Below are 121896 nucleotides of genomic sequence, written 5' to 3' on the forward strand. Positions count from 1 at the left end.
ACTCCCCTCCATACTGCCATCACTGCAGCCACAGCATCTCTCACTCAGGTGACTGTGCCAGCGGCCTGGTGATTCCACGTCTACTCTCACCCCTCTCTATCCCTTGTCACAGCAGTCAGGGTGATTTTTTCAGAAACAAATTAGATGGGGTTGCAGTTTTTTGAATACCTTTATTGAGGTATAGTGGACATACAATTAATTGCACACTTGAAGTGTACAATTTGCTGAGTTTTGACATTACCCATGAAATCATTAGTATAACAAAGATAACAACCATATCTATGTTCAGTGCAGTGGCTCACACCTGCAATTCCAGCAACTCAGGAGGCAGAGGCAGGAGAATCACTTGAGGCCATGAGTTTGAGACAAGCCTAGGCAACACAGTGAGACCCTATTTCTACAAAAAAATAAAAACCCTTTGGGAGGCCGAGGCGGGTGGATCACGAGGTCAAGAGATCAAGAACATCCTGGTCAACATGGTGAAACCCCGTCTCTACTAAAAATACAAAAAATTAGCTGGGCATGGTGGCACGTGCCTGTAATCCCAGCTACTCAGGAGGGTGAGGCAGGAGAATTGCCTGAACCCAGGAGGCGGAGGTTGCGGTGAGCTGAGATCGCGCCATTGCACTCCAGCCTGGGTAACAAGAGCGAAACTCCGTCTCAAAAAATAAATACATAAATAAATAAATAAAAATAAAAACCAATGCCGGGTGCGGTGGCTCACGCCTGTAATCCCAGCACTTTGGGAGGCCGAGGCGGGTGGATCACGAGGTCAAGAGATCGAGACCATCCTGGTCAACGTGGTGAAACCCCCGTCTCTACTAAAAATACAAAAAATTAGCTGGGCATGGTGGCGCGTGCCTGTAATCCCAGCTACTCAGGAGGCTGAGGCAGGAGAATTGCCTGAACCCAGGAGGCGGAGGTTGTGGTGAACCGAGATCGCGCCATTGCACTCTAGCCCGGGTGACAAGAGCGAAACTCCTTCTCAAAAAAAAAAAACAACAACAACAACAACAAAAATCAATTAGCCAGGTATGGTGGCATGTGCCTGTAGTCCCAGCTACTTGGGAGGCTGAGGCAGGAGGATTCCCTGAGCCTGGGAGTTTGAGGCTGCAGTGAACTGTGATTGCACTACTGTACACGAGCCTGGGTGACAGAGTGAGATCCTGACTCAAATAAAAAATGAAGGCCAGGCACGGTGGCTCACGCCTGTAATCCCAGCACTTTGGAAGGCTGAGGCAGATAGATCACGAGGTCAAGAGATTAAGACCATCCTTGCCAATATGGTGAAACCCCGTCTCTACTAAAAATACAAAAATTAGCTGGGCATGGTGGCGCGTGCCTGTAGTCCCAGCTACGCAGGAGGGTGAGGCAGGAGAATCACTTGAACCCAGGAGGCAGAGGTTGCAGTGAGCCAAGATCACAGCGCTGCATTCCAGCCTGGCGACAGAGTGAGACTGTCTCAAAAAAAAAAAAAGAAAAAAGAAAGAAAAGAAAAAGTAAAAAGGAACTATATCTGTTACCTCTAAAAGTTTTTTTTTTTTTTTTTTTTTTTTTTTTTGAGACGGAGTTTCGCTCTTGTTACCCAGGCTAGAGTGCAATGGCGCGATCTCGGCTCACCGCAACCTCCGCCTCCTGGGTTCAGGCAATTCTCCTGCTTCAGCCTCCTGAGTAGCTGGGATTACAGGCACGCGCCACCATGCCCAGCTAATTTTTTGTATTTTTAGTAGAGACGGGGTTTCACCATGTTGACCAGGATGGTCTCGATCTCTTGACCTCGTGATTCACCCGCCTGGGCCTCCCAAAGTGCTGGGATTACAGGCGTGAGCCACCACGCCCGGCTCACACCTCTAAAAGTTTTCTCATGCTCCTTTGAAATACAACTTCCCTTCTCCACCTCCCATCCTCAGGCAATCACTGATTTGCTTTCTCTCATTACAGACTAGTTTGCATCTTCTAAATTTTATGTAATAGAAAATGTACTGGTTTTGTTTGTTTGTTTGTTCTGAGACAGAGTCTTGCTCTGTCGCCAGGCACCAGGCTGGAATGCAGTGGCACGATCTCAGCTCACTGCAACCTCTGCCTCGAGGGTTCAAGCAATTCTCCTGCCTCAGCCTCCCTAGTAGCTGGGACTACAGGCGTGGGCCACCACACCCAGCTAATATTTGTATTTTTTAGTAGAGACGGGGTTTCACCATGTTGGCCAGAATGGTCTCAATCTCTTGACCTTGTGATCCGGCTGGTCTTGGCCTCCCAAAGTGTTGGGATTACAGGCGTGAGCCACCACACCCAGCCTGTTTTTTGTTTGTTTGTTTGTTTAAAGACAGAGTCTCACTCTGTCACCCAGGCTGGTGTGTAATGGCATGATCACAGCTCACTGCAGCCTCCACCTCCTGGGCTCAAGCAATCCTCCCACCTCTGCCTCCCAAGTAGCTGGGACTACAGGCATACACCACCATGTACCTGGCTAATTTTTTTGTATTTTTTGTGGGATGGGGTTTCACCATGTTGCCCAGGCTGGTCTGTAACTCCTGAACTCAAGCAGTCGCCCACCACAGCCTCCGAAAGTGCTGAGAGTACAGGTGTGAGCCACTGCACCTGGCCTGTGTACTCTTTTTTATATCACTTAATGGTTTTGAGATTCATCCATGTTATTGTATCAGTATTTTTTTAATTGATGAGTAATAAGTATTCCATTGTATGAATATACCACATTTTTTACCCATTCACTTGATCATGGACATTTGGGTTGTCCAATTTTTAGCTATTATATGCAAGGCTGCTATAATCATTCATGTATAGGTCTTTGTATGAGCTTCTGCTATCATTTTTCTGGGTAGATACCTGGGAGAGGAGTGACTGGATCACGTGGTAAATATATTTTTAACTTTTTGAGAAACTGTCAAACTGTTTCTATTTTTATTTATTTATTTTTCTATTTTTTTACTTTTTTTTTTTTTAAAGACGGGGTTTCATCATGTTGGTCAGGCTGGTCTTGAACTCCCAACCTCAGGTGATCCACCTGCCTTGGCCTCCAAAGTGCTTGGATTACAGGCGTGAGCCACCATGCCCGGCCTTCTATTATTTTTTTTTTTTAATTTTTAAAATTTATTTTATTTTTTTAAAAAGACGAGGTTTCACCATGTTGGTCAGGCTGGTCTTGAACTCCCAACCTCAGGTGATCCACCCGCCTTGGCCTCCAAAGTGCTTGGATTACAGGCGTGAGCCACCGCGCCTGGCCTCTATTTTTATTTTCATTTTTTTTGAGACAGAGTCTCACTCTGTCGCCCAGGCTGGAGTGCAGTGGTGCATTCTTGGCTCACTGCACCTTCTGTTCAAGCAATTCTCGTGCCTCAGCCTCCCAAGTAGCTGGGACTGCAGGTGCACACCACCACGCCTGGATAATTGTTTGTATTTTTTTTTAGTAGAGATGGGGTTTCGCCATCTTGGCCAGGCTGGTCTCTAACTCCTGACCTCAAGTGATCAACCCCCTCAGTCTCCCAAAGTGTTGGGATTACAGGTGAGAGCCATCATGGCTGTCCAAATTGTTTTTTGGTTGTTGTTGTTTTTGAGACGGAGTCTCACTCTGTCACCCAGGCTGGTGTGCAGTGACATGATCTCAGCTCACTGCAACCTCCATTGGTAATAAAAAATACCAAGGAGAAATGTTGTGAAGATTACCTACAATAATGTGCAGAAAGAGTTTAGCACAGGGCACAAAGGCAGCGTTCCTTAACTATTATTAAGGTACTACTAATATACATATATATGTTTTTTGAGACTGAGTCTCACTCTCTCACCCAGGCTAGAGTGCAGTGGTGCAATCTCGGCTCCCTGCAACCTCCACCTCCTGGGTTCAAGCGATTCTTCTGCCTCAGCCTCCCGAGTAGCTGGGATTACAGGCGTAGGCCACTACGCCCTGCTCATTTTTGTGTTTTTAGCAGAGACAGGGTTTTAACATGTTGGCCAGGCTGGTCTCAAACTCCTGACCTCAGGTGATCTGCCCGCCTCAGCCTCCCGAAGTGCTGGGATTACAGGCATGAACCACGGTGCCTGGCCAGTTTTCTAAAGTGCTTATACTATTTTACATTCCCACCACTAGTGTGGAACTGTTGTTTCACATTCTTGCCAACAGTTCATATGGTCAGTCTTTTAATTTTAGCTTTTTTAGTGGGTGTGCAGTGGTGTCTATTGTGTTTTAGTTTACATTTCTCATAACCAAGGAGGATCCTTTTGTGTGCTTATTTGCAATTGTGTATCTTCCTTAGCAAAGTGTCTGTTGAAAATTTTTGTACATTTTTTTACATTTGTTTTTTGTATTGAATGTATATATTTTTATGTATTCTAGATACAAATCATTTATTCTTCATATAGTCTAAGTATATAAGGAAGTTTTTTAAAAAACATATTCTAGATACAAATTCTTTGTTGGATCTATGTTTTACAAACATTTTTCCCACTGATAGCTGTCTTTTCGTTTTTCTAGTGGTATCATTAGAGAGCAAAAGTTTTAAATTTTAATGAAGTTTATAAACCTTTTCACTGATTATTGTTTTGCCCAACCCAAGATTATAAAGATTTTCTCCTATATCTTCTTCTAGAAATTGCATAGTTTTTGCTCTTATATTTAGATTTATGATCCATTTGGATTAGTTTTTGTGTGTGGTATGAAGTAAGGATAGAGGTTCACTTTTTTTTGCCACGAGATATCCAGTTGTTCTAGCACCATTTGTTGAAAAGACTCTCCTTTCCCCAAAGGTACCTTGTCACCTTCACTAAAAAATCAATTGACAATGTGTGTATAGCTCTATTTCTGGATAGTCTTTTCTTTTTCAGTGATCTACATGCTTATCTTTACATCAGTACCACGCCATCTTGATTATTGTAGCTTTATCTGTAGTCTTGAAATCAATTAGGGTCAGTACTCTCATTTTATAATTATTTAAAAAATTGTTTTGGCTATTCGAGCTCCTTTGCATTTCCACATACATTTAGAATCAGCATGTTTACTACAAAAAAAGATTGCTGCAATTTTGATAGGAATTATTTTGAATATATGCCAATTGTGGAAAACTGTAATCTTGAAAATATCAGGTCTTCTGATCCATGAACACAGTATCTCTCACCACTTATTTAAATCTTCTTTAATTGCTCTCAGTAATGTTTTCTAGTTTTTAGTATAAGTCTTGTACATCTTTTGTCAGTTTTATCCTTAAATATTTTGGACTTCTGATGGTATTATTGATTGTTTTTATAATGTCAGTTTCCAAATGTTTGTTACTCATATAGAGAAATACAATTACTTTTCATATATTAATCTTGTATCCTGCAACTTTGCTAACCTCACTTATTCATTTTATGTTTTTATTTTTATTTTTTTGAGACAGAGTCTTGCTTTGTCGGCCAGGCTGGAGTGCAATGGCATGAATTTGGCTCACTGCAACCTCCACCTCCTGGGTTCAAGTGATTCTTGTGCCTCAGCCTCCCAAGTAGCTGGGATTACACACAACCACCACCATGCCTGACTAATTTTTTGTATTTTTAGTAGAGATGGGGTTTTGCCATATTAACCAGCCTGGTCTCGAACACCTGACCTCAGGTGATCTGCCCACCTCGGCCTCCCAAAGTGCTGGGATTACAGTGGTGAGCCACTGCACCCGGCCCCTCACTTACTTATTTTAGGTTTCCTAGATTACTTCAGATTTTCCATATACATGCCATTTATAAATACAGTTTTACTTTTTTCTTTCCAAACTATATGCTTTATATTTTTCTTCCTATATTGCATTGGCTAGGACCCCCAGTATAACCTTGAATAGAAATGGTAAGAACAGGTATTTCTTGCCCCATTCCCAATTTTAGAGTGAAAGCATTCAACCTTTAACCATTAAGTATGATTTTGTTGTTGCTTTTTGAGAGTAGGTCTGGCTCTATTGCCCAGGCTGGAGTGCAGTGGCGAGATTTTGGCTCTGCAACCTCCACCTCCCCAGGCTCAAGTGATCCTCCCGCCTCAGCCTCCTGAGTAGCTGGGACTACAGGTATGTGCCACCATGCCTGTCTAATTTTTGTCTTTTTTGTAGAGACAAGATTTCACCATGTTGCCAAAGCTGGCCTTGAAATCCTGAGCTCAAGTGACCCACCTCTTCAACCTCCCAAAGTGCTGGGATTACAGGTATTAGCCGCCATGCCTTCTTGGAATATCTTTCTGGTTTTGGTATCAAGGTAAGGATGGCCTCATAGAATGAGTTGGGAAGTATTCCCTTCCTTTCAATATTCTGGAAGATTTTATATCAAGTTGGTATTATTTCTTCCTTAAATGTTTGGTAGAGTTCACTAATGAAGGCATCTGGGCCTGGAGGGTTCTGTTGTGGGGGATTTAACTATTATGTAAATTCTATTGTATATTTCTTCTTGAATGTGTGTCACACTTTTGCATAAGCCCTCAGGTTCTTCCCCTCATTCCCTAAGTCCTTACTGCAGCTTCCAAGGCCCTGTCTCATCTGTCTGGTAGGCTCCTGCCCTCCTCTGCAGCCCTTCCACATGCTGCCTTCCCCTTAGGCAAGAACCCCCAAGAAGCTTCTTGCTCACCTCTCTACTTAGAGTCTTCCTGCCTGCCCCTCACCTTGTTCCAGTAACATCGGTCTTCTGGCTATCCCAAGACTACGCCAAGCTCTTCCCCACCTCAAGCCCTTGGCATTGCCCTTCTCCATCTGGAAAGCTCTTCCACAGGCTCTTTGCATGGTTGTTTCTCATTCTTGATCCCCAGGTCTCAGATAATGTGTCAGGAAGGCCCTCTCTGACTTTTGTTATATCCAGGGGATGGCCTGTGGATACTGTCTCCAAAAGAATCTCATTCACTTCCTTCATAGTATATAATATACAGATCACACTCCATCATTGTTTACTTACTATATTAGTCTGTTCTCACACTGCTAATAAAGACATATCTGAGACTGGGTAATTTATAAAGGAGAGAGGTTTAATGGACTCACAGTTCCGCATGGCTCAGAGGCCTCACAATCATGGCGGAAGACAAAGGAAGAGCAAAGGGACATCTTACATGGCAGCAGGCAAGAGAACACGTGCAGGGGAACTCCCCTTTATAAAACCACCAGATCTCATGAGACTTATTCACTATCATGAGAACAGCACGGGAAAGACCCACCCCCATGATTCAATTACTTCCCACCCGTCCCTCCCATGACATGAGGGAATTATGGGAACTACAGTTCAAAATGAGATTTGGGTGGGGACACAGCCAAGCCATATCACTTACTTTCAGTGCTTTAAGAGCGGGGATCTTGTCTGTCTTGTTTATGGCTGTATCCCCTGCACCCAGCACAAGATCTGGCACAAACTAGGTGTTCAATGATTATTTGTTGAATAAGTAGACTAACAGATGGCCTATTGGTCAATCAGGCTGTACATCACAGAAGCAGTGAGTCTCCTGTGAGCCTGTTGGTCGGTCTGAGGATTTGGTCAGCCTGGAGTAGGTCAGGCAGCCATTGAGTGTGAGCCAGTTACTCTGTGGGGTTGGTGTGTGTGACCGATGAGCCAACTGTGAAGCGAGGCCAGGATGCTGGGGGGATACAAGAAGGAAAAGGCCCAGGCCTACCCCCAAGTAGCTTCTTGCCCACTTTACTCTGCTTAAGAGTCTTACTCTCCCCATTCCCTGGCCAGGAGGTGACATGGGGATGGCCTGGGGGAGTGAGGAGGCTGTAGAGCCTGTCCCAAACTGGCAGCTGCTCCTCAGTAATTCTGCTTCATGGTTTTCAAACCCCATGAACCTCGTCTCATGGCTGCAGGGCTCGGGAAGAGCCTGTGGAGGAGGCACAGAGAGGGCTTTGTGACTTCCTCCCCACCCTACCTCCTAAACTCCCCTGACCTGGGCTCTCTGCTCATGGAAAGTCCCCCTCTGGACCTGACTGCTTGGCCCCAGGAGACAGGCTGTGGGGCACGTTGCCACTATCTGCTCTCCATAGGGGCAGAACATGAGCCTGTACCTCCAGGGGCCACTCCTTACAACTGAACCCACCCTACATGCCCATCATAGACCAGGGAAGCCCAGCTCTCTGGCTGAGGGAGAGGCTTTGGGTGGAAGCTGGATATGGGACAGTTAATCCCAGGTCTCCCCAGGAACACCCCTGCTGTGGGGTCATGGATGTGGCTACAGTCCCACAGAGTATGTGTAGGAGGGTGTCAGAGCTGCTTGTATGGAAGCAGCTGTTTGCAGTAAGTGGGCCGCAGCACCCAGGCTGCCAGCAATGACCGAGCTTCCATCCTGCTCCCTGACAAAGTCCACAACCAGGAGGCCCACTCATGGTGACATCATCCCCTCACACACTGCTGAGGGAAATGAGCTCAGGGCGGCCATCAGAGGCTGCCTGTTTACTTACAGGGACCCTGGCCGTCAACAGCTATTTGACCAGACATTCCCTGCCCTGGCCAGCATGAAGCAGAAATTTCCTTAAACACATTACTTCGGCCACAACCCACTGCTTGCTCCCTTGCTTTCAATTTTTTTCAAAAGGAAAATTCCGGCCGGGCGCGGTGGCTCAAGCCTGTAATCCCAGCACTTTGGGAGGCCGAGGCGGGTGGATCCCGAGGTCAAGAGATCGAGACCATCCTGGTCAACATGGTGAAACCCCGTCTCTACTAATACAAAAAATTAGCTGGGCACGGTGGCGCATGCCTGTAATCCCAGCTACTCAGGAGGCTGAGGCAGGAGAATTGCCTGAACCCAGGAGGCGGAGGTTGCGGTGAGCCGAGATCGCGCCATTGCACTCCAGCCTGGGTAACAAGAGCGAAACTCCGTCTCAAAAAAAAAAAAAAAAAAAGGAAAATTCCTAGTTCTGGCTCCAAACAGAGCAGCCAGATATGGTGGGGGGCTGTCACAATGATCCCCAGAGGGCCTACTGCAGTTTAAGTTACTCCCACCTTCAGGGTAATTCCTAGAGCTGAGAGACCATCAAACCAATTCTCATGTTGGGGATGGTCATTGGGGTGGCCAGCATGACCTTCAGGCAGACCCTCTCCCTGCTTCCCTCAGGGCCTTGGCCACCCTGCGCTCACTTCCAGAGAATTTCCCAACTCAACAACACTGGCTGCACCCTAAACCCCTCCCTGAGTCCCTCCAGGTGAGGGATATTTTGGGAGAGCACAAGAGCTGCCAGTTTTAACAGGCTCTAGGGGATTCCCGAGATGGTCACCCCCAGCAACCCTGGCTGAGAGGCACTATCTCCGGACTGCCCTCAACTCTCCCTGTACCTCCTGGAACTCAGCCATTCCAGAGGCCTTGAGGGCACAGGGGTCATGGAGGCCTCCTTGGTCTCTCAGATGCTCTAGGATTCTCAGCCACCTGAGCCAGGAGCAGAGCGACGCCCTCCCAGGAATATCAATCGTGGGAGGCAGAGGCCCTCCACCTGTCTGGATGTGCCCATACTGGGGCTGGTCAGGCAGGTACAGACATGTCAGGGAGCTTGAAGACTTACCTGACCCAGCTCTGCCCTGTGGCCTGATCCTATTTAGCTCAGCATCCTGCCTCACTGGGTAGGGGCTCAGGGGCAGAATCGGGTTGGAAGAGGGTATCAAACCTGCGTCTCATAGTACTTATGTGTACGTAAGACTGAGAAGACGTCAAGGACCCACATCAGAGGATGGGGTGAGGCAGCAGTTCACACAGATCTCAGCTGGCAACTTCTTAGAAGGCACCGAAGAAAAGGCCAGATTTTCCCCCTCACTGTTCCCACCCCCAACACCATCGGGCCAGAATTCCCTAAACATGTAGTTTACATGAATTCAGTTTGTCAACGTGTCTACTGAACCCATTTGTAAGAGATCAAAGTTGGAAAACCTGTAGATAAGAACAAAAGCTAATATTTATTGAACATCTACTATGTGCCTAGCATCATGCTCAACAATTTTTTTTTCCCCAAGATAGGGTCTTGCTCTGTTGCCCAGGCTGGAGTGCAGTGGTGTGATCATAGCTCACTGCAGCCTCAACCTCCTGGGCTCCAGCAATGCTCCAGCTTTAGCCTCCTGAGTAGCCAGGACTACCAGAACAGGCCACCATGCCAGGTTAATTTTTTAAAATTCTGCTGCATAGACAGGGGTCTGGCTATGTTGCCCAGGCTGGTCTTGAACTCCTCACCTAAAGTGACCCTCCTGACTTGGCCTCCCGAAATGCTGGGATTATAGGCATGAATCATCATGCCTGGCCCATGCTCAATACTTTACACATATTTATTGATTTGTTTATTTATTTATTTATTTATTTTAGCCCCACTCTGCTGGTAACACACATTTATTTTATTTAATCCTCACAAAATCCTGATGAGATTAAGTAACGCCGAAGGACACAAAACCCAGGACACAAAACCCATATGGCAGAGCTGGGATTGAAACCGAGTTCTGTCTGAACCCAGAGCTTCTACAATTAGGCATCTCGCGATTTGACCTCTAAAAAGTAATTAATTAACTCAGGAATCAATCACACTTCTGTAAACCAAACAAGGCCGATACAGTTCAGGATGAGGTAATCTAATCCTTTCATTCTACAGATGAGGAAACTGAGGCCAGATCACAAAGTGAGTCTAAGCTGGGCACAGGACCAGTATCTTGGACTCTTAGGTCAGTGCCCTCTCACCACCCAGCCTGTCTACCCAGGCAAGGGAATAGATGGCAGGAAAGCTGTGAGTTCCACCTTCAAGGAAACACACACATGAACGTTACCACAGGCAGACACACAGAGAAATGTGTATACAGGCAATAACACACACAGGCACTGAGACCATTGCTAAGTGTTGCTCTTATCTCTCTACTTGCCACAGTTCCTTTCCATGAGGACCTTGTCCTGGGCCCACCCTTTAGATGTCCACACTCTGGATCTACTCTGGCACAGACACCTCTTCAAATTCCCAGTCCCGGTGTGGGGACAGTCATAGAACAAGCACTTCAAAAATGTTTGTTGAGTAAATCAGCAAATCATAAATCAAGAATGAGTGTATGAATGCTTCTGCACAAATAGGCGTATATACTTTCAGAGGCTCACCAACATATTATTTATACCAAAATAACCTCATATGAGTACTCTCACAAACACACGTAGGCAGGCGGTAGACCAATTCAACTATGCAAGAAATAGAGGGTGGGTTAGCAGTGGCTCACACCTGTAATCCCAGCACTTTGGGAGGCCGAGGTGAGCGGATCACGAGGTCAGGAGATCGACACCATCCTGGCTAACATGGTGAAACTCTGTCTCTACTAAAAACAAAAAATTAGCCGGGCATGGTGGCACACGTCTGTAGTCCCAGCTACTTGGGAGGCTGAGGCAGGTGAATCACTTGAACCTGGGAGGTGGAGGTTGCAGTGAGCCGAGATCGCGCCACTGCACTCCAGCCTGGGCGAAAGAGTGAGACTCCATCTTAAAAAAAGAAAAAAGAAAAAAAGAAATAGAGGCTCACACTTTCCCTCAAAGATACTCACATACATGGGCTTCCAGAGATGTGAATACTTACACTTAGGGACACACACAAGTACATACTTTCTACCAAGGATCCAGCTCCAATTGGAAATGCAGCCACCTACTCACACAGACCCAGAAGTCACACAAACCCACACTGATCTGCTCAGCTAGGCAAAGGCAAAGCTGTAGAACTGAAACAGACAGGGAGTGAGACACTTGTCCACAGAGACCCCTGGGCTGCCCCTGGTTCCCACACTGTCTGCCTCCTTCCCCTTCCTGTCTGCGGCCAGAGGGGGCTCTTAGAGGAATTCCTTTTGCAGACTGGCTGAAAAAGCTAGCTCTTCCTCCTCCCCCACAGACCCAGGCCAGAGTCCTAGGGCAGGGAAGCAGACCTTGTATGTTGGGGGGAGCTCCGCCTTCCCAAGGACTCTGCCCTTGGTCCCTGGTTGCCTCCCAAAGCCTGGCTAAGGCCAGGCTGGACGCTGGACAGTGGACTCTGGGCAGTGGCAGAGCCCACTCAGGTTCCACTGCCCCAGCTCTACTCCCGAGTAGATGATTTAGGAGCACCTAGTGAACAGCACTTTTCCAGAAGCCTTGCTTCCTCAGGAAATGGCTCGGCCACCAGCCTGATCTTCAAAACAGGCCTAGGATGAAAACACTCCTGCTTCTCTGCAAAAACACAGGCAGCTCCTCTTGCTCAGAGCTCCTAACGTCATCCTAACCGCAGCATCTCAAGGCTGTAGGAATTAAAGGTCAGGGTTCTAGTCCTGCTTCCATCTCAGCTGTGTGGACTCTGTGTCCACTTTTGTAAAAGGAGCCATTTGAGTGTGATGACTTCAGATCTAGCTGGAATGGAGTAGGCATCTAATTCCCCAGGCAGCCCCTGGGCAAGGGTGAAGGGGCTCCCACCCCAGGGACAGTGGCCTAGTGGGGGCCTCCTCTTAAGTGACAGTCATAAACACAGGACTTGTGCCTGGAGTGGCTTGAGGCTGAGGTGCCTGGTGCTGGGGCAAAATGGGGACTCAGGAGAAATGTCCCATTCAACCTGGAGACAGACCAGCTACCTTCCTTTTCCCTTGCATCCACTCACCAGGTCCTCCAGGCCTCTGCTGGAGGTGGATGAAGGGCTGCAGCCCCACCCAGCCAGGCAGGCTGAGAGACAGGAATGCTGCTCAGTCCAGCTGGCCAGACAAGGGAGACTGTTTATTCTCTGATGTGGGGAACATCTCAGGCAATCAGGGGGATTTGGCTGCCAGCAGCCCCTGGATGCAAGGTCTCAAAAATTTCAACTTAATCAGAGCAGGCTGATGGCTTGAGCAGGCAGTGGGGGTGGAAGGGAGGGGCTATCCCCTTCGTGCCCCACATTCAGCGTCATGTGTGCCTCTGGGCTCACCTCCTGGGTCTGCAATGATGGGGCTGGGAAGGTTATGGGAGATGAGCTCAGAGCTCTGAGTGAGTGGGTGTCGGGAGACTTCCCACGGCATCCACTTCTGACATTGCAGGTGCCTCCTGCTCATAAAACACAGCAGAGCTCACAACCCCAGCCTGGAAAGGGAACTTGTTTTCTATCCACTGGGCCTGGTGTTGGCACTCTCGCCCTATGCCACCAGCCTCGGTCCTCTTTGCTCAGACAGCCCCTCTAGCTGCAGCCTTGCACCTGCCTGCCTTTTTTTTTTGAGATGGAGTCTCTTTCTGTTGCCCAGGATGGACTGCAGTGGCGTGATCTCAGCTCCCTGCAACCTCCGCCTCTCAGGTTCAAGCGATTTTCCTGCCTCAGCCTCCCAAGTAGCTGAGATTACAGACCCGCACCACCATGTCCAGCTGATTATTTTATTTTTAGTAGAGACCGGGTTTCGCCATGTTGGCCAGGCTGGTCTTGAACTCCTGACCTCAAGTGATCTGCCCACCTCGGCCTCCCAAAGTGCTGTGATTACAGGCATGAGCCACCGCGCCCAGCCATGCCTGCCTTTTATTCCAGCTCTAGTCAGCCCTGGTTCTGCCTCTTTCTGGCCTTTTCACCTTGCACAAGTCACCTCCAAACCTGTTTCTTCTGTAAAATAAACAGAATAGTATCTGCCTTACGGGGATATTATGAGGATTAAATGAGGCAATTCTCTCTTTTTTTTTTTTGAGACAGTTTTCGCTCTTGTTGCCGAGGCTGGAGTACAATGGCACAGTCTTGGTTCACCACAACCTTCACCTCCTGAGTTCAAGCAATTCTCCTGCCTCAGCCTCCCAAGTAGCTGGGATTACAGGCATGCACCACCACGTGCTGCCAATTTTGTATTTTTAGTGAAGACGGGGTTTCTCCATGTTGGTCAGGCTGGTCTCCAACTCCCAACCTCAGGTGATTCACCTGCCTCGGCCTCTCAAAGTACTGTGATTACAAGCGTGAGCCACCACGCCCAGCCAAATGAGATCATTCTTTTAATGTGCACATCACGCAGGAGGCACCTGATATACGGGGTAGTGTCGGTAGTGTTGTTTTCCCTCCTCCCTTCTCCTACTGCTGCAGACTCCATCTCTGGTTCCTGAGGGCCAGGCCCCTCCAGCGTAGTTTACAGCCATAGCCCCGGTCAGACCCACCATTGCTGCTTCCAGGCCTTGATGTGCCCTGGGTTTTCCGAAGCCAGAAGCCAGTTCAAGCTGACCAAAGGTAGCACCTTGATACTGAGGCTGCAGGTCTCAAAACACAGTGGCTTTTGTGTGTTTATTTATTTTATTTATTATTATTTTTTGAGACGGAGTTTCGCTCTTGTTATCCAGGCTGGAGTGCAATGGCACAATCTCGGCTCACCGCAACCTCCCCCTCCTGGGTTCATGCAATTCTCCTGCCTCAGCCTCCTGAGTAGCTGGGATTACAGGCACACGCCACCATGCCCAGCTAACTTTTTGTATTTTTAGTAGAGACGGGGTTTCACCATGTTGACCAGGATGGTCTCGATCTCTTGACCTCGTGATCCACCCGCCTCGGCCTCCCAAAGTGCTGGGATTACAGGCTTGAGCCACCGCGCCCGGCCATGTGTTTATTTATTTAGAGACGGGGTCTCACTTTGTCGCCCAGGCTGGAGTGCAGTGGCGCGATCTTGGCTCACTGCAACCTCCGCCTCCTAGATTCAAGCGATTTTCGTGCCTCAGCCTCCTGAGTAGCTGGGATTACAGGGGCCCACTACCATGCCTGGCTAATTTTTGTATTTTTAGTAGAGATGGGGTTTTGCCATGTTGGCCAGGCTGGTCTTGAACTCCTGACCTCAAGTGATCCGCAGGCTCCGGCCTCCCAAAGTGCTGTGATTACAGGTGTGAGCCACTGCGCCCTGCCTCCCAACTCTTATTTTGCACAGGTTTGAGTGTCTTGTGGGGATAGTCCAGGGGTCAGGACAGTCAAACTTCATCAATTCAGACTCACTAGTTTGGAATTCACACCTTTCTATAGTTAACAAAGGATTTACATTAAAAATAATGATGCTCCACCATGGCAAAGGCTATCAGTTAAGATCTAACCACGCTTATTCCCTGCAAGACCCAACTCTGTTAAATAAAAAGGAATGTATTGCTCACGTAAGTGAAAAGTCTGGCTTTAAGCACAACTGGATTCAGTACTCAAACAACATCAATAGGATAGCAGCTCTGCTTTCCACTCTGTTGGCGTCAGTCTGAGACTTTGCAAGGCAGCAAGACGGCAGCAGAAAGCCCAGCCTCTCACATTCAGGACCACTGGAAATGCAAGTCTCTTTCCCAGGAGCCCCAGCAAAACTTGTGGTACATTTTGATGAGCTACTATTATCTCATCAAAAGATATGAGCTATATCAAAATGAGACACTATTATCTCAAAACTCCTGGCTCATTCTGATGAAATACTGGTTGGGTCACATGCCCATGTCTGAAGCAATCACTTCCCAGAGAGGAAGCTGAAGTATGGTACCAGGAGGGTCAATGAACCCTTGGTGACAAGAACAACAGATGGCCTTATCCATGGCCAAAGAACTAAGAGGACAAATACTTTTCTAGCCCTTTGAAAATCTAATTGATGTGCTAGTTTTAAATCCCTACAGACCTCTGATAGGCAATATATTATGGGCTCATTTGGGATACCTGTACTTACTCAACAATAAAACTGCATCTTTAAATCGGCCTGCAATCTATGCTTCCAATAAATTGAGACTGGCCTTCCTGACCCACCCACTAAACTAACTAAGGTCACCAGCGATGGCTGGAAAGCCTGGCAGCACCACATGCTATTTTCACTGGGGTCCTCCTTTGGCCAAATGGGGTTACAGCAAAGTTTGATTACAGTGGTCCCACCCCTTGACATGGTCAAAGCTCCTCTTGCCCTTGAGTCCCTAGTGACCTCTCTTTCATCACCCTCCCCTAACTCATTACTAAAACCTGTTCTTAAGGAGGTTTGTTATCAGTCATTTCACAGGTGTATGAATAAGCTTCAAGTCAATAGTTTAGCCTCTCTCAGTACCATCTGCACTTTAAATAAAATGCAAGGCAATTATAGGTGGCCCACGCCTGTAATCCCTGCACTTTGGGAGGCTGAGGTGGGCAGATCACCTGAGGTCAGGAGTTCAAGACTAGCCTGGCCGACGTGGTGAAACCCAGTCTCTACTACTAATAGAAAAAAATTAGCTGGACGTGGTGGTGCACGTCTGTAATCCCAGCTACTCGGGAGGCTGAGGCAGGAGAATCACTTAAACCCGGGAGGCGGAGGTAGCAGTGAGCTGAGATTGTGCCACTGAACTTCAGCCTGGACGACAAGAGTGAAACTCAAAAAAAAAAACAAAAAAAAAAAAAACCAATGCAAGGCACTGTCCTCCCCACCCCACTAATCTCAAAAGGTACTTCTGGTGACAAAGCAAATGGGACTCCCTGAATTCAAGCAACAAATGTCCACAACCTTCTTTGAAACTCCCACTCATTCACAATGCCCTGTCAATGCATTTTTTTCCTCAAGTCTAATTTCATTCTTTTTGCTGACATTGAACCATTACCCTCTACTGTGATAGGGAAGTTACTCGTACCCTTGCACCCCTTTATTCCTTCAACAAACTCTTCTCGGGCACCGGCCATATCTTAGATACTTGAGTATACAAAGACTGCCTGCTCCCTGTCCTTAAGGAGCTTGCAGTTGAATTTTAATGCGGGTAACCAGATTTTTTTTTTTTTTTTTGGAGACAGAGTCTCTGTCGCCCAGGCTGGAATGCAGTAGCATGATCTTGGCTCACTGCAACCTCTGCTGCCTGGGTTCAAGCAATTCTCCTGCCTCAGCCTCCCAAGTAGGAGGGTTTACAGGTGCTGCCACTGCACCCGGCTAATTTCCAGATTTTTAACGCAAGCGAAGTCTAGCCCAGTGGCTGATATAAACTAAGTATTCAATAAATGCTACTTCCCCTTTTCAGGGCTGCAGTATATGGACACTGCAGCAGAGCACTGGAAATTTTCGAAAAACCCTTTCCAGGTGGACAAGGGCGCCAGTCAGAGTGGGTGGAGACGGTGTTTTCTATCTTTACTTGGGAATGTCATGATTTGTTTTGGATGCTCCAAATGTCAGGTTGGAGATGCATGCAAAGGAGAGGGGCTTATTCTAACCAGATCAGGGCTAGAGGCAGCCCAGGACACTGTCTCCATGGTGCACAGCCCCAGACAGTCTGGAAACAAACAGAAACCCATCCAGAGGCAGGAGACTGACAAAGGCAAAAACAAACAAAGGCCAAGAGATGGAAAAATCATGAGGTGGGGCACAGTGGAGAGGAGGGGAGTGGGGAGAGAGACGAGGGGGGCTGTGGAGGAGGCTAGAGAGGGGCGTGGTCCTATTTTTGTGCGAGCTAAATCCAGCCTGAGGGCCTAAGAATCACCATGGCAACGGGAAGAGTGCTGGCTGACTCCATGCCAACACAAACCTCCTGGGTTTAGCAGGAATGGGCTCAGATGTGATGAGGCCATGTTCTCAAGAAAAATATCTGAATCGGGCTGTTTAAATCACAAACTCTCCACTCCTCTACCAACCGGTTTTGTAGGCAATCAGTGTTTAATGAAATGAATTAAACAGAAATGACACTGAACCACTTCCCCTACTCTACTTCTCTCATACACACGTGTACTTATCCCCATAGAGTAAAACTCCTTTCCTTTCTGGTAGAAACTGACAGCTCATTGGATGCTGGGTATTTTCAGAGGCAAGGACCTCACCTGTGAGAAATCCCCCTTTACAATGGCATTAGTGACAGAGGGCAGATGGGGTTGCTTTTCACAAGACCTAAGGCAAAAAATTGTAGCTGAGATTAGCTACAGAGAGTAGCTGAGATTAAGGCAGCTGGGGGTCCCTATGAGGTGGCTCCACCTAAACCACTTTCACCTTTCTCAGAGCTGCTTGGTGCCGGGTCCGTCCCACAGACCCCAGCTGCACAATGGATGAGTAACGTACTCAGACAGGGATATTTAGTGAAAGAACAAACCAGGGGATCAGGCCGCTAACCGAAAGAGTTGTAGCAGCCGCGGGCGGGGGTCGGCCCTGACTAGCTGGCCTCACTAGCATTTAGTCAGCATACATAAAATGACAAAGGATTTGAGTCAACACCACTAGAGGGTAATTGACCTGGTCGCCCTCCCTCCCAGAGAGCCATCCTGCCCGCATATGATCAAAGGTTAGTTTTAGGACCACGTGTAAACATGTTATTTAGATAATAAACTCTCCCACATCCCCTTGTTATTTGCTTTTCTGCTATTAACTGAAGGCAAAGAGGCTTAGGCTGCCTTCAGCCAAACCTTTTACTGAGGCTATGCAAACCCCCGGCCCTCCAAAAAGGTAACTATTTCCTCTAATTTTATAATTTTTCCTCTAAAATCTTTCCCACCACCCCGACTGAACTTGGCCTGTGGGATCTGCCTGAGATTGAGGGTCGGTGCTAAACAAAATGTTCCGTCTCATGTAGGGCTGGTCTCCTTCCTGCCTCTCCATTCCCAGGTACCCCGAGGTCTTGCACTATCCCTAGTACACTAGTCCAGCACTAACTCCATTAAACATAGTAGGCACAGTGCCTAAGGCCCACATTGCAAAAATGTTTTCTTTTAAAATTAGAAGAAAAAATTAAGTGGAAGAACATAGCTTAGTACATATTAATATATTCATCTATCAATGCATTAATAAAATTTAATATTTTTTATGGAGAAAAAGGGGCCCAGAAAGGCAAAATTGGCCAAGGTCCATGGAAGTCATAATGTGGCCCTGCTCTAGTCTTCTCTCCTGCCCACTAGAACCCTCTAGACTCCAGAGTTTTCCTTCCCCCATATAAAAACATACCTGCTATCTCATGTCTCTCCACGAACACTGGAGCTCCTGGAGGGCAAGACCATTCTTTACGTATCTTCTGTGCCCACAGCCATATCAGGTATTGCGTTACCATTTCTTTTTTCTTTTTGAGATGAAGTTTCGCTCTTGTTGCCCAGGCTGGAGTGCAATGGCGTGATCTCGGCTCACTGCAACTTCCGTCTCCCAGGTGCAAGCAATTCTCCTGCCTCAGCCTCCCGAGAAGCTGAGATTACAGGCGTGCACCACCGCACCTGGCTAATTTTGTATTTTTAGTAGAAGACAGGGTTTCTCCATGTTGGTCAGGCTGGTCTCCAACTCCCAACCTCAGGTGATCTGCCCACCTCGGCCTCTCAAAGTGCTGCGATTATAGCCGTGAGCCACTGCGCCTGGACACATTTCTTTTTCTGTGTGTGTGGGGGTGGTTTGGAGGTGAGATGTATGGGGTGCAGCAGAAAAACTGACAAAAAAAAAGACAGGGCTAGGTTTAAAACAAATATTGCTGGAATGAGAGGCCCACTCCTCAGCCCTGCTTTCTAGCAGTGAGCTAATGTGACACAGCTGAGTAAAGCCAAAGCACGGGTTCTTAATTTGAGACATATGGCCAGGTCTCAGGGAACTGAGAATTTCTGGAAACTGCAAAAACTTCACATCTATGCAGTCTAACCGTTCACATCCCCTACACTGAACTCCACTGAAACTGTTCCTCCTGGGTTTGCCAATATCTCCAATCCAGTAAACCCAACAGACATTTCTCAGGTATAACCCTGGTTTCTCAGCAGCGTTCGACACTGCTCATCTAGCCCTCCTCTTTGGTTTCCATGTCACTTTGTTCTCTCAGTCTCCTCCTGTTTCTCTGGTCACTACTGCTGTCTCCTTTGCAGGCTCTCTGCTCTGTTGGGCCCTTAAAAACAAGTAATAGTAATAGCAGCACTGACACATATCAGTGATTTACTCCACACTGGGCACTACCATAAGCATCAATCCTTTTAATCCTCAAAGTAATTCTAGATCCATTCTCCAACCGCCAGCTAGACTGATTTTTCTGAAAACCATCTCATCATTTCCTTGATCAGAACCTTCTAATGGCCTTCCTCTGCCCACAGCTTTTAAAGTCTTTCAAGATCTGGTCTCTGCCTACCTCTCCAGCCTAATTTCTCATCACTGCCTCTTCCTTTACAACCTGCCTGCTTTTAGCTTCTACAAGAACTCCAGGTCTTTGCATGTGCTGTTCCTACTGCCTGAAATACTTTTCCTCCATCTCTTAGCCTAGAACCAATTCCTCTGGGGGAAGGAAGTTGGTTATATGACTTACACTGAAATCAGTCTACTAGGTTCAACTCCCAACTCTGCCACATCCTAGCAATAAAACCATGGGCAAGCTATTAAACTCTCTGGGACTGGCTGGACGTGGTGGCTCATGCCTGTAATCCCAGCACTTTGCAAGGCCAAGGAGGGTGGATCACTGGAGGTCAGAAGTTTGAGACCAGCCTATTGAACATGGCAAAACCCTGTCTCTACTAAAAATGCAAAAATGGCCAGGTGCAGTGGCTCACGCCTGTAATCTCGGCACTTTGCAAGGCCGAGGAGGGTGGATCACTGGAGGTCAGAAGTTCGAGACCAGCCTGTCGAACATGGCAAAACCCTGTCTCTACTAAAAATACAAAAATGGCCAGGTGTAGTGGCTCACACCTGTAATCCCAGTACTTTGGAAGGTCAAGATGGGCTAATCAACTTGAGGTCAGGAGTTGGTGACCAGCCTGGCCAACACAGTGAAACTACTAAAAACACAAAAATTAGCCAGGTGTGGTGGCATGCGCCTGTAATCCCAGCTACAGGGAGGCTGAGGCCGGAGAATCGCTTGAACCCGGGAGGCAGAGGTTGCAGTGAGCCGAGATTGTGCCATTGCACTCCAGCCTGGGCAACAGAGCGAGACTCTGTCTCAAAAATTAAAATAAATAAATAAATAAATAAATAAATAAATAATTTTAAAAAGTGGATAAGGCCTGCTGTGAAGAATAATCAGTACAGTTAGGTGCCTTGCAATGTTACATGTGTCACCCGAGTATTCTCTAACCCTAGACCATGTTAGGACTTCTTGCCAAGTATTTCCCTAAACTTTATAATACCATGAACTCCCAACCTCACTCTTGAAATGTTTGTCCATCTGTCCACCTTGCCAGGCTGTCAGCTCCGTGAAAGCAAGGGTCTTTCTGGCTTTGATCCTGCTCATATTCCTAGTGCCTGGCATGTAGTACTCACATTTATTAAGTCATTGACTAGAAATCCAACACTTCCTAGATATCCTGGTGATATATGCTCTCAGCAAACAGCTAGTTCAAACAAGGAAGGATGGAAGATAAGGTTTTCAACAAGACATACAGGGCAGACTCATGTTGAGGCTGAAAAGTACTCACAAAGGTGACTTAAGTCATTAAGAAAATATCTTTATTTATTTTGAAATGTTCCAATAGTCAATGTAAAAACTGTGGTCGTGGCTCTTTCACAACTTTACAAATTATAGAAAAATTATTTTTTCCCCTTCTTTACAGAAATCTCACTCCCAAATCATACAGGGCTCTGTTAGGGCTAAAACCCAGCAGAGAATACAGCAAGCAGGGCTCTGACTCTCTGGGTGCCCAGAAGGCTTTGCCTACACATTAAACCCCAGGCTGAGTCCTGAAGACCTGTGACCTCTCTGAAGGAGGCTCTATCCACATGGATCTGTGACACAACTGAGGCAGGCCTCTGTCTCGAAGGCCACAGAAGGCCTTCAAGCATGGTACTCGTGGCTGGCAGGCCACAGTCAAGGCAGCTTTGTGAGAATGAGAACAGGAGGCGAGCCTATAGCTCAAATCCCTTCCTCTGAAACAGCCAGGAAGGAGGCCGTGGACACTGGCCAAACAGTGCACTAGGTTTAGAAATTTCCCCTTTTAACTCAGCTCACAAAGACTAATTTGTCAAACAGCTTTTAAAAAAAAAAATCAGAAAACAAACATTTGGTTCCATTTCAGCTGTAATCAGCAGTTGGTAATTTTTAGAAAAAGATGACTTGAGTTGCTCATTATGTCTGTATTTTTTATCAGGCCCCTGACTCCTTTCTTTCTCATCCATGGTTTGTTGGGGTGGGGGAGGTACAGCTGTAGGAGAAGGATGTTTGTTGATTTGAGGAAACTGTTAAAATGTTTTGCATTCACATACAAAGGCTGATGGAATTCAAAAATGATCCCACTGATTTTTATGAGAAACATGACTGTTCCTCTTGGGTGTCTCAAGTCAAAACAAGGCAACCGCCTAGTGATTTATAGTTCCCACATTTTCCACCTTCCAGAAGGCATTAGAGAAAGGGCCAACCTCTGCCAGGAGCGATTGTAAACACACCACTGACAGCTTGGACACTTTGTTTTTAAATGCAGCAGGGCTTTTTCCTTTGGCCCTGGCTGAAAAGCCAACTCCCTAGGACTGTTTAAGAAGGAGCAGATGGAAGGGCTCTCCCAAATGCTAAGAATGAGGGACTAGTAGTCCCTGTTCACTGGAGTGTGGCTGGGAACATCATCAAAGGCAATTGATACATTTATGGCATATGAAAATTGTCCTGTGGTCCCCCAATTGGCCCCTAGGCTCAATCTGGCTGGACACGAGGCATAGGAGGTACAGAACAAGTTACCATAAGGCACATAGTCGAGGTAGCCCCCAAAAGATTATCTTTTCACACGATTCCAAAAGTGTTGGAAAGCAGAGGAGTTGATGACACTCACTATGAGCAGCAGCAGCAGATACAGGGATATCATGACCGTAAACCAATGGCTGGAAAACCAGGAGAGCTGGCTCGAAGCCCTGCTTAAAAGGGAAAAGAGAGTGGTGTTGGCAAAAAGAGAAAAACATTTTTTTTTTTTAAGTGTGTGTGACAAGTCTGGCTCAAAAAAGACAAATTGATGAATTTCATCCTCTGCCTGAGCCATGAAATGAAGCTTCGTGCTTCCTTGCTCAAGAAACCTGGGGCTGTTTGCCCGGGCACTGACACGCCTTTCAACAGGATATTTTATAAATGTGCACAGACAGCTATGCAATGAGCTCATCCTGATCTTCCCTTTTGTAGCTCCTCTTTTACCTTTTACCCCCCATCTTGGTATCTATAACAATGACCTAACTCAGGGTGTCTCCCCAGATGGTGGCAGGTGGCAGATTATTTAGCTAAAGTCTTTTCACTTTTAGACACAGGCAGATATAAATTCAAGCTGGGGAAATCCTCTTTGGCCCACTAGGAGATGATCTAAACCATCTAAGTGTGCACTAAAGAGACACTCCAGAGAGAAGTGGAAAAGGAATGGAATTTTCATGAAGAGAAAATCAGATGATTTTAAACCAAAGCATAATGTCAGCTGGACCCAGGAACCCTATATAGATTTCCCAAATTTGGGCAGGGGTTGGGAGGAGACTTCACTAGTTTATGAGGTCTGGAAGCATGGAAATCACTGGTGTGTACAAGCAGGACTGGGGACTATTTAAAGTGACCCCTTCTCCTGTCACACCTACTCGCCTGCTGCTGGCCCCTGCAAGAAGCACCGTCGTGGATTCCAACAATGCAACAAGATCTCAAGAGTGGCCCCCAACCCTGGTGAGCCTCACACATACTCCCACTCCCACACTGCGGAGATGGGACTAGGCACCCACCAAAGCTGGTAAGGTCTGAAGACCCACACCTGCTATTGAGTTCAACGCCCTCATTTTAGAGATAAACATGAAGTATCTCAGGTCCAGAGAGGAGCAGTCAGTGGTTCAGCAGTCACTGTGGGAAGCTATTGAGCCAGCCTGTGCACAATCCCACCCAGTGTCCAGTCACTGCCCTGCCTCTCAGCTTAACTTCATCGGTGGGTCTCAGACTAGAATCATGGGCCTAGTGGCTAAGGGGCCACACTGTTTGGAGCAGCCAATTTGGACTCAGTCAGTCCCTCATGCTATTTGTGTTTATCAATCTTTCTCTCTTCTCACTGGAGTACAGTCCTCTTAGGGTCAAGATCACACCTTCTCCAGCTCCTTTATCTTACCCCTCACCATGTCCAGCATGGTGCTTTACATACTTGATACCTAGCAGAGGTCTAAGGCTAGGGGAGGGGAGACTGATACCTATGACAACTAAGAAAGCCAGCACTCTGGATGTAGCCACTAGTTTTTCTCCTGGACCTCACACAGGGAGCGTCCTTACCTCTTGGGTGGCTTCTGTGAATACACCAGGAGGAACTTCACTCGCAGAAGCTGGTTATTGGTGACCACAAAGTACTTGGGAGGGATGTCTCCCCCTTCACTATGTTTGATTCTCGCTCGTCTGCGATCTAGCTCCTTGGAATCTGAATAAGGAGAGTAAAACACACCTTCGCTGGGAGGAAAATATAACCAAGGAAGCATATTATAAATGGAAACAAGTCAAGCCTCCTGGTGCTGAGGGGGAAGAAGGTCTGGCAGGCTGAGGAACAGGCCTGTGTGTGCATGAAGCAGCATTGAAAGAACTGGAGAATCTGGCAGGCAGGCAAACGGGAGGAGGGAAAAAGGAGTAGGAAAATATAAGGGATACAAGGAAGAAAAAACAAAACTCAACTGAGTGGGGAGAGCAGAAGGAAGATGCAAACTGATGGCCATAGCAAAGAAATATGCTGGGACTGGGAGCTAGGAACAGGACTTGATTTGAACCTGCCTCTTAACAAGCATTTTATATATATATACACACACACATATATATATAAATAACAAGCATTATATATTTTTATATATATAACAAACATTTTATACATATGTATATACATACATATATATACACACATATATATAAAATGCTTAAGAAGTGGGTTTATATATATAAATATATATATAATGCTTGTTATTTATGTGCGTGTGTGTGTATACATATTATATATATATATATATATATATTTTTTTTTTTTTTTTTTAACAGTCTTGCTTTTGTTGTCCAGGCTGGAATGCAGTGGTACAGTCTTGGCTCACTAAGGTTCAAGCAATTCTTCTGCTTCAGCCTCCCAAGTAGCTGGGATTACAGGTGCCTGCTACCACGTCCAGATAATTTTTGTATTTTTAGTAGAGATGGGGTTTTGCCATGTTGGCTAGGCTGGTCTTGAATTCCTGATACCTCAAGTGATCAGCCTGCCTCAGTCTCCCAAAGTGCTGGAATTACAGGCATAAGCCATTACGCCTGGCCTTAACAGGCATTTTAAATGAACCATGTTGGATCTGAGCTTCTTAGAACATTTATTTTCCACACTTCATACCAAGACTTGTTTTAAAACAAACAAACAAACAAAAAACCCTTTTCTTTTAATAACACAAAAAAGCTCTACCAAAAACGAAACAAAACAAAGACCAAAGCTGCGTGACAGCAGAGGTTGGAAGGTTTTGTTTTGATGTTTAATGTCACAATTTGCAAACTTCCTAAGAATTATAAATACAAATATCCCATGCCGTCTGGTTTGGGAGGATGGTGTCAGATCTGGGCCTGCATCTCAAGATTCCAGTTGTTTTACATTATGGCCAGAACAGTTCATTTCAATTCTCCTTTCTCAGTAGAACCAACAAGCCAGATCTTTTTTCTTTTTTTTTCTTTTGATGGAGTCTTGCTCTGTTGCCCAGACTGGAGTTCAGTGGCGCCATCTTGGCTCACTGCAACCTCTGCCTCCCAGGTTCAAGCAATTCTCATACCTCAGTCTCCCAAGTAGCTGGGATTACAGGCACATGCCACTACACCTGGCTAATTTTTGTATTTTAGTAGAGACAGGGTTTCACCACACTGGCCAGGTTGATCTCAAACTTTTGACCTCAAGTGATCCACCTGCCTTGGCATCCCAAAGTGCTGGGATTACAGGCATGAGCCACCACACCCAGCCCCAACAAGTCAGCTCTGGAGACTAGAATGACAGTTCTATGACTCTTCTGCCTTTAAGGAGAGCCACGCAGTGATGAGGGGAGACAGGGCAAACAGTCTCAGGAAAACATTAGGGGAGTGAGATGAGGTACTAGCTAGTCATCACTCTCGGGAGAACCCAGGACTCCCCAGCGCCTTGGCTGCCCTTCACATCCTGGAGGGCTCTGGCATACCCTGGTGTAGACTGGAGGGTCTGGACCCAGCATCTTTTGCTTCATTTAGCAAATGCTTATTGAATGTCAAGTACATACCAAGGCTTTCTGCTGATACCAGGTACCCAAGAATGAATGAGACCTCATTCCTACCTTTAAGAAGCCCATGTGCTGGCCTTATTACTCACTTAAAAAAACAAAATCAAATCTTTCCTCCTCCCTCAAAGCTTTCCCTGGCTGCTTGGACCCACCATGATTACTACTTCCTCTGAGCTGCCTCTGTGGACCTTGTCAGCCTCCTTACCTGGCACCCCTACCTACCCCCTTGTAGGAAATGATCTCCGTTGTGTGTTCAATCTCTAAGAAGACTGCTTGCTCCTTGGGCAGGCCCCTGTCCAGCACTGCCCTGGATCCAGCCCAACCCTTGGGCATGCAACGGGTGCTCTATCCAACAGCTGGGCCAGAAAGAGCCTGTACACCCAACAGAGGCCTGTAGTCCAGGCTGGAGCAAGTGCTCACTCACCCTTCTTCTTGGTTTGGCACTTGACATCTGGATGGTCAATGACCTCACACACGGCCACACAGCTAAGGATGGGGCCCAGGAGGCTGTGCTGCCACCCGTGGCCATGGGGGCTGTATATGAGGGCCAGGCTCAAGTCACTGGTGAGGTAAGTCCCCTCTCCAAACAAGGATGTCTGCAATGGCAGAGGCCAACGGAAAAGAAACACAGATGGGTGAATGTACAGTATGCACAGCAAGATGACACAGGTCTTTCTTCAACAGAGTTGTAAACACGAAATTTTCAACCCCCCTTTTCTTCCCCAGCAAGACACATGATGAAATAATCCTGTGATATCATCATAGGGTTATTACTAAACACATTCCTGTCTGACAGCAGTTTAACTGATTGTGGATTTGGCCATCTGGCTTGGCAAACTAACAGTTCCTTGTGGTCAAGTATGAGTAAGAAAAACATAGGTATAAGCATCCAAACAGACCTCAGTTTGAATCCTCCAGCAAGTGGCAAGTTATTTAAACTCTCTGTGTGTCAGTTTCTAGATCTACAAAATAATGTTACTAGTACCTCCTTTACAAGGTTGCTGGTGAGGATTAAATGAGGCAATCTACATAAAAGAGTGGGACACCTGGCACATGTAAATAAACGAGGGGCCAGTACTCCATTGCAGGCCCCTATGTTCTGGTATATAAAGTAATTCCAGTAATTCCTGTTACATGAATGCATTAAGCATGGTAACTCTGATGGGCTTGAAATGCAAGTCACACCCTTAGGTACAGGAGGGGGTCCCACCTGAGAACAGAGGTATCCGAGTCATTACTTGGAAAATAAATGAGTCTCTCACAAACAAAGAAAAAAATTAAAATTAAAAATTAAGAAATAATAAATAAATTAGAAATGACTCTGTCAGACCAGAAACTATAACCGAATGAGGGAGACCTACATGTAGGGCAAGGTACGTTTTACTCTTTGTATTGGTGTTGACCAAGAAAACGTCTAAAAATCCAGGAGGCATCTCCCTGGTGGTGCCCTCCATGAGGAAGCATGCCAGGTGAAGGACCTGCAAGTTAAGGCTACAGCAGGGGTAGTGAACACTCTTTGCCCATGGAGATGACCAATAATCAACCACAATTGCCGACATAGCAATAGCAATCGTGGCACTTATTCCTAATGACCCAGAATCCTCAACTTAACATTCCAGGTAGCTGCTACCAATGGATGAACATTGACACTCAAATTGAAACTCAATTGCTATCCCTGGGTCACACTATCAGTACCTCAAGACGATAAGTGGACTTGAAGAGGTCACTGAAGAATATCTTATGCTCTGGAATTGAGGAATGTCCTTTTTCAGTGGCACCAGGCTTCCAAAATCCTAAATCTGTTAAGTGAAGCTTAGGAGAAATGAAACAAACCTTTGTTTGGCCTTTGGGAAGCTCTTTGCCAAGTTAGGCAGGGTCTCCATGTCTCAAAAGCTGACACACACCTTCTCCAATGACCCTGGATGCCCTCTGATCTGACCCCACATCAATTCTCTGATTATGCCATCATGTGTTCACCCTTCCTTAGACTTGAGAACCCCACGCAAGGTTGCCAGGAGCAGTGGTGCACAAGAGTGGGAAGCTCGGTGTATCTCTGCCATGAAAACTGTATCAGTATCAACTGGCAGATGGACTCCCCCAAGCAAGCCCTTCATTGAAAACGCAGGCAGAGGAGACCTAAGAGGATTGATAGAATTTACTAAATGATATACATATACATATACTGTTTGAGATGGAGTATTGCTCTGTTGCCCAGGCTGGGGTACAGTGGTGTGATCTCAGCTCACTGCAACCTCCACCTCCCAGGTTCAAGCAATTCTGCCTCGGCCTCCCGAGTAGCTGGGACTACAGGTGCCTGCCACCATACCTGCTAACTTGTTGTCTTTTTAATTGAGATGGGGTTTCACCGTGTTAGCCAGGATGGTCTTGATCTCCTGACCTCGTGTTCCACCCACCTCGGCCTCCCAAAGTGCTGGGATTATAGGCGTGAGCCACAGCACTGGGCCTTACCAAAGGATTTTTAAAAGATACCTCTAAGCAGCAAACTCCCTGAGGCACTGAAATGAAGGTTTAGTGTACAGGAGTGTAATCCACGGACAACTTCTCCAAGTCAGCACCAATGTAAAGGGAAGCCCCCTGTATTCCAGTAGCCTGGATAAAATGGTAAGCTGAGAGCCAGTGATGCACTGAGAGCCAGTGTAAACAAGCCTGTCATCTTTAGCAAAACCCAATGACATTAATCAGATACAGCAGGGAAATGTCTCCAGCCTCAGGGCTGCAGCAGCTACAGCTGAGCCCATGGCTCACAGAGCTACCCCTCACAGACAGGCAGATACTGCCATGACTGGGGAAAAGGCCTGCAGCTCCTGCAAATACCCTAGACGCCCCTCCATCAGCATATAAAAGCAGCTACCTCTTCCTCGGTACTTAGTACAAAAAGAGCCCTTTGCATACATGAATGGTTTCCATCCTCCGACATATCAGGAGGGTAATGGTGTCCTTTTTTACAGATGAAGAACCTGCAGCTCAGAGTTTAATTTACCCAGGGTCACAGAGCTGCTAAATAAGTCTCTGAAGCTCCAGGGTCCGTCTGTAATGCTCCTATACCTCACTGAAGGGTAAAATAACTGCCTGCAGAGAAGTGGGTAGGTGACACTGTTTTGACTCATAAAAATGGGAGGAAAGAAACTCAAGAGGGGAGGGAAAGGGCCTCTCCTCGGTGCATCCTGGCATATCCCTCAGTTTCTCAAGGCTGATTTCCTGGAGTGTGGTCCCCAAGGAAAGTGCTTCTCAAACTTCAATGTGCATACAAATCACCTGGGGACTTAGTTAAAATGTGGATTCTGCTCAGGTGGTTTGGGCCTGAGATTTGCATTTCCAATGAGCTACCAGGTGATGCAGACGCTGCTGGTCCAGGGAACACACAGAGAAGCCAGGATTGGCTACACATTGGGATCACCTGGAGAGCTTTTAAAGCAACTGATGCCTGTGCTCCACTCCGAGATTCTGACTTAATTGGTCTGGGATGCAGCCAGACATCTGGGATTTTTAAAAGCTCCCCGAGTGATTCTAAATATGCAGCCAAGGTTGGGAACTATCTTTAAATCGATGCTTCTCAAACTATAACCAGTGTAGGAATCACCTACAGATCTTGTTAAGATGCAGGTTCTGATTCAGAAGGTCTAGACTGTGACCAAGATTTTGCATTTTCACGGGCTTCCAGGTGATGCTGCTACTGCTGGTCTCCAGACCACATTTTGAGCGACAAGGCATTAGTAAACCTACCCACCCCCACTCTACACCCCACCTGCAAACTCCTAGGGTTCTGAATCTCCCCCTCCCCACTCTCCCACCTCCATCCCTGTTTCCCCATGTCAGCAGGGTGTCCCGTAGGCCCCACCTTGTTCAGATGGCAGTGCAGGCCATTGTGGATAATGGAATGGAAGTTTTCTAGGCGGCTACCATGAAAGGCATAGATTAGGTCTCGTTCTCCTTTGGTCTCATAAAATTTGGCGTTGGCTGGGTCAAAGTACTCAATTTCAAACAGGAAGTCCGGTGCGGGAACAGGCGTGTGAGGAGCCCCAGTCAGCTTTTGGATCTTTTCAAACTTGAAAACATGAAGAGGGTCAAAATTTTATTTGGGGAGCTGGTAAAATGTGCTGCAAAAAATAGTCTGCTAAACCCTCAGGCTTAACTCCCATGGACTCTGCTCATGAGGACAACAGGTTTCATAAGGATAGAGACATCAGCAAACTCAGAGCTTATGGCACAAGACTGCTTTCCTTCAATAACATTTTTCCCAGCCTGGCACGGTGGCTCACGCTAGTAATCCCAACACTCTGGGAGGTCCAGGCGGGTGGATCATTTGAGGTCAGGAGTTTGAGACCAGCCTAACCAACATGGTGAAACCCCGTCTTTATTAAAAATACAAAATTACCCGAGTATGGTGGCGCACGCCTTTAGTCCCAGTTACTTGGGAGGCTGAGGCAGGAGAATCATTTGAACCTGGGAGATGGAGGTTACAGTGAGCCAAGATCACAGCACTGCACTCCAGCTTGGGCAATAAGAGCAAAACTCCATCTAAAAATAAATAAATAAATAATAACATTTTTCCCTACAGTAGGCTGAGAAGCAAAAATTGCTCCAAGTAGAGATCACTTCTAATTCTCCTAATACTTTTACATCTATTTCCTGCATTCCAACAACAATCTTGTGATTATTGTAAAAATTCCCTCCCATCTTTGTCCGTGTACATGTGATTTTGCAGGTGGAATTCTACCAAGATCCCATCAAGAGATGAAACCTACTTGTCCACCCTTGAAACTGTGCTTGGCCATGTGACTTGCTTTGGCCAATGGGAGATTAACATATGTATGGCAGAGACTTGAGAAGGGCTTGCCTTTCCTTGTTTGCTGCTGAGAACCCCTCATCATTGTCCTGGCTTATCTCCTATAGGGAGGGTGTGAGCCTCCAGCATGGTGACCATCCCAGCCAAAGCCCCAGAAATTTAAGTGAGGCTACCCTAGCTCATCCAGCCAAGCCCAGAACCGCTCAACCAACCCACAAAATCATGAGAGGCAATAAGCATTTGTTGCTGCTGTTGTTTTTGACACAGGATCTGGCTCTGTTACCCATGTTGGAGGGCAGTGGCATGATTTAGGCTTAATGCAACCTCTACCTCCTGGGCTCAAGTGATCCTCCTGCCTCAGCCTTCCTAGTGGCTGGGACTACAGGCACATGCCACCATGCCCAGCTAATTTTTGTATTTTTTTTGTAGATACGGGTTCTTGCCATGTTGCCCAGGCTGGTCTCGAGATCCTGGGCTCAAGTGATTCGCCCACCTGAGCCTCCCAGAGTGCTGGGATTACAGGCATGAGCTACTAAGCCCAGCCAGCATTTGTTGTTTTAAGCCACTACATTTTTGGTATGGTTTAGTATTCAACAAAAATTGATACAGCAGAGTAACCTTCTTACTTAAGGAAGAAATGATGTAGTCTCTCCCGTCTTCAGGGCAGAGACTACATCATTTCAGTGGGGTTTTTTTCTTTTTTTGAGACAGGGTCTCACTCTGTCACCCAGGTTGGAGTGCAGTGGTACAATCATAGCTCATTACAGCCTTGAACTCCTAGGTTCGAGCAACCATCCAGCCTCGGTTTCTTGACTAGCTGGGACTATAGGTGCAACTACTATGTGCGCCTAATTCTTAAATTTTTCGTAGAGAGGGTCTTGCTATGTTGCCCATGCTGGTCTTGAACTCCCAGCCTCAAGCAATCTTCCCATCTTGGTCTCCCAAAGTACTGGGATTACAGGCATGAGCCACTGCACCCAGTTCATTTCAGTGGTTTTCTTTTTTCTTTTTTGAGATGGAGACTTGCTCTATCTCCTAGCCTGGAGTGCAGTGGCGTGATCTCAGCTCACTGCAGCCTCCACCTCCCAGGTTCAAGCAATTCTTCTGCCTCAGCCTCCCGAGTAGCTAGGATTACAGGCATGCACCACGAAGCCTAACGAATTTTTCTATTTTTATTAAAGACAGGATTTTGTCATGTTGGCCAGGCTGGTCTTGAACTCCTGGCCTCAAGTGATCCACCCAACTCGGCCTCCCAAAGTGCTGGGATTATAAGTGTGAACCACTGTGCCCGGCCCATTTCAATGGTTTTAAAATAGTAGGTCACAGACCAAAGTCAGTCTATGCAAAGTTTTCTCTGGATTATGACTGAATGAGTAAAATAAGAGCAATATAACAGATACATCGATCTAAAGTTGCCATGTACCTTCTTTGGAAGAACTGTTCTTTATTCTGAAGTCAAGGCCATCCTCCTTTTAGTACTATGATACCCTTTTATAAAATGATGATACATGGTAGGCTAACGTACTTATTTGGGCAAAACAAAAAGTTGACAATCATGGGTCCCAATAACCCACGTTTCAATAGAAATTTAACTGGTCCACAATCAAAAGTCCAGGAGCCTTATTTACTTTAGCACCCAACATCTAGTAGGTGCCTGACGCCCATACGAGTGAGGTAAGAATAAATCACTGAATAAATTTGAATTCAACAGATGATCACAGTGAAGCCCAGAGATTGACTAGGAATTAGCCACCCAGCCTGGACCTGAATACAGACCTCCTGACTCCTACTCTAGGGCTCTCTGTGGTAGTTTAACATCTGACACAGAAGAATATCCCTTAAGACACCAGAATCTAAGGTTACCACATTCTATGCCACATAGGGAAGATTTGTGTCTTTGGCAGGAGCTTGTAAAATTGAATACTTGAGGTTTTCCACTCCTTTGAGCTCTGCCTCTCAATCTCCTGACAATTGAACTAGGGCAGTTTCTTAAGGTATGGTCAGGGTCACCCTTATCAGAACTACCAGCGGTGCTTGTTAAAGAAAGTAATACCCAACACACACTGAGCCTTTAGTATGTGCCCTTAGGCATTATTCAAAATGTGAAATTCATTGAATTCTGAGAGTCAGTTCCCTGATGGAAGTATACTATTATCATCCCCATTTTACAGATGAGGAAGGGGAGGTACTGAAATGTACCTGGTACCTACCTACTCAAGGTCACACAGCTGAGATGAGACAGAACTCAGCTTTGCACAGCCAGTGGGAAAGCTCCTGGGTGGGACTCCAGACACAGAACTAGAAAGTCTAAAGGTGAGGCCCAGGAATCTGTATTCTCAAGCTGCCCAGGTCACTGGCACACAGAGAAGTCTCAGAGCCACTGGATTCAGTGCTGTCCTACCTAGAGCCCTTGTGCCCCTAAAATCCGTGATCCTACGGACCAAAGTCTCACCTCTGCCTTCCCTGCACTGTGGATTGTCAGGACCTTTGAGGATAAAATCCAGCTCACCAGGTCCCAGGCCCATTTGTGGTTGTCTCCGGAGGACTGGAGAAGTTCTTTCAGGTTAGGTAACTTGCTGGCATCTGCGAGCTGAAGCGAGGGAAGAACCTCCATTAGCAAGGATCCCAGACACAGTGATAATCAGGGGCCCTCTAGTGGGAAGGCAAGCAACGTTCACTCCTTCCACATCTCCAGGCATCTCCTGAGGGGAAATTCACAGGTCTATAATCCCCTTTCCAAATAATAATATTTAACTCTACAAGCTCTAAACTCTGAAAGGTTTTTTTTGGTGGGTTTTTGTATTGTTTTGTTTTTGAGACAGGGTGTCACTTTGCCATCCAGGCCGGAGAAAAGTGGCATGATCTTGGCTCGCTGCAACTGCTGCCTCCTAGATTCAAGCAATTCTCCCACCTAAGCCTCCCGAGTAGCTGGGACTACAAGCGTGCGCCAACACGCCTGGCTAATTTTCATATTTTTTTGTAGAGACAGGGTTTCACCATATTGGCCAGCCTGGTCTCAAGCTCCTGACCTCAAGTGATCCACCTGCCTTGGCCTCACAAAGTGCTGGAATTACAGGCATGAACCACCCTGCCCAGCGTTGGTGGTTTTTAAAAAACTTTGGGTACCAGGCTGGGCGCGGTGGCTCAAGCCTGTAACCCCAGCACTTTGGGAGGCCGAGGCGGGTGGATCACGAGGTCAAGAGATCGAGACCATCCTGGTCAACATGGTGAAACCCCGTCTCTACTAACACAAAAAATTAGCTGGGCACGGTGGCGCGTGCCTGTAATCCCAGCTACTCAGGAGGCTGAGGCAGGAGAATTGCCTGAACCCAGGAGGCGGAGGTTGCGGTGAGCCGAGATCGCGCCATTGCACTCCAGCCTGGGTAACAAGTGAAAGTCCGTCTCAAAAAAAAAAAAACAAAAACAACGTTGGGTACCAAACCTGACCTGAGCTGATGTGAGATTTAGTCTTTAACTATCCCCTTCCTGTTACGATTGATGCATTTTGCTACAGGAATACTAACGTGTCATGAGTATGGCATGCCACCCACTGGAAGTGTTACTGAATACGTGATATACGCACATGTGGATAAAGCACTACGTTACAAAGCCTTTTCTCTTCTGTGTGAGAATTAGTTAACTTCTGTTAAGTTGTTCCCCTGGAGACTGGATAAAGGTAGTATGACAACTACATACGTAACCAGGCAACACTGCTTAGGGTAAAAAAGACCCAGCATGGGCCGGGCATGGTGGCTCATGCCTGTAATCCCAGCACTTTGGGAGGCCGAGGTGGGTGGATCATGAGGTCAAGAGATCGAGACCATCCTGGCCAACATGGTGAAATCCCATCTCTACTAAAAATAGAAAAAAATTAGCTGGATGTGGTGGTGCATGCCACCACACGTAATCCCAGCTACGTGGAAGGCTAAGGCAGGAGAATAGCTTGAACCAGGGAGTCGGAAAGCCAGAGGTTGCAGTGAGCCAAGATCGCATCACTGCACTCCAGCCTGGTGACAAAGCGAGACTCTGTCTCCAAAAAAAAAATCCAGCATGGTACACTGCATCTGGCCTGGGAGGAACTGCAAATGGGGACTGCATGACTTTGGGTTTCCCGGAGTGTGACAATGTTTTGTGGGAACGCTGGCAGCTTTGTTGACATTCTCACGAGCGAGACCAGGCTGTGAGGAAAATGGAGTTTCGCTTAGGCCAGAGCAGTTCCTGCACCCACCCCACGTGGATCTCATCTCTTTACTCCCAAGTTTTCACTTCTGGGGCAAAGACTAGCTCTTGGACCTCTATGAGGACCACTGCAAGGACTTCCACAGAAACAGAATGCCTGATGCCGTGCTGCAGAAAGCTGTCATCCGTCCTAGAGCCTTTGGATTTAGGCTGATGCCCTGTGGGACTTGTGACAGGACTCAGCTCAGTTGTCATTGCAGCACATTATTTACCATTCTAAACCCAGGAAGAATCTGAATCCTGAAACATATTCAGTGCCAGGATTTCTGATAAGGGACTGGGGACCTAGACTAACAGTTAGCAACAAAGTATCTGTAGCTTTTGCTCAGAAGTTATGAATTATTAGAGGACAAACCTCTCCAGCATGGCATTTAAGGCACCTCTAGCCTAATCTCAACCCTTTACCATCCCCTCCGTCACAGACTGGCGCTGTCCAGGAACATGTACTGTTCCAAGAATACCCTTTCCCTCACCTCTACTACCTGGGCACTTCTGGCCCAAGAGACCACTCTCTCCTCTAGCCCCTAAAAGCCTACTGCCCCAATACTGCCTTCCCAATATGGCCAGCTCCTGGAGGTCAAGAACTGTCTTGTGTTTTTCCAATTCTCCTCTTTCCTGGATGCAGACGAAAAAGCATGAGCTCTGAAATCACATCTCAGTTGAAATCTCTATTGAACTTCTATCTCCTCTCCAACATGGGAACCTCACTACCTCCCCATGGTGTTGTCAGGAAGACAGAAGAAGGTAACGGAATCTCAAGCCTTGGTCTACACATGTCCGTTTCTTTTCTTTTCATTTACATTACTCCCAGACGACACCGTCCTCCCAAACCCTGGCAACCTTTCCTTCTGCTCTGCGAGGGCAGTAGTTGGTACTTCAAGAATACCTGTGGTTCTTTTCCATTTTTTTCTAGAAAATTGACTGTTACTGACTTTGGGGGTTTTTCTTAGCTCTATAGCTGAAAATTTGAAACAGAGTCAGCTGTGGGGGTTCATGCCTATAATCCCAGCTACTCAGGAGGCTGGGGTGGATCTCAAGGCCAGGAGTCAGAGACTAGCCAGGGAAACACAGTGAGATGCCTCTAAAAATAAATAAATAAAAATTAAAAACATCTCAGGGCCACTTTATTTCTATTTCCAGAGATTCCATCAATAGCCTCATATACTTGTAATAAAACTATCTCTACAGGCCTCATGAAGTATCAGTGAAAATCTAATATTTATTAAAGAAAAAAATTTTTTGTCAACTGATCATAGGGAAAAAAAGAAAAAAAAAAGAAAAAAATTTTTTTGGAGATGGAGTCATACTGTTACCCAAGCTGGAGTGCAGTGGCACAAACATGGCTCACTGCAGGATCCATCCCACCACCACCGAAAGTGATTCTCCTGCACAGCCAGGACTATAGGCACATGCCACCATACCCAGCTAATTTTCTTTATTTTTAGTAGAGATGAGGTCTCACTATGCTGCCCAGACTGGTCTCAAACTCGTGAACTCAAGTGACCCTCCTGCCTCAGCCTCCCAAAGTGCTGGGATTACAGGCATGAGCCACCAAGCCCGGTCTAATTTTTTTTTTGAAAATGGATGAATCCGGGCACGATAGCTCACACCTGGTCACCCCAGCACTTTGGGAAGCTGAGGCGGGCAGAGCTCTTCAGCTCAGGAGCTCAAGATCAGCATGGGCAATAGGGCAAAAATCTCATCTCCACAAAAAATACAAAAAAAAAAAAAAAGCCAGGAATGGTGATATACACCTATAGTCCCAGCTACCTGGGCCGAGATGGGAGGATAGCTAGAGCCTGGGAGGTAGAGAATGCGGTGAGTCATAATTGTGCTACTGCACTCCAGCCTGGGTGACAGAGTGAAACCCTCACATAAAAATAAAAAAATTTTTTAAAAGGGATGTATGGAGTGTATAGAGTGTAAATCTTCCATGAGTACTGGTGCTATTTCTATGCCTTGCTTACTGTTCCACCCTGCCTGCTTCACCCACAAGCTGTGAAGCCTTGTATTATTCAGGGAGCATTTACTAAGCATCTACTCTGTGCCAGGCCCTGTGCTTGTAGGAGAGGGCATTAGATTTTAAAAGGGCCCCTAGTCAAGTGGGGAGACAGAAAGGTAAATAATTATAACTTAAAAGTATTCACTGTCGGCCGGGTGTGGTGGCTCACGCCTATAATGCCAGCACTTTGGGAGGCCGAGGCAGGCAGATCGCAAGGCCAGGAGATCGAGACCATCCTGGCCAACATGGTGAAACCCCATTTCTACTAAAAATACAAAAAAATTAGCTGGGCCTGGTGGTGCACACCTGTAGTCCTAGCTACTCAGGAGGCTGAGGCAGGAGAATTGCTTGAACCCAGGAGACGGAGATTGCAGTGAGCTGAGATCGAACCACTGCACTCCAGCCTGGACGACAGTGTGAGACTCTGTCTCAAAAATAAAAAAGTATTCATTGTCACCAGGCGTGGTGGCTCATGCCTATAATCCCAGCACTTTGGGAGGCTGAGGCGGGCAGATCACCTCAGCTCAGGAGTTCAAGACCAGCCTGGCCAACATAGTGAAACCCCATCTCTACAAAAAATACAAAAACTGGCCAGGCGTAGTGGCAGGCTCCTGTAATCCCAGCTACTCGGGAGGCTAAGGCAAGAGAATCCCTTGAACCTGGGCAGTGGAGGTTGCAGTGAACCGAGATCCCACCACTGCACTCCAGCCTGGGGAACAGAGTAAGAATCTGTCTCCAAAAAAAAGTATTCATTGTCATAACAAAGATGGATACAGACTACTAAAAGGACAAGGTGGGACTTTTGTTGGGTAGGGGCTAAAGGAAAAGGAGGTGGGGGTGGGGGTGGGACCAGCTTCACAGAGGAGGTGCTGTGTGATCTGGGTTTGCTATACAAAACCACAGAAGTATGAGAATGCAGTGTGTAGCTGGGGAAGTGGATGGTGGCATGGTTAATTGTGTGTAGCTGGAGAAGTAGACGGTGGCATGGTTAATGGTGCAGGTTCTCTTCCCAGGCATCTGGGGCTCTTATTCCTCTACTAGCTGTGTGACCTTGAGTGAGAAGTTTGACTTCCTGTGTCTCAGCTTTCTCAAATACATAATTGGGATAATATCAGTAGCCACTTCACAGGGTCCTGGTGGAAATTAGCCAAGTTAAACAAGTGCTCAAACCAACAGGAAAGTATTAAGTACTCTAATGTTAGTGTGACTGCCACTACTGTCGTCATTAACAACAGGTGATTCTGTGTGGCTGGAGCCTAGAGTGTGGGGAAGTGGTTGCCAGGAGGAAGAGGAGTGGGAAGGCGACCTCAAGTGAGGTCATCTCAAATGATCCTGCAAAGGACCTTGCACTCCACCTGGGAACCCCAAGCTTTGTTCTGTAGGTTATACGGAGTCACTGAAGACACATCCCAAACGGTGTCCCCTCAGGGAGCTACCCAAACAGGACAGCTGCCTGCACAGTCCAAAGGGCACTCATCCCTCTTCCTTCTTTTCTATTCCTTATTGTACCAGAACCAGAGCTGAGTCATCTTCTCTCCCAAGATTACTACTATTCCCATCACTCCTGTCCTCAAATCCCACCTGTGAGCCACAGTCCTTGTCAACAGTCCAGACCTGGGCCCAGAGAGCCCCACAGAACAACAGCCAGCTAATGAGGCCCCTTTCACGGATGCAGCCTGGGCAAAAGGGAGAGAGCTCTAAGCTGGACCCAGTCCTCTTCCAGTCCCTCCCACTGCACCTGCCCAGACAAGGCCTCTGCTGCGTCCTGCCCTCCTTGCTCCCCACACTCTTTAACCCCTCAACTGACCTTCTTTATGTCTCATTTCACTTTTCATGTTACTCTGAAATATAAATCTGCTTCAACAATTTAACAGGATTCTTCCTCTTGTGACTGAAACCTGTCTGCATTTTAGCAGGGCCTTTTGGGAACCAGGCACACAAGTAGAGTTGCTATTTAAAATACACTCTGCCCAGTTAAATTTGAATTTCAGATAAACAACAACAAAACTCCTTTTTTTTAAGACAGCGTCTCCCTCTGTTACCCAAACAGGAGTGCAGTGGCAAGATCACAGCTCATAGCAGCCTCGACCTTCCAGGCTCAAGCAATCCTCCCACCTCAGCCTCCAGAATAGCTGGGACTACAGGTATATGACAACATGCCCAGCTATTTTCTGTAGAGACAAGGTTCCACCATGTGGCCCAAGCTGGTCACAAATTCCCGGGCTTATGCAGTCCACCAGCCTCAGTCTTACAAAGTGCTGGGATTACAGAGGTGAGCCACTGTGTTTGACTAACAAACATTTTTTTAGTATAAATAACCCACACAATATTTGGGACATATTTGTATTAAAAGAAATTATGGCCTGGCGTGGTGGCTCACGCAGGTAATCCCAGCACTTTGGGAGGCCAAGGCGGGTGATCACCTAAGGTCAGGCATTCAAGACCAGCCTGGCCAACACAGTGAAACCCCCATCTCTACTAAATATACAAAAAATTAGCAGGGTGTGGTGGCGGGTGCCTGTAATCCCAGCTACTCGGGAGGCTGAGGCAGGAGAATCGCTTGAACCTGGGAGGCGACGTTGCAGTGAGCCGAGATTGGGCCAATGCACTCTAGCCTGGGCAACAAAGTGAAACTTCATCCCCCTCAAAGCAAAAAATTATTGGTTGCTCATCTGAAATTCAAATTTAACTAGGTGGCCTATATTTTTATTAAATTTAACTAAGGCCCTTAGGAATCCAGTCTGGCCTCTTTGCCTAACAGTACCACCTGCCACCAACTCTCTCCCCACCCCCCGTGCTATCCTCAAGTGACCTATGGCTTTCTTCCTCTGTGCTTCTGCAGCTGCCTAGCATGGCATTCCACGGAGTCTTCAAGGCCCGCAGTCACCTCCCATGTGAAGCCTTCCCTAACCACCCACAACCTCTGTACTCAACAGTTGTGTTCTATGTTCAACAAGTATAGTAGAGTCCCATGTTGGTACCTGACCCTCTGGGGCCAACTCAAATCCGGTTGAAACAAACACTCCCTGAGGCCAACCACATCTTACTTACCCCGGAGCCCCAGTAGCCAGCCTGAAACCTGGCATGAAGTTAAGAGTAAAAGAGTAATAGCTACTATATTTGAGCCCTTACAGGCGCCAGCCACCGGAATAAATGCTTTGCATGCACTGTCTCGTGTTATTCTCACAACCTATTTTGAAGATGAGGAAACTGAGGCTTGGAGATGCTAAGCACCTTGCCTAGGGGCACACAGCTAGACGGCAGCAGGGCAGGGATATGAAGCCAGGTGGCCCGACTCGAGTCTATTCTCCTGCCATGCCCTCCTACCAAATGAATGGAGAAATTTAGTGATGAACTGAATATTTTAGCCCAAAGGAACAATTCCGGCAGAACTTTAAGAGGCTGCTTTGGGAAGCTAGTCAGGTGTGATATTGGAATTCCCCTCAACCCCAAAATTATACAACTGAGACAGCTACTGGCTGTGCCTAAACCAAAGGTAAGGAGAAGGATGTATGTAATATATAGTACAGGGGTATGTACAGGAAATCACCATCTAGGCAAGCGTTCTGAACCACAGTACATGACAGTGGAAGGCATTCGCCAAGTGGATCCAGGAGAATAATTGTTCAAGAGGAAGGCAGGCATTTCTCTGCCCGCAGATACGCAGTGAGCAGAGTGTGTCCCAAAAAGTGCTCCTGGGCTCAAATGTCCCCCAAGGCCTGAGAGGTAAAGAAAATGAATAATAGGGGACTCCAGGAAAGAGTTGTGAAGACTGTTGAACTGGAGACTCCAGCCTCCATGGCTTGGCTGGAGCCAACCAACCCCCCCAGCCCTGAGGCTTCCTGCCCTAGGGCAACTTCCAAAAGAGGCGGCAAGGCCTCAGATGTGTTTGAAAAAGGAACCAACAAGCTGTCTTTTTAATTTCCCAATTTCTAAAAAGCTAGAGGACAAAAAAAAACCTGTCAGCTCATAGGTTTTGTCTGTCATCTGCAGCCTCTGCTATGGGGAACAAGGAAGGATATAGCTGGAGAGATAGTTGGGGGAGTCTGAAAGGTGAGCAGAGCTGAGAGCCTCAAGAGGTTGAGAAGAGAAGCCTCTTAGGAAAGAGGTGGTTTGGGTGAATAGGCCTCACAGAGAAAAGAGAGGACCAATGAGCTACAAGGAAGCAACTCATCCTCCTTGCTTTGAACAGGAGCAATCACCTAGATCACAAGCTCCTGGGGAGGAGGTGGCCCAGGTGTTTGCCGATGTGGGTGCAAGTGATTCTTATCATCAGGAAAAGCTAGAGATACTCAGGTTTAGATCTTAGATAATGTTGTCCTAGAAAGGAGTGGCAGCAGGAAAGAACAAACATCTGAAAAACATACTTGTCTAGGAAAGTGTCAGAGGTCACAGTTACTAGATGTGGGTGGAAGTGCTGAGAAGGAAATGAACCAAAGGTCTGCCAACGTCACCACTTTCAGGATCAGAGTGACACCCAGAACAGCAGGATAGGCGCGATGAGTGGAGCTAGGAGGCTGCTGAGATGAAGGCTGAGGAGGTGGACACCGCAGGTACGACTTGCTTTGCATGAACCTACAGTATGAAAGGCCACACTTACCAAAACAGATTAGGGATCAGAGTCTACAAAAGAACTCTTCACAAGAGGAGTCAGCATGGAGACTCTGTAAAGCCGTGGTTCTTACAATAACTTTTAAAAGTCCAGCGCCTGGGAGCAAGTGTGGTGTGCCATCACCACATCCAGTGATTAACTGACGGTGATGAAGATAATAATAAAACCTACAAGCCTGAGTTGTTAGAAGGATTAAATGAGCTACATGTAGAAACAGCTCAGGACAGTGCCAGGCAAACAGTAAGTGCTATTAGTGCAGTACAGCTGTACTAATCAAATGCCCCCTCTCTGCTGCTCACCAATCTGCTGAAGAAAGGTCTGTGTTTCTGGGATGGTTGGGAAGGAAGGAGATGGCTGGTCCTGGAGGGCTGGATCCCACCCCTTCATCCTCCGTATCACCATCCCATTGGCCAATATCTTTCTAGACACATACCTACCCACTGACAGTCACATCGTATTACATGTATCTATGTCTGTATCCGTATCTTTTCAGATCTGTGTACTTTTTTCCTCCACTCTTCAGATGCCATCCTTGAGATGAGGAAAGAAATAAAAAGGTAATCTGAGGGGTCAAGAATCTTATGTTGAGATACTAAGGATAGACCTAATAGGCACTTTTATTAACAAATCTAATTGTTATCATTTCCTCACTATCCAGCAGGTATGGGTGCTCATGAAAATGATCAAATCAGCTAATAGAAAAACAGAAAAGCTACATATTATCTGCAAGCAAACAAACCAAAAAATCTCAACGCCCAGGCTCCACCTCAAACCAACCAAATTGGAATCTCTGAGAATGGGGCTCAGATGTCAGGGTTATGGTTTCCTTAGTTTCCCAGGTGATTTCAATGACAGCCAAGATTGAGAGCCTTGTAAAGAATGATCCTTCCAAACTGTGCTCAGTGACACAACTCCTGCTTGAGCCCAAGAGTTTGTAGACTAGCCTAGGCAACATAGCGAGACTCCTGCCCTAGTGAGCAGAAATCACGCCACTGCACTCCAGCCTGGGCAAGAGCAAGACCCCACCTCAAAAAAAAAAAAAGCCATAATCCAGCAATTTCACCTCTCAGAATGTATCTCAAGAAGACAACAGATATAAACAATGATTAATGTAGAAGGATGTTTATCAAAATATTATTTATAAAAGCAAATTTAAAAAATTGTAAAGAAACCCAGAGGAAGGACTCCAAACTGCTAGGAGTGTAGGCAAAGAATAAGGTGGAAGTTTCAAAGTGCATCTTAAAGGATGAGAGGTGGTTTGCTTCAACAAAGATGGGAATGGCATCAGGAGGGGTCAGGACAGAGAGGAGCTTATACGTGTCTTAACCCAGACACTGGGGAGCCATGGTGTCTAGACAGTGCAAGCCAAAAAACAGAAAGACGGGGGAAAAAAAGAGAAAGACTCCTTATTCCTCCAGGACCAGGAGACCCAATTAGAGTGGCTTGGCACCCCAGATGAGAACAGGGTAAGCTTAATGCAGTGCTTTTCACACTTCACTATGCGTACAAATCGCCCAGATTTGTTAAAATGCAGATCCTGACTGGATGGGTCGGGGGCAGGGCCTGTTTTTCTAATGAGCACCCAGGTGAGGCTCATGCTGCTGGTCCTCAACCACACTAAGCGAGGGCCTGGAGCGAACACAAAGGAGCCATTCCCACCCACCTCCCACCCCCAGAAAGGGTCTGCAGGCTAATGGAGAACGAGAACATGTTATTTCAGGGGAAAAAACAAAAAACTTTACAGCTGTGACTGTGTCAAGTGACAAACCTGAAGTTTGGGGGCCAATGGGCAAGGGGTGCAGGGAATCCCAAGAATGCTACAGGTTCTCTCATCCAACCCGGTCCCAGGAAGCAAGGTGAGAAACCCCGAGCCTGGGCATTCGGCACACACCCAGTGTGACTCCTCAAATATGTGAAAAGGACTTCCCAGGCCAGGCACTGGAAACACCAAGAGCTCCCAGTGTAAAATCAAGTCTCAAAACAAGACACCTCAGAGATCATTTGGGACTTTGGAGACAGTGGCAAGATAAGGCTAGATCAGACCTAAAACGAAGAGCTTAGTGCAGCAGGGGGCAGTTCTCGGGAAATCACCAATCAATAAAGTAATTTAAGTCATAGCTCTAATTTTTGGAAACTGTGTCCTTGTGTTATAGATGTGTAATAACACCTCACAGTGTGGAGACAGATTTAAATGGCTGAAAATGGTAAACTTTCACATTACTTCCTAGTGCTTTTAGTTAAACAAATGAGAGACTTCTTTGAGACAGAGTCTCACTTGGTCACCCAGAATGGAGTGCAGTGGCACGATCACGGCCCACTACAGCCTTGACCTCCTGGCTCAGGTGATCCTCCCGCCTCAGCCTCCCAAGTAGCTGGGACTACAGGCATGCACCACCACACAGGCTAATTTTTTGTAATTTTTTTTTTGTAAAGACAGGGTTTCACCATGTTGCCCAGGCTGCTTTCGAACTCCTGGGCTCAAACAATCCACCTGCCTTGGCCTCCCTCAAGAGAAAGGGTGTCTGGGACTGATACAATAAGCCCCATGGGAGGGGCAGTCTGTCTCTACAGAGGAGGTGGCTTTCTGGGGGAACTTATGTTGCTGATGCTGTCTTAAGGGATTACAAGTGGAGTGGGGGTTGGGGGGAAGGATGTACCCCAAACAGAGCAACTGATACCTTTGCAAAGGAGTGAGGGATAGAGTGAGATCTATTAGGAGCACTTTTACTTCACTGGTATCATTCGAACTTCTTAATAATGAGAATATATTCAAATATTACTTGCATAATTAAAAATAGATTTTAAGGCGGGGCGTGGTGGCTCAAGCCTGTAATCCCAGCACTTCGAGAGGCTGAGGAAGGCAGATCACAAGGTTGAGTTCGAGACCAGCCTGACCAAAATGGTGAGAAACCCTGTCTCTACTAAAAATACAAAACTTAGCTGAGGGTGGTGGTGCACATCTGTAATCCCAGCTACTCAGGAGGCTGAGGCAAGAGAATCACTTGAACCCAGAAGGCCAAGGTTGCAGTAAGCCAAGATCACGCCACTGCACTCCATCCTGGGCAACAGAGCAAGACTCAAAAAAAAAAAAAAAAGATTTTAAAAACCATGATCAAAACAATTCCAAAGGTCCCTTTGCATGTATCCCATATTTACCAAACAAACCTGATTCGGTTTGACAAGACCTTCCAGCAGAAAGAAAATAAGTTGAGCATTCTAGTCCACTTGGAGGTATGTTTCTTGGTAAAAATTAGAGCTATACTGTGGCCAGATGCAGTGGCTCACACCTGTAATCCCAGCACTTTGGAAGGCTGAGGTGGGAGGATAGTTTTCGCCCAGGAGTTCAAGACCAGACTGGACAATAACCACTGGCCTTGGGGAGGGGCTATCTCCATTTTTTTTTAAAGCTGCATTATAAGTTTGATCCCTCTAACCCCAAACACTCCTCCCAAACAGGTCCCTCTCTCACCCTGCCACCACAGGTGTCTTTCTGGATCTCACCAATATCCTCCCCTGCCCAAGGATAAAAATCACATCTTAGCAGGACATGTGTAGCCCTGTGTGCTCCACAGGCTGGCCTCATCTCTTCCTGCTCCCCACAACAGGTTTTTAACAGTAAAGAATGTTACTTGTGCAAATCAGAATCTGATACCAGTTAAATGGTGACAGCTTTGCTGGTAAACAAGAATATGCTCTTCCATGGCTAGGAAGAGAGACTGCCACACTTGACAGGTCCCAAAGATACACGGAGTTCAGTGTCTTTAATGAATATTAGCTATTGGCTATTTCAGTTTTCTGCTTTTTATTGAATTGATTTTGGTAAGTTATATTTTTCTAGGCAATTCCAAACATTTGGATTATAAAGATAACTGATACCTTGAATGCTGGCCCAGAGGTGAACTGCAAAAAAAAGGGCCTGGTGAATCAGAGAAATAACAGCTCACATATGTACTGGATGTTACAGTTTATAAAAGTACTGCCCATAGATAACCTCACCTGAAGACATAGGTCTGGGTGGCTTTGGTGTCTTTTTGGTGTGTAATTATTTGCAAAAGGATGGATAACTTTTTGGCTAAGAAAAACAGCTGATTCACATCAACCGTATTGCTGGCCAGGTTAGAAAATCTGTGGAGGGCTGTGCAGCTATTCCTCACTTCAGTCATTTGTCATTGACAGGAGAGAAACAGCCACCAAGTGCCTTAGGAGTGAGCGTTGACACGAGGGTATTAGGAGTGTTCTTAGTTCGTGGAAACCCCCAAGGTAAGGCAGGCCAGGCCAGGCTGGGAATGGAAAGTCTGGGGGCTGCCATGTTTACTAACGCCGATGGAACTGCCTCTACCTGTGGTTCCACAGGGCACTAGGTCTAGGACGCAATGGGCAGCGCCAGGACAAAGCACACTCACCAGAGCTTCAAAGTCCTTACAGTCGCCGCGCGCGTAGGACGCGGGGAACGGCCGCAGCACCGAGTCGCGCTTGTAGCTCTGCAGGGCCGAGGCGAAGAGGCTGCACCGGAGGTCGGCGGCCAGCACGTCGCGGCCCGCTGCCTCCCTGGTGGCCGCCCAGCCTGAGGGCTGCATCCCTGGTCGCTGCGTGTTGCCAGGGGAGACGCGACAGTCAGGGGCGAGGGCGAGCGTGCGTTCAGCGCGGGGGCTGGGCCTGGGGACAATGGGCCGTCGGGGGCGGGGGTTCCCAAGCCTGGGGTGGAGCTAGGCAGGGGGCTGAGATGACGGGTGAGAGGATGCCGACGAGGGTCTTCAGCCGGGGTCTGGGCCGCGGCTCGCTGCCGAGGAGAGAGACCGCGGCAAAGGACCGCGGGCCCGCGCGGAGGTTGGGCCCAGGGATAATGGGGCCCGGGTTGGTGGTGGGGGGAAGGGTTCCCGGCCTGGGGGAGGGGCTATGACAATGGAATGACAACGGCGCGAACGTGCTGACACGTGTCCTCCGCTGGGGCCTGGGGCGGGAAGCACCCCTGAGGAACGGCGGGCAGAGCCCACTCTCCGCGACCCGCGAGGCGGCTTCGGCCCGCGCGCCTCCCTGCCCCGCCTCCCGCTGCGCCGCCAAAGCCCCGCCGCTCGCCCGGCTGCCCTCGGCGCCGCCTGCCTTCCGCCTGCAGCGCACGTCGCTTTCCTTGCCCAGCCCGCCGGATAAGCTCCCGCGCCCGGCCTACCTCCCCTCCAGCCGCCGCGCTCCGCCCAGCCCAGCCGAGAGCTCGTCCCTTCCCGTGCCCGCCATGCCCAGACCTGGATCACCCGCAGCCGCCAGAGGTGCAGCCGCCAAGGTGTTCCGGGCAACTTCTCCCGCGCCGCTGCCAGCCATCCTCACGGCAGTCCCCGGTAGAAACTAATTTGGGCACCCTCTCGACCCGCCCCTGTACCTGTCTTTGTCCCAGCTCGGCGGGCTGAGCCTACTAATCTTCCTTGGGGAATTAATGCTACCGTCTCTTGAATCGTTTCCTTCCAAAACTGCACAGAAGCCATTTTTAACACCCAGGGAAACTGAGGCTTAGAGTGCTGCATGCTTGCCCAAGGTCCCCCAGCCAGACGGGTGAATCTGGGATTCACACCGAGTCCTTTGCCTCCAGAATTCTCTGAATTGCTTAAGTCTCTGGCCTCAAATGCCCCAAGATCCTCCTTTGGAGGCCTCTCTGGCAGGGAGCTTGGGGAAGGGCAGAGGAACATTGACTTAACTGTGCATAAGGGAAGGAAGTAGACTCCCATCCCCTCTCCCTACTCAGAGCCTTCATTAGAGAAAACCCCAGAGTGTGGCCTCATGGTCACAAGCAACTCTAAGCACAGACCATTGTGCTTAGACCGACACACTGCACACACTCCTACTCTGCAGGGCTTTCTGAGGAAGAAATTTCTCCTTCTGCATCCAGGCTGGAGAAAGTGAAAATACAAAAATTAGCCAGGTGTGGTTTTGCGTGCCTGTGTTCCCAGCTAATTGGGAGACTGAGATGAGAGGATTGCTAGAAGGGAGTTTTCTAATAGTTGTGGGTAAGAGGGGCAGTTAAGGTCAAAGGAATGGTTAATACAAATTCCAGATAGTGACTACCTACATAGCGAGTGAGGGGTATGATGGGGAAATGGGCCAGTGAGGGATTCAAAGATGTTGACAATATACTTTTTAAACTGGATGGGAGACATCAGTGTTTTATTACTTTTCTTTGAATTATGTATGCATATACACTATATACATTATTTGCCAGATATAGTTAAAAATCTTTAAGATGTTCCTATTTTTATTTTAGAGACGGGTTTTAAAGTCCTGGGCAATTAGCCGGGTGCGGTGGTGTGCTCCTGTAATCCCACCTACTCAGGAAGCTGAGGCAGGAGAATCGCTTGAACCCGGGAGACGGAGGTTGGCAGCGAGCGGAGATCGCACCACTGCACTCCAGCCTGGATAATAGAGTGAGACCCTGTCTCAAAAAAAAAAAAGTCCTGGGCAGCAGCGCCTCCGCTTTGCCTCCTAAAGGTTGCCCCAAGAGCGCCGTGTGACTGCTAGGGTATTTCCGGAGTCTAAAAACGATTATTCAGCTCTCATTTACATACCCAGAATACACTGCAAACAGTATCGTTTTTCCGAAAAAAAAAAAAAAACAAATTTCTGTATTGCCTGACCTTTCTAAATATGAGAATGTTACATGCAGAATTGTTTTGTGTAAATTTTCTCAGGTAGTAACTCTTGGGATAAATAAATACCATCAGTGTTCTAGGAGTTGCAGTTACCCGAGGAATGAGTTACAGGATTGCGTAAGTATACTCTGGTTTCTCTTCAGATCGCATAAATCTTTCGCCTTTTACTAAAGATTTCCGTGGAGAGAAGCAATTCTGAGTCTTTATCCAATTTTTTGAGACCTTGCTTCGGCAAGGCCACACGTGGTGTTTCGATAGCAGACAAACCTTAACATTATTTAACCTTATAATTTTTTCTTGGATACTGCGGGGTGATATCAGTATCAACCGTAGTGGTCTGGTGTATATTGAGGTGTTGCTTAGCAGAGCCTAAGTGATAGAAGCATTAAAACCTACTTTGTTTTTTTTTGGCTAGTTTATTGGCAATTATTCCTGCCTCTCTATTCACCTATATTACGAAGAAATGCATCTTGTGTATTCATGCTTTTCAACTTTATGTGATAGGCAATTGATACAGGGTAGGTACCTCCTCTGGGGTCTTCTTTTAGTCAAGACTGGTAGATGAATGTTTTTCGTTAATTGTAATATATACAAGATCGTATAAACTTTTTGCCTTTTACTAAAGATTTCCGTGGAGAGGAACGGTTCTGAGTCTTAATCCAATTTTAAGAACCGAGTTCTTAATCCAACTTGGTTCATTTTCTTTGCAGCACTGTCTAGTTGAAATACAATTCGAGGTATAGGTGGAATTTTTAATTTTAAAAGCCACATTAAACAAGTAAAAAGAATGGAAAAATCCAGTAATCAACCAAAATGCTATCATTTGCATTTGTAATAATTATAATTATTGAGATGCTTTACATTATGTTTTGCCCATACTGTAGTCCTTGCTTTGGTAGGTAGGGCTAATCTTATTTATTTTTTATTTTATTTTTTGAGAGTTTTACCCTTGTCACCCAGGCTGGAGTGCAGTGGGGCGATCTTGGCTCACTGCAATTTCTGCCTCCCAGGTTCAAGCGATTTCCCTGCCTCAGCCTCCCGAGTAGCTGGGATTACAGGTGCCCACCACCATGCCTGGCAATGTTTTTGTATTTTTAGTAGAAATGGGGTTTCACCATGTTGGCCAGGCTGGTCTCGAACTCCTGACCTCAGATGATCCGCCCACCTCTGCCTCCCAAAGAGCTGCCATTACAGGTGAGAGCCACTGCACCTGGCCTAATCTTATGTAAATAAGAGACTTAATGCACTTTCTTATCAGCTCTTTCCTTTCTGCAAGCCATTATTTGTTGGAACACAGTCACTGTTTCTGGAACACAGTCATTATTTCTGGAACACAGTCACTGCTGTGTTCCAGAAGTTTCTTTGCTTTAGTATGAATCTTCAGCTTTTTGTGCTACTTATTTTGGAGAAAGTTTTAAGATTTTCTACACCTAAAGCATTCTGTATATTCGGTGCCCTTACAAAACTCATGTAGGTAACTGAACTCTAGGATATTGCCAGCACATGCACCCCTGCCCCTTCCTGGCTGCAATCTCTCCTCTAGCCCATAGAGCCAGACACTAACCTGACTTTTAGGGTAACGTGGTTTTTTTTTTTTTTTTGAGACGATGTCTCACTGTTGCCCAGGCTGGAGTGCAGTGGCATGATCTCGGCTCACTGCAATCTCCATCTCCTGGGTTCAAGCAATTCTCCACCTCAGCCTCCTGGGTAGCTGGGATTACAGGTGCGTGCCACCGCACCTGGTTAATTTTTTGTATTTTTAGTAGAGACAAAGTTTTACCTTGTTAGCCAGGATGGTCTCAGTCTCCTGACCTTGTGATCAGTCCGCCTTGGACTCCCAAAGTGCTGGGATTACAGGTGTGAGCCACTGTGCCCGGCACCTTTTTGTTGTTGTTAAGACAGAATCTCATTCTGTTGCTCACGCTGGGGTGCGGTGAAGTGATCTAGGCTCACTGCAACCTCAGCCTCCCAGGTTCAAGCGATTCTCCTGCCTCAGCCTTCCGAATAGCAGGACTACAGGCATGTGCCACCATACCCAGCTAATTTTTTTATTTTTAGTAGAGACGGGGTTTCACCATGTTGGCCAGGCTGGTCTTGAACTCCTGGCTTCAAGTGATCCGCCTGCCTTGGCCTGCCAAAGTGCTGGGATTACAGTCAGAAGCCACTGCACCTGGCCTAAATTTTTAGTGATATAACAGTTGTGAGTGTTAATATTAAAATACACAAAATACTCATCCTTTGCATCTATTTGAACTTATATTGTAAGTTATCTCAAGAAAACTGTAGACATGATCTTTAAAATGTGCAAGAGGAACATAAATTTTCAAAATTCTTTTAGGATTTAAGGGAAGAAGGTATTTATTTGACACCGTGACCACAGCGGAGGGTCTGTGGTCAGAATTGAACACTAAATGGAAGTTGCACCCTCTTGTGGCCATCGCGGAGGCTGCAGCAGAAATTAGCAAGGAGTACCAGAAAGGAGGCAACTCTGTAAAAGGAGCTCAGACCTAAGGACCCCAACTACCTTCCCTATAGGGAGAATCTCTCGCTACTGCAAAATTTGAAAGGACTGAATGTTGCTTCTACAAGAGAATCTGCTTCTTGTAACTGTGGGCCCTGGCATCTGTTTCTATTGCACAACAAATAGAAACCAGAGAAAAATCTACAAGAATGACTTAACATTTTTCTATTTGTGTAGGCCAGGCACAGTGGCTCACACCTGTAATCCCAGCACTTTGGGAGGCCGAGGTGGGAAGATTACTTGAGGCCAGGAGTTTAAGACCAGCTTGGCCAACATGGTGAAACCTACTAAAAATACAAAAACTAGCCGGGTTTGGTGGGGTGCCCCTGTAATAATCCCAGCTACTTGGGAGGCTGAGACAGGAGAATTGCTTGAACCCAGGAGGCAGAGGTTGCAGTGAGCCGAGATTGTACCACTGCACTCCAGCCTGGGTGACAGAGTGAGACTCCATCTAAAAAAAAAAAAAAAAGGAGAATCGCATGAACCCAGGAGGCGGAGGTTGCAGTGAGCTGAGATTGTGCCACTGCACTCCAGCCTGGTGACAGAGCGAGACTACATCTCAAATAAATAAATAAATAAACAAAAGTCCCATTAATCTGTTACTGTAGATCGATCAACACTATAAGAGATTAGAGCAGAATCATTTGGCAGTCCCATGAATGCATAAACATATTTGATAAATTTAAACATCTATCCATTTTATATATAATATATACATCTATATTTAATATATTTATATAATTTAACTTTATTTTTGATACAGAGTCTCACTCTGCCACCCAGGCTGGAGTGCAGTGGTGCTATCTAGGTTTACTGTAGCCTCCACCTCCCAGGCTCAAGCAATCCTCCCACCTCATCCTCCCAAGTAGTAGAGACTACAGGCTCGCACCACCACACCTGGTTAATTTTTGTACTTTCTTTTTTTGTTTGTTATTTAGTGTTTATTTCATAATCATAAACTTAACTCTGCAATCCAGCTAGGCGTGGAAAGGAACAAGGAAAACATGGAACCCAAAGGGAACTGCAGCGAGAGCACAGATTTTAGGATACTGCGAGCAAATGGGGTAGAGGGTGCTCTCCTGAGCTACAGAGGGAATGGTCTGGTGGTTAAGATAAAACACAGGTCAAACTTATTAAAGTTGTCCATAGTCAGCAGTGGTGATCTTCTTGCTGGTCTTGCCATTCCTGGACCCAAAGCGCTCCATGGCTTCCACAATATTCATGCCTTCTTTCACCTTGCCAAAGACCACATGCTTGCCATCCAGCCACTCAGTCTTGGCAGTGCAGATGAAAAACTGGGAACCGTTTGTGTTGGGTCCAGCATTTGCCATGGACAAGATGCTGGGACCTGTACACTTTAGGATGAAGTTCTCATCATCACATTTCTCCCTGTAGATGGATTTGCCATCAGTGCCATTATGGCGTGTGAAGTCACCACCCTGACACATACACCCTGGAATAATTCTGTGAAAGCAGGAACCCTTATAACCAAATCCTTTCTCTCCAGTGCTCAGAGCACGAAAGTTTCTGCTGTCTTTGGAACCTTGTCTGCAAACACCTCGAAGGAGACGCGGCCCAAGGGCTCGCCGTTGACGGCAATGTCAAAGAACACGGTAGGACTGACCATGGCTGATACTACAAGGCTCCAGGCGGCGGTGGTGTCTGCAAAGCCAATTTTTGTACTTTCTTTAGGAACAGGGTTTCACCACGTTGGCCAGGCTGGCCTCGGACTCCTGGGCTCAAGCCATCCTTCGGTGTTGGCCTCCCAAAGTGCTGGGATTACAGGCATAAGCCACCAAGCCTGGCTATGTTTTAATCTTATTAACAGGAATAGATGGGAATCTGCTCATTAACCTAATGGAGAATAACCACCAAAAACATCACACGTAACAGAAAGTGTTGTAAACTTTCCCTTAAGAATCTGGAAGAAGACAAAAATGACAGTATCACTGCTTCCATTCAGTTTTGCACTAAGGGCCTTGCCAGGAAAGTAAAACAAGAAAAGTCGGTGGGAGGTCGGGGGTGATATAAAGAGTAGAAAAGGAAAAACAAAATTAGTTTTATTCTCAGTCAATGTGATCATCTTCAAAGAAGATCCAAAAGGATTTGGAAGTATACTGTTCAATACGGTAACCACTGGCCACATGTGGCTATTGAGCATTTGAAATGTGACCAGTCTGAGATGTACTGCAATCGTAAAATACACACTGTGTTTTGTTTTTTGTTTTTTTAGACGGAGTCTCGCTCTGTCACCTAGGCTAGAGTGCAGTGGCACAATCTCAGCTTAACCTCCCCCTCCTAGGTTCAAGCAATTCTCCTGCCTCAGCCTCTCGAGTAGTTGGGATTACAGGTGCATGCCACCATGCCTGGCTAATTTTTTGTATTTTTAGTAGAGATGGGGTTTCACCCGTCTCAATCTCCTGACCTCGTGATCCACTTGCCTTAACCTCCCAAAGTGCTGGGACTACAGGCGTGAGCCACCACACCTGGCCACAGACTGGATTTTAAAGATTTAGTCTGGCTTTGTCACCCAGCCTGGAGTGCAGTCACACGATCTTGGCTGATTGCAACCTTTGCTTCCCAGGTTCAAGTGATTCTCCCACCTCAGCCTCCTGAGTAGCTGGGACTACAGGCATGAGCCACCACACCTGGCTAGTTTTTGTATCTTTAGTAGAGACGGGGTTTCACCATGTTGGTCAGGCTGGTCTCCAACTCCTGACCTCAAGTGATCCACCTGCCTCGGGCTCCCAGAATGCTGGGATTACAAGAGTGAGCCACTGCACCCAGCCAGCTAGGAAATTTAAAATGGCATATGTGGCCCACATTATATTTAAATTGCGTATGTAGGCAAATAGTAAATTATTTGAATTATAACAATCAATTAAAGCATTAATCTATCATTTATAATAACAGAAAATACTCCTTAGATATTAGGTACAAAGATTTTAAAAGGTCTCTATGAAGTCAATTATATGGCTTTATAGAAAGATGTAAATAGGGTAAGGTGGCTCGTGCCTGTAATCTCAGCACTTTGGGAAGGCAAGGTGGGCAGATCACTTGAGATCAGGAGTTCAAGACCAGCCTGGCCAATATGGTGAAACCTCATTTCTACTAAAGATAGAAAATTAGCTGGCTTTGGTGGCATATTCCTGGAATACCAGCTACTCGGGAGGAGGCTGAGGCATGAGAATCGTTTGAACTCAGGACGTGAAGGTTCCAGTGAGCCAAGATGGCGCCACTGCACTTTAGCATGGACGACAGAGCAAGACTGTCTCAAAAAAGTAAATGAGTAAAAGATATAAATGAAAAGATATATCAGGGTTACAGACTGGTAGACTTGGTGTCATAAAGATGGGAAATTGTTCCCAATTTAATCTGTAAGTTCAAATCAATTTCAATCAGACATTCCAACAAAGGTATGTTATATTCTGCATGTTTTGGTTTCTAGGTTGTTCCTTTGATGGTGTTTTACTTTGCTTTGTTTTTGTCACCCAGGCTGGATACAGTGGTGCCATCATAGCTCACTGCAACCTTGAACTCCTGGGCTTCAGTGATCCTTCTGCCTCAGCCTCCAGAATAGCTGGGACTACAGAAGCGTGCCACCATGCCTGGCATTTTTTTTTTTTTTTTTTTTTTTGGTAGAGATGGGGTCTCGCTATGTTGCCCAGGATGGTCTCCAACTTCTGGCCTCAAGCAATCCTGCCTTGGCCTCCCAAACTGCTGACATTACTGGCATGCGCTACTGCACCCAGCCTCTAGGTTATTTCTTTTCTTTTCCTTTTTTTTTTTTTTTTGAGACCAAGTCTTGCTCTGTCACCCAGGCTGGAGTGCAGTGGTGCGATCTCAGCTGACCTCAGGTGATCCACCAGCCTCGGACACCCAAAGTGCTGGGATTACAGGCGTGAGCCATTATGCCTGCCTGGTTATTTCTTAAATTAAATATTAGCATGAATTCTTGCTGGAAATGGAAGCAAAAGCCACACCATAAACAATGGATCAGGGGTGAGTCCAGGCTTTGGAGTCACAAGTTCTAGAAACTCTGTGACCCTCTATGGAGACTGGCATGGCTAAAAATAAGTTAACCTTCCTTTCGTTTCTCTAAACAGTGAGAGCTGTCCAGGACCCTTCCAGAGTGAAGCAGCAAAGGCCAGCAGATGAATGTCCCCTAAAGCCCAGGAGTATGGAAATACTCTCTCCCAAGGCTCAATCCAGGGAGAGCTCAGTGACCCACCCCTTAGCCTGTCCCCTTAGCCCCTTGCTAAGTCCTATCACGTGTAGCTATTATCATATGGTGAGAACTTTGCATCTTCATGGGTCTCTTTAACTTCCCATTACTATCAAAACAGATGTATGTTGCTTGGCACAGTGGCTCACGACTTTAATCTCAACATTTTGAGAGGCAGAGGTGGGAGGATCCCCTGAGCCCACAAATTCCAGACCAGCATGGGCAACATGTCTCCCAACATAGGGAGACCCCCATCTCTACAAAAAATTAAAAAAAAGAATTAGCCCAATGTGGCTCACAGACTGTAGTCCCAGATACTCAGGTGACTGAGCCAGGAGGATTGCTAGAGCTGAGGCAGGAGGTGCTTAAGCCCAGCAGTTTGAGGCTGCAGTGAGCTATGATTGCAGCACTGCACTCCAACCGGGGTGACAGAACCAGACTCTGTATCAAAACAAAAACAAGGCTGGGCGCGGTGGCTCTCGCCTGTAATCCTAGCACTTTGGGAGGCTGAGGTGGGTGGATCACCTGACGTCAGGAGTTCAAGACCAGCCTGGCCATCATGGTGAAACCCCATCTTTAAAAAAAATAAATAAATAAATAAATAAACACAAACAGAAACAAACAGCCCTGGCTACAATAACCTTCCAGCAGTCAAGAAGATGACCGTCAGCCAGTACCCCTATAGCAACCTCCGCAAGGGCTTGGGGGCATTGTTCTCAGAACAGGGCTTTGATCTTATGAACAACTTCCTGACCTACTTCCCCTGGAGGAGGATCAGCACTGAGGATGGCCTCAAGCAATAGTATTTCTTCAAGATTCCCCCGTCCCCCATGGACCCCTGGATGTTCCCCACGTGGCCCACCAAGAGTGAGCCGCAGCGTGTGAAGTGGGGAACTGGCACAGCTCCCCACTACCCGCCCCCCACCAGGGAGGCCTGGGCTATAGCCAACTGGGTGATGACCACCTAAAAGAGCCTGGCTTCCACTTCACCATCTCCAACCAGGGCACTTGGTTGCAGGCCCCGCTTCAGCCTCAAGTTCTGAAGGTGAGAGCCAACTCCAAGTCATGGAAAGGACTCAGTCAGGACCACGGGGCAGCTGCTGCGGCTGAGCTGCCGGGAGTCTCAGAACTCATCTTTTGTGTTCCACATTGTGGTTTTGTATTTTGGTTTGTAAATTTGTAGAATTAAATCACATTTTCCTTGTTGTGGAGGGAAAAAGCAAGCAAACAAACAAAATCAGATGGATGTTTGCTTACCAATGAGCCACATCAAAAGAAGCCAGCACAAAAGGCCACATGTGGTATGCTTCCTTTTATACGAAATGTCTAGAACGGGCCTATTAGAGACAGAAAGTAGATTAGTGGTTGGCAGAGGCTGAGTGAATGAGCAGATGGGAAGTAGCTTCTACTGGGTACTGTTTCATTTTTTGGAGTGACAATAACATTCTGGCTGGGCGCGGCGGCTCACACCTATAATCCCAGCACTTTGGGAGGCCAAGGCAGAGAGATCACTTGCGGCCAGGAGTTCAAGACCAGCCTGGTCAACATGGTGAACCCCTGTATCTACTAAAAATACAAAAAATTATCTGGGCATGGTGGCAGGCGCCTGTAGTACCAGCTACTTGGGAGGCTGAGGTGGGAGAATCTCGAACCTTGGAGGTGGAGGTTGCAGTGAGCTGAGATCGTGCCACTGCACTCCAGCCTGGCGAGCAGAGCAAGACTCCGTCTCAAAAAAAGAAAAAACGAGAGACCCAAAACAACAAAAAAAATTAAAATTATAGGCCGGGCGCGGTGGCTCAAGCCTGTAATCCCAGCACTTTGGGAGGCCGAGGCGGGTGGATCACGAGGTCAAGGGATCGAGACCATCCTGGTCAACATGGTGAAACCCCATCTCTACTAATACAAAAAAAACTAGCTGGGCATGGTGGCACGTGCCTGTAATCCCAGCTACTCAGGAGGCTGAGGCAGGAGAATTGCCTGAACCCAGGAGGCGGAGGTTGCAGTGAGCCGAGATCGCGCCATTGCACTTCAGCATGGGTAACGAGCGAAACTCCGTCTCAAATAAAAAAAAAATAAATAAATAAATAAATAAATAAATAAAATTAAAATTATATTGTGGGAATGATTATACAGCTGTGAATATACTAAAAACCATCGAATTTTATAAATGGGTGGATTTCATAGCTTTAAAATTATATCCAATAAATCTGTTTTTTAAATGTATTAGACAAATTTAAATTACATGCATGTCAAATATGATTGACTTGCTAGCAAAGGAGCAGCAAAGCAAAAAGAAGGTTTTGATTCACATAAGGTGTGAAAATTGGGAAACAGAATGTTTACACCAGTGGCTGGAAAAATCGTAGAGCTGTCTGGGCATGGTGGCTCAGGCCTGTAATCCCTATTCTTTGGGAGGCCGAGAGGGGTGGATTGCTTGTGGCCAGGAACTCTAGACCAGCCCGCACTGCTTTCCTTTCACTGATTGTCCAGTAAGCACATTCCTTAAGAAGGAGTTCCCTGTAGGCTGGTCAGAGCCAACAGTGTGGCTGCGAGGAGAGGACAGCACTATTTTTTTAAGTTATTATTTTTTTTAGAGACAGCAGGTCTCGAACTCCGGCCTCAGGCGATCAACAGGTGTTGAGTCAGCGCACCACGCCGGACAGCACATTTTTAAAGCACAGGATAAGGCAACACGAGGTCTGAAACTGGAATAGCCAATAGCAGCGTCCGGTGGGGAAGGAAACCTGAAACGGAGAGCTCAAGCTCCAATTTTAAACAAGACATTGCCAGGAATTCTCAAATGGCATACAAAAGGCAGCATATCCCCGGAGTGCACGATTAAAAATAAGAACAAACGCCCCCGTGCCTACCACACAGTTTTAAAAAAGGAAAACTGCCAAACTCTTAAATCCCTGTGTGCCCTTCCGCAGTCACACCTCTCGCTCCCCACCGAAAGGAGGAACCATTCTCTTGAATTCTGTGTCAATCATTTACTTGTGAATTATTTTTCCTCTTTCAATTTAATAGCTGTCTTTATTTATTTATTTATTCATTTTGAGACGGAGTTTCGCTCTCATTACCCAGGCTGGAGTGCAATGGCGCGATCTCGGCTCACCGCAACCTCCGCCTCCCGGGTTCAGGCAATTCTCCTGCCTCAGCCTCCTGAGTAGCTGGGATTACAGGCACGCGCCACCATGCCCAGCTAATTTTTTGTATTAGTAGAGACGGGGTTTCACCATGTTGACCAGGATGGTCTCGATCTCTTGACCTAGTGATCCACCCGCCTTGGCCTCCCAAAGTGCTGGGATTATAGGCGTAAGCCACCGCGCCCAGCCTAATAGCAGTCTTTAAAAGAAATCAAACTCAGACTTCGAAATACACAAAACATATAAAACCCGAGTCTCCGACCAGGAAAGCGTTCTTTTACAGCCAGCTAGTCCTCGGCCTCGCCCCCTAACGGTGACAAAAGGCACTCTGTGAAATCCTCCGCGCCGGAATCAAAAGATTGCTCCGATTATTTGCATACCCATAATGCCCTGCTCACAGTACAAATTTAAAACGGCAAAATTAAACATCTTTATTTTATGCACATTTTTGTTAAAATAATACTTTTGCTTACAAAGTAATCTGAAAATTTTTTTCTAGGTGCAGAACCTTGGCATTAACGAGTCACCATCAACCTACTAGGAGTTTCTGTTCCCGAGACGCGAGTTAGGACATTTGTAACTCATACTCTGGTTTCTCTTCAGATCGTATAAATCTTTCGCCTTTTACTAAAGATTTCCGTGGAGAGGAACAACTCTGAGTCTTAAACCAATTTTTTGAGGCCTTGTTTCGGCAAGGCTACATGAAGCTGTTTAAAAATAGAGTTCATATTAGGTTCTTTCTGAAATCATCAAGGAGTTTTGTAATTAGATTGCCAAATACTTGCAGGTGAAGAATTATTTTTCCCACCATTGCTGACTTATATCCGTTTAAAGTTTGCTTAAGTTCAAGCGTTTTTCTGTATTTTGTCGTTATGATTAATATGAAAGGTTGCTCTGGCCGGGGGGCTGTGGCTCACAGCAGCACTTTCGGAGGCCAAGGCGGGAGAATCACCTGAGTCCAGGAGTTTGAGACCGACCTCGCCAACATGGCGAAACCCCGTCTCTACTAAAAATACAAAGCATGGTGGCAGGTGCCTGTAATCCCAGCTGCTCGGGAGGCTGGAGCAAGAGAATTGCTGGGGGGTAGAGTTTGCAGTGAGCCTAAATTGTGCCACTATGAGGGAGATTGTGCCTACTCCACCCATTTAAAAACAAACAAACAAAAGAGTTCTACACTGTTTTCTTAGTCTTCTGAATCCTGTGTATGTTTTGCATTTAGCACATTTCACAGGACTAGCTGCATTTCAAGCGCTTGATCAGTGCACGTGGCACATGTGGCTAACGACTAATAATTGGCCTGCTCACCTCTGTGTTAGGTATATGTTTGAACAGAGCACAGCATGTAGATCCACTCTCCCTTCATGTAGGTTTTGGGTTTTTGCCATATTTTGGCCATTCAAACTCCTTGAACCTGTGCAAGATTTTATTTCCTTAAAGTGTGGAGTGGAATGGCTGGGTTTTAGGGCAGGTAGATACCTGCATAATAATTTTTCCCCAAAGTATGTACTTATTTGCATTTCCACAAATGGCCTATGGTATTCCCATTGCTTCTCATCCTTACTGGCCTTGAAATACTCAGCAGTTGCTGGGCACAGTTGCTCACACCTGTAATCCTAGTATTTTGGGAGGCTGAGCCAGGTGGATCATCTGAGGTCAGAAGTTTGACACCAGCTTGACCAACATGGAGAGACCCTGTCTCTACTAAAAATACAAAAAGTTTGCTAGGCCTGGTGATGGGTGCCTGTAATCCCACCTACTGAGGAGGCTGAGGCAGGAGAATTGCTTGAACCCAGGAAGCAGAGGCTGTGGTGAGCCGAGATTGTACCATTGCATTCCAGCCTGGGCAAAAATAGAGAAACTCCGTCTCAAAAAAAAAAAAAAAAAAAAAAAAAAGGCCAGACACGAGGTGGCTCACGCCTGTAATCCCAACACTTTGGGAAGCTGAGGCGGGAGGATCATGAGGTCAGGAGATCAAGACCATCCTGGCCAACATGATAAAACCCCATCTCTACTAAAAATACAAAAATTAGCTGGGCGTGGTGGCACATGCCTTTAATCTCAGCTACTTGGGAGGCTGAGGCAGGAGAATCACTTGAACCAGGGAGTCAGTGGTTGTAGTGAGCCAAGATCGTGCCACTACACTCCAGCCTGGGCAACAGAGTGAGACTCCGTCTACAAATAAATAAAATAAATGTAAAACTGACCACAAGGCATACTGGTTTCATTTCTGTTACGATTTATTTGACAAATATTTATGGAGAAGCTTCTCTGCCGGGCCTGGATATACAGGGGCAGTAAGAACCCCATGGTGAACTCTAACACATTGCAACAAGCAGGCAAATGAAGCGAGGCAAAGGGCTGCAGAAGGAGAGAGGAGGGAGCCTCATGGAAGTGACAGGGCCCTTGACACACTGAGAAATGTTCCAGGGAGAGGCACTGAGAGAGTGCGTCCCAGGCTGTGATGGACAGACTTCCTTCTGAGCTTTTTGGTTGTCGTCTGTAGGGGTTGAAGAGTCCCAGAGTCTGTGCTCCTCCTGTGGCTAACACTTACTCACTGAGGAGCTGTGCAACTCCTTCCCTTCTTCCCTCCATGTAGGGGGTGCCTCCAGGAGGTGAGAACATGGACCCGACTTCCAGCTGAAAATCCAGGTCCCTCGCCTAAATCACGGCAGGCCAGCATCAGGGGCCTCCAGATGTAATGCACTGAAAGGGACACAGCGTGGCCTCTGAGCTGTTTACACCAAACATCTCTGACTAAGTAGTCAGGAGGAAACATGAGACAAATCCACAGCATGAGTCACTCTGCAGGACAACTGGCCTTGTCCCTTTCAGAAGTGTCAGCGCCACAGGGAAACAAGAGCAGTTGGGGCTGCTCTGGAACGGGGGAGCAAAGAGAAGTGACAGCCAAGGTGTGTGATTCATGGCTGGATCTTGGATCAGGGAAACACAGCTGAAGAGGACATTGTTGGGACAACTGGGAACAAATGATAATGGGTTATATATGAGATCCTAGTATTGAATTTTCTTCTTCTGTTTTTTTGAGACAAAATCTCATTCTGTCGCCCAGGCTGGAGTGCACTCAGCTCACTGAAAACTCTGCCAGCCTGGGTTCAAGTGATTCTCCTGTTTCAGCCTCCCAAGTAGCTGGGATCACAGGCATGTGCCACCATGCCTGGCTAATTTTTGTATTTTAGTAGAGACGGGGTTTTGCCATGTTGGCCAGGCTGGTTTCAAACTCCTGACCTCAAATAATCCACCTGCCTTGGCCTCCCAAAGTGCTGGGATTACAGGTGTGAGCCATGGCACCCAGCCTGAGGCCAATATGGTGAAACCCTGTCTTTTCTAAAAATATAAAAATTAGCTATGGTTAGTGGTGGGCTTCCATAACCCCAGGACTTTGGAAGGCTGAGGGAGGCTGGGAGATTTCTTGAGGCCAGAAGTTCAAGACCCAGCTTGGGTAACCCGGTGAAACCTCACCTCTACAAAAAACATAAAAAATTAGCTGAGCATGGTGACACATACCTGTAATCCCAGTTACTCAGGAGGCTTAGGCACGCGAATCACTGGAGCACAGGAGGTGGAGGCTGCAGTAAGCTGAGATTGTGCCTCTGCACTCCAGCCTGGGCGAAAGAGCGAGACTCCATCTCAAAAAGAAAAAAGAAAGAAATTAGGAATGGCTCATGCCTGTAATCCCACACAGGAGCTCAAGGTGGACAGATCGCTGACCCCAGGAGTTGAAGACTAGCCTACATGGTGAAACCTTGTCTCTACAAAAAGAAAAAAGAAAGAGAAAAAAGAAAAATTCGCCAGACATGATGCTGTGTCCCTGTAGTCCTAGCTACTCAGGAGACAGGTGGGAGATCACCTGAGCCCAGGGAGGTCCAGGCTGCAGTGAGCCACGATCACACTACTGCATTCCAGCCCAGGTGATAGAGTGAGATCCTGTCTCAAAAAAAAAAAAAAAAAAAAAGAAACAAAGAAAGAAAGAAGTTCTCACTATGTTGCCCAGGCTGGTCTCAAACTTCTGGGCTCAAGTGATCCTTCCACCTCAGCCTCCCAAAGTGCTGGGATTATAGGTGTGAGCCATTGCATCCAACCATTTTTCTCCCTTTTTTTTTTTTTTTAACAATGGAAAGAAAGTATTTGTGATGTTGTTTCCCTAGGGTGGGAGGCTGTGGGAGAAGAAACCCCATGATCTTAAAAAGCAGAAAAAAGCCATGGGACTTCCACCTCCTCCCTGCGACATCTGGAACCAGTTTTGGTGCCACTCAGAGCCTGTTTCATCATCAGGGAAAGCAGGGATTGTGCTGGTACCCATCGGCAGGCTGTTGAGGACTGACTGGGAGGGAATTCACCTGAGAAGTCTGGGCTGGGTGGTTAACTGTCACCTCAGCAGGCAAGGAAGGCTTAGTGGGGACCTGGCCATGGACTCTGGGGACGTCCCCTTTGTGGGAGATGCAGACCCAGGAGTCTGCACCGCTTTGTCGCCCTCTCCCACCCTTACCCCATTTCCCAGCAGCTCCAGAGTAGATGCTCCCCGAAGATTTTCCAATCCAAGGAGGCAGCTTGGAGACATGGCTTAGATCACCTTTGCTGGTTTCCAGCAAATTAAAATTAATCTCTCAGGGAGGAAATGAGGGGCTGGGTTTTTTTTTTTCCTTCTCCTTCTTAATGGGCCCTGATGAAGGAAATGAATGCGGGGAAGGGATCAGAAACACGATCCACCACTCGCCGGCACAGAAAGGTCAGGGGGCTCCCTGCGCCCTTAGAGGGGCAGCTGGGCACAGTATGTTTTATTATATAATTAACCTTGACCCTTCTGGGTTCAAAGAAAGAGGTTAGTTGGAAATAAATCAATAGTCTGGTCTGGTCACTTCAAAGGCCACAGAACACACTGGAAAATTCCATGTTGGCTCAGTGTGTAAATTGAAATAGGGTGTGCAATGCTTTTTGAAAGGTGGGAGGGGGCTTTAGGTCTAAAATTGAAATTAATTGTGTATCCGCTTCCTTTAATCAGGCAATCAGGAGTCTTCATTGTGTATCTTGCGGGCGTTCAGGGGGAGGCCTGGCGACAGCATTGTGACCTCCGAGTGACCGCCAGGCCGGGCTCCAGGACAACAGGCATCTCTTCAAGCCTGGGGAGCCCCTCCATCCGGTAGCAGTGTGCGGTCATTTACTGCACGTCTGGAATTCTCAGAATCACCCAACCATCACCATAGCAATACACAGCATTTATTGAGTGCTTATTTTGCACCAGGTGCCAAGGATTTTCCAGTTATTTTTCTCATAACAACCCAATTAGATAAGTACCATTATTATCTGTTACTGATGAGGAAATTGAGCTTCAGAGTGGCTGAATATCCAGAGCTACTCTGAGGTTTTCTTCTTTTTTTTTTTTTTCATTTTGAGATGGAGTCTCACTCTGTTGCCTAGGCTGGAGTGCAGTGGTGCCATCTGGGCTCACTGCAACCTCCGCCTCCTGGGTTCAAGCGATTCTCCTGCTTCAGTGTCCCAAGTAGCTGGGATTACAGGTGACTGCCACCATGCTTAGCTAATTTTTATATTTTTAGTAGAGATGGGGTTTCACCATATTAGCGAGGCTGGTCTCGAACTCCTGACCTCAAATGATCCACCACCTCAGTGCCGGGATTATAGGTGAGCCACTGTGCCTGGCAACTCTGAGGTTTTCTGTTTCAATGCCATGGCTCAAGAAGAGCTGCATATTTCCAGAGGTCCCCAGATCTTCATGTTCTTTTCCCTGAAGTTGTAAGAAGGAGCTGGGCTGATTTTTAGCGAGTTCACCTTTCCCTGAAGTTATAAGAAGGTAAATGGAGCTGGCCTTTGGCTTTATCTAGTTTACCTTTCATCTCCTCCTTTCCCTTCATCTTCTTTTCTCCTTCCTTCTTTCCTGTCCTGATTTTTTTTTTTTTTTTTTTTTTTTTTTTTTTTTTTGAGACGGAGTTTCACTCTCGTTACCCAGGCTGGAGTGCAATGGCACGATCTCGGCTCACCGCAACCTCCGCCTCCTGGGTTCAGGCGATTCTCCTGCCTCAGCTTCCTGAGTAGCTGGGATTACAGGCACGCGCCACCATGCCCAGCTAATTTTTTTGTATTAGTAGAGACGGGGTTTCACAATGTTGACCAGGATGGTCTCGATCTCTTGACCTCGTGATCCACCCGCCTCGGCCTCCCAAAGTGCTGGGATTACAGGCTTGAACCACCGCGCCCGGCCTTTCCTGTCCTGATTTCATGCTTTCTCTCCACAAATATTTATTGAGAATTTAGTGCTGTTCCACGGTGGCACTGGTGGTTCATAAGACAAAAGAACACCACACCTGTCTTTAGAAAATGTGATTCTATTGCCTGAACCCAGGAGGCAGAGGTTGCGGTGAGCCGAGATCGCGCCATTGCACTCCAGCCTGGGTAACGAGCAAAACTCTGTCTCAAAAAAAAAAAAAAGAAAAGAAAAGAAAATGTAATTCTAGGCAGGGTTTGGTGGCTCACACCTGTAATCCCGGCACTTTGGGAGGCTGAGGCAGGAAGATCACTTGAGCTCAGGAGTTCCCGACCAGCCTGGGCAACAGGGCGAAATCTTGTCTCTACGAAAAATATAAAAATGATGGTGTGGTGGTGCACGTTAATAATCTCAACTACTTGGGAGACTGAGGCAGGAGGATTGTCTGAACCCAGGAGCCTGAGGCTGCAGTGAGCTGTGAACACGCCACTGCACTCCAGCCTGGACAATGGAGTAAGACCCTGGCTCAAAAATAATAAGAAAATAGAATCCTAGATTGTCAGAGCAGAGTGACATACGTACCGTGGATAATGAGCTGCAGAAGGAAGTAACTCTGTCTAAGAGAAGTCCCACTGGAGTCACTCAGGCTGGTTTCAAGACGTGCACCCGCCTCAGCCTCCCAAAGTGCCGGGATTACAGGCGCAAGCCAGTGCGCTGGGCCCAGAATGGCGTTTTCTAAGGACAGGTGTGGTGTCTTTATCTCTTTATGACCCATCAGTGCCCGCGTGGAGTAGCACGAAGAGCCTGAAGTGGCTCCAGCTGGAGAGAGACAAGGAGGCCATGAAGAGGAGTGCTGTTTGTCAGGATCTGGAGAGAAGGGGTGGTGGGAAGGAGTGGTCCAGGCTGAAGGAACAGCCTGTAGAATGGCCTGGAGGCAGTGCTGTGCATGGTGGATCTGGAAGCCAGGAACCCAGCCTGGAGGGTTGGACCTGATGACAGGAGCAAAAAATTAGGGTCTGCTCTAATTAATAGTATCAGCAACAGCAAGCACAGAACTAAGTGCTTGATGCATCCTGACTCATTTACCACTCACAACCTATGAGCAGGTGCTCTCCTGACACAGCTTACAGAGGAGATGGTGGCACCAGAGGCTAAAGACGCCCACTTGGTCACACAACTGAACCGTGGGGAGCAGGGGCTGCAGTCCGGAGCCCAAGCTCTTAACCACGGGGCTAGACTGATTCTTGTGAGGGCACCTTGATTGCCAGGTCAAAGGCACTGGACTGCTCTGGGAGCAATGTGGAGCTGTCGTAGGTGACAGATCCAGCCTGCGTTTTAGGATGTGCCCAACCTCCACAACCTTCAGGGAGGAAGGGGACCTGACATTCCTGGGTCTCTCCTTGCTCTTCAAATAGAAAATCTCCCTTTTGCCGGGCACGGTGGCTCACACCTGTAATCTCAGCACTTTAGGAGGCTGAGGTGGGTGGATCATGAGGTCAGGAGATCCAGACCATCCTGGCTAAAATTAGCCAGGCATGGTGGTACACACCTGTAGTCCCAACTACTTGGGAGGCTGAGGCAGGAGAATCACTTGAACCTGGGAGGCAGAGGTTGCAGTGAGCCAAGATTGAGCCACTGCACTCCAGCCTGGGCGACAGAGTGAGACTCCGTCTCAAGAAAAAAAAAGAAAGAAAGAAAAGAAAATCTCTCCTTTAGTTAATTTAGATTCTACCCACCCACCAACTGGGCTCCCCTGCACTCTTCCCCTTCATTCTTAGATGTAAGTCATCAGTGTGGGCTTCAAACAAGGAGTCTGGGGTTCGAGCCCCAGCTCCACCTCCTCCCTTCTCCGGGCCTTGGTTTCCTCATCTCAGATGGGAGGACGACAGCAAGCCCAGCTCCGCCCACTGCACAGCTGTGAGAGATGCACGTGAGGTGATGTGGACATGTCTACAAAACACCATAAGAAGCAATAACTAACTGGGCGCCATAGCCGGCGCCTGTTATCCCAGCATTTGGGAGCCAAGGCAGCTGGATCGCTTGAGCTCAGTGGTTCGAGACCAGCCTGGGCAACATGGGGAATCCCTGTCTCTACTAAAACTACAAAAAAATATGGCCAGGCGCAGTGGCTCATGCCTATAATCCCAGAACTTTGGGAGGCCAAGGTGGACAGATCACTTGAGGCCAGGAATTTGAGACCAGCCTGGCCAACATGGGGAAAAAATACCGTCTCTTCCAAAAAATACCAAAATTAGCCAAGTGAGGCGGTACACACTTATAGTCTCAGCTACTCAGCAGGCTGAAGCAGAAGAATTGCTTGAACCTGGGAGGCAGAGGTTTTAGTAAGCCAAGATCATGGCGCTGCACTGCAGCCTGGGCAACAGACCGAGACCCAATCTCCAAAATAAGTAGATAATAACAAAATAAGCTACACATGGTGGCTCATGCCTGTAAGCCCAGCACTTTGAGAGGCCAGGGTGGGTGGATCACTGAGGTCAGTAGTTCGAGACCAGGCTGGCCCACATGGTGAAATCCCCATCTCTATTAAAAATACAAAATTAGCCAGGTGTGGTGCCACATGCCTGTAGTCCCAGCTACTAGGGAGGCTGAGACAGAAGAATAGCTTGAACCCAGGAGGCAGAGGTTGCAGTGAGCCGAGATCATGCCACTGTACTCCAGCCTGGGTGACAGAACAAGACTCCATTTCAAAAAGTAAAGAATTAAAAAAACAAAGAAATACAATACAATACAAAAATAGGCCAAGTGCAGTGACTCACATCTGTAATCCCTGCACTCTGGGAGGCAGGCGAATCACTTGCGGTCAGGAGTTGGAAACCAGCCTAGCCAACAAGGTGAAACTTCGTCTCTACTAAAAATACAAAAATTAGCTGGTCATGTTGGTGGGCACCTGTAATCCCAGCTACTTGGGAGGCTGAGGTAAGAGAATCACTTGAGGCCGGGAGGCGGAGGTTACCATGAGCAAAGATTGTGTCACTGCACTCCAGCCTTGGAGACAAGTAAGAATCTATCTCAAAAAATAAAATAAAATAAAAATAAAAAATAAAAAAAGTAATAACAGACCAGGTTTGGTGGCTCACACCTATAGTCTCAGCACTTAGGGAGGTGAGACAGGTGGATCACTTGAGATCAGGAGTTTGAGACCAGCCTGGCCAACATGGTGAAACCCTGTCTCTACTAAAAATACTAAAATTAGCCAAGCATGGTGGTGCATGCCTATGATCTTAGCTACTCAGGAGGCTGAAACAGGAGAATCGCTTGAACCCGGGAGGCAGAGGTTGTGGTAAGCCAAGATCACACCACTGCACGCCAGACTGGGTGATAGAGTAAGACACTGTATCAAAAAAAAAAAAAAAAAAGTAATGACAGAAGTAGCGTTGTTATCCTTGGGAGGACTCCATAGAGGCTCCTTCCCTTTCCTGAGGAAACTCTAGGCTATCTGACCCTCTCGATGGCTTCCTGTCCACCTGGAAACCATGTAAGGCTTTCCTCAGACACATCAACCACACAAAAAGCATGTGCTCTAGAAATCTAGTGGTCATTCATTCATACATTTATTGACCATCTGTTAGGTGCCAGGCCCCATGCAGCAAACGGCGGCCTTGGGCCCGCTCAGTGATTCCCCGTGCACTTGTACACCTCCCAAGCTTTGCTGATGCTGTGCCTGCAGCCTTGGCTGTCCTTCCCGGTTTCCACCCCTTCATTTCAAAGCCTTCCGTAATCCAGCACTTCAGGATCACATTGCCTTCCCTTTCTATAATGTGCTGCCCTGTACTCACCCACGTAAGTATTTGGATAGATTGAGTTATTTGTATTCAAGCTCATAGATTGTCAGCTCACTGAGCGTCTGTCTCTCTCCTATGGGGCCCAGCGCATGTTTTTTTTGTTGTTGTTTTTTGTTTTTTGTTTTGAGACAGAGTCTCACTCTGTCACCCAGACTGGAGTACAGTGGGTGCAATCTCAGCTCACTGCAACCTCCACTTCCCACTTTCAAGCAATTCTCCTGCCTCAGCCTCCCAAGTAACTGGGACTACAGGCGCCCACCACCACACCCTGCTAAATTTTTTTTGCATTTCTAATAGAGATGGGGTTTCACCATATTGGCCAGTCTGGTCTCGAACTTTTGACCTTGTGATCTGCCCACCTCGGCCTCCCAAAGTGCTGGGATTACAGGTGTGAGCCACCGTGGCCGGCCCCCAGCGCATCTTAATTACTAGGCTCAATTAGTCATGGGTAGGGATCAGGCCCTCAGCCCCCGTGGCTATAATCCTTGTCAATTCCACTGGGTGGCAGCAAAGTCCCCCAGTCACAGATCCAGGCGCGCAGCTTCCAGGCTGCAAAGCTTCAAGCCAGAGGCTCCCTGGGCTCCAGAGAGGCCAGGCCAGCTGCAGGAGGCCCTTCAAGCTCACTTTCTTCTTTATCCTGCTCCCCTTCCCCCGGCATCCCTCTCCCCACCTCCCCCCAACTTAGGGTCGCTTTGCCCTGCCTGTTCAGTTTCTCTGCCTATTACAGTGGAATCATTTGAACACTGCAACTGTACACTTCACTTACGTGAACTCAGTGAATCCTCTCAACTTCTTTTAAAAAAATAAATTAATTAAAAAGACAGAGTTTTGCTCCTGTCACCAGGCTGGCCACCTCCTGGGTTCAAGCAATTCTTCTGCCTCAGCCTCCCTCCCGAATAGCTGGGATCACAAGCATGGGCCACCGTGCCCGGCTAGTTTTGTATTTTTAGTATACACAGGGTTTTTCCATGTTGGTCAGGATGGTCTCGAACTCCCAACCTCAGGTGACCCGCCTGCCTTGGCCTCCCAAAGTGCTAGAATTACAGGCATGATTTTTTTAAAAAAAAATAACGGTTTTATCAAGGTATAATTCACATTCCATGCAATTCGCCATTTACATGAACAATTCACTGGTTTTTAGTATATTCAGGGTTGTGCAACTGTTACTACAATTTTAGGACATTTTCATCACTCCCAAAAGAAACCCTATACCTATTAGCAGTCAGTCCCCATTTTCTCCCAGCCCCTGCCTCCGCCATCAATCTGCTTTCCATTTCTGTAAACTTGCCAGTTCTGGACATTTTCTATAGATGGAATCGTGGGCCTTTGTGAGTGGTTTCTTTCACTTAGTACCTGCGTAATGTTTTCCAGGCTCATCCATGTCACAGCACATATCCGTGTTTCATTTCTGTTTTTTTTTCTCTGCTAAATATTGTCTCATTGTGTAGACTGATCACATTTTGTTTCTGCATTCATCAGCTGATGGACAGTTGTTTCTGCCTTTTATCTACCGTGGCTAATGCTGCTGTGGACATCAATGTACAAGTGTTTGTGCAAGCATATGTTTTCTTTCCTTTTTTTGAGACAGAGTCTCACTCCGTCACCCAGGCTGGAGTGCAGTGGCGCCATCTTGGCTCACTGCAACCTCTGCCTCCCGAGTACAAGTGATTCTCCTGCCTCAGCCTCCCCAGTAGCTGGGACTACAGGCACCCACCGCCACACCCGACTAATTTTTGTATTTTTAGTAGAGATGGGGATTCACCATGTTGGCTCGTTTGGTCTCGAACTCCTGAACTCAAGTGATCTGCCCGCCTTGGCCTCCCAAAGCACTGGGATTATAGGCATGAGCCACCATGCCTGGCTGCAAGCATATGTTTTTCTGTTTGTTTGTTTGTAGACAGAGTCTCACTCTGTTGCCCAGGCTAGAGCTTACTGCAACCTCTGCCTACTGGGTTCAAGTGATTCTTGTGCCTCAGCCTCCTGAGTAACGAACTACAGGCGCCCACCACAACAGCCCAGGGAAGCAACAAAGCCCTCAATCAGTCCCCTAGTACCTTTATATGTATATTTTTGAAACAGGGTCTCCCGCTGTCACCCAGACTGGAGTGCAGTGGCATGATCTCGGCTCACTACAGCCTCAACCTACTGGGCTCAGGCATCCTCACACCTCAGCCTCCTGAGTAGCTGAGATTACAGGTGCATGCCACCATGCCTGGCAAATTTTTAAATCTTGTGTAGAGACAATTTCACCATGTTGTCCAGCTGGTTTTGAATTCCTGGCCTCAAGCTGTCCTCCCAATTTGGCCTCCCAAAGTGCTGGGATTATAGGTATGAGCCACTGTGCCCAGCCCTTGAATACCTCTTTGAGAGATGACCATGGGTTTAGCTGTTCCTCTCCCTGACTTTTTTTTTTAAAGAGACAGAGTCTTACTCTGTTGCCCAAACTGGAGTGCAGTCAAACCTCAGTGATTTCATATCACATTTATTTGGCTTACAAATCTGCAGTCTGGGCAGGGCTCAGGGGCAGCTGTCTCTGCTCCACTCTGCATCAGTGGGGGCAGCTTGAAATCTGGGGGCTGGGACCCTCTGGAGGCTCCCTCCCTCCCGCGTCTGGTGGCTGATGCTGGCTGTCAGTCCAGCACCTCCACGTGGCCTCTTCGTGTGGCCTGGGCTCCTCACGGCATGGTGGCTGGGTTCCAAGGACAAGCGTCCCGAGAGAGAGCCAGGTGGAAACTGCAACATTTCAACGCTGGCACTAGTGACGCAGCATCACTTCTGCTATATTCAGGTCTTTAGAACATGTCACTAAGGCAAGCCACGTTCAGGGAATTCGAGGGGAATTAAGTCTACTTTTCAATGGAGGGTCAAAGAATGTATGGACTGTTTTCAAATGACCACAGGGGCCAGGCACAGTGGCTCAGGCCTGTAATCCCAGCACTTTGGGAGGCCGAGGCGGGCAGATCACAAGGTCAGGAGTTCAAGACCAGCCTAGCCAATATGGTGAAACCCCATCTCTGCTAAAAATATAAAAACAATAATAATAATAATTAGCTGGGCATGGTGGCGCCGCACCTGTAGTCCCAGCTACTCTGGAGGCTGAGGCAAGAGAATAACTTGAACCCGGGAGGTGGAGTTTGCAGTAAGCCAAGCACCACTGCACTCCAGCCTGGGCGACAGAGCGAGACTCTGTCTCAAAACAAAACAAAACAAAACAACAAAACTCCATCTCAAAAAGATAAATAAAACTAATAAAATAGAGATGACAATCAGTAGCACGTGTTCCTCACAGGGCAGGATGAGGACTCGGGAACTGCACCTCATGTGGCGGACAGCTATGGCGTATGGGGTCTGCTGTTATTGTCCCAGGCTCTGGGCCTGTGAGGGCCCAGGCCCACCCAGCACCCCAACCCCTGCCGAGGACCTGACACAGCCACCAAAAAAACTCCAGGTTCACTTTGGCAACAGGACTTTTATTCAGTCAAAATGAGCAGTGTGACAAAACCCAAGTCAGGCCAGGTGGCCCCCAGCCCCCTCCTGCCCCGGCCCCACCCTTCCCAAGGGAAAGAGAGGGTGCTCCTGAGAGAAGCTGCTTTGGGAACAGAGGGGGCACTGCCTCGGAGCTTTGTGGCGCCCTGGGCATCCACACATGGTTTGGGAAAAAGGAAGGGACTACCCTTCCCCGAGTCCACGAGGACACAGCTCTTTTCTAGGAAAACACCACAACGTCTATCTTCTTCAGCTAATTAAAGTTCAGGGTGGGGGTGTCCCTAGAGGGTTTAGGGTCAGGGATTTGTATGGTCTAATCTCATTCTTAAGGAATACACTTATCTTTTTCTTTAAAAAAACGTTTTTCTTCTGCTATTTAAAAAAATGTTTCTGAGTGTAACCAAAAATAGGTATTTGTTTCCTTGGTTTTCTTTTCTCTTCTTTAACTAAGTAGTTCAAAGAACAACACAACGGAAAAGAGAAACAAAGTCACAAGAACATACAACCCTTAACACACATCGTATAAAAATAGCTTCCGGCCGTGGCTGCTGACAGCGGATGCTGCCTGTCGAGGGGCAGATCAGTCTGGCTGGGTGTCCTGAGGCTGGGGCGCCTCTGCGGGGATCACCCACACCCCCTCGCCCTCCCACACGCCATCCCACACATGGTACATTCCAGGGGCCCGGCCTGCAGGGCAGGAGGCAGGCAGCCGGACCATGCCGCCCTCCCAAGCCCAGGTTCCTCATGGGCATCCCCATCAAGGATGGGCTGGCTCAAACAACTGGGAGTGGACAGACCAGACGAGGACAGGCGGTGTGCCAGGAGGTGGCTTGTTTGGACAACTGTACTTCAAGGAACAAATCTCCTCTCATTTTTGGCTTCTTTCACATTTTCTCTCCACCCAATCCATTTATATTTCTGTAGGCCCCGAGAGTTCCCCTTGGTGGCCTCCCCTCTGTAGGAGAGGCAGGTGGGTGTGGGCAGGAGGGGTGGGGAGGCAGGTCCAGTGATAACACAGCCCGCAGAGCCAGCGAGCCTTGAGGTAGACATTTTCTTTCACACCTGGAACAGGGAAGAGCTTTTTTTTTTTTTTTTTTTTCCTTTTCAACTCTGGACAACAGTGTGGGAAGGGAGAGGGGGTGCCCGTCAAGTGGGCTTGAGGTAGGAGTGCATTCGGGCTCTGTGGGGTAAGGGGGCTGAGGCCACTGCCCCACTGCCCCCAGGACATTCATTCCGGCTGAGGTAGGTGCTGAGAGCCAAAACAGCAAAAATCCATCCTGAGAAAACAAGATCGGTGAGGGTGACAGTGTCGGGGCCCAGCTACAGCAGGGTCATCTTTTGGAGTCTAATTCGCCTTCCTCTCTCTCTCTCTTTTTTTTTTTTTTTTTTGATTTTAAGTTTTGCTTTTTAAAGGAAAATATTAGTTCAGTTCCAAGTCATGTGGGTACCAGGCAGATGCGAGGGGGCATCAGCCCAGGGAGGGAACGGGCTTCTGCAGGAACTGCTCCAGCTCCTGAGGGGTGTTGGGGGGGTGGGTCCCTGCCAAGGCGGCCTTGGGTTTTTACAACCCACGAGGCAGTCAGGACAGAAATGCTGGGGACCCCCAGGACCATCCAAATCCCACATGACAGCAGAAATCTTGCTTTTGACCTGAGAATGGGCCCCCTGCCCCCTGCCACCACCTCCGGAGCCTGCCAGACACTGGCTAGTGTCCCGAGTGAGCTGGCTGGGTAACCGGGGCCGCCACAGGCCTGGCGGCCTGGCCTTCACTGAGGAGGCCCGGGCCTCCATCTGGGGGTGGCGGGGCAGCTGCCAGGCCCGAGCAGGGGGCCGTGGCCTCCGTTGTCCTCCCCTCCATCAGGCCGCACCCCTGAAGTGGCAGCTTGGAGAGCTGGGTCTCCTCACACGAGGCGGGGGCTGCAGCATCCTGCTGGGGAAACAGCCCGTCACACAGGCATCAATCGACGGCCAGAGCACCAGGCTCCAATTCAACCCCACTTGGGACTTAAGGTCTCCAGGTCTCCCTGCCTGACTCAGGGGCACAGAGAGAAGCGACAACCCTCGGTTTTGTGCCCAGAGAAGACCTGCAGCTTGGCTACGGCCAATGATCAAGGCCCGTGGCCAGGGTGAAGAGGGGGCAGGATCCGAAGGTGGTGGTGTCAGAGCCTGAGGAGTGGGGGTGTTCAAGGCATGGGCACTTACTGTGGGTCTGGGGTCCGGCTGCCCTGCTGCCCCGGCTGGGGGGAACAGCTGCTCCAGCTCCTTCATATCCACACGTTTCTCGTTTCGGCCCAGCTGGCCCCGCTCTCCCCATCTCACCCCATTTAGGGCCAGGATGCCAGGGTCCCTCTGGCTCCGGGGACCCTGAGGCGGGGACAGCTGGTTTTCCACATCCTTACACAAGAGGACCCTAGGGGTGAGCCAGGAATCGGGGGGAGGGAGAGAGACGAGACAGGCAGTGATCCCACACTCACCTAGTCTTCCCACACCAGCCCAGCCCCTCTCCCTGGCCAAGGACCCACCTGCCCCTTTGGCCGAACAGGAGGAAGAGGACACAGAAGATGATGCAGGTGACCCCGATGTGGATGCCGATGACAATGCCCGTGGTGGACGTCTGGTTGGTGGTCTCGTCCTTCCGGCAGTCACACGGTGGGCTCAAGGCTGGGAACAGGGATGGGTTGGGGGCTTTGGCTGCCCGGGTCTGAAGCACTCCCAAACACCCTGCCTCTGGGGGCTCCTCTTCCTCCAGCTGCTCCCACCCCCAAGTGGGAGTGGGAACACCCTTTGACTTTGCCTACAGGACTCCAGCCCAATCTTTTTGGTTTTTCTTTACCAGATGCTAGGAATAGCATGGACTATTTCATCCTTGCCACAGCTTTGTAAAGGAGGCACTATTATCCCTGTACTGTAGAGAAAACTGATCAGACAGATTAAATAACTTGACCAAAGTCACACAGCCAGCACATGGCATGGCCAAGTTTCAAACTGCGGTCTAAGCCTGTGCTCTCGAGGGCTGCATGTAATGTCTCACCCTGTTATGTTTCCTGCTTCCCACCCGCTCAGCCCTGCACCCCATCCCCAGCCCTCACCTGTCCTCTCAGATGCTCCCCTCAAAGACACAAAGCGGACTGTGGCGTTGCCATCCCCATGCTGGTTGTAGGCGAGCAGCTTTACCTCATATACTGCAGTGGGGTCTGGGGGAAGGCAGGGTGGCTGAGTGACTGCCCCTGCCCCACCATGTACTCTGTCCTGGCCAGGAAAAGGGGGTGACCCCTGTACACCACCTCCTGGCCCTCAGCGCTACACCCTGCCCAGCCCGCAGGCCCAGGGCTGTGTCCGCCTCACCCAGCTGGCTGAGGTTGTAGGAGGAGACAGTTCCAGGAAGCAGGATGGGGCCGGTGAAGGCAGTCTTGCTTGCTGGGCGGTAAAACAGCTTGAAGCCTCCCTCGTGCTGAGCCAGCCGGGGCCAAGGCTCCCACAGCAGCTGCAGGGAGGAGCTGCCCAGGACCCGTACTGACAACGGAGGCGGGGCAGGGGCTGTAGGTAGAGAAGGAGGCCATGATGTAAGGACCCAGTGGAAGCTCTACCTGTCTTTCTTTCTTTTTTTTTTTTTGAGATGGAGTCTTACTCCGCCACCCAGGCTGGAGTGCAATGGCGCGATGTCAGCTCACTGCAACCTCCGTCTCCCGGGTTCAAGCAATTCTCCTGTCTCAGCCTCCCTAGTAGCTGGGATTACAGGTACGTGCCACCACACTCAGCTAATTTTTTGAATTTTTAGTAGAGATGGGGTTTCACCATGTTGGTCAGGGTGGTCTTGAACTCCTGACCTTGTGATTTGCCCACCTTGGCCTCCCAAAGTGCTGGGATTACAGGCATGAGCCACTGCGCCCAGCTGGAAGCTCTGCCGTTCTACCTTCCACCTGTGACCCTGACCCCCAACACCCTAACAGCCCCCTGGCATCTGACCGAGGGGGCTTATGAAAGCAGAACCTTCCTACAAATCAGAAAAATAAGCTCTTTCCTCCAAGTAGACTCCGCCTCAGGGCCAGGTTCCCTGCACAGTGCACAACCTGAACAAGTGTGCATGGTGGTTCTGCTCTGACACCCTGAGGGCCTGTGGTTTTTTGCTCCACACCCAGACCTCACCTTCACCCAGGGTGCTAGCTAGGGTGGGCACGGAGGCTGAGCTGGCCCCCCTTGGCGTGTAGGCCTTGATGTAGAAGCTGTAGGCGGTGGAGGGCTCCAGGTCGCTGACCAGGTGCTGAAAGGTGCTTTTGCTGACTGCTTCCTGATACTCCAGCTCTGGCGGGTCTGGAGAGGCACAGGGTGGGCATGGGAGTATGAAGGACTGGGGGCTTCCTGCCAGCATTGGTGAAATGAGGGCAGCCAGGGTGCAGAAGGGGAAGAAGCAAAGGGAGGCATCAGGTCGGGATGTGCAGGACGGGAACGGATGAGGATTAGTGAATTAGAGGAAGGGCAGCTGCGCGCACCGGCAGCCTTCCTGATGTGCAGGACGTAGCCGATGATCTCCCTCGTGTTGGCCAGCGGCTCACTCCAGGATACGCGCACCTCAGTGGACGACACAGACACCGCCCGCACATTGCGGGGAGGCCCCGGCAGCCCCTCAGCCCACAGTACGGTCAGCCTGGCACTGGCCTGTGATGAGCCCGCACTGTTCTCAGCCACGCACTGGTAGATGGCCTCATCTTCAGGACCAATTCCAGAAATGGTCAGTGTGCTGCAGGGGAGAGACAGCCTCAGGTCCCCTCCTTCTCCATGGAGGTTGGCCAAATCTCCCCATTGGAGAGATGGAGAAACTGAGTCTTTCCAGGAGACAAAGGACTTGTCTGAGGTCTCCCAGTGAGTTAGTGGTGAACTGGGACTTCAGCCCAAGTCTCCAGCCTCCCGATTCTGTGCTCTTCCCCTGCGGGAGGTGCAGTCTACTCAGGCCACTCACTCCAGGCCCCCCTTCCCTTGCTCTTCCCAGGCCCTCACCCCAGCACACACCACACAAGTACCTGTTGTTATTCTTGAGCCTCACGTGGCCTCCTGGCCCTAGCACCTGTCCGTTCTTCAGCCATGTGACGTGAGGTGGTGGCTCACCCTGGGCTTGGCAGGTGAACATGGCTGTGGTCCCAGCTGGCCTGGAGATGGACTGGGGGTGCTGCACAAACTCAGCTGGGGCTGCGAGTGGAGATGAGGGGGTGGGGGGTGGGGAACAGAGACAGCTGTGAGTGACAGCATGAGGAAGGGCACAGGGAATGGGACCAGAGATACACGGGGCGAGAGGTGGGCTCCAAACACACATCTGCCCCCTGGAGATTCCTCCAGGTGGGGCCCAGCTCAGGAGATGGCCCCCTCCCACTTCCCTCCACCCCAGCAGACCCAAGAGGACTCTATTTTAATGACTATTTAAAAGACTGACATTTGTATCCGAAAGCAATCAAGCTGAGCTCCCTGTTCAGGAAATTGTTAAATAAATAAATGTGCTAATAGGTTTGGCTGCACCTCCAGAAAGCAGTAATGACGGGGGAGATGGATGAGCCTCAGTACCGGGAGCCCCCTCGCCCCCACATTCAATTCCGCTCTCCTCCAATCCCAGGCCTCCGCCTCTATTAACACCGGGAAATGAAATGCTCCATCACTTTCATGTGGACAGATTAACGGCACATGGAATGCTAAACAAACCAGCATTTAAGTTCCTAATTCTCCCACTTCCCGTCCTTTCCCCGGCTCTCCGGCAGCAACAACCATAGGAAAATGCTGAAAACGTTCATCCAAGCCCAGTGCATGGGGACAATTGAGCCCCAGGGCCAGAGGGAAGGACCCGGTCAGCAGCAGGGCCCCGCCCCGCAGGAGGGGACACAGCTCTGCCTGTGCAGCGAGGCTGCCCGGCGACAGTGTGAAAATGACGAGCAGGCTGGGAGCGCACAGGCAGGCAGGTGTGAGCATGGACGTGCCACATGTGTGAATGAAAACAGCACGTGGGGAGACACGTGTGAGTGACACAGGTGGGGACACCAGCTGAGATGAGAAAGTGGAAATGACTCCCGGGGTGTAGGGGTGCTGGTGGCCCCGGAGGGCAGGCAGGAGCCGGCGCATGACCAAGACCCTTCCCAAGGCAAGCATTCCTTGGGGAGAGTGTGCCGCCTTTGACCTGGCCTGGGGGCAGGTGAGGGGCAAGGGGCAGGGTGCGGGCAAGTCCAGGAGACTGGTGTGAGACAGGGCCCTGGGGTTGGGTCTGGGCTGGGAGGTAGGGGCTGTGCGGAGGTCCCTGCCCTCCTCCGAGGGGTGGGCTGATCCATACCTTGTACCACCAACCGACCCTGTGCTGTTCTCCTCACGCGGGTGCCAGGTCTGTTGGCTGCACAGACATAGACACCAGAGTGCTGGACCGTCACGTCTGAGATGATGAGGTTTCCCGTGCCCAGCACCTGGATGCCCTCCACCCCGATAGGGCGGCCATCTGCGGAGGAAGGGGAGGAGAGATGGCTGGGGGTCGGACAGAGGTGTGCAAGAGGGAAAGTAAAGGAACCTTCCAGAGGGCTCTCCTTCCTCCCGTCTTCCAGGGAGCCCCAATCTTTGACTCTGCCTCTTCCCTCCCAGGCACCTGAACATGGAAGAGGCAGAGGGAGCAGCACAGAACGCTCGCCCCTAGCAGCGGAGACCCTGTGCTGACCCTAGCGTCACCAGTGACTCACGGGCCACCTGCAAGGCCCTTCTCTTCTGTTTCACAATCTGTAAAGTAAGGAGTTTGGATTTGATTGACATTTCCCAGCCTGGTTTGTCTTTCTGGAAAAAAGTTCCATGGTCAAATATCCATTCTACGCCTGGACAGTAAGTCACATCACAGTGCCCCCGTGACCGGGTACGGGGACCTGGTTAACTGAGTTTCCCTAACTTGTTAGACCAGCAGGCCATTCCTTCCCACTTGACAGATCATGCTTTGGGAAATGTTGGACCAGATGGTCCCTGGAGTGCCTGGAGGTTTCTCCTAATGGTGAGGCCACTCTTCCCAGCCTCTCCCAGGGACCTGGCCATCCCCTCACCCCCACCAGGATCAGATTAGCACAGTCAGAATACAAGGAGACAGCTCCCCATTCAGGCCCTGAAGTGGTGAAATCTATTCCATTATCCCGCCTGCTGCCCCCTCCTTCCCCATCACTCAGCTGCTACAATGTGGCACAGTCTCCCTATGAATGCAGCCCCACCCCACCCCCTCCAGAGTTTCCTTCCCGAGTGACCTTTCCGCTCAGACAATGTGGGCCCATCTGCACCCTTTCATTTCTCTCCTTCAGCTGCCTGGGGATTTAGGCTGGGGGACTTAGGGGGCCAGGCTGGAGAATAGGGGGCCCAGAGTGAGGGTTTGACAACTGGCTGAGATTTTGAGGGGCTTGGGATTGCACAGCTGAGGAACATGACCAGGGTAATGAGGGCAGAGGTTAGCAGGAGGGGACAGATAGTGGGGTGCTGAGGGCTGCTAAAGGGTGCTGGGGTCCCCGAGGCCAGGGTGAGCAGAGGACTGCCAGGACTGGGCAAGGTAACCCAGGGAGCTAAGCCATCCCTGCAGCGGGAGGGAGAATGGGTGGGTAGGCGGGCCTCCCTGGTCCTTCCAGAAGAGGGAAACTTACCCTCTTCCCAGGCCACAGGGATAGAACGGACGCCCACAGAGAACAAACAGGATTCCAAATGCCCCTGGAGCTGGGTGAGGAGTCTGAGACCGGCCCTCCCAGGGGGTGGGACAGGCTGGGAGGGGCAGGGGCTTTGAGGATGAGGCTCACCCAGGCGGCTCCAGGACACAATGGGGCGAGGGTTGCCCGTGGCGACACACTCAAGCACCGCAGTCTGGTGCACCGTCAGGGTGAGGTTCTCAGGACCCACGAGGATGGCTGGCTCCTTGTAGGCCCCAGAGCCCGAGCCTGGGAGGAAGATGCCACGTTTCCTCACTTCAGCTGGGGACTCTCCCGCTTCCTCACCCCACCCACAACCCAGGACATGGCGGGTGGGAAACAAACACCAGCCCAGACGCCAGGTCCTGTGGGCAGAGAGATACCAGGGACCAGGGTGTTCCAGACATCCATCCCTCTGCTGCAGACCCGGCAGGGCCACCAGCGATGGGGTAGTCCTGGAGCTCAGCAGACGGCGTCCCAGGGGAAAATGAGCCAGAGACCTGGCCTCAGATTCCTCTGCACCCTCATGCCAGGCAGCACAGAACCTGGCATTCCGCAGGTACTTGGCTGAGAAGCCTGCAGAGGCCAGTTGAAGGGGGTTGATCTAAGAGTGGGAGGAGGAGGAGGCCAGGTGGGGAGGTTGGGGAAAGGGAGGTTGAGGGGCTTGGGATTGCACAGCTGATTGCACAGCTGTCTACGTCCCCCAGGCCCTGCTCCTTCAGAGATGGGGAGCTGCCTGCCTCCTCTTCACTCCAGCTGGAGAGGAGCTTACAGTCCCCAGGAACCCAGGGCGGGGACTAATGGACCCTCACCGGACACGGTGAGCCTGGCCCCGTGGCTGATCCGGATGCTGGCGATGTTTGAGGCCACACAGTGGAAGATGCCACTGTCCTCAGCCCGAAGCCCTGTGATCTGCAGGACCCCCTTGGGCAGCAACGTGTACCTGTTGAGGGGAGAGACAGAGTTGGCCACCGGATCAGCCATAAAGACATGGGGCATCCGAGACACAGCCCAGGACCCAAGCACTGCCCCATCCCGACATCATCAGACACACACTGGGACTCTCGAAGGTGGACGTATCCTCAATTCCAGCCTTGACGACGATCGCACAGAAACCTCAGCCACATCCACGAACCTAGAATCTGCCCAGCAAGTCGTGTGGATACCCATCTAAACTGCGACTGCAGAAACACCCCATCTCAGGCACCTGTGGGCACCAAGTGCAGCTCCCAGAGCCTCGGGCAGTCCTTCTCCAAGGCCAGAGTCACCGGCCTCCTCTTCGTCCTCCCTCTGTCTTTCCCACACGTGGCTCACCTCTCATTGTCCGTGTCAATGGGGACTCTGTTCTTCTCCCATGTGATCAGGGGTTTGGGAAGCCCATGGATTTGGCACTGGAAGCGGGCCACACCGCCCTCCTCACCCACGGCGGCCTGGGGATGTACGTGGAAGTCCGACATGGCTGGGGAAGAGAAGAGTATGGGTGCGGCACGCTGCTGGGGGCAGAGGGGAGGGAAGAATGGGCTGCACTGGAGTCACAGGCACGGAGACCTGGAGCCCACTCCATCAAGGGGCAGGAATTCTCTGTGAGGGCAATAACTTGGGGTCCCATCAGCACTTACCCCAGCCTCCAATAGCTAGGAAACATCTCTCCTAAGAGATGGTATAGGCTGGGCTGGAATATTTTGTAGAAAGTCTGGACAAACTTCTGGATAACAAATGTCTAATAAAGAAATCCTAGGCTGTTGGGACTTCCCTTGGAGAACCTGGCCCCCCAAAAATGACCCATGAAGGCCAATCAGACAAAGCCCTGCTCCCAAGCCGCATACTCCACTTTTTCAGATTCATTTTCATAAACTGTCCCTAAGGCAGGCAAGGCCTCAGATCCCCTTCACATTTTCTTCTTTTTTTTTTGAAGACAACTGTTGCTCTGTCGCCCAGGCTGGAGTGCAGTGGCGCAATCTCAGTTCACTGCGACCTCCGCTTCCCAGGTTCAAGCAATTCTCCTGCCTCAGCCTCCCAAGTAGCTGGGACTACAGGCACACACTGCCATGCCTGGCTAATTTTTTTGTATTTTAGTAGAGACGAGGTTTCATGGTGTTTCCCAGGCTGGTCTCGAACTCCTGAGCTCAGGCAATCCACCTGCCTCGACCTCCCAAAATGCTAGGATTACAGGCGTGAGCCACCATGCCCAGGAGTGCTTCACATTTTGTAGAACTGGAAGCTGAGGCTCGGAGAGGGGAAGCAATTAGTCCAGTGTTGCCCACCAGGGACACTGGTCATCAGACCCTGGTTACCAAGGCCTGGTAGCTTTCTTTTGGTCCCTTGTCCTCCTCCTCCCACCCCCAGTTCATCCAAGGTGACAAGCCTCTCAGAAGACTGTCAGACCTACCAATCTACATTTCAATGTGTCATAAATATTCAGGGACCACTCCCCACCTTTTGGGGATCTGAACTAACCGCTTGAACTCTGGTCTGCAGAGATCATCAGTGCAGAGGGGCTGTGGCACACCCTCCCCTCCCAGTTACAGGCTGGTTAAGTGTTCCTGCCCACCCCCGTTTCCACCCATGCCCAAACCCCACCCTGTAAAGCCTGGGGAAGGAGCCCCTCCCACTTGGGTTCCCAGCTTCAGCACCAGGGCTGCGATTTCATTAAAATCCACTTTGCTTCAAGTGCGGGAAGGCGGTACACCATCTGTCCAGGCAGGCAGTCCCTCATCTCAGGCACTCCATCAACTGGGACAGTTGCTCCCCTCCCAGAGGAAGCCCTCCCCCACAGCAGCAGGGACACTGGAGCTGGTCCTGGCTCCTGTTCACGGCTCCCTGGTGTGGGCGGACCACCCTCCCTGTGGCCCCCATGCCCCATCTAAAGCCCCCTCAATCCACCAGCCTGATCTGGCCTCCAGCGAGGCCCGAAAGGCGAGCCTTTGTGCCCTTCCACCCAGAGTCCCCGGGGGCTGGCTCCTTTGTGGCGTGTTCTCCATCTCATTTGCATGTGGTTCATTAAATATAAACATGCATAAAAATCCCCCGCCCTGCCTCCTCCTCTTTGAGGGCCTCCTGAGAGTGTGGCTGATGGGTGTGTGCACCTCTTTGTACATGTGTGCGAGGCTGTGTCTCCATGTATGTGGTCTGAGTGTCCACGTCTGGATGGGAATCCGTCCACTGCTGCGGTGGGTGTGTGCCTCTGGTTCTGTACAGGTAATCAATCACACATAGGTACAGTCCTTATAAACAGTACCTTGGTGCCCTGGGGGTGGGAGGTAGGGTCAAATGTCCCAGCTTGTGCCCCCATCAGGCTTGGTGAGAGGATTCCCAGGGAGCACTGGGAGGTCAGCCTTCCCGGTCTCAGGCCAAAGGCTGTGTTTGGCCAAGGGAGGTCAGCCCAGGGGCTTGGGGGAGGGGGCTGAGGTGCTGCTGGGGCCCCTCTACTGCCTCTAGCCCTCAACCTCCAGGATGGCAACTGGATGCCATGAGCACAGGGAGAAGAGAGGCACCCAGGCTCCAGGGTCAGCTGTCTAAGTCCCCCAGGCCCTGCTCCTTCGAAGATGGGGAGCTGCCTGCCTCTTCACTCCAGCTGGAGAGGAGCTCGAAGTCCCTCAGGGACCCGGGGTGGGGACTAATGGCTCTGCTGACTACAGATGCCTCCTCATTAAGGAAGGAATCCTTTTGTGCTTCTAGCCCCATTCTGGGCTCCCTGGAGGCGCCTAGCGCTAGGAGCTGGCCTGAGGAAATATACAAGGGAAAGGGCTGCTTCTTATCAGGGCGCTGGGGATGGAGAAAGTCTGGCTTCCACTGCCTGGCTTCCTCCTCCCCCCAGCACTGAGCAGCCACAGCACAGTTGGACATGGCGCTAGAGCTGGAAGGCTCACAGGTATGGAGCCAGTCTGATATCCTCCACTGTGTACAGTGCAACTCCTAAGGGTCCCCTGGGGCCCTCTGGATGCAGCTGAGCCCACCTCCTGCCCACATTTCCCTTCCATCAGCGCAGCACCTTGCTGTACCTCTCTATCAGCTTTACTTGGTTACAGTTCTGCCAAACATTTAATTTGAAGGGTAGCTTTGCCTTTAAGAATAACTGAAGCCTAGGCGAGGTGGCTCACACCTGTAATCCCGGCACTTTGGGAGGCCCAGGGGGGCGGATCACCTGAGATCAGGAGTTTGAGACCAGCCTGACCAACATGGAGAAAATACAAAATTAGCTAAGTGTGGTGGTACATGCCTGTAATCCCAGCTACTCGGGAGGCTGAAGCAGGAGAATCACTTGAACCTGGGAGGTGTAGGTTGCGGTGAGCTGAGATAGCATCATTGTACTCCAGCCTGGGCGACAGAATAAGACTCTGTCTCAAAAAAAAAAAAAAAAGAGCAATTGTAAACCATGAATCTGAAGCCAATCTAACTGCAGAGTGGACTGCATGTTGGACTAGCTTCTCACTGTGTAGAGGAAAGGTAAGCTGGCTGCATAGGTGTGATCCAGGAAGGACAGGCGTAAGAGGAGGGTGTGGTCTTCTTCATCTGAGGCTCCTCCTTCTCTCCCTTCCTTAACCCTCTCTCAACTCTTTGGTCAGTCCTGCATACTCCTTAGGCATCCTGAGAGCTCTGTGAGACCCCAGGCAGGCAGCACTCTCTGAGCCACAAATGAAGGGAGTGGACAAGCCGCTCTTCAGGGCCCCTCCAGCCCTCCCTCCCCAACCGTCTTCATGAACAGGATCCACAATCTCTGGGCCAGCAAACTCAGCTTAGCTAGAGTCTCCTAAAATCTTCCACACACATCTGTTTCATAAGCAATAGTATTTTTCCTTTTGAGACAGGCTCTCACGCTGTCACCCAGGCTGGTGTGATGCAAGCTCACTGCAGACTTGACCTCCCAGGCTCAAGCAATCCGCCCACCTCAGCCTCCTAAGGAGCTGGGACCACAGGCATACACCACCATGCCCAACTAAATTTTTAATTTTTTTTTTTTTTTTTGAGACGGAGTCTTGTTATGTTGCCCAGGCTGGAATACAGTGGCACCATCTCGGCTCACTGCAACCTCTACCTCCCACGCTCAAGCGACTCTCCTGCCTCAGCCTCCCGAGTAGTTGGAATTACAGGTGTGTGCCACCATGCCCAGCTAATTTTTGTATTTGTAATAGAGATGGGGTTTCACCATATTGGTCAGGCTGGTTTCGAACTCCTGACCTCATGATCCACCCACCTCGGCCTCCTAAAGCTCTGGGATTACAGGGGTGAGCCACTGTGCCCGGCCAATTTCTATATTTCTTATAGAGACAGGGTTTCCCTATGTTTCCCAGGCTGGCACAGCATTTTGCTTTTGGAAGTTTGAGGAAAAGGTATGTTGGGGCCACTTTGGCCCCCTCTAGTCTCTCAGGGTAGAACATGTTTGATTCATGAGTATGTTTATGCCCTGGCGTGCCAGCAGGACACAGAGTCGGGTAGGCTATCCCTGATTACGTTTCTCTAGGGAGAGGGTCCCTGGAAAAACATGAGGAAGTGGGGCTGAGGGCCGGACCTCAGGGCACCCTGAGATCTGAACAAGTCACGCTGCAGGCCACTGTGTTGCTGATGACAGTGCGGACGAGCTAGTGTGTTAGCACTGATGTTTGTGTCTGGTGTTGGTGGTATTGTGTCTGTGGCTGGTGCATGTGACAGTGGTGCTGTGATTTGGTTCTTTACACTCCGTGGACATCTGTTGGCCTAGTGCAGACAGTTTTGGGTCCCTCAGTTCAAGCTGGCTGATGGGAGAGGGTGACGGGCAATGGTCCTCCAGGTGTGAGGGCCAGAGAAAGCGACAGGGAGGAAAAAGTCCTGCTTGGCAGTAGGTGGGGAGAAATGAAGGAGAGACGCCTTTGTTCACAGTGATCTGGGAAGGAGTCTCCCAGCTCCTCCCTGCCACCACCATAGGTACAACCAGGCTGTGAGGAGAGACAGAGGGCAGAGAGTGAGTTTAGCAATTCACAGGGTTGGAAGGGAACAGAAAGAGGCAGGAAGCAGTTCCTGGACACCCCTATAAATCACCAGAGGGGAGGGGTCTCCTGAGAGCCAGCTCTACAGCCGCTCAGGGAGGGGAGGGGGACTTTCTTCCTGGTCCAGGACCTCTGACAAGGTCAGGCCTGGATCTGATTAGACAGGCTCCAGGGGGAGGTGGGGGCAGCAAAGGGTCAAGGTAAAGTGCTGGGAAGGAAGCTCAGGCCCCCCACCCTTTGGCCACAGCCAGACTCCTATCCGGTATGTGATGGTAAAAAGATCTGGGGGCATGTTTCGATGGAGAGATCAAAACATAACCTTTGCAAAAGCGAGGGGCCCTGAGGGTCTGAGGCGCCGGCTGCCCCCACCTCATACAGCCATTCAAGAGGGGCAGTTGTGAACCACAGACTCTTCTGAAGGCCACCAAGGCCCGTTCCCTCCTTGTATCCATCCCTGACAAAGACCAGGGACACACAGCCTTCTGGATATCCAGCCCCTCCTTGGGCAGCTGGGACAGTTATCATGTTTTTGGTTCCTCCAGACACATGCCTGAATACCATATACTTCTACCTGTGGCCCCCAGCTTTTCCCTTTAAAACCACATTTTCTTTTTTTTGAGATAGAGTTTCCATCTATCACCCAGGCTCCAGTGCAGTGGCACGATCTCAGCTCACTGCAACCTTTGCCTCCTGGGTTCAAGCAATTCTCCTGTCTTAGCCTCCCAAGTAGCTGGGACTACAGGCACACACCACCATGCCAGGCTAATTTTTGTAATTTTAGTACAGATGGAGTTTTGCCATGTTGGCTAGGCTGGTCTTGAACTCCTGACCTCAAGCGAGCGATCCACCAGCCCCAGCCTCCTAAAGCGCTGGGATTACAGTTGTAAGCCACCACGCCTGGCCCACATTTTCCAATATAGTGGCCAGCTATTAAGCACTTGAAATGTGGCCAGTCCAAATTGAGATGGGCTGTAAGTATCAAATACACACTGGATTTTGAAGACCTAGTATTAAAAAAAGAGAGAAAAAAAAGACACTAATCTTAGGGGAATGCAAGTCAAAACTACAATGGGATGTATACTATCAAAAATACAGAAAATAGCAACTGTTGATGAGGATGTGGAAAATCAAAAACCCTGTGCACTGTTGGTGGGAATGTAAAATGGTGCAGTCGCTGTGCAACACCGTATAATTCTAAAACAATTAAAAGTAGAATTAGCACTTTTAATTGTTTAGTGATCCAGCAATCCCACTTCTGGGTATATACCCAAAAGAACTGAAAGCAGGGTCTCAAAGAGATGTTTGATAATGTCTACAGCAGCATTATTCACAATAGCTAAAAGGTGAAAGAAACGTGTGTATTGACAGACAGATAAACAAGATGTGGTATATCCATAGAGTGGAATATTATTCAGCCTTAAAAAGGAGGATATCCTGGCAGGGCACGGTGGCTCACGCCTGTAACCCCAGCACCTTGGGAGGCGAGGTGGGCGGATCACAAGGTCAGGAGATCGAGACCATCCTGGCTAACATGGTGAAACCCCACCTCTACTAAAAAAATTAAAAAATTAGCCAGGTGTGGTGGCACGTGCCTGTAGTCCCAGCTACTTGGGAGGCTGAGGCAGGATAATCCCTTGAACCTGGGAGGCGGAAGTTGCAGTGAGCTGAGATTGCGCCACTGCACTCCAGCCTGGGAGACACAGTGAGACATCTAAAAAAAAAGAAGGAAATCCTGACACATGCTACAACAGGGATGAACACTGAGGAGGACCATACTAGGTGAGATAAGCCAGTGACAAAAAGATACTGTACAATTCTACTTATTTGAGGTATGTAGAGCAGTCAAATTCATAGCCCACCGGGCTTTACATCACCAGAGGACTTTGAGTTAATTTCAATCATCAACCATCCCCTATCTGTGCTGTCCAATGTGGTAGCTATAAGCCACATGTGGCCATTGATTTATTTTTTGAGACGGGGTCTTGCTCTGTCACCCAGGCTGGAGTGCAGTGGCATGATCCTGGCTCACCGCAACCTATGCCAAGTGATTCTCATGCCTCAGCCTCCCTAGTAGCTAGGATTACAGGCACCTGCCACCATGCCTGCATAGTTTTTTGTATTTTTAGGAGAGACGGGGTTTCATTCTATCGACCAGGCTGGTCTCGAACTCCTGGCCTCAAGTGATCCTCCCACCTGGGCCTCCCAGAATGTTGGGATTAATAGGCATGAGCCACCATGCCTGGCCTCACATGTGGCCATTTAAATTAGAACTACATACAATTAAAAAATTTAGTTCCTTCTTCTCACTAGCCACATTTCAAGTGCTCAGCAGCCACAAGTGGTTACTGGCTGCACTACGGGTCAGCGCCAATAGAATAACTTCAGTCATTACAGAGAAGTCTATCAGACAGCACTGGTCCAGACCTGAGGGAAGGCTGTGGACTCCCCCACCTCCCCCACCGCCTTCTCTTCTGCTTTCCTGCTGTCCTGCCAGAGAGCAACCCTCCTCTCCATCCTCATCACTGGCTGGCCTTGTCCCTGCCTGCACCCCACCTCTTGGCCACATGGACTCAGAGACTGATGACGAGGCCCACATCTGATTCCATGCTAGGGCTACTGGAGTGCAGTGACATGATCTCGGCTCACTGCAACCTCTGCCTCCCTCTCCTGAGTAGCTGGGACTACAGACGTGCACCACCACATCCGGCTAATTTTATTTTTTTTAGTAGAGACGGGGTTTCACCATATTGGCCAGGCTGGTCTCAAACTCCTGACCTTGTGATCCACCCGCCTCAGCCTCCCAAAGTGCTAGGATTACAGGCATGAGCCACCACACCTGGCCTGTGTGTGTGTGTCTGTGTTTTTTTGTTTGTTTGTTTTTGAGACAGGGTCTCGCTTTGTCTCCTATACTCACCTTGACCTCTCCGGCTCAGAACTTTTTGAGGTAGTGGTACAGGGAGGAGATGAATGGTAAAGGTTCTGGACTCATACAGAACTGAGTTCAAATCTCAGCACCACCATTATGGACTGTGAGATCCTGGGCAAGTGATACAATCTCTCAAAATTGCTATTGTCTCACTTATAAAACCAGATGATCACAGCTCACTCACTGGAGCTGCTGCGATAGGGGAGGATTCAATGAGCTATGATCGTAAAGTGCTTAGCACAGGCCTTGGCAGAGAGCGAATACTTGCTATCTATTCTTGAGGGGAGATGGTATAATCTTGAGTTAAAAGGGAACTGAGGGGTTGTGGAAGAGCAGGGTGGGGGGTCAGGAAGAAGTAGTGGTAGCTCTCTTCTCCAAGGGGCAGCCTCTTCCCTTGGAGGGGATGAGGCTCAGGGAGTGGGTGGTGGAGCTCAAGCTGTCTGGAGAAGGGAGTAAAGACTGAATTTGCAAGGCCTGAATGGTGTAGGGGGAGGACATGGCAGGGGGCGAGCAGCAGGGTATAAACCAGAGCCTCTTCTACCTTACTTCTGCCTGGCGGCTTCACAGGGGCCCCAATAGACAAGCTGTCAGTTGGAAGAGGCCACTGGGTAATTGAGGCCTTGATTTCTCTAGTAAAATGTTTATGAAGCCTATAAACCCAGCCCTTTATTGGCCAGGCTCATTCCGGGGGTTGGATGTGGCTCTCCGAGGTATAGTTAAAACACCTGCTGAACTCAGGCGCCCGATGGCTACTCTGGCCTCCACCCAGACCCACCAGAGCCACCAGGCAGAGCGCTGGTGGAGCATGGCTGGGGCAGGATGGCCCCTGGAGAGCAAGGAGGCCAGCCAAGTCCCACGTCGAATGTTCTTTAAACTCCTCAAGGCACCTGCAATTATCCCATCTCTATAAGTCTATGAGGAGAAAGGTGGTGGAGAGAACCCTGAATCTGGGGGAGGCTGGCTACTTGCTCAAGGTCCCTGGTGGGGTAGTGGTCTTGTCATCAGGGTTCTCTGGCCCAGGCTCATCCTTCCCAACCCTCTGAGCCATGAACCCGCCATCCGGGTCCCTAATTAGCCCCCGACTTTGGCCGACACTGACCGGCTGTGATCATCTGGGGTGGGGGAAGTATGACTTACTTCCCTGGGCTTCCAAAGGAGCGTCTGAGAGTTGAATGAAGGCTCTGAACCCAAAGAGTATGTTTTGAGAAGGGGGGAGGCTCTGTGGCATCTGGGTGTCAGAGTGGGTGGGAGTGGGTATGGGAAGACGGGTGTCTGGCATTTACAAATAGCCTCAGGGGACTGTGGTGGCTTCGATGGAGGTGACTGACCCCTCTGGGCCTCTGCCTGGTGACCCTGCTCTGAGAAGCCTCTGGATGCCTTTGTCTACCTTCTTGGCCTCCTCAAGTCCCTCACTTCCTGCCTTGGGCCCCTGAACCCCAGCCCCTCCCTCCTCCCTCCCTCACTACCACCAGCTCACCACTCCCCCGCACCCAATTCTAACACAAAAGGCAACTTTGTCTTTCAAGTCAGCAGCCATAAATCCACATCTCTCCCCTCTCACAGCCACCTCTGACAAACAGGGGCCTGGATGGGAACAGTGTGAGGCTGGATTCCGCTTGGGAACATCCCCGAATCTAGCTGTTGTTCCCCTGGCTGGCGGACTGGGTGAAACGGGCTGCAAGGCCAAAGGCGGGGCTGCAGGGCAGGCACACAGGGCTCACGGCAGCCTCTAGGCTAGGCTTTTACAACCCAAAGGGAATAAAACTGCTCAAAGCCCTGCTTTTACTTACTCGGCCCCATAATTTGGAGGCTCCAGTTCTTCCTCCAGATCAAGCTATGAGCTCCTCCTCCTTCAGTGGAGGGTGTGAAGTGTGCCTGGGGGAATGTGTTGTGGGACACAGGCAGGGCACCTCCTTAGACAGCACAGAGACGGGGGAGAACACTGCCCTGCATTCCGTGGTAGCCTCTTACATTCAGGGAGGAGGGAAAGGCATCTCCTGTTCCATGTGACCATCCCATCAACCCCACAGCTGGGTTTTCAAAAGCAGTCCCAATTTCAAGTATTTTACCCTGTTTTCATCCTACATATCAGGCAATGAGTCAGGAGGTGTCCTGGTTTTGAGTTTGGGAAATACAGTCGTCTGTTCTATTTATGCAACAGACCCACTGAGTCAACTGTAAGCATTCATTCAATAGATACTTACTGAATGCTAATGTGTCAGGACATTCTGGCACCCCAGGAGCAAACTCTCTCTGTGCCACAAGTCCTGTCCTTAGATGCACATACCCAAGCTCCTAAGAAACATCAGAAGGATGACGGCCAGGTGCAGTGGCTCACACCTGTAATCCCAGCACTTTGGGAGGCCGAGGTGGGCGGATCGCTTGAGCCCGGGAGTTTGAGACCAGCTTGGGCAATGTGATGAAACCCTGTCTCTACAAAAAATATACAAATAAGCTGGGCATGGTGGCATGTGCCTGTAGTCCCAGCTACTTAGGAGGCTGAGGCAGAAGAATCGCTTGAGCCCAATAGGTTGAAGCTGCAGTGGGCCGTGACTGTGCTACTGCACTCTAGCCCAGGTAACAGAGTGAGACCCTGCCACACACACACATACACATATGTACACACACACACACACACACACACACACACACACACACCCCTGCACACATAAAAGAAAGAAAAGAAAAAGAAACATCAGAAGGATGAAGGCACCAGAGCCAGGATCCTAGGTCACTGTCACAGTAATATGGCTCTGAAAAACAGACCTGCAAAGGCCATCAATGGGCAAAGGTTAGACGTTACTTCCATCTGTATAACTCTGTTATGCAGATTTATACTGTAGGGATTACTAGCCCTTCTAAGGCTCAGACACGTTAGGTAACTTGCCCGTGGTCACACAGCCAGTCAGTGGTGTTAAGGCAAACATTTGGACTTAACAATGGTCTGACTCCAAATCCAGGGCTCTTTGCCTTCATCACAAAGCTGTCCTCAATGGAGAAATACACATTCAAATGCCCCTTAAACATGACTGATGAGGCTTGCACGCACCCAGAAAAACACAGAGGCACACAACATCCTAGACCATCACAACCACCCTTCCTACTCACACTCAGGGTCGCCCAGGACACAGCAGGCTTCGCTTTAACTCCCCCAGTGGTGTGGTGGTAGGTTTTATAGAGAGTAACTAATGCAAATAAGCACCATGATAAGGTGGTATTATCACCCCCAGTAATGGGCACTGTGCCCCCACATGGCTCCTGATTTCTATTAATACAGGCAAATAAACAACCAAGATGGTTTTTCCTTCAGCACTTTCAACTCTGCCCTCCAGCAGACCCGGGCTGTGGAGCCTTCCGAGGGTGGGCCTGCAGGTCTATGCCTGTAGTCTAGCCCATTGGGTTGTAGAAAATAGAGGAGTGATTTATTTTCCTGTTTTGGGGGCTTGAGGGGAGGCACTGCGAAATGCTAGTGGCTTCCATGGAGTAAAACAGTAGCCACAAGACTCAGATCTTTTTTTTTTTTTTTTTGAGATGGAGTCTTGCTCTGTCACCCAGGCTGGAGTGCAGTGGTGTGATCTCGGCTCATCGCAGCCTCTGCCTCCCAGGTTCAAGTGATTCTCCCGCCTCAGCCTCCTGAGTAGCTGGAATTACATGTGCCCACCATCATGCCTGGCTAATTTTTTTGCATTTTTAGTAGAGATGGCATTTCCCAATGTTGGCCAGGCTGGTCTTGAATTCCTAACCTCAGGTGATCCGCCCACCTCAGCCTCCCAAAGTGCTGGGATTACAGGCGTGAGTCATCAGGCCCGGACGAGACTCAGCTCTTTTAACAACTGGATATATGGTCTTGGTAAAGGCAAAGCCCCTCTCTGAGCCTCTGTTCCCTCCTCTGTAAAATGTTGGACAATTCAGTGACTGAGTCTCATCCAGCTGCAACCTTTGAGGCACATCTGCTTCCAAGTACCAGCCAACAGTGCAGGGGCAGGGGCTGGGAGGTGACTTGGAATTCCTCTCTGCCTTGGACTTGAAAATGTCCAGGCCCAGCAGAGGCCCTCTCCACAGACTGCACGTCTCTGCCGGTGTCAGGGTCACCAATCTTCCTTATGTAAACCTGCCCAGTCCCACAATATCCCTAACTTCCGTCGTTCTGGTCAGGACACCGGATCTCCCTCACCTCCAGGAAGGGCATCTGGCTAAGGGGGTCCAAGCTGCAGCTATTAAGTAAATTGTTTTCACATGACCACAAGGACAACTCAGCAAAAACAGACACTTCCCCCAAATTTCCAGAGCCAGATATTAGGATTTGTAGGAACTAATATAGTTGGGGTTTAGGTAACAGAGAGGCAGGCTGAGATCAGCTCCTGGCTCTGTCACAGATTCCCTGTGTGACCCTTTGATTCCAACCTTGATTTTCTCATCTGTAGAATGGGAGTGGGGTAGGATAGACAAATAATCTCTAAGGTCCATACTAACATTAAGATTCTAGGATAACACTGGGTAAAGTGGCCTCTCTTCATCTGTCGGAGGCCTGTGAACCAGAGCAACTCCATCTTAAACAGGAGCTGGGTAAAATGAGGCTGAAATCTACTGGGCTGCATTCCCAGAGGGGTAAGGCATTCTAAGTCACGGGATGGGATTTTGCCAGCACAAAATACAGGTCATAAAGGCTTTGATGATAAAACAGGTGGCAGGCTGGACACGGTGGCTCACGCCTATAATTCCAGCACTTTGGAAGGCTCAGGCATGTAGATCACCTGAGGTCAGGAGTTTGAGACTAACCTGACCAAATGACAAAACCCTGTCCCTACTAAAACTACAAAAATTAGCCGGGCATGGTGCCACAGGCCTGTAATCCTAGCTACTTGGGAGGCTGAGGCAAGGCAGGGGAATTGCTTGAACCTGGGAGGCAGAGGTTGCAGTGAGCTGAGATTGTGCCATTGCACTCCAGCCTGGGCGACAAGAGCGAAACTTCGTCTCAAACAACAACAATAACACAAACAGGTTCCAGTAAAGGAGCCGGCCCAAGCCCACCAAAACCAAAATAGCCATGAGAGTGACCTCTGGTCATCCTCACTGCTACACTCCCCCCAGCGCCATGACAGTTTACAAATGCCATAGCAACGTCCAGAAGTTACCCTATATGGCCTAAAAAGGGGAGACATGAATAATCCACCCCTTTTTTAGCATAGCATCAAGAAATACCCAGAAAAATGAGCAACCAGCTGGGTGCGGTGGCTCACGCCTGTAATCTCAGCATTTGGGGAGGCAAATTTAAGCCTTGCCAGTTTTATATTGGCTGCTAAGTAGAGTAGCTAATGTCTATGTTTTTTCTGTTTGTTTGTTTGTTCGTTTGTTTTTATATTTTTAGTAGAGACGGGGTTTCACCATGTTGACCAGGATGGTCTCGATCTCTTGACCTCGTGATCCACCCGCCTCGGCCTCCCAAAGTGCTGGGATTACAGGCGTGAGCCACCGCGTCCGGCTAATGTCTATGTTTTATTATCACATGTATTTTGCTCTGGCCAGTACAAAAAAAAAAATTTCCTTTATGATGCGGCTTGGTCCCCAGGGTGATGGTGCCACAAGCCTGATCACTAGGGCCGCTCAGGGAGAGGGAACCCAGAAGCCTGGCATGCCAACAAAAGGGTAAGAATTCCTTACCAGTCAGATTTTTGGCTCCTCTCTCTGTGCAAACAGTTGAATGAATGGAAAAAAAATCCTCGTGTGTCTCCTCAGTAAAGTTTTGATTAATGTGAAAAACGATTCTAAGGCTAGTCTTAAGCTGGTGTATTCTGTGCTATGAATTCATTTTTCTGTGTCGAGGAGGTACTTCAGGATAAAACATGGGTTTAGAGCACCTGTGAGGCCTCTTTTCAAGATTACCCAGCAAGTTAGTCAGTAACAAACTTGGCTGCAGGTCCCTAAAACAAACAAAAACTGGATGAAGTCTCCACCTTGTTTTATGCCCTTGGGAACTTCACCTTTTAACCACGTGGCAGTACTTTCTTTTGACTCTGCCTTCAGGGAACAGAAAGTTTAGGGTTCATGTCATAGTTAGCTTAAAAAATCATATTAAATAGTTAAAAGCCTTTAGACTTCTTCTGAGAAAGAAAATAGAGATGGGCCCATCCTCAGTAGCCAAGTTTTCACAGTGGTGGTCAGAGTTCAATTCCCCACCTAGGAAGTAAGTTGTTTCTGGTTTAATATCTGCATGACCTTGTCTATTCTCTTCTCTGTGGACTGTCTTAAATTTTCCTTTCTCTAAGCACCTAGGAGGTTACCATTAGTAAAGTTTAGAAGCTAGATATACTGGCTGCTTGACATGACTAAAGTTGGGTAATAAGAGATATGAAAGAATTATTTATTTATTTATTTATTTAAATTTTTTCTGAGACGAAGTCTCGCTCTGTCACCTAGTCTGGACTGCAGTGGCCGATCTTGGCTCACTGCAACCTCCACCTCCCAGGTTCAAGCTATTTTCCTGCCTCAGCCTCCTGAGTAGCTAGGACTACAGGCACCCACCACCACGGCTGGCTAATTTTTGTATTTTTAGTAGAGACTGGGTTTCACTGTGTTGGCCAGGCTGGTCTTGAACTCCTGACCTTGGCCCGCCTTGGCCTCCCAAGTGATCCACCTGCCTCAGGCTCCGAAGTGCTAGGATTACAGGCATGAGCCACTGCACCTGGCCTGAGAGTCAGCTCTTATCTGCACTTCTGCCTGGTGTGTCCTAGGCTAGGCTCTGTACTAGTGTATAATTAAAATCTCAGATTTACCAAGGTTTTCACCAAAAATAAAAGTTGCTAAGAGTTAACATTAAAACATGTAATTGAAACTACTAAAGAAACAATTTTACATGCAAGGTGTGTAAAGGAAGTAAAATGTGGTTTTGGTAAAATATTATAAGAAGTCATGGGAATATGAATTTTTTGCTGCCTAAAGTGTTAAAGGATTGTTTTAAGAAAGAAAAAACATCTAAAGTTTAAACAAGATATGGAAGGTTTACAAAAATTAATTGTAAGAGATTGTGTGTGTGAACACATTGGCTAAAGTTAAAGCTGCATTATTCAGTTTTTCCATAAATTAAACATTGGAATAGAAACACAACAGGTTTTTCTTAGAGCACTAATGTGCTCTTTCACAAAAAAATGTAAAGTGTTATAAAAAGTTTATGATCTTACTTTATCCCTTGAACATTAGCATTGGGTAAATATGTCTATACGGTTTTATTAAAAATTGAGTTTAACATTAATAGTACATCGATGTAAAGGTGAAATGTGGCTTATTTGGTATAAAAATCATACAGGAAGCACTGTCAAATATGAATGTTTTGCTTTCTTTGGACTATATTTGCATAACTATGTTATTGGTATATGTTCCAAAGTTACAGGAAACTGCTATAATTCTAATATAACTTAGTGTATGTTATTAACAATTATAATAGTTATGTAAAATTTTGTGTGCCACAGAAGTAACCAATTTCCTTATCAATTGTGGCTTTAACAGTGGCAGTCCTAAAACTTTTATCATCCACAGACAATTATTATCTTGTTTTAATCCCCTTTAGAAGGTGGTTTATAATCAACTATAGAACTCTAGCAGGAGCTCTTAAGTGCAGGTTTCTAATAACTTCAGAAATTGTAACATTAGAATAGAGGAAACAACTTTCAGAACTCTCTTGAAGAGCTAGAATGTTCATGAACATCAGACAGAACAGGAATCAACTGAATTTACTGAACCAATAGAAAACTGAAGTAATCTGTTTAATTTTGCTTAAAACGTTGCTGATCCTTTGTTTTGTTTTTCAGAGTCAAGGAAATTTTTCTTTTGAGCTATTTGCAGCTTGTAAGCAATTGAGTAATTTGGTACATACTTGTTTCTCTCTACCTGATTTCTCCAGAATTTGGAAACTAGTTGTGAGTATTCTTAACTTATGGCAATATAGTTATTTGCATAGGTGCAATAAGAGTCTATTTTCTTTTGTAACAGGACACAATTGGAGAAATTGGTTATTTTACCAAGGCTTTGACTGAAATGGTGTACTTTCCTTTAAGGAGTCAAACTTGACTTGTAGAGCCAATAAGAGCCCTTTGGGGAACTGGTCTCATACCTTGCCTACACAGTCCCTGTACAGGGTTTCTAACCTATGGCAAGTAAAGAACTTCACTTTCTCACAGGTTCAGGAGCCCCAAGTTATCTTGGGACCTCAAAAGGAGAGAGATTTACCCAACTCATAGGTATTTGAGGGTATGAACCCATGGCAGGGCTCAGCTTTAAAACACTCTTATCTAGGCCAGGCATGGTGGCTCATGCCTGAAACAGGAGCTGGGTAAAGTGAGGCTGAAACCTACTGGGCTGCATTCCCAGATGGGTAAGGTATTCTAAGTCACAGGATGAGATAAAAGGTCAGTACAAAATACAGGTAATAAATACCTTGCTGATAAAACAGCTTGCAGTAAAGGAGCTGGCCCAAACCCACCAAAACCAAAATGGCCACTAGAGTGACCTCTGGTCATCCTCACTGCTACACTCCCCCTAGTGTCATGACAGTTTACAAATGCCATAGTGACGTCAAGAAGTTACCCTATATGGCCTAAAAAGGGGAAGCATGAATAATCCACCCCTTGTTTAGCACATCAAGAAATAACCATAAAAATGAGCAACCAACCAGTGGCCCAGGCCACTCTGTCTATGGAGTAGCCATTCTTTTATTCCTTTACTTTGTTTGTTTTGAGACAGAGTTTCACTCTTGTCACCCAGGCTGGAGTGCAGTGGCGTGATCTCAGTTCACTACAACCTCCGCCTCCCAGGTTCAAGTGATTCTCCTGTCCCAGCCTCCCAAGTAGCTGAGGTTACAGGGGTGCACCACCACACCCAGCAGATTTTTGTATTTTGAATAGAAATGGGGTTTCACCATGTTGGCCAGGCTTGTGTCAAACTCCTGGCCTGAGGTGATCCACCCACCAGGGCCTCCCAAAGTGCCGGGATTACAGGCATGAGCCACTGCACTTGGCCTTATCCTTTAATTTCTTAATAAACTTGCTTTCACTTTGCACTGTAGACTTGCCCTGAATTCCTTCTTGCATGAGATCCAAGAACCCTCTCTTGGGGTCTGGATCTTGGACCCCTGTCCTGTAACACATCCATGAAAGGACATGCTCTTCTCATGCTATGTCACCTTGCAGATATTCACCTTTGCATTCTTTGCTTCCACTGTCCCCTCTACCTGCAATTCTGTGGCCCCTTTCTCTACCACCGCCTCCATCTTGCACATCCACCAAAGGAAGCAGAATTCATTCCTGACTCTAACGTGTTGCCTGCACCTCTCCTAGCTCTTTTCAGACTGTATTAGAATCGGCTGTTGATGCGTCCATCTGCCTACCCACGGAAGACCTATGAGGTCTTATAGGGCAGGGAACAGACACATTTATCTTTCTACCTCCAGCACCTAGAACAAATATTAGGTAAACACTAAGTCCTCACAAACTGTTCCCTGAATGCTGACTTAAAGGGTCATGTGGTCTTGGGGATCACTGCCCATTATCTTGTCTTCCACTCAAGTCCCCAACCTGCCACAATTCAATGGCTCTCCTCCAACAAGTTATTATAATTCCTCTACTTGAGTCTCAACTTCAATGAAAAGGAAGGTGAATCAGGCTATGCCCCTGGCTCTCAAACTTGGCTGCAGGTGGGAATAACCTAGGGTGCTGCCTAAACCTTGCAGATTTCTGGATGCTGCTGCCAGAGCTTCAGTCATTGGTCTGGTGTAGTGCCCAGAAATCCGTGTGTCTCCTAAAGCTCTGGAGGTGACTCTAGGATTGGGAGGCCCTGGCCTGGCAGGTTCTTGGGGATCAGGACCAGGGCAGAATCTCAGCCAAGCCCCCCAAGCCTTGCTCCCGGCTGGCTGCTCGGGCAGCCTGACTCCAAGGCCCGGAGGCAGGGCAGAGTGGGCAGCGCAGTGGGCCGGGTGGGGGAGCTTGGGGAAGCCCGGCCCTCGAGGGGCCCCAGTGCAGGCATTCAGCTGGCGGGCAGGGTTAGGCCCGAGCCTGGGGCCCCCAGAGCTGCGCTGGCTGGGCGGCAGGAGTAAGTGGGACCATCTGCTCCACTCCTCCTAGGTCAGCGCTTTGTGTCAGGCTCCCATCCCCCCAGCTCTTCTCCCCCCTTCCCCGCTCTGCCCTTTGACTCCGGGCCTCAAAGGAGAAAAGCACTCGAGGTCCTGATGAAAGTGGGAGCGTGATGGGGAGCGACAACAGCCGCCGGAGCCCCGGCCCGAGCGGCCCCAGGCTGCCCGGCCCAGGGCGCGGCAGGGGCGGCGGGCAAGGGCGCGGGCCGGGAGGACGCGGCGGGCCCCTTCCCGGAGGCCGGGGCCAAGGCGGGGGCCGGTTCCCACAGCCGGCCGGGCCGCGCGCCGCCTTTGAAGTGGCCGCAGCTGCGCCCCGGCCCGCGGCTAATCCCCGCCGACGCGGGCGTCCCGCCCCCCTCCCGCATAGCAATAGTGTCCGCGCTGAATGGCGCTGGCTAATTACCTCGCTCGCACCACCGCGGGTGAATGAGAGAATCCGGCATTGTGCGCGGCGAATGGAGAAAATAAGACAGCCATTGTCCTCGCACGCCAAACGAGGGTTTGATGTCGCTGGGGCGAGCGAGGCACCATTTCCCGCCACCCCCTCCCCCAGCGCCTCGGATTCCCCAGCTGGGCCCGGCCCCGGCGCCCTCGGCGGCAGCGGAGGGAAACTGAGGAAGCGGTGCCTGTCTCCCCGAGGAAAGAGGCCCCTCCCCTTCAGTGGAAGCTGGGCGGACTCGCGCGGCCTCCGGACTCGCCCTTGCCCCTCCCTCCGGGCCCCTCCCCGAGGCTTCTCCACCTGCAGATTCTCAGGGCCCCTAACTGGACACCCAGTTGTCTTTAGTTCAGGAAAAACGGGCACGGCCCTGCATTCAAAGACCTAATCCCATTTCGCCGGATACACACCAAACACTTGGAGAACGAGTGGGGAATTTACACACCTCAGCGCCCAGCTGTGCGCCACCAACCTGAAAGGACTGCAGAGGTTTAGGCAATGGCTGGGAGAGATGCTGGCAGAGAAGGCAGGAGAGGGAAAAGAACAGGAGAGAAGAGGGGGCACTGTGGGGAGCCTGGACTGATGAAGGGGCTTAGAGGGTCGGAAAGAGGGAAATGGTCAGAAAGGGGAGGTCTGCAAAGCAAGGCCTCAGAATTTGGATTTAACGTCCAAGCAGGGAGGCCACTGTTTTGATCCGATGTGGGTCCCGAGGAGAGTGGTGGGGCTGATGGTAACAGCAGAGTTTCAACCACATGCCCCTGGAACCATGGCACCATAAGAAGCCCAGTGGGGCTGAGGCACTTCTTTTTTCACAGGCGAGGATATGAGGTGGCTCAACTTAGAAATCAGTCAGAGCTAAAGGAAACCACGGTGCAGATGGACAAGCCAAGGGTCACACCATTTATACATTCAAGAGATTCTTTGTGCTACATCAGGCTGCTTTTTCACCATCACTACCAAACAAGCTAGGGTTTTTTTTAAAGGTAGGCGGGCGGGGGCGAACCGGGAAGATTACATCCTTCAAGATCAGGAAGCATCTTATCTTTCTGTGCTGTCCCTCAGAGTACTTGGCACAGAGGAGGCAAGCAGGTACAGGATAGATACTCTTGAAGATTTGCTGATTTGAGAATAGACCTGATTTTTCTTTTTCTTTCTTTCTTTTTTTTTTTTTTGAGACAGAACGGAGTCTTGTTCTGTCAACTAGGCTGGAGTGCAGTGGCCGATCTTGGCTCACTGCAACTTTGGCCTCCCGGATTCAAGCATTCCCTTGCCTCTGACTCCTAAGTAGCTGAGATTACAGGCATGTATCACTACCCTGGCTAATTTTTTTGTATTTTTAGTAGAGATGGGGTTTTACCATGTTGGCCAGACTGGTCTCAAACTCCTGACCTTAGGCAATTCGCCCATCTCAGCCTCCCAAAGTGCTGGGATTATAGGCGTGAGCCACGGCACCCGTCCTGGACCTCCTTTAATACCCCTCAATTCTGTATGTAGATCCTTTTCCTAGAAACATGGACTTCCTAACCTCTTCTGACAGGCTCTTTGACTAATTCCACCTAAAGGAAGAATGATATTCTTATGTCCCAGTGTTCTATCAGATTTAGTACATGATTAATAAATTATTTATCTGTTAAATAATTAGTGTTGGACAAATAAACAGGAGGCTGTTGGGCTAAACCAATAGCCCTTGGTTAGCACCACTTGTTTGACACATATCACAGAGCCCTTTCTGAGGCAGCAACATTTTCTAATGTCCACATCACCATAATTCAATTATAAGCACTTTGTAGGCAGCCCATAGCCAAATCCTTGTGCATATGCATCCATCTATCCATCCATTTATTTCAGAATAAAGTAAAAGAATGGACAGCACTTTTTTTTTTTTTTTTTGAGACGGAGTTTTCGCTCTTGTTGCCCAGGCTTGAATGCAATGGAGTGATCTCAGCTCACCGCAACCTCTGCCTTCCGGGTTCAAGTGATTCTCCTGCCTCAGCCTCCCAAGTAGCTGGGATTAGAGGCATGCACCACCACATCCAGCTAATTTTGTATTTTTAGTAGAGACGGGGGTTTCTCCATGTTGGTCCGGCTGGTCTCGAACTCCCAACCTCAGGTGATTCGCCCACCTTGGCCTCCCAAAGTGCTGGGATTACAGGCATGAGCCATCATGCCTGGCCTGGACAACACTTATTGAGGGACCAAATGAGCAGCAGCCAAATTGTTCCTTGCTCTCACCAACTAACTATATCTAACACTAACAAGCACTAGCGGTGACAGTGATACATGAAAAGCTTTTAAAAATTTAAGTATAACTCATCGTTTTCCTGAATCAAGGTTTAATCTAACCTTGGTCATAATCACAGGTGTGATCAAAATGTTTTTCTTTATAACTCTCCTAAATGTTCATCTTAGAGTTGTATTTCTTCTACCTAAGGCTCTAAACAGGGTCTCACTTTGTCACCCAGGCTGGAGTACAGTGGCCTGATTTCAACTCACTGCAGCCTTGATCTCCCAGGCTCAAGCAATCCTCCCACCCCAGCCCCCCAAGTAGCTGGGACTACAGGCACCCACCACCACATCTGGCTAATTTTTTGTATTTTTGGTAGAGATTGAGTTTTGCCATGTTGCCCAGGCTGGTCTCTAATTCCTGGGCTCAAGTGATCTGCCCACCTCAGCCTCCCAAAGTGCTGGGATTAGAGACATGAGCCACTGCACGGGGCCCCAAAACCATTCTAATGCTATACAGGCCACTAGCTTCATTTTGCAAGACTAAAATGGCCTTTCAAACAGTAACTACAAATACAGTTGTCACTATTTATCTCTATATGTATGCCTTTATGGGTTGCCCTGATTTCAACAAGGGTGCCTAAATGGCCAATCCTCAGATAAATTATACTTTGATAACTGATATATTAAAAAAGCAAGAAGAGCCTCCAGGCCCAAATTAGAGACTTACTACTTGAGTAACTACATGAGTAACTTTAAGAATAATGCCCCGTGGGTAAGTATTCTGATAGGAACATAATGAGTATAATAATAAGAGTATGTGTCTTTTTTTTCTCTCCATTGCCACATCAACATGGGTTCACAGAATGCTTTGCTGTCATTTTGGTTATAACAGAAAGGCAGGCATGCCCATGCAGGGATAGGCCTTCTGCAGGGGATGCACAGGGCGCTGTAGGGAAGAGGCATGCTCCTTAGCATGGAGCATACTAAGGAGCCGGTGGTCTGGAATCCTGCAAGTTTCTCCACCTTTCCTGGGAGAGTGTTCCATCCTGAGATGACTGAGTACCAGTAGCCACCTCTCCTGGAGTGGCAGACTGAGGTTTGAACTCACCAGGCCAAGCAAGCCCTTCTCACTGAGTACTTAGTAATGGCACCTGTGACTTAGCCTATTCTCCATCCTCTCCCAAGTGGCCAATGGCCAGATCTTGGAATAAGGGTGTTTCAGGGAATATAATAGAATAGAGATATTCGGGTGCCCTTTAATACCAGAAGAGACTGAAATCGAGGACTTAGGGTATAGTTAGATGCAGAGAAATGGATAACACCCTTTCATCTTTGAGCCAAGAGCAGTCAGACAGGGCCACTCTCACTTAGCTCCTGACAGTAGGGACTCAGAAGCCTGCTGAGAAGGGCTTAGGTGAAATGCTCCTATAGGCCTTTCAGGAGCAATATCTGATTCAGCTTCATCTGCCCTCCCCCCATCCCAGCTGCTAAGCTCCTGAGGGTGAGTGACCCACAGCAGGTAGGAGGTGTTCCTATCCTCCCACGTCATACCCACAGCTCCCCATTCTCTCACTTTCATCAGATACCAACTCCAGGCCAAGCCCTGAGGATGCCAAGGAGCTAGCCCCTCCCCACAAGGTTTGCAAACGAGTGGGAGGGACAAGAGATATATTTGCTATTCCAGCATGAACTCTGTGTTCTGATTCCCTCCACCTGCCCCTACCAAAAGCAAAGCTGTACATATAGCCCAATGGATCCTTCTCGAATTGATGTGATAAAACAGTATCACTTTATCTCAGGAAAGTCCTGATCCTATCAACCTCATAGCAGCCTGCCTGTAATGATCCTGATTTTGTTATGGTTTGATGGGAAAATGACTGATTTAAGAAGTGAAAATCAGAAACAGAAGAGGGCACGAATATCAAACAGCCTCCAGGCTGAGGATCTTTCTATGTCATATCATTATGGGTGATCTGAGATAATGGAGTCAAGAATATTCTAATCCAATCTGCAAGTGGGACTAAATTAGACAGGGCTTCTCTAAGGTACGAGAGAATTGGAATACAATTTTAAGAGACCTCAAAAAATTAGGATGAAGGGAATTGTTGCAGAAAGAGGACATTCCATGTAAGAGGCAAAAAAAAAAAAAAAAAAAACCCAAGTGGGGGCAGGGAAAAAGAAACCAAATCTGAAGATGGCAGAAAAAGATCTGAGAAGTATTGTTTGTCACAAGCCAAATACTGGGTTTCAGTTCTCTAAGGTCCTATTCAGCTCTGGCTCAAGCTAGAGCCCAAATCCCATTTGACCAATCAGCATGCTGGAAAGAGCATCTGGACCCTTTCTTCCTTTTCTTTTTCTTTTGTTTCTGAGACAGAGTTTTGCTCTGTCGCCCAGGCTGGAGTGCACTGTTACAATCTCAGCTCACTGCAAACTCTGCCTCCGAGGCTTAAGTGATTCTCCTGTCCCAGCCTCCCCAGTAGCTGGGATTACAGGCCATACCACCACACTTGGCTAATTTTTTGTATTTTTAGTAAAGAAGAGGTTTCATTATGTTGGCCAGGCTGGTCTTGAACTTCTGACTCAAGTGATCCACCTGCCTCAGCCTCCCAAAGTGCTGAGATTACAGGCATGAGCCATGGTGCCCAGCGAACGTGGCCTATTTCAAGATTTGCCCATAAACTTTTGTCTAGCTCTTGTTCCTTGTCAGAAATCCCTGGCCTATGGGCACAGTAGAATCCCAGTACTTTGACCAAGGCAGGTGGATTGTCTGAGCCAGGAGTCAAGACCAGCCTGGCCAATATAGTAAGGTCTTATCTCTACCAAAAATATAAAAAATACGTTAGCTGGGTGTGGTGGTGCAGGCCCGTAGTCCCAGGTACCCAGGAGGCTGAGGTGGAAGGATCATTTGGGCCCCAGAGGTTGAGGCTGCAGTGAGCCATGATCGTGCTGCTGCACTCCAGCCAGGATGACAGAGCAAGACCCTGCCTCAAAAGAATGAAAAAAGAAAGAAAAGAAAAGAAAGGAGAAAAGGAGAAAAGAAAAAAAGAAAAGAAAAACCCCTGGCCTACACCCCAAGCCAGCTGGGAGGAAGAGGAGATGGCTGGAACCTGAGAACTGAGATCCCCCACAGATCCCCCAGGCAAACCCCAAGCACCCCCCCAACTCTCCATTTTTCCCTCTCTCAGACCCATTCCAGGCTCCCAGTTGATAGGGGTGAATTCCCAAGTTTCCAGATGAAAATATCTGGGAACGCTAACCACAGCAGCCTAGAAGAGTAGTGACCGAAGAGCCTCCACGTCCTGGATGCTGGGATCCTGGGAAGCGAGGACACACGCACACTCACACTCATTCACACCCACAGACACACTCAGCCACGCACTTCGGTGACTTGACAGCCGAGAAACCGCGCAGCGCAGCGCTAATTGCACTGGATCCCGCCGCCATGCTGGGGGTGGGTGCGCCCCTTCTCGAGGGCGAGACATCATTTTTGGAGCCTGCTGCAGAGCTGCTCCCGCGGCCGCTGCTCTCTGCCCACTGCGCCCCGCCCAGGGTGGAGCCAGGCGCCCTGCGACCAGGGACCTGCCAGCATCCTGAAACTCTGGCCCCTGGGCTGCTTTGGACACGTGTGCGGGCAGGAGCCAGGAGGGTGGCGACAGAGTGGGGGTAAAGAGGGAGAATGACAAGGGGGCTATTCTCAAAACTTTCATCCTGACATTAAAAAAAAGAGGAGGCCGGCCGGGCGCCGTGGCTCACGCCTGTAATCTCAGCACTTTGGGAGGCCGAGGCGGGCGGATCATGAGGTCAGGAGTTCCAGACCAGCCTGACCAACATGGAGAAACCCCGCCTCTACTAAAAATACAAAATTAGCCAGGCATGGTGGCGCATGCCTGTAATCCCAGCCACTTGGGAGGCTAAGGCAGGAGAATAGTTTGAACCTGGGAGGCAGAGACTGCAGTGAGCCAAGATCGCGCCATTGCACTCCAGCCTGGGTAACAAGAGCGAAACTCTGTCTCAAAAAAAAAAAAAGAAAAAAGAGGAGGCTAAGCCGGGTGCTCCACAGAGGGAGCTGGGGGGCCTGGAGGGAGACAAAGGGGAAAGTTGAGGACCGTGTTCAGGGTGAAAATGGGGCCGTGTCCGAGAACTTTAGAACTGGGAAGGGATTTTAGGAATCTTTTAATGTGGTCACCCCACTCCACCTTCCACCTAGGAGGAAACTAGAGGCCCAGGAAGGTGAGCGGATGGGCCCAAAGTCACACAAGGGTGAGTTGAAATTTTACATGTTAAAAGCAGCTTCTTCTGGAAGTGGGAGCCAGGGAGGGTGCAGAGGTAAGCATCATGGTGTCGGGGTCAGGTCCAAACATCTCCCATGACCTTCAGTCTATAATGGTGGGGCCAGAGGAGGTGCCCCCTCCAAGCCAGGCACCTTCTGTCTCCAGGACTACCCTGGCTTCTCTGGCCTGCTCTGGCCTGAACAAAGGCTGCTCCCGCTGGTGGGGAGATGGGGGAGTGCACAGGACTCTACACTCCACAAATGCCTGGGCCTTACTCATCCTCTCCCCTTCAGAATGACTGATGGCAGGGCGGTGCGCCCTCCCATTTTCCACAAAGACAAACTGAGGCCCAACAGTGTCCGGGGAGGGAGCTCGAACCCAGAGCTGGTTGTCAGTGCAGGACTATCTGCATCTCTCACTGGCTCCAGCAACATGAGGTGTCAGACCCACCAATGGTCCTGTTGGGGTGTACTGCAGGGTGACAGCATGTGGGGTTTCATTACCAGTGAGGTTTGGGGATAATTTTTCTTTTTTTGAGACCGAGTCTCTCTGTCACCCAGACTGGAGTACAATGGCACGATCTCAGCTCACTGCAGTCTCTGCCTCCCAGGTTCCAGTGATTCTCCTGCTTCAGCCTCCTGAGTAGCTGGGATTACAGGCAAGCGCCACCACATCCAGCTAATTTTTAAAATTTTTTTTACTAGAGACAGGATTTCACCATATTGGCCAGGCTGGTCTCAAACTCCTGAACTTAGGTGATTCACCCACCTTGGCCTCCTAAAGTGCTGGGATTACAGGTGTGAGCCGCCATGCCTGGCTGGTTTGGGGGTAAATTCTAGGTTGTCTTTGATGGAAAGGGGCTAGGTTGGGAGGGAAACATACAAGGATGTTCATAGCAGACAGGGTCACAAACCTGGGCTCATACTCCAGGAATGATGAGACAAAACCAAGGGCCTTCGGGCTAGGGATGGGAACCAGAACCCTCACCAGAAGTCAGGCTGGGAAGCGAGTGTGCAGCACTGAGCATCCAGGGCCGCCTGCTGGACCCCCAAGAAGGTGTGGTTTGGTGCTCCCCAGAAGCAGTGGTCCCCCATGCTTGCCTCTCACTCCAGGGACCCAATGGTAGCCTGGCCCCAGGGTCTGCGAGCCACAACTGCCCCAATGCCCTCCCCATAAGGGCCCTTGCACCGTGCTGGGGACAGGCACCTTTCCAGCAGGCACCACCTGCCCCTCAGTCTGCTGTCCAATCCATTGTTCAGTGGCATCAAAAGGGCAGGGGACCTAATGCAGACCCCTCCTCCAGGTTGGTGGGCAGGGAGTGGGATAATGTGGGAGGAAGGAAGAATCTCCCCCTCCACCGTGGCCTGTGGGGGGGGGGTGGGCATGTAATTCCGTGAGGGCATAGGCCACCTTCCCTGGGGGTTGTGGCTATTGCCCAGGCAAGGGGACAGGACAAGGACAATCAGCTGTCTCAGCTCCTCCAGGATGATTATGGCTCTTCCCTGCCACCCCTCCTCCTGCCAGGACCCCTGGAGAGAAGGAGCCTTCTCCAGCCATTCCAGTTCCTCTCCTGTGATTTGTTCTGAATTTTCAAACAAAGAGTAATTATGACAGATGTGGAGCAATCAGCGTCATTATGCGGAAACAAGAAAGGGAAAGGGAGTGGAGAGGAGGGGGGATTTGTCTTTCCTCCTCAGGAAGAAGCAACTCCCACCTCTACCTCCAGCAGTCCCAGCCACTTCCCAGCTTCCTCTTTACTCAGGAACCCATTCTCAGCCGGCTCTGACCTGCCTCACAGGCACAGTAAGACTTCTCTACGCAGAGCTTCCTATAACTGGGACGTCCCAGCAGCGGCCAGGCCATGGAGTATGTAACCCTGCCTGGCCCACCCAGAAGTGGCTCCCACCTTGGCCAGGATTCTAAGCTATTCTCTGATCCCTATACTCTCCTACTCCACCCTGCATCCCCCCAGGTATCTGCTTTTGTTTCTGAGGCATAAATACTGAGAGGTTCTCCAGGGGTTTGAGCCCCTGCTAGAGACATTCAGGCCAGTGAACTTTTTGGGTCAGGCGGAACAGGGTTTAAATCCCAGCTTCCCCACTTACCACGTACCCTTGGCCAAGTTAATTAATCATTCTGGGATTCCATTTACTTATCTGTAAAATAGGACTAGGAATTCCTATTAATGGAATTGTGGGAATTAAATAAATGAGCACAGAAAGGGCCTAGAACCGTGCAGCCCCGTATCACTCTGACGACATTTACTGTTACTAACTAGGTCTCTCCAAGAACCAGCGCACAGGTAGCCCTCGAACCAGTGCACAGGTAGCCCTCAGACCTGCTCAGCTCAGCCTCCACGGTGCTTCGGAAACTCAGAGACTCTCTGCAATCTGCCATGGAGGTCAGGAGCCCACATCCAAGGCTTAACAAGCCCACACCCACAGACAGACCAGGGCAGGACTAAAGAAAAACAGAGGGGCCACGTGTGATGGCTTATGCCTGCAATCCCAACACTTTGGGAGGCTGAGGTGGGAGGATTGCTTGAGCCCAGGAATTTGACGCCAGCCTGAAAAATATGGCAGAACCCTGTCTCTACCAAAAATACAAAAATTACCCAAGCGTGGTATCATGTGCTTGTAGTCCCAGCTTTTTGGGGAGGCTGAGATGGGAGGACTGCTTGAGCCCCCGGAGGTAGAGGCTGCAGTGAGCCAAGATCGCACCACTGAACTCCAGCCTGGGGGAACAGAGTGAGACCCTGTCTCAAAAAAGAAAAGGAAAGAAAAGAAAAAGAAAAAATAGAAACATGCACACCAGTGTGTCCTCGGGGAGGAGCATATAAGACTCTCCCTTTCTGAACCAGAGGGCAGAGAAGAGTGAGGCACTGGGGAAGGTCAGGGTTCAGAAGCCTGATAAGGCAGGGACTCCTTTACCTGCCCAGGCTGGAGGACCAACCATGTCCTTGAGCAGGTTACCCCCTTGGGGTTCAGTTTTCAACTCTGTGAAATGAGAAGGTTGAACTAGAGCACCAAGGTTCTTCCCAAAGCTCTAACCCTACCAGGAGACCGGGAAACCCCCTAAGGATCTAAGGGGGCTGGGCATTTTAGGATTCTATGACTGCAGCCTACGACTCAATGAAAGGGCTAGAGCTTGGGTCTCTCTCATGGTGGTCTGTCCCCTCCTCTCCATTTAGGTGGTCTGGTCTCCATCTGCCCACCCCAAGTCCCTGAGGCCTCTTGATAGTACCCACCCCCCTCACATTCCAATGGCCTTGGGGGCAGCAGCCAGACCAGAAAGTCCAGTTCCTGCCCATTATCACTGCCTGCATCTGCACTGCAACCTAACACCAGCATTCCAGAGAGTAGTCCAGGGCTGCCCCCACCACCCACTGTGGTCAGTGTCAGTGTCAGTGTCCAGGCTCAGAGACAGGCCCCAACCAGGGTTCTCAGATTCCTCTCAGTAAAAGTCTTTCCCCAGGGAGCCCCGACTTGCTGGGAGGCTACAAACCCCATCCTTTGGTGTTCTCTTTGAACCTCATCTTCCCCGTCTCTCTCCTTAGTCTCTGCAGAGGCCTGAGCTCACCTACTTCTGCTTCTGAAACAGAAATCCCACTCTAAACACAGCAGAAGGTGGTAAACACAGGAATTCTCACAGCTGGAGAAAGAGGCAGCCGTGGCACAGTGGTTCACACCTGTCATCCCAGCACTTTGGGAAGCCAAAGTTGAAGGATGGCTTGAGGCCAGGAATTTGGACTAGCCTTGGCAACATCGTGAGACCCCATCTCTACAAAAAATTTTAAAAAGTTGGCTGGGCACCGTGGCTCATTCCTGTAATCCCAGCAATTTGGGAGGCCGAGGCAGGTGGACCACCTGAGGTCAGAAGCTCAAGACCAGCCTGGTCAACATGATGAAATCCCTTCTCTACTAAAAATACAAAAGTGAGCTGCGAGTGGTGGTATGTGCCTGCAGTCCAGCTACTCGGGAGGCTGAGGCAGGAGAATCACTTGAATCCAGGAGGTGGAGGTTGCAGTGAGTCAAGATCACACACCACTGGACTCCAGCCTGGGCAACAAAGCGGGACACTATCTCAAAAAAAAGAAAAATTAAAAAAACTAGTCCCAGCTACTCAGGCTGAGGTGGGAGGAGCTCCTGAGCCCGGGAGTTCAAGGCCAAGATCACTCAACTACACTCCAGCCTGGGTAGCAGAGTGAGACCCTGCCTCTAAAAAAAAAATAAAAAAGATAAAGAGGCAGGAAGGATAGAACAATAAAGAAGAAGGAGGGAGGAGGAGCTGGAGAAAGGAAAGCTGAAGACGGCTGGGAGGACAGGGCAGGAGAAACTGGGACGGAGGGAAGTGAAAGACCAATATTCAAAATGTGGCCTCAGAGGAAGGCAGAGGTGGGGGGTGGGGGTGGGGAGTGTCAGAGACCAAAGAGCATGGACACCAAGACCCAGAGAAGACAGGGAGAAGGGCGGGTGGAGTCCCTGGGACACCAGCCCTCTGCGTCACGTTTTCTTCCCACCTGAGTCAGGTGAGCCAGTCCTGGCCCCGACGGGCTTGCCTGCATTAGGCCCACCCCGACCCCTGCATCTCCCTGCCATCCAGGGTCTGCCAGCAGCTCCCACCGCTTGCCACTCTTCAGGCCTCTCTGTTCAGACCCCAGCTTCCTACCTTCACTGGGTCCCCGCGCCCCTCCTCAGGGACCCCGTAGAAAGCCCTCTCTTCTGCTCTCCTTACATCTGAGGGCAGTTGCAGAGGCATTTCTTAGAACAGGGTGAACAACGTTGGGGGCAGGGAGAGCAAGCTCAGAAATCAGGGAGAGGTTGTTTCGTGGGGATGGGACAGCACAGGTCAGCAGGCTTGCAAGAGTGCAGCTAGATTTTCGGCAGCCACCCAGTGAATAAGAAAACTATGGCCCGGGTGGGGCACAGTGGCTCCCTCCTGTAATCCCAGCACTTTGGGAGTCCAAGGTGGGTGGATCGCTTGAGGCCAGGAGTTTGAGACCAGCCTGGCCAACATGGCAAAACCCTGTTTCTAATAAAAATACAAAAAAATTAGCCAGGTGTGGTGGCACATGCCTGTAATCCCAGCTATTAGGGAGGCTGAAGCAGGAGAATCACTTGAACCCAGGAGGCTGAGATCACGCCACTGCACTCCAGCCTGGGAAACATAGTGAGACTGTCTCAAAAAAAAGAGAAAAGCCCAGACTCCTGGAGGTGCTATGGCCACATTCAAATGCCCCAGATGTAAGCCCCACCCTCCACCCAGTACCCCAGGGCTTGCCCCTTCCTCTCTCACTTCAGCTGGTTGGGTAAGGGTCAGTCCCTTACAGGACCTAATAAAATTATCTATCACCTCATCTTGTCCCAGGCTGGGTCTGTCCACTCCAGCTTTCTAGCCTGCTCAAGGGAAGAGGGATTCCACAGGAGAGCCTTTGAGGAGAGATGGACCCCAACCCTAAGCCCCATGACATCCTTCAGGCACACACCTGTATGCTCAGACTCACCTGGCAACACACACACACACACACACACACACACACTCTCTCACTCACTCCTGGTCTCTACATTCCTTGTTTGCAACCAGACTATGGCCATAGAAAATAAAGGTTTCATAGGTCAGTTACACAGGCAGACACTTTTGGTGGAATCACTCAGGCCAGTTTAAACAAAGACAGCAGTGAGCTGTTTGGTTTATCATCCTGGGTCCTCTTCCGTTGCATTCTACATTTTTTGAAGGCTATGGAGAACAGCCTTCCAGCTACTGTGGAAATCTCTCTCTCTCTCACACACACACACACACCAGCCTGCAGGCACTCTGGAGAGAAGAGGGGAGAGGGGAAGGCAATACAAGAAGGCCAGGAGTGAAAAAGTCCTTTCTCCCTGGGGGTGGGGAGGGGACAGAGGGTTAAGGGGGGCTGGGGGCCTGTTTCATTTGCAGGCTGCAAATGCCTCTCCTATTCACCGGCCCACATTCCCAGCCAAGGCGCCTGGCCGCTGACAATGCCAGGAACGGGAACAGAGAAGATTTGCACATTGTGTTTAAGGGGCCAGCTGGCTGCCTGTGACAGTGGAGCCAAGGTGTGGGAACCAGAAGCGTTCGACTTCCACACTCAAGTCCTGCGGGTGGGGGTGAGGGGAGGCCCTGCACACAGAGAATAAGGGGGCCCTCCCCCTACAGTTGGGGCCAATGAGCCTGGGGGCATAGGCCTCGTCTAGCTAGAGAGTGAAGCCCAAGGCAGGAGACCCGAGACCCCGGCATGGAGGGGGTACCGAGCCATTTACTCTCTGATTCACACCCCATCTGGTGAGGAAGAGAGAGTCTCAGTTCCTCTAGAGATAAGCACGCGGCAGCAGCACCCCAGGATCCTAACCCGCGTGCATTATACTCCCCTGCCCATCCTCCCGTTCACAAGCTTCTGTTCCTTTGAGCTGTGCTATCAATTACAAGGGGGGTGGGGTGGGGAGCAAAAGAGAGGCAGAGAGAGAAACAGAAGAGAGACAGAGAGACAGCTTTGTCCCAGAAGGCCACATGGTCATTTAGTTTTTACCAGGCTCCACAGGCAGGGGACATGAGAAATACAAAAGAAAGAAGCCCTTTAGGAGCTTAAAATCTAGTTGAGGAGACAGATGGAATATCCAGCCGCAAAACAGTTACTTAACAATGCAAGCAGCCATCACCGAGAGGAAGGTTTAGCCTGAATGCCACAGACCACAAACGCTCCCTGCCTTAGGAAGGGGAGGAAGATATGACTGTAAGTGGGATGGTCTTTGGGGAGGGATCAGTTGTGGGAAGAACCAGGCAGAAACAGACTTGGAGGAGGCCCAGGGGAGGCAGGGGCGTCCTGAGGATGGATGGATGAAAAGAAGCCTTCGGTGGCTCACGCCTGTAATCCCAGCACTTTGGGAGGCTGAGGTGTGCAGATCACCTGAGGTCGGGAGTTCAAGACCAGCCTGAGCAACATGGCGAAACCCCGTCTCTACTAAAAATACAAAATTAGCTGGGCATGGTGGCACATGCCTGTAATCCCAGCTACTCGGTGGCTGAGGCAGGAGAAGCGCTTGAACCCAGGAGTAGAGGTTGTGATGAGCCGAGATCACACCATTGCACTCCAGCCTGGACAACAAGAGTGAAACTGTGTCAAAATAAATAAAAAGCTAAAAAGGAAGTCTTCATGCCCCAGAGCAGACATGAGCCTCAGTCCAACCCCCCTGACCTTATAATGAGAAAAGCAAGGCCCAGAGAGGCTGGTTGACTTGTCCACAGCCACACAGGACCCCTGGTGTCCAGACAAGGGCTTTTCTACCACACAGCTTCTCAGGGGTGTCAGAAGCGGTCAGTTTGTGCCGTGCTGACTGGCAGGTTAAAGTGTCTGAACCCCACCCGTTTGAACCTACCTCTGAGCTATGGCCGGGTACAGGTGAGGCCCTGGCATGAGGGCAGGTCTAGGTATGGGCACTCACTCATTGCTGGGGACAGCAGCTTCCTGCCCTAATGGGTAGGCAGATGTGTGCATTTGAGGAGCTGTGGGGGAGACTTCCTCAGGCCTTCCTCAGTTGAGCTGCCCTTCAAGAAGGAGAGAAGAATTTGCATTCCACACACCAGTCCTGAGCAACCAACCTCCAGGTGACAGAGGCCTCCAGGGTTACATAGCCCTCCAGGACCCACCGCCCTGCACAGGGCCCCCTAAATACCAGGCTGTACTCCCCAGCAGCTCCTGCCCACCGTTCTTCTAACCCCCACTCAAACCTGATTCCACAGACCTCCACCCAGACCCTGCCCCCAGAGCCACACACCATGGGTCTTGTTGCTGAAAAGGGACTCTAGAATAGCTGGTGAAACTGCCTTACCTCAGACAAGTTAGAATGATTCGGACTTCAGAAGTAGGAACTGAGGGCCGGGGAGGGTAGGTGACTTACTGAGGCAGAGAAAGCAGGGGACTAGAATTGGACTTTCTCTCCTCTCCACATGTCCCACTGCCTCTTTCTAGGAGTCTGGGGTCACCAGGGACCTTTCCAGGAATCACACCACAACTAAAGGAGCTCAGAACTTAACATGTTTTCACCTCTGTTAGCTCCTTAAAATAATAATAGTTAATATTATTAGTACCTGGATGGACACGGTGGCTCACGCCTGTAATCCCAGCACTTTGGGAGGCCGAGGTAGGTGGATCACTTGAGGTCAGGAGTTCGAGACCAGCCTGGCCAACATGGTGAAACCCCATCTCTACTAAAAATACAAAAATTAGCCAGGCGTGGTGCGGGCACCTGTAATCTCAGCTACTCAGGAGGCTGAGGCAGGAGAATTGCTTGAACCCAGGAGGTGGAGGTTGTAGTGAGCCGAGATCGCGCCACTGCACTCTAGCCTGGGTGACAGAGTGAGACTCAGTCTCCAAATATAGATATATATACACATATTAAGGTACTAATATATATCTATTAGTGAGGTACTATTAAGGTATATATATACACACATATATATGTATAAATGGATATATGTGTGTGTGTGTGTATATATATATATATTAGTCTTAATAATAGTTAAGGAACGCTGCCTTTGTGCCCTGTGCTAAGTTCTTCCTTCACATTGTCATAGGTAATCTTCACAACATTTCTCCTTGGTATTTATTATTATTTTATACTATTTCCTCCTGTTATTTATTTATTTATTTATTCGGCAGAGCCAGGGTCTTGCTCTGTTACCCAGGTTGGTCTCAAACTCCTGGCTTCAAGCGATCCTCCTGCCTCAGCCTCTCAAAGTGCTGGGATTATAGGCATGAACCATCACATTCCCCCATTTTAAAGATGAGGAAACCAAGGCTCAGAGAGGTGAAGCGACTTGCCCAAGATCTCACAGCCAACAGGTGGTTGGGCCCAAGCCCGCGGAGGCCCAGGCCCACAGAGCCCAGGTCTGTTTGCCACCACAACCCACCATCAAACCACTGTTGGGCCTGCCCAGGCAAGATGGCCCCAGGTTGGGAGTGAGGGCAACCCTGGCTCTTGGAGAGCCCAGCCAGGATTGAGACACCTGGGACCTCACCCTAAATTAGTGGGCAATACTGAGCACTAACAATAATGCTTAGCATTTCCGAGATGCCAAGCCGTGCGCCAGGTGCTTTAGACCCATCACCTCATTTACTCCTCCAATATCCCTGACAGACTGATGGAATGGTGCCCATTTTTTCAGAGTTGGGTACAGAGTCTCAAGAGAGCTAAGTAACTCCTGCCAAGGGCACTGACCATTGAGTGGCAGAGCTGGGGTTCAGACCCATGGAAGTCTGGCCCGAAGCCGCTGTTCCAAAGGCTTCACTGTGCTGCCCGAAGACCCCCACACTGGAGGTTCTGATGTGGGCATGGTCTCCGCTAGCCCCTTGCTACTCAGAGTACAGCCTGTGGACCAGCTGTATTGGCATTACCTGGGCTCTTGTCAGCCCTTGGCCTAGACTTATAAATTCAAAATCTGAATTTTGTCGATTCCCAGGTGATTCACAGGCTCAGTAAGGTTTGGGAAGTCCTGCACTAGGTCATAGAGCTGGTCACTCCAGTTCCCCAAGAGGCCTGAGATCGAGAATTAAGGCTAGGACATGAGGGGCAGGGATTGAGGGTGGGTCCTCCGATCCTCCTCCTTGTAGCTAGTCCATTCCTTTTTGGAGTCATTCAGGCACACAGGCCTCACGTACCAGTCCCTGCACACGCTCCCCAGGCTCAGCCCCTTTAGATGGATAGCAGAGGGTCTCAAAGGCCAGGCCAACTTCCGCCCACACCCTGAGGCTTGGGAGAACACTCAGTCCTCCTGGAAGGGGTTAAAACAAAACAAGATGCACTCTGGCTCCAATAATCTCACTCCCTGATAGATTTCCCTGGAGAACTCCCTAAATGAATCCCAGCGAGGGAGGAAGCAGGGCCAGGAGCAGAGTCAGGCACTTTGCTTTTGCTGGAGATTAACCTCCATGGGCAGCCAAGGTTACATTTAAAGGCCGTGTCAGTGAAACCGCCTTCAAATGAGGAGTGCAGTGCTGGCTCCCGTTACTGAGAGCCTCCTGCGTGCCAGGCAAAGTGTGGGGTGTGCTGGACCTTGTAGCCGCCCTACCAGGCAGAATCACATGCACGTTTCACAGGCAAGGAAACTGGGATGAGGAAGCATTAACTTGTCCAGCGTCTCATCCTTAACAAGGCTCCATTTTCATCCCCCAAACTACAAGCAGGTGGAGCTGCAAGGCAGAGTCCAGGGCTCCAGAGCATGAATACTCTTAGGACCCTGAGCTGTTCCACTCTAAAGGGGAAACAGTTGCAACTGAAGCCCCAAGGAATCAGCCTGTGGTGTAGCCACACTGGTCAGGCTGTCTTTCGAGGACAGCATCTGAACCCCCTGGGATGGAAGGGGGTGCATTCCTAGCCATCAGCCTCTGGCCCAGAGCTCAGATGCCGAGCAGACCCACCCACATAGACCTGAACGCCCATCTGCCTCTCTGGGTTAGTCTGCTGGGTGAACTATGAGTCTGTGAGGGGTGCCTAGCATGTCCTCTCCCCACGGGCCCCTGCGGAGCAGCCAGGAGAAGCAGGGGCCTCCAGAGGACTCCCCACACCTTTTCAGCAAGGCACTCCTGTGTCACACAACATCTGCAGTGCCGGCAGGCACATGGGCAGGGAGTTATTACAAAGGAGGAAACCCAGGCAGCTAATCAGCTTTGGAGGTTTCTAGGGACATCAGCCTGTGAAGTGAGAAAAGGGGATCCAGCCGCACCGTTGCTTGGCATCTGAGCATTCCCCCATGGGACCACAGCCTTGCAGGGAAGACAGGGCCCATGTCAGACTGCCGGAGCTTAGAGGCAAACCCCCCAGCTGTCTCCAGGACCCCAGAGGATTAACCAAGCTGACCCCACCCACAGCTTAATTTCTTGTACTATATTGTTAGGAGTTTAAGGAAACTAAACATCTGGAAGGTATTACCATTTATAGAAAAGCATATTTACGATTAGCTATATACATAAGCCCCTGGGGATTTATCTCCCAGGATCCTAGGCTGGTAATGCAAAGGTCTCAGCAGGGTCCATCTATCTCTCAGCGTTGACACAGGCCAGGGAGGGTATGGGGAGCATCTCCCTGAGGAGTCTCATCTCTCCTATCTCCAAATCTTCCTGGGGTCCCCACCCTCCGTCCATGCTTCCCTTCCTCACACCCAGCCATCTGCTCAGAGGCTGCACCAGCCTTCCCCTGCACTGCCAGGAGGTCCTCGAGATGAGGGTGGCTGAGCCAGAAGTGATTTGGTCTCAAAGTCCAGGGCTGCCTCCCAGAGAGCTCCATATGGGGGCCTGGATCAGCCTTCCTCAGAACAAAGGCGCATCTTAAACCCAGCGAGAGGGCTCCTGCCTCAAACTGATTCATCACTCACCAGCCGTTCAGAGCAACTGTGCAAATGCCCTCAGAGCCAGGAAGAAACTTGTCAGCGATCAGACAGGAAAGAGGCGGCGTGCCACAGGAGTTAAGTGGGAGGGTGTGGGTTCAGGCTGCCCAGATTACAGTGCCGGCTCTTCTACTACCAGAATGCCATTGAGTCTCCATAAGGCTCAGTTTTCTCTTCTGTAGAAGGGGGATGATAATAACCTAGCTTCCATTCTCCCAGGGCTGTTGTGATGACAAAATGAAATAAATTTCATGTAAAGCACTTGGGCAGCATGCCCAGCATGCAGCAAGTACTTAAAAAGTGTTAGCTAGGGCCAGGCATGGTGGCTCACACCTGTAATCCCAGCACTTTGGGAGGCTGAGGCGGGAGGATCACTTGAGACCAAGAGTTTGAGACCAGCCCAGTGAAACCCCATCTTTACCAGAAAATAAAAAATTAGCTAGGTGTAATGGTGTGCGCCTATAACCCCAGCTACTCGGGAAGCTGAGGCACAAGAATCGCTTGAACCTGGGAGACAGAGGTTGCAGTGAATTGTGATGGCTCCACTGCACTCCAGCCTGGGCGATAGAGCAAGACTCCATCTCAAAAAAAAAGAAAAAAATGTTAGCTAGAATTGTCACCAGTAGTCAAAGCAGCCTCATTAAGGGACACCCCTTTCCAGAGGTCCAGAGATATGAGGTGGAGAACATTTTCCACTTGCCAAAACTTCTGCCCTTTCTCAACCATGACCCCACTGCCCCCAGCTTGCCACCTCCCCGGGATGCATGGAGAATTTTGGTTTATGCAACACACTCCCAGTGTGCACAGCTTCAACAGTAACAGAATTTTTGCAGTTCGGGGCAGTTAAACCACAGTCATCATTTCGTCACCACAACTGATGATTAAGCAGCATAAGCAAAGCACAATTCTAGAGCTGAAACATCTTGCCTCACCTTTTTTTCTCCCATTCGCAAACACACATTAGCAGTAAAGTGAGTAGGAGTGATGTCACCACTGAGATAATTCTGAAATATCCTACCATATTTTTTTAAACGCAAACTGTTGACAAGCTCCAGAATTTCATTCCTGGTATATGAAGGTCTTATCCTACTCAAAGATTTAAATTAATTTAAGCACATAATTAAAAACTGCATATAGCCAAAATTACCCTTCAAAAATCTCTTCAATCACCCATAAAATATGGTAATTATTTATCTTTATATACAAGACTCAAACTCAATGAACCCGGATGCTCAAAGCATGTCAGGCATATGGAAACTAAGCCATGCTGACCCAAGAACTGGGTAAAACTTCCTCCCCCACTCCCCTATGGGTGTTTGGCTACATTCTTGTCCATTCACATTCCAGTCAGTTAAACGAGCATATGATACAATTCCACCACCACAAATCACTGGCGTGCACCTCAAAACTGACCCATGCTGAGAAATTAGTCCTCCAGGAGGCTGCATAAGATGGGACCGCTCCCATCGCCCTCGTGCCCCAGGCTGACCCTGGATCACCAGCTGGCCTACACAATGGGAAAACAAGGGATGTCCACTTACTTGCAGCCTGGATGCGAGCCTTCCGGCTGACCACCAGCCCAAAGCGGTTCTGGGCCACACACTCATAGTCACCCTCATCCGAAGGGCTGCCTCCCCGCTGCAGCCTGAAGTGACGGATCATCAAGGACCCATTGGCCAGCAAGGTGGAGTGGGTACTCTCTGGCAGCTCTACCCCATTCTTCCTCCAGGTGATTTGCACTGGAGGGGTCCCCTCCACCCTGCAGTCCAGCACCATAGGCTGCCCGGGGACTGCAACATCATCACTTGGCTCCATAGCAAACGCCAGTTCGGCAGAGTGGCCAAAACCTGCGTGGGGGAAGGGGAAAGGAAAGGAAATAGGGATGTTAGTGTGAAACGAGCATCCAGGAAGAACTCCACCCACACGGTTCCAAGTTCCTTGGGTCTATGCGCCCCATCCCCACGGTTCTGTAATGTTAATAGGAATTCCTATTATATATAGAACTTTATGCGTTACAAAGTGCCATCCTAGGCAGTACTTTACTTAATCATCATGCCATCTCAGAGATGGATATTATTTGTACCATTCCCTTTTTCACAGGTAAGAAAACTGAAGCCCAGAGACGTCAAGTGACTTGCCCAGGGTCTCACAGTTAGTAGCTGCAAAGCTGGGACCCAAAAGCAACACTGACTCCAGGAAGCTGCTGCTACTCTGGTGGCCGCCCTGGAGAAGCACTGAAGCCTCACAGACCGTCAGGATGCGACCTTAGGTAAAGTATTCAATGCGTCCCGGCTTCCCGTTCCTCATCTGTTTAAATCAAGGAAGAACACTGGGGCTTGGGTCATAGGGTTGTATGGCATGATTAACAGACTCAAAGGCACTATGAAAAACGTAAAGTTCTAAAGAAATACAGAGGGAGATAGTAATAAATCATGCTTCTTTTTGCTGCCAAAACCCATCAGAGGCCTGGTCCAATGCCTGGTAGGGAGCAGGGTGAGTAGTCCCAGTACGCAGGGTACAGGCTAGGTTGTGGCCCCATTCCCCTCCCCTCTGGCGCTCTGGGTGTTGGTCCTTTTGCCTTTGTCACAGGGAGAGATGAAGAGTAGCAAACACCAACTATGGTTTCCCAAAACCCAGGAAGAGGGGGCTCCTAGAACCTTTACTTCCAGCCAACCTCTCTGTTCCTGCAGAAGAGAAATGAGCAGGAAAAGGAGGAGGCCAAAGAAGAGAGGGGGTTAAGGCTGATGAGGGAATCAGAAGCCAGGCTGGAGAGACAAGCACTCCAGTCCCAAGCATGATGCCAAGTCACCAACTTCTCCAGCAAGCAACTTACCAGACCAGTAAAAACTCCACTCAAGGAGGAACGAACTCACCTGGCCTGAAAGGGCAGCCACAGACCCCTCCTCACATTTCTAGATAACTAGCGATCCTGGAGACGGCCCCTCCCCAACAGACTAGGGCCCTCCCAGGCTGGGGAAGATGGGCAAGTGGGTGGGGAGAAAGGAGGGGCTTTGGGGTTATAGGCACCCTCCCCCGCACCCCCACCCGCCCAGGGAGATGTAATGTTTTAAGACTTTTGAGGATCGCACTTATTCAAACCCCTGCGCATCCTCCCCAGGTCATGAGTTTGAGTCGCCTTAGCCCCCAGTCCAACCCCGGTATAGCCGTCGGGGAATAAAGATTCTCCTTGATGCGGACGCGATCTTCTACTTCTTGGGAGTGGAGTGGAGAAAGAATAGCCCAGCTGAGTGTCTGTGGGGAACTTGAGGTGTGAGGGAAAGGGACTAGATTTTCACTCCTCTCCCCGGAGTGAGCCCATTGCAGCCACTAAAGGGAACAGGGTGGTGGTGACCGAGCTCCAGGCAGCCGAGCCGGCGGACCGCAAGAGCCAGGGGCAGGGTCTCCGCGTGTGCACACTCCGGGGAAGGGCAGGGGCACGTGAGCATCTCCGCGGCTCTCTCGCTCTCGCTCTCGATGGCTTCTCCTCTCCTTCTTGGCTTACAGGCTGTGTCCCGGGTAGCTCCCTAGCCACGCGCTGCCCTCCAGGAATCTCCTTCCTCCTCTTCTCCGGTCTCTCCCGCGCACTCCCCGGCCCAGTCTCATCTCCAAATGCAGGACGTGCCATCTCAGCCCAGTGCAGCGGGCAGGATCCCGGTCTCCGCCCCCCGGGCTGCTGTCCCCTACCTCGGCCGCCTCGGGCTACGTCCACTGCCGGGCACCGAGCACCCCAGCTCGTCCGCCTGGGTCGGCGCTTAGCCGTGCGGTCTCTCCGGGCTGGTTTCCCTCTGTCCCCACGCCAACCCGCCCCGCTTGCTCCCGCTTCGCTGCACTCCTTGCCCCTCCGTCTGGGCTCCCGGTCCTGACCCAGTCTCCCTCCGGGGGGCTCGGTCCTCAGCACGCCCCTAGGACCCCCCGACAGTCCGGCCTTGGTGCCCTCTCCCCGTCCGGCCCCGCTGGGTCCGGCTGGCTCCCTCCCACGCAGGGTCAGCCCGCAGGTCCGCGCCGCTCTCCCCGGGTCCGCCCCTCGCGCCCGCTCGCTCCCCGCTCGCCCTTCCCCGGGCTCAGTCCGCAGCCACCCGGTCCGGGGCGCTTCGCTCACCCTCTCTCGGCGCCGGCAACAGCAGCAGCAGCAGCAGCAGCGGCAACGGCGGCGGCGGCGGCGGCGGCGGCGGCAGCAGGAGCCCGGGCCAGCGCAGCGCAGGCGGGCGGCGCGGAGACGCGGCGCGCGGCACAGCCATGGGGCTCTCGGTCCGCTCGGCTCGGCGACGCGCGGCTCCCGGGCCTCTTGCGGCTCACAGCGTCCCGCGGGGTCGGCGCCGGGGCCGGGGCTGGGGCTGGGGCTCCGGCCGGGGCCGAGCCCGGGCGGCGGGGGGCTGGGACCGCATGCCTGCTCAGGAGCCCAGAGGGCGCAGGGGGAGCGCCGCTTGCGCCATCTTGCACCCACCCGGGCTATCTGTCAGCTTCGCCCGGGGTGCGCGCTGCACACTCGCACCGCTCGCGGCCGCCCCGCCCTCCTCCCCAGCCCGCCGCCCCCCTCCTCCCCGCTCCCGGTCCCCTCCCCCAGCCCCTCTCCCCGGAGGCCCGGTCTGGGGAACAAAAGAGCCGGCGAGCGCTTTAAGCGGCCGGACATTCCCGGCTGCGCGGCAGACGCGCCCCCTGCGCTTTGAACTATGGCTAGAGCGTCCGGCGCCGTCCCGGGCTGCAGCCGAGTATCCCCTCCCCGCGGACCAGCCCGGGACCTGGGGGGCTGGGGAAGTGGACACCCAGTGGACTGGGGAGTGGGTCCGGGCTGCGGAAAGACACTCAGAGCTGCGGGATTCGCTATGACCCACTCTTTCTGCTGCACTCTCCTCCAAGTCCATATTCTAGAGATAATTCTCTAAAAAGCTGCATAAAGTTGTCAAAGATTGAGTTTTCCATGGATTTCTGGTCCTTCCACTGAAAGGAAAGATCATGTAGCTGCAAGATTGGCTTCTCTGGACCGAGGAACCCTGTTCTGGCTCTCCACTAGGGTGGATTGCCTGGAGAGAACAGACCCAGCAGGACAATGAGAACTCTAAAGGGGCCTCGCTTCCGACCTCGGTTCTGCCTGCTGCCTAGCCCAGTCACTCTCACCGAGCTCGTCTGAAACATGAAAATAATCTTTTTTTTTTTTTTTTTTTTTTTTTGAGACGGAGTTTCGCTCGTTACCCAGGCTGGAGTGCAATGGCGCGATCT

The 121896-nt window shown here is 49.4% G+C and overlaps 2 protein-coding genes, 3 non-coding genes and 2 pseudogenes across 9 annotated transcripts; 3 read left to right on the forward strand and 4 right to left on the reverse strand.

Moving 5' to 3' along the window:
- Nucleotides 1-21205: 21205 nt before the first annotated feature.
- Nucleotides 21206-46651, reverse strand: PARP16 (poly(ADP-ribose) polymerase family member 16). Of its 5 annotated transcripts, none has more exons than XM_012454487.2 (7): nt 46020-46193; nt 33273-33353; nt 29816-30022; nt 27652-27768; nt 26381-26552; nt 23981-24122; nt 21206-22614 (listed from the first exon to the last, which is right to left on the reverse strand). In XM_012454487.2, exons 1-7 carry the CDS (start codon nt 46191-46193, stop codon nt 22476-22478), a joined length of 1032 nt encoding a protein of 343 aa, XP_012309910.2. In that variant the 3' UTR covers nt 21206-22475. The 5 variants fall into 5 exon arrangements, with proteins under 5 accessions (XP_012309910.2, XP_012309909.2, XP_012309908.2 ...); XM_012454486.2 differs by having other exon boundaries at nt 21206-22611; nt 33216-33353; XM_012454485.2 differs by having other exon boundaries at nt 33216-33353.
- On the reverse strand, nt 45237-45367 carry LOC135268716 (small nucleolar RNA SNORA24). The gene has a single exon (XR_010337080.1). It is a non-coding gene; the product is annotated as a small nucleolar RNA SNORA24 (small nucleolar RNA).
- A 1723-nt stretch (nt 46652-48374) lies between the features above and the next one.
- On the forward strand, nt 48375-48490 carry LOC135268753 (U5 spliceosomal RNA). Its single transcript, XR_010337108.1, has one exon. It is a non-coding gene; the product is annotated as a U5 spliceosomal RNA (small nuclear RNA).
- Nucleotides 48491-48810: 320 nt separating this feature from the next.
- On the forward strand, nt 48811-48946 carry LOC135268757 (U5 spliceosomal RNA; annotated as a pseudogene).
- Nucleotides 48947-51901: 2955 nt separating this feature from the next.
- LOC105718691 (peptidyl-prolyl cis-trans isomerase A-like) lies at nt 51902-52399 on the reverse strand (annotated as a pseudogene).
- Nucleotides 52400-58726: 6327 nt separating this feature from the next.
- LOC135268752 (U5 spliceosomal RNA) lies at nt 58727-58842 on the forward strand. The gene has a single exon (XR_010337107.1). It is a non-coding gene; the product is annotated as a U5 spliceosomal RNA (small nuclear RNA).
- Nucleotides 58843-73372: 14530 nt separating this feature from the next.
- IGDCC3 (immunoglobulin superfamily DCC subclass member 3) lies at nt 73373-118565 on the reverse strand. The gene is made up of 13 exons (XM_021672047.2): nt 118221-118565; nt 80652-80796; nt 80150-80280; nt 79449-79586; nt 77975-78133; nt 76686-76851; nt 76158-76405; nt 75814-75978; nt 75013-75204; nt 74757-74861; nt 74190-74328; nt 73870-74077; nt 73373-73594 (listed from the first exon to the last, which is right to left on the reverse strand). The coding sequence occupies exons 1-13, from the start codon at nt 118492-118494 to the stop codon at nt 73373-73375; spliced, it is 2292 nt and encodes a 763-aa protein (XP_021527722.1). The 5' UTR covers nt 118495-118565.
- Between the last annotated feature and the right edge of the window lie 3331 nt (nt 118566-121896).

The sequence above is a fragment of the Aotus nancymaae genome, unplaced genomic scaffold (genome assembly GCF_030222135.1).
Source record: "Aotus nancymaae isolate 86718 unplaced genomic scaffold, 86718_ANA_hifiasm-v0.15.2.pri h1tg000041l, whole genome shotgun sequence".
NCBI classification, from domain to species: domain Eukaryota; kingdom Metazoa; phylum Chordata; class Mammalia; order Primates; family Aotidae; genus Aotus; species Aotus nancymaae.

Excerpts from the sequence above, each read along its gene's own strand:
- PARP16 (XM_012454485.2), bottom strand. The coding sequence starts at position 46,193 with ATGCAGCCCTCAGGCTGGGCGGCCACCAGGGAGGCAGCGGGCCGCGAC. Across the intron at positions 27,769-29,815 it reads TGCACTGCCATCTGAACAAG|CTTCACTTAACAGATTTAGG; the intron begins GTGGGGCCTACG and ends ATTTCTCCTAAG. Across the intron at positions 26,553-27,651 it reads AGTCCACTTATCGTCTTGAG|ACATCCTTGTTTGGAGAGGG; the intron begins GTACTGATAGTG and ends CTGCCATTGCAG.
- IGDCC3 (XM_021672047.2), bottom strand. The coding sequence starts at position 118,494 with ATGGAGCCAAGTGATGATGTTGCAGTCCCCGGGCAGCCTATGGTGCTG. Across the intron at positions 80,281-80,651 it reads ATTGACACGGACAATGAGAG|GTACACGTTGCTGCCCAAGG; the intron begins GTGAGCCACGTG and ends TCCCCTCAACAG. Across the intron at positions 73,595-73,869 it reads AGCCGGACCCCAGACCCACA|GATGCTGCAGCCCCCGCCTC; the intron begins GTAAGTGCCCAT and ends TTTCCCCAGCAG.